This window comes from Hemitrygon akajei, chromosome 8 (genome assembly GCF_048418815.1).
Source record: "Hemitrygon akajei chromosome 8, sHemAka1.3, whole genome shotgun sequence".
Lineage (NCBI taxonomy): Eukaryota > Metazoa > Chordata > Chondrichthyes > Myliobatiformes > Dasyatidae > Hemitrygon > Hemitrygon akajei.
The window spans coordinates 95,249,578-95,374,050 of NC_133131.1; the positions used below are offsets into that span (position 1 = coordinate 95,249,578).

Consider the following 124,473-nt stretch of genomic DNA (forward strand, 5'->3'; position numbering starts at 1 on the left):
ACACACGCCGCTGCTGACCGTGGAGCTACTCTCCACCCTCGGGACCCCTCTCCACCCATCCCGCACACACACACACACACACGCCGCTGCTGACCGTGGAGCCACCCTCCACCCTGGGGACCCCGCTCCTCCCATCCCGCACACACACACACGAGCTGCTGCTGACCGTGGAGCCACTCTCCACACTCGGGACACCGCTCCACCCATCCCGCACACACACGCGCGCCGCTGCTGACCGTGGAGCCACCCTCCACCCTCGGGACCCCGCTCCACCCATCCCGCACACACACACGACGCTGCTGACCGTGGAGACACCCTCGGGCCCCGCTCCAACCATCCCGCACACACGCGCACCGCTGCTGACCGTGGAGCCACACTCCACCCTGGGGACCTTGCTCCACCCATCCCGCACACACACACGACGCTGCTGACCGTGGAGACACCCTCGGGACCCAGCTCCAACCATCCCGCACACACACACACACGCCGCTGCTGACCGTGGAGCTACTCTCCACCCTCGGGACCCCTCTCCACCCATCCCGCACACACACACACGCTGCTGACCGTGGAGCCACCCTCCACCCTCGGGACCCCACTCCACCCATCCCGCACACACACGGGCACGCTGCTGCTGACCGTTGAGCCACTCTCCACCCTCGGGACACCGCTCCACCCATCCCGCACACACACACGACGCTGCTGACCGTGGAGACACCCTCGGGACCCCGCTCCAACCATCCCGCACACACGCGCACCGCTGCTGACCGTGGAGCCACTTTCCACCCTGGGGACCTTGCTCCACCCATCCCGCACACACACACGACGCTGCTGACCGTGGAGACACCCTCGGGACCCCGCTCCAACCATCCCGCACACACACACGCACGCCGCTGCTGACCGTGGAGCCACCCTCCACCCTCGGGACCCCGCTCCACCCATCCCGCACACACACGCACGCCGCTGCTGACCGTGGAGCCACCCTCCACCCTCGGGACCCCGCTCCACCCATCCCGCACACACACGCACGCCGCTGCTGACCGTGGAGCCACTCTCCACCCTCAGGAGCCCACTCCACCCATCCCGCACACACACGCACGCCGCTGCTGACCGTGGAGCCACCCTCCACCCTCGGAACAACGCTCCACCCATCCCGCACACACACACATGCCACTGCCTACCGTGGAGCCACTCTCCACCCTCGGGACCTCGCTTCACCCATCCCGCACACACACACGCGCGCCGCTGCTGACCGTGGAGCCACCATCCACCTTCGGGACCCCGCTCCACCCATCCCGCACACACACACACGCCGCTGCTGACCGTGGAGCCACTCTCCACCCTCGGGACCTCGCTCCACCCATCCCGCACACACACACGCGCGCCGCTGCTGACCGTGGAGCCACCCTCGGGAGCCCATCCACCCATCCCGCACACACACGCGCGCCGCTGCTGACCGTGGAGCCACCCTCGGGAGCCCATCCACCCATCCCGCACACACACACGCGCGCCGCTGCTGACCGTGGAGCCACCCTCGGGACCCCGCTCCACCCATCCCGCACACACACGCGGACGCCGCTGCTGACCGTGGAGCCACTCTCCACCCTCGGGACCCCTCTCCACTCATCCCGCAGACACACACACGCGCCGCTGCTGACCGTGGAGCCACTCTCCACACTCGGGACCCAGCTCCACCCATCCCGCACACACACGCACGCCGCTGCTGACCGTGGAGCCACTCTCCACCCTCGGGAGCCCTCTCCACCCATCCCGCACACACACGCACGCCGCTGCTGACCGTGGAGCCACCCTCCACCCTCGGGACAACGCTCCACCCATCCCGCACACACACACACCGCTGCTGACCGTGGAGGCACTCTCCACCCTCGGGACCTCGCTCCACCCATCCCGCACACACACACGCGCGCCGCTGCTGACGGTGGAGCCACCATCCACCTTCGGGACCCCGCTCCACCCATCCCGCACACACACACACGCCGCTGCTGACCACGGAGCCACCATGCACCCTCGGGACCTCGCTCCACCCATCCCGCACACACACACACGCTGCTGCTGACCGTGGAGCCACTCTCCACCCTCAGGACCCCGCTCCACCCGTCCCGCACACACACACACGCCGCTGCTGACTGTGGAGCCACTCTCCACCCTCGGGACCCTGCTCCACCCATCCCGCACACACACGCGCACGCCGCTGCTGACCGTGGAGCCACTCTCCACCCTCGGGACCCCGCTCCACCCATCCCGCACACACACACACGCCGCTGCTGACCGTGGAGCCACTCTCCACCCTCGGGACCCCGCTCCACTCATCCCGCACACACACACGCCGCTGCTGACCGTGGAGCCACTCTCCACCCTCTGGACCCCTCTCCACCCATCCCGCACACACACACACACGCCGCTGCTGACCGTAGAGCCACCCTCGGGACCCCGCTCCACCCATCCCGCACACACACGCGCACGCCGCTGCTGACCGTGTACCACTCTCCACCCTCGGGACCCCTCTCCACTCATCCCGCACACACACACGCCGCTGCTGACCGTGGAGCCACTCTCCACCCTCTGGACCCCTCTCCACCCATCCCGCACACACACACACGCCGTTGCTGACAGTAGAGCCACTCTCCACCCTCGGGACCCCGCTCCACCCATCCCGCACACAGACACGGCGCTGCTGACCGTGGAGCCACTCTCCACCCTCGGGACCCCTCTCCACTCATCCCGCACACACACGCACGCCGCTGCTGACCGTGGAGCCACCCTCCACCCACAGGACCCCGCTCCACCCATCCCGCACACACACGCACGCCGCTGCTGACCGTGGAGCCACCCTCCACCCTCGGGACCCCGCTCCACCCATCCCGCACACACGCGCACGCCGCTGCTCACCGTGGAGCCACTCTCCACCCTCGGGAGCCCACTCCACCCATCCCGCACACACACGCACGCCGCTGCTCACCGTGGAGCCACTCTCCACCCTCGGGAGCCCACTCCACTCATCCCGCACACACACGCACGCCGCTGCTGACCGTGGAGCCACCCTCCACCCTCGGGACCCCGCTCCACCCATCCCGCACACACACGCACGCCGCTGCTGACCGTGGAGCCACCCTCCACCCTCGGGACCCCGCTCCACCCATCCCGCACACACACGCACGCCGCTGCTCACCGTGGAACCACTCTCCACCCTCGGGACCCCGCTCCACCCATCCCGCACACACACGCACGCCGCTGCTGACCGTGGAGCCACCCTCCACCCTCGGGACAACGCTCCACCCATCCCGCACACACACACACGCCGCTGCCGACCGTGGAGCCACTCTCCACCCTCGGGACCTCGCTCCACCCATCCCGCACACACACACGCGCGCCGCTGCTGACCGTGGAGCCACCCTCGGGACCCCGCTCCACCCATCCCGCACACACACACACGCTGCTGCTGACCGTGGAGCCACTCTCCACCCTCGGGACCCCTCTCCACTCATCCCGCAGACACACACACGCGCCGCTGCTGACCGTGGAGCCACTCTCCACACTCGGGACCCAGCTCCACCCATCCCGCACACACACGCACGCCGCTGCTGACCGTGGAGCCACTCTCCACCCTCGGGAGCCCTCTCCACCCATCCCGCACACACACGCACGCCGCTGCTGACCGTGGAGCCACCCTCCACCCTCGGGACAACGCTCCACCCATCCCGCACACACACACACCGCTGCTGACCGTGGAGGCACTCTCCACCCTCGGGACCTCGCTCCACCCATCCCGCACACACACACGCGCGCCGCTGCTGACGGTGGAGCCACCATCCACCTTCGGGACCCCGCTCCACCCATCCCGCACACACACACACGCCGCTGCTGACCACGGAGCCACCATGCACCCTCGGGACCTCGCTCCACCCATCCCGCACACACACACACGCTGCTGCTGACCGTGGAGCCACTCTCCACCCTCAGGACCCCGCTCCACCCGTCCCGCACACACACACACGCCGCTGCTGACTGTGGAGCCACTCTCCACCCTCGGGACCCTGCTCCACCCATCCCGCACACACACGCGCACGCCGCTGCTGACCGTGGAGCCACTCTCCACCCTCGGGACCCCGCTCCACCCATCCCGCACACACACACACGCCGCTGCTGACCGTGGAGCCACTCTCCACCCTCGGGACCCCGCTCCACTCATCCCGCACACACACACGCCGCTGCTGACCGTGGAGCCACTCTCCACCCTCTGGACCCCTCTCCACCCATCCCGCACACACACACAGACGCCGCTGCTGACCGTAGAGCCACCCTCGGGACCCCGCTCCACCCATCCCGCACACACACGCGCACGCCGCTGCTGACCGTGTACCACTCTCCACCCTCGGGACCCCTCTCCACTCATCCCGCACACACACACGCCGCTGCTGACCGTGGAGCCACTCTCCACCCTCTGGACCCCTCTCCACCCATCCCGCACACACACACACGCCGTTGCTGACAGTAGAGCCACTCTCCACCCTCGGGACCCCGCTCCACCCATCCCGCACACAGACACGGCGCTGCTGACCGTGGAGCCACTCTCCACCCTCGGGACCCCTCTCCACTCATCCCGCACACACACGCACGCCGCTGCTGACCGTGGAGCCACCCTCCACCCTCGGGACCCCCGCTCCACCCATCCCGCACACACACGCACGCCGCTGCTGACCGTGGAGCCACCCTCCACCCTCGGGACCCCGCTCCACCCATCCCGCACACACGCGCACGCCGCTGCTCACCGTGGAGCCACTCTCCACCCTCGGGAGCCCACTCCACCCATCCCGCACACACACGCACGCCGCTGCTCACCGTGGAGCCACTCTCCACCCTCGGGAGCCCACTCCACTCATCCCGCACACACACGCACGCCGCTGCTGACCGTGGAGCCACCCTCCACCCTCGGGACCCCGCTCCACCCATCCCGCACACACACGCACGCCGCTGCTGACCGTGGAGCCACCCTCCACCCTCGGGACCCCGCTCCACCCATCCCGCACACACACGCACGCCGCTGCTCACCGTGGAGCCACTCTCCACCCTCGGGACCCCGCTCCACCCATCCCGCACACACACGCACGCCGCTGCTGACCGTGGAGCCACCCTCCACCCTCGGGACAACGCTCCACCCATCCCGCACACACACACACGCCGCTGCCGACCGTGGAGCCACTCTCCACCCTCGGGACCTCGCTCCACCCATCCCGCACACACACACGCGCGCCGCTGCTGACCGTGGAGCCACCCTCGGGACCCCGCTCCACCCATCCCGCACACACACACACGCTGCTGCTGACCGTTGAGCCACTCTCCACACTCGGGACCCAGCTCCACCCATCCCGCACACACACACACGCCGCTGCTGACCGTGGAGCCACTCTCCACCCTCGGGAGCCCTCTCCACCCATCCCGCACACACACGCACGCCGCTGCTGACCGTGGAGCCACCCTCCACCCTCGGGACAACGCTCCACCCATCCCGCACACACACTCACGCCGCTGCTGACCGTGGAGCCACTCTCCACACTCGGGACCTCGCTCCACCCATCCCGCACACACACACGCGCGCCGCTGCTGACGGTGGAGCCACCATCCACCTTCGGGACCCCGCTCCACCCATCCCGCACACACACACACGCCGCTGCTGACCACGGAGCCACTCTCCACCCTCGGGACCCCCGCTCCACCCATCCCGCACACACACGCACGCCGCTGCTCACCGTGGAGCCACTCTCCACCCTCGGGACCCCGCTCCACCCATCCCGCACACACACGCACGCCGCTGCTGACCGTGGAGCCACCCTCCACCCTCGGGACAACGCTCCACCCATCCCGCACACACGCGCACGCCGCTGCTGACCGTGGAGCCACTCTCCACCCTCTGGACCCCTCTCCACCCATCCCGCACACACACACACACGCCGCTGCTGACCGTAGAGCCACCCTCGGGACCCCGCTCCACCCATCCCGCACACACACGCGCACGCCGCTGCTGACCGTGTACCACTCTCCACCCTCGGGACCCCTCTCCACTCATCCCGCACACACACACGCCGCTGCTGACCGTGGAGCCACTCTCCACCCTCTGGACCCCTCTCCACCCATCCCGCACACACACACACGCCGTTGCTGACCGTAGAGCCACTCTCCACCCTCGGGACCCTGCTCCACCCATCCCGCACACACACGCGCACGCCGCTGCTGACCGTGTACCACTCTCCACCCTCGGGACCCCTCTCCACCCATCCCGCACACACACACGCCGCTGCTGACCATGGAGCCACTCTCCACACTCGGGACCCCGCTCCACACATCCCGCACACACACACACACGCGCCGCTGCTGACCGTGGAGCCACTCTCCACCCTCGGGACCCCGCTCCACCCAGCCCGCACACACACGCGCACGCTGCTGCTGACCGTTGAGCCACTCTCCACCCTCGGGACCCCGCTCCACCCATCCCGCACACACACACGACGCTGCTGACCGTGGAGACACCCTCGGGACCCCGCTCCAACCATCCCGCACACACGCGCACCGCTGCTGACCGTGGAGCCACTCTCCACCCTGGAGACCTTGCTCCACCCATCCCGCACACACACACGACGCTGCTGACCGTGGAGACACCCTCGGGACCCCGCTCCAACCATCCCGCACACACACACACACACCGCTGCTGACCGTGGAGCTACTCTCCACCCTCGGGACCCCTCTCCACCCATCCCGCACACACACACACACACACACACGAGCTGCTGCTGACCGTGGAGCCACCCTCCACCCTGGGGACCCCGCTCCTCCCATCCCGCACACACACACACACACGAGCTGCTGCTGACCGTGGAGCCACTCTCCACACTCGGGACCCCCGCTCCACCCATCCCGCACACACACACACACGCCGCTGCTGACCGTGGAGCCACCCTCCACCCTGGGGACCCCGCTCCTCCCATCCCGCAGACACACACACGCCGCTGCTGACCGTGGAGCTACTCTCCACCCTCGGGACCCCACTCCACCCATCCCGCACACACACACACACACACGCCGCTGCTGACCGTGGAGCCACCCTCCACCCTGGGGACCCCGCTCCTCCCATCCCGCACACACACACACGAGCTGCTGCTGACCGTGGAGCCACTCTCCACACTCGGGACCCCGCTCCACCCATCCCGCACACACACGCGCGCCGCTGCTGACCGTGGAGCCACCCTCCACCCTGGGGACCTCGCTCCACCCATCCCGCACACACACACACGCCGCTGCTGACCGTGGAGCCACTCTCCACCCTCGGGACCCCGCTCCACCCATCCCGCACACACACACGACGCTGCTGACCGTGGAGATACCCTCGGGACCCCGCTCCAACCATCCCGCACACACGCGCACCGCTGCTGACCGTGGAGCCACTCTCCACCCTGGGGACCTTGCTCCACCCATCCAGCACACACACACGACGCTGCTGACCGTGGAGACACCCTCGGGACCCCGCTCCAACCATCCCGCACACACGCGCACCGCTGCTGACCGTGGAGCCACTCTCCACCCTGGGGACCTTGCTCCACCCATCCCGCACACACACACGACGCTGCTGACCGTGGAGACACCCTCGGGACCCCGCTCCAACCATCCCGCACACACACACACACGCCGCTGCTGACCGTGGAGCTACTCTCCACCCTCGGGACCCCTCTCCACCCATCCCGCACACACACACACGCCGCTGCTGACCGTAGAGCCACCCTCGGGACCCCGCTCCACCCATCCCGCACACACACGCGCACGCCGCTGCTGACCGTGGAGCCACTCTCCACCCTCGGGACCCCGCTCCACCCATCCCGCACACACACACACACGCTGCTTCTGACCGTGGAGCCACTCTCCACTCTCGGGACCCCGCTCCACCCATCCCGCACACACACGCGCACGCTGCTGACCGTGGAGCCACTCTCGGGACCCCCGCTCCACCCATCCCGCACACACACACGCCGCTGCAGACCGTGGAGCCACTCTCCACCCTGGGGACCTCGCTCCACCCATCCCGCACACACACACACGCCGCTGCTGACCGTGGAGCCACTCTCCACCCTCGGGACCCCGCTCCACCCATCCCGCACACACACACGAAGCTGCTGACCGTGGAGACACTCTCCACACTCGGGACCCCGCTCCACTCATCCCGCACACACACACGCCATTGCTGACCGTGGAGCCACACACCACCCTCGGGACCCCGCTCCACCCATCCCACACACACACACGACGCTGCTGACCGTGGAGACACCCTCGGGACCCCGCTCCAACCATCCCGCACACACGCGCACCGCTGCTGACCGTGGAGCCACTCTCCACCCTGGGGACCTTGCTCCACCCATCCCGCACACACACACGACGCTGCTGACCGTGGAGACAACCTCGGGACCCCGCTCCAACCATCCCGCACACACACACACACGCCGCTGCTGACCGTGGAGCTACTCTCCACCCTCGGGACCCCTCTCCACCCATCCCGCACACACACACACACACACACACGAGCTGCTGCTGACCGTGGAGCCACCCTCCACCCTGGGGACCCCGCTCCTCCCATCCCGCACACACACACACGCCGCTGCTGACCGTGGAGCCACACTCCACCCTCGGGACCCCGCTCCACCCATCCCGCACACACACACACACGAGCTGCTGCTGACCGTGGAGCCACTCTCCACACTCGGGACCCCGCTCCACCCATCCCGCACACACACACACACGCCGCTGCTGACCGTGGAGCCACCCTCCACCCTGGGGACCCCGCTCCTCCCATCCCGCAGACACACACACGCCGCTGCTGACCGTGGAGCTACTCTCCACCCTCGGGACCCCTCTCCACCCATCCCGCACACACACACACACGCCGCTGCTGACCGTGGAGCCACCCTCCACCCTGGGGACCCCGCTCCTCCCATCCCGCACACACACACACGAGCTGCTGCTGACCGTGGAGCCACTCTCCGCACTCGGGACCCCCGCTCCACCCATCCCGCACACACACGCGCGCCGCTGCTGACCGTGGAGCCACCCTCCACCCTGGGGACCTCGCTCCACCCATCCCGCACACACACACGACGCTGCTGACCGTGGAGACACCCTCGGGACCCCGCTCCAACCATCCCGCACACACGCGCACCGCTGCTGACCGTGGAGCCACTCTCCACCCTCGGGACCCCTCTCCACCCATCCCGCACACACACACACACGCTGCTGCTGACCGTTGAGCCACTCTCCACCCTCGGGACCCCGCTCCACCCATCCCGCACACACACACGACGCTGCTGACCGTGGAGCCACTCTCCACCCTGGGGACCTTGCTCCACCCATCCCGCACACACACACGACGCTGCTGACCGTGGAGACACCCTCGGGACCCCGCTCCAACCATCCCGCACACACACACACACGCCGCTGCTGACCGTGGAGCTACTCTCCACCCTCGGGACCCCTCTCCACCCATCCCGCACACACACACACACACACACGAGCCGCTGCTGACCGTGGAGCCACTCTCCACACTCGGGACCCCGCTCCACCCATCCCGCACACACACACACACACACACACGCCGCTGCTGACCGTGGAGCTACTCTCCACCCTCGGGACCCCTCTCCACCCATCCCGCACACACACACACACACACACGAGCTGCTGCTGACCGTGGAGCCACCCTCCACTCTGGGGACCTCGCTCCACCCATCCCGCACACACACACACGCCGCTGCTGACTGTGGAGCCACTCTCCACCCTCGGGACCCCGCTCCACCCATCCCGCACACACACACACGCTGCTGACCGTGGAGACACCCTCGGGACCGCGCTCCAACCATCCCGCACACACGCGCACCGCTGCTGACCGTGGAGCCACTCTCCACCCTGGGGACCTTGCTCCACCCATCCCGCACACACACACGACGCTGCTGACCGTGGAGACACCCTCGGGACCCCGCTCCAACCATCCCGCACACACACACACACGCCGCTGCTGACCGTGGAGCTACTCTCCACCCTCGGGACCCCTCTCCACCCATCCCGCACACACACACACACACACACACACACGAGCTGCTGCTGACCGTGGAGCCACTCTCCACCCTGGGGACCCCGCTCCACCCATCCCGCACACACACACACGCCGCTGCTGACCGTGGAGCCACCCTCCACCCTGGGGACCGCACTCCTCCCATCCCGCAGACACACACACGCCGCTGCTGACCGTGGAGCTACTCTCCACCCTCGGGACCCCTCTCCACCCATCCCACACACACACACACGCCGCTGCTGACCGTGGAGCCACTCTCCACACTCGGGACCCCTCTCCACCCATCCCGCACACACACACACACACACACACGAGCTGCTGCTGACCGTGGAGCCACCCTCCACCCTGGGGACCCCGCTCCTCCCATCCCGCACACACACACACACGCCGCTGCTGACCGTGGAGCCACTCTCCACACTCGGGACCCCTCTCCACCCATCCCGCACACACACACACACACACGCCGCTGCTGACCGTGGAGCCACTCTCCACACTCGGGACCCCTCTCCACCCATCCCGCACACACACACACACACACGCCGCTGCTGACCGTGGAGCCACCCTCCACCCTGGGGACCCCGCTCCTCCCATCCCGCACACACACACACGAGCTGCTGCTGACCGTGGAGCCACTCTCCACACTCGGGACCCCGCTCCACCCATCCCGCACACACACGCGCGCCGCTGCTGACCGTGGAGCCACCCTCCACCCTGGGGACCTCGCTCCACCCATCCCGCACACACACACACGCCGCTGCTGACCGTGGAGCCACTCTCCACCCTCAGGACCCCGCTCCACCCATCCCGCACACACACGCGCACGCTGCTGCTGACCGTTGAGCCACTCTCCACCCTCGGGACCCCGCTCCACCCATCCCGCACACACACACGACGCTGCTGACCGTGGAGACACCCTCGGGACCCCGCTCCAACCATCCCGCACACACGCGCACCGCTGCTGACCATGGAGCCACTCTCCACCCTGGGGACCTTGCTCCACCCATCCCGCACACACACACGACGCTGCTGACCGTGGAGACACCCTCGGGACCGCGCTCCAACCATCCCGCACACACGCGCACCGCTGCTGACCGTGGAGCCACTCTCCACCCTGGGGACCTTGCTCCACCCATCCCGCACACACACACGACGCTGCTGACCGTGGAGACACCCTCGGGACCCCGCTCCAACCATCCCGCACACACACACACACGCCGCTGCTGACCGTGGAGCTACTCTCCACCCTCGGGACCCCTCTCCACCCATCCCGCACACACACACACACACACACACACACGAGCTGCTGCTGACCGTGGAGCCACTCTCCACCCTGGGGACCCCGCTCCACCCATCCCGCACACACACACACGCCGCTGCTGACCGTGGAGCCACCCTCCACCCTGGGGACCGCACTACTCCCATCCCGCAGACACACACACGCCGCTGCTGACCGTGGAGCTACTCTCCACCCTCGGGACCCCTCTCCACCCATCCCACACACACACACACGCCGCTGCTGCCCGTGGAGCCACTCTCCACACTCGGGACCCCTCTCCACCCATCCCGCACACACACACACACACACACACGAGCTGCTGCTGACCGTGGAGCCACCCTCCACCCTGGGGACCCCGCTCCTCCCATCCCGCACACACACACACACGCCGCTGCTGACCGTGGAGCCACTCTCCACACTCGGGACCCCTCTCCACCCATCCCGCACACACACACACACACACGCCGCTGCTGACCGTGGAGCCACTCTCCACACTCGGGACCCCTCTCCACCCATCCCGCACACACACACACACACACACGCCGCTGCTGACCGTGGAGCCACCCTCCACCCTGGGGACCCCGCTCCTCCCATCCCGCACACACACACACGAGCTGCTGCTGACCGTGGAGCCACTCTCCACACTCGGGACCCCGCTCCACCCATCCCGCACACACACGCGCGCCGCTGCTGACCGTGGAGCCACCCTCCACCCTGGGGACCTCGCTCCACCCATCCCGCACACACACACACGCCGCTGCTGACCGTGGAGCCACTCTCCACCCTCAGGACCCCGCTCCACCCATCCCGCACACACACGCGCACGCTGCTGCTGACCGTTGAGCCACTCTCCACCCTCGGGACCCCCGCTCCACCCATCCCGCACACACACACGACGCTGCTGACCGTGGAGACACCCTCGGGACCCCGCTCCAACCATCCCGCACACACGCGCACCGCTGCTGACCGTGGAGCCACTCTCCACCCTGGGGACCTTGCTCCACCCATCCCGCACACACACACGACGCTGCTGACCGTGGAGACACCCTCGGGACCCCGCTCCAACCATCCCGCACACACGCACACCGCTGCTGACCGTGGAGCCACTCTCCACCCTGGGGACCTTGCTCCACCCATCCCGCACACACACACGACGCTGCTGACCGTGGAGACACCCTCGGGACCCCGCTCCAACCATCCCGCACACACACACACACGCCGCTGCTGACCGTGGAGCTACTCTCCACCCTCGGGACCCCTCTCCACCCATCCCGCACACACACACACGCCGCTGCTGACCGTAGAGCCACCCTCGGGACCCCGCTCCACCCATCCCGCACACACACGCGCACGCCGCTGCTGACCGTGGAGCCACTCTCCACCCTCGGGACCCCGCTCCACCCATCCCGCACACACACACGCCGCTGCTGACCGTGGAGCAACTCTCCACTCTCGGGACCCCGCTCCACCCATCCCGCACACACACGCGCACGCTGCTGCTGACCGTTGAGCCACTCTCCACCCTCGGGACCCCGCTCCACCCATCCCGCACACACACACACACACGCCGCTGCTGACCGTGGAGACACCCTCGGGACCCCTCTCCAACCATCCCGCACACACGAGCTGCTGCTGACCGTGGAGCCACTCTCCACACTCGGGACCCCCGCTCCACCCATCCCGCACACACACACACACGCCGCTGCTGACCGTGGAGCCACCCTCCACACTGGGGACCCCGCTCCTCCCATCCCGCACACACACACACGAGCTGCTGCTGACCGTGGAGCCACTCTCCACACTCGGGACCCCGCTCCACCCATCCCGCACACACACGCGCGCCGCTGCTGACCGTGGAGCCACCCTCCACCCTGGGGACCTCGCTCCACCCATCCCGCACACACACACACGCCGCTGCTGACCGTGGAGCCACTCTCCACCCTCGGGACCCCGCTGCACTCATCCCGCACACACGCGCGCACGCTGCTGCTGACTGTTGAGCCACTCTCCACCCTCGGGACCCCGCTCCACCCATCCCGCACACACATGGGTGTCGCTGCTGACGGTGGAGCCACTCTCCACCCTCGGGACCCCGCTCCACCCATCCCGCAGACACACACGCGCAACGCTGCTGACCGTGGAGCCACTCTCCACACTCGGGACCCCGCTCCACCCATCCCGCACACAGACGCACGCCGCTGCTGACCGTAGAGCCACCTTCGGGACCCCGCTCCACCCATCCCGCACACACACACACGCCGCTGCTGACTGTGGAGCCACTCTCCACCCTCGGGACCCTGCTCCACCCATCCCGCACACACACACACGCCGCTGCTGACGGTGGAGCCACTCTCCACACTCGGGACCCCGCTCCACTCATCCCGCACACACACGCGCACGCCGCTGCTGACCGTGGAGCCACTCTCCACACTCGGGAACCGCTCCACTCATCCCGCACACACACACGCCGCAGCTGACCGTGGAGCCACACTCCACCCTCGGGACCCCGCTCCACCCATCCCGCACACACACACACGCCGCTGCTGACCGTAGAGCCACCCTCGGGACCCCGCTCCACCCATCCCGCACACACACACACACGCCGCTGCTGACCGTGGAGCCACACTCCACCCTCGGGACCCCGCTCCACCAATCCCGCACACACACACGCCGCTGCTGACCGTAGAGCCACCCTCGGGACCCCGCTCCACCCATCCCGCACACACACGAGCACGCCGCTGCTGATCGTGGAGCCACTCTCCACCATCGGGACCCCGCTCCACCCATCCCGCACAAACACGCGCATGCTGCTGACCGTGGAGCCACTCTCGGGACCCCGCTCCACCCATCCCGCACACACACACGCCGCTGCAGACCGTGGAGCCACTCTCCACGCTGGGGACCTCGCTCCACCCATCCCGCACACACACACACGCCGCTGCTGACCGTGGAGCCACTCTCCACCCTCGGGACCCCGCTCCACCCATCCCGCACACACACACGACGCTGCTGACCGTGGAGACACTCTCCACACTTGGGACCCCGCTCCACTCATCCCGCACACACACATGCCGCTGCTGACCGTGGAGACACTCTCCACACTCGGGACCCCGCTCCACCCATCCCGCACACACACGCGCGCCGCTGCTGACCGTGGAGCCACCCTCCACCCTGGGGACCTCGCTCCACCCATCCCGCACACACACACACGCCGCTGCTGACCGTGGAGCCACTCTCCACCCTCGGGACCCCGCTCCACCCATCCCGCACACACACACGACGCTGCTGACCGTGGAGACACCCTCGGGCCCCGCTCCAACCATCCCGCACACACGCGCACCGCTGCTGACCGTGGAGCCACACTCCACCCTGGGGACCTTGCTCCACCCATCCCGCACACACACACGACGCTGCTGACCGTGGAGACACTCTCCACCCTCGGGACCCCGCTCCACCCATCCCGCACACACACACACGCTGCTGACCGTGGAGCCACTCTCCACCCTCGGGACCCCCACTCCACCCATCCCGCACACACACACACACACACACACGAGCTGCTGCCGACCGTGGAGCCACCCTCCACCCTGGGGACCTCGCTCCACCCATCCCGCACACACACACACACGCCGCTGCTGACCGTGTAGCTACTCTCCACCCTCGGGACCCCTCTCCACCCATCCCGCACACACACACACGCTGCTGACCGTGGAGCCACTCTCCACCCTGGGGACCTCGCTCCACCCATCCCGCACACACACACACGCCGCTGCTGACCGTGGAGCCACCCTCCACCCTGGGGACCTCGCTCCACCCATCCCGCACACACACACACGCTGCTGACCGTGGAGCCACTCTCCACCCTCGGGACCCCACTCCACCCATCCCGCACACACACACACACACACACACGAGCTGCTGCTGACCGTGGAGCCACCCTCCACCCTGGGGACCCCGCTCCACCCATCCCGCACACACACACACGCCGCTGCTGACCGTGGAGCCACCCTCCACCCTGGGGACCTCGCTCCACCCATCCCGCACACACACACACGCCGCTGCTGACCGTGGAGCCACCCTCCACCCTGGGGACCTCGCTCCACCCATCCCGCACACACACACACGCCGCTGCTGACCGTGGAGCCACTCTCCACCCTCGGGACCCCGCTCCACCCATCCCGCACACACACGCGCACGCTGCTGCTGACCGTTGAGCCACTCTCCACCCCCGGGACCCCGCTCCACCCATCCCGCACACACACACGACGCTGCTGACCGTGGAGACACCCTCGGGACCCCCGCTCCAACCATCCCGCACACACGCGCACCGCTGCTGACCGTGGAGCCACTCTCCACCCTGGGGACCTTGCTCCACCCATCCCGCACACACACACGACGCTGCTGACCGTGGAGACACCCTCGGGACCCCGCTCCAACCATCCCGCACACACACACACACACCGCTGCTGACCGTGGAGCTACTCTCCACCCTCGGGACCCCTCTCCACCCATCCCGCACACACACACACACACACACACACGAGCTGCTGCTGACCGTGGAGCCACCCTCCACCCTGGGGACCCCGCTCCTCCCATCCCGCACACACACACACACGCCGCTGCTGACCGTGGAGCCACCCTCCACCCTGGGGACCCCGCTCCTCCCATCCCGCAGACACACACACGCCGCTGCTGACCGTGGAGCTACTCTCCACCCTCGGGACCCCTCTCCACCCATCCCGCACACACACACACACACACGCCGCTGCTGACCGTGGAGCCACCCTCCACCCTGGGGACCCCGCTCCTCCCATCCCGCACACACACACACGAGCTGCTGCTGACCGTGGAGCCACTCTCCACACTCGGGACCCCGCTCCACCCATCCCGCACACACACGCGCGCCGCTGCTGACCGTGGAGCCACCCTCCACCCTCGGGACCCCGCTCCACCCATCCCGCACACACACACGACGCTGCTGACCGTGGAGACACCCTCGGGCCCCGCTCCAACCATCCCGCACACACGCGCACCGCTGCTGACCGTGGAGCCACACTCCACCCTGGGGACCTTGCTCCACCCATCCCGCACACACACACGACGCTGCTGACCGTGGAGACACCCTCGGGACCCAGCTCCAACCATCCCGCACACACACACACACGCCGCTGCTGACCGTGGAGCTACTCTCCACCCTCGGGACCCCTCTCCACCCATCCCGCACACACACACACGCTGCTGACCGTGGAGCCACTCTCCACCCTCGGGACCCCACTCCACCCATCCCGCACACACACACACACACACACACGAGCTGCTGCTGACCGTGGAGCCACCCTCCACCCTGGGGACCCCGCTCCACCCATCCCGCACACACACACACGCCGCTGCTGACCGTGGAGCCACCCTCCACCCTGGGGACCTCGCTCCACCCATCCCGCACACACACACACGCCGCTGCTGACCGTGGAGCCACCCTCCACCCTGGGGACCTCGCTCCACCCATCCCGCACACACACACACGCCGCTGCTGACCGTGGAGCCACTCTCCACCCTCGGGACCCCGCTCCACCCATCCCGCACACACACGCGCACGCTGCTGCTGACCGTTGAGCCACTCTCCACCCCCGGGACCCCGTTCCACCCACCCGCACACACACACGACGCTGCTGACCGTGGAGACACCCTCGGGACCCCGCTCCAACCATCCCGCACACACGCGCACCGCTGCTGACCGTGGAGCCACTCTCCACCCTGGGGACCTTGCTCCACCCATCCCGCACACACACACGACGCTGCTGACCGTGGAGACACCCTCGGGACCCCGCTCCAACCATCCCGCACACGCACACACACACCGCTGCTGACCGTGGAGCTACTCTCCACCCTCGGGACCCCTCTCCACCCATTCCGCACACACACACACACACACACACACACACGAGCTGCTGCTGACCGTGGAGCCACCCTCCACCCTGGGGACCCCGCTCCTCCCATCCCGCACACACACACACACGCCGCTGCTGACCGTGGAGCCACTCTCCACACTCGGGACCCCTCTCCACCCATCCCGCACACACACACACACACACGCCGCTGCTGACCGTGGAGCCACTCTCCACACTCGGGACCCCTCTCCACCCATCCCGCACACACACACACACACACGCCGCTGCTGACCGTGGAGCCACCCTCCACCCTGGGGACCCCGCTCCTCCCATCCCGCACACACACACACGAGCTGCTGCTGACCGTGGAGCCACTCTCCACACTCGGGACCCCGCTCCACCCATCCCGCACACACACGCGCGCCGCTGCTGACCGTGGAGCCACCCTCCACCCTGGGGACCTCGCTCCACCCATCCCGCACACACACACACGCCGCTGCTGACCGTGGAGCCACTCTCCACCCTCAGGACCCCGCTCCACCCATCCCGCACACACACGCGCACGCTGCTGCTCACCGTTGAGCCACTCTCCACCCTCGGGACCCCGCTCCACCCATCCCGCACACACACACGACGCTGCTGACCGTGGAGACACCCTCGGGACCCCGCTCCAACCATCCCGCACACACGCGCACCGCTGCTGACCGTGGAGCCACTCTCCACCCTGGGGACCTTGCTCCACCCATCCCGCACACACACACGACGCTGCTGACCGTGGAGACACCCTCGGGACCCCGCTCCAACCATCCCGCACACACGCACACCGCTGCTGACCGTGGAGCCACTCTCCACCCTGGGGACCTTGCTCCACCCATCCCGCACACACACACGACGCTGCTGACCGTGGAGACACCCTCGGGACCCCGCTCCAACCATCCCGCACACACACACACACGCCGCTGCTGACCGTGGAGCTACTCTCCACCCTCGGGACCCCTCTCCACCCATCCCGCACACACACACACGCCGCTGCTGACCGTAGAGCCACCCTCGGGACCCCGCTCCACCCATCCCGCACACACACGCGCACGCCGCTGCTGACCGTGGAGCCACTCTCCACCCTCGGGACCCCGCTCCACCCATCCCGCACACACACACACACACGCCGCTGCTGACCGTGGAGACACCCTCGGGACCCCTCTCCAACCATCCCGCACACACGCGCACCGCTGCTGACCGTGGAGCCACTCTCCACCCTGGGGACCCCGCTCCACCCATCCCACACACACACACGACGCTGCTGACCGTGGAGACACCCTCGGGACCCCGCTCCAACCATCCCGCACACACGCGCACCGCTGCTGACCGTGGAGCCACTCTCCACCCTGGGGACCTTGCTCCACCCATCCCGCACACACACACGACGCTGCTGACCGTGGAGACACCCTCGGGACCCCGCTCCAACCATCCCGCACACACACACACACACCGCTGCTGACCGTGGAGCTACTCTCCACCCTCGGGACCCCTCTCCACCCATCCCGCACACACACACACACACACACACGAGCTGCTGCTGACCGTGGAGCCACCCTCCACCCTGGGGACCTCGCTCCACCCATCCCGCACACACACACGACGCTGCTGACCGTGGAGCCACTCTCCACCCTCGGGACCCCGCTCCACCCATCCCGCACACACACGCGCACGCTGCTGCTGACCGTTGAGCCACTCTCCACCCTCGGGACCCCCGCTCCACCCATCCCGCACACACACACGACGCTGCTGACCGTGGAGACACCCTCGGGACCCCGCTCCAACCATCCCGCACACACGCGCACCGCTGCTGACCGTGGAGCCACTCTCCACCCTGGGGACCTTGCTCCACCCATCCCGCACACACACACGACGCTGCTGACCGTGGAGACACCCTCGGGACCCCGCTCCAACCATCCCGCACACACACACACACACCGCTGCTGACCGTGGAGCTACTCTCCACCCTCGGGACCCCTCTCCACCCATCCCGCACACACACACACACACACACACGAGCTGCTGCTGACCGTGGAGCCACCCTCCACACTCGGGACCCCGCTCCACCCATCCCGCACACACACACACACGCCGCTGCTGACCGTGGAGCCACCCTCCACCCTGGGGACCCCGCTCCTCCCATCCCGCAGACACACACACGCCGCTGCTGACCGTGGAGCTACTCTCCACCCTCGGGACCCCTCTCCACCCATCCCGCACACACACACACACACACGCCGCTGCTGACCGTGGAGCCACCCTCCACCCTGGGGACCCCGCTCCTCCCATCCCGCACACACACACACGAGCTGCTGCTGACCGTGGAGCCACTCTCCACACTCGGGACCCCCGCTCCACCCATCCCGCACACACACGCGCGCCGCTGCTGACCGTGGAGCCACCCTCCACCCTGGGGACCTCGCTCCACCCATCCCGCACACACACACACGCCGCTGCTGACCGTGGAGCCACTCTCCACCCTCGGGACCCCGCTCCACCCATCCCGCACACACACGCACACGCTGCTGCTGACCGTTGAGCCACTCTCCACCCTCGGGACCCCGCTCCACCCATCCCGCACACACACACGACGCTGCTGACCGTGGAGACACCCTCGGGACCCCGCTCCAACCATCCCGCACACACGCGCACCGCTGCTGACCGTGGAGCCACTCTCCACCCTGGGGACCTTGCTCCACCCATCCCGCACACACAGACGACGCTGCTGACCGTGGAGACACCCTCGGGACCCCGCTCCAACCATCCCGCACACACACACACACGCCGCTGCTGACCGTGGAGCTACTCTCCACCCTCGGGACCCCTCTCCACCCATCCCGCACACACACACACGCCGCTGCTGACCGTAGAGCCACCCTCGGGACCCCGCTCCACCCATCCCGCACACACACGCGCACGCCGCTGCTGACCGTGGAGCCACTCTCCACCCTCGGGACCCCCGCTCCACCCATCCCGCACACACACACGCACGCTGCTTCTGACCGTGGAGCCACTCTCCACTCTCGGGACCCCGCTCCACCCATCCCGCACACACACGCGCACGCTGCTGACCGTGGAGCCACTCTCGGGACCCCCGCTCCACCCATCCCGCACACACACACGCCGCTGCAGACCGTGGAGCCACTCTCCACCCTCGGGACCTCGCTCCACCCATCCCGCACACACACACACGCCGCTGCTGACCGTGGAGCCACTCTCCACCCTCGGGACCCCGCTCCACCCATCCCGCACACACACACGACGCTGCTGACCGTGGAGACACTCTCCACACTCGGGACCCCGCTCCACTCATCCCGCACACACACACGCCATTGCTGACCGTGGAGCCACACACCACCCTCGGGACCCCGCTCCACCCATCCCACACACACACACGACGCTGCTGACCGTGGAGACACCCTCGGGACCCCGCTCCAACCATCCCGCACACACGCGCACCGCTGCTGACCGTGGAGCCACTCTCCACCCTGGGGACCTTGCTCCACCCATCCCGCACACACACACGACGCTGCTGACCGTGGAGACACCCTCGGGACCCCTATCCACCCATCCCGCACACACACACGACGCTGCTGACCGTGGAGACACCCTCGGGACCCCTCTCCACCCATCCCGCACACACACACACACACACACACGAGCTGCTGCTGACCGTGGAGCCACCCTCCACCCTGGGGACCCCGCTCCTCCCATCCCGCAGACACACACACGAGCTGCTGCTGACCGTGGAGCCACTCTCCACACTCGGGACCCCGCTCCACCCATCCCGCACACACACACACACGCACGCCGCTGCTGACCGTGGAGCCACCCTCCACCCTGGGGACCCCGCTCCTCCCATCCCGCAGACACACACACGCCGCTGCTGACCGTGGAGCTACTCTCCACCCTCGGGACCCCTCTCCACCCATCCCGCACACACACACACACGCCGCTGCTGACCGTGGAGCCACCCTCCACCCTGGGGACCCCGCTCCTCCCATCCCGCACACACACACACGAGCTGCTGCTGACCGTGGAGCCACTCTCCACACTCGGGACCCCGCTCCACCCATCCCGCACACACACGCGCGCCGCTGCTGACCGTGGAGCCACCCTCCACCCTGGGGACCTCGCTCCACCCATCCCGCACACACACACACGCCGCTGCTGACCGTGGAGCCACTCTCCACCCTCGGGACCCCGCTCCACCCATCCCGCACACACACGCACACGCTGCTGCTGACCGTTGAGCCACTCTCCACCCTCGGGACCCCGCTCCACCCATCCCGCACACACACACGACGCTGCTGACCGTGGAGACACCCTCGGGACCCCGCTCCAACCATCCCGCACACACGCGCACCGCTGCTGACCGTGGAGCCACTCTCCACCCTGGGGACCTTGCTCCACCCATCCCGCACACACAGACGACGCTGCTGACCGTGGAGACACCCTCGGGACCCCGCTCCAACCATCCCGCACACACACACACACGCCGCTGCTGACCGTGGAGCTACTCTCCACCCTCGGGACCCCTCTCCACCCATCCCGCACACACACACACGCCGCTGCTGACCGTAGAGCCACCCTCGGGACCCCGCTCCACCCATCCCGCACACACACGCGCACGCCGCTGCTGACCGTGGAGCCACTCTCCACCCTCGGGACCCCGCTCCACCCATCCCGCACACACACACGCACGCTGCTTCTGACCGTGGAGCCACTCTCCACTCTCGGGACCCCGCTCCACCCATCCCGCACACACACGCGCACGCTGCTGACCGTGGAGCCACTCTCGGGACCCCGCTCCACCCATCCCGCACACACACACGCCGCTGCAGACCGTGGAGCCACTCTCCACCCTCGGGACCTCGCTCCACCCATCCCGCACACACACACACGCCGCTGCTGACCGTGGAGCCACTCTCCACCCTCGGGACCCCGCTCCACTCATCCCGCACACACACACGCCATTGCTGACCGTGGAGCCACACACCACCCTCGGGACCCCCGCTCCACCCATCCCACACACACACACGACGCTGCTGACCGTGGAGACACCCTCGGGACCCCGCTCCAACCATCCCGCACACACGCGCACCGCTGCTGACCGTGGAGCCACTCTCCACCCTGGGGACCTTGCTCCACCCATCCCGCACACACACACGACGCTGCTGACCGTGGAGACACCCTCGGGACCCCTCTCCACCCATCCCGCACACACACACGACGCTGCTGACCGTGGAGACACCCTCGGGACCCCTCTCCACCCATCCCGCACACACACACACACACACGAGCTGCTGCTGACCGTGGAGCCACCCTCCACCCTGGGGACCCCGCTCCTCCCATCCCGCAGACACACACACGAGCTGCTGCTGACCGTGGAGCCACTCTCCACACTCGGGACCCCGCTCCACCCATCCCGCACACACACACACACGCACGCCGCTGCTGACCGTGGAGCCACCCTCCACCCTGGGGACCCCGCTCCTCCCATCCCGCAGACACACACACGCCGCTGCTGACCGTGGAGCTACTCTCCACCCTCGGGACCCCTCTCCACCCATCCCGCACACACACACACACGCCGCTGCTGACCGTGGAGCCACCCTCCACCCTGGGGACCCCGCTCCTCCCATCCCGCACACACACACACGAGCTGCTGCTGACCGTGGAGCCACTCTCCACACTCGGGACCCCGCTCCACCCATCCCGCACACACACACGCGCCGCTGCTGACCGTGGAGCCACCCTCCACCCTGGGGACCTCGCTCCACCCATCCCGCACACACACACACGCCGCTGCTGACCGTGGAGCCACTCTCCACCCTCGGGACCCCGCTCCACCCATCCCGCACACACACGCACCGCTGCTGCTGACCGTTGAGCCACTCTCCACCCTCGGGACCCCGCTCCACCCATCCCGCACACACACACGACGCTGCTGACCGTGGAGCCACTCTCCACCCTCGGGACCCCGCTCCACCCATCCCGCACACACACGCACCGCTGCTGCTGACCGTTGAGCCACTCTCCACCCTGGGGACCCCGCTCCACCCATCCCGCACACACACACACGCCGCTGCTGACCGTGGAGACACCCTCGGGACCCCGCTCCACCCATCCCGCACACACACGCGCACGCTGCTGCTGACCGTTGAGCCACTCTCCACCCCCGGGACCCCGTTCCACCCATCCCGCACACACACACGACGCTGCTGACCGTGGAGACACCCTCGGGACCCCGCTCCAACCATCCCGCACACACGCGCACCGCTGCTGACCGTGGAGCCACTCTCCACCCTGGGGACCTTGCTCCACCCATCCCGCACACACACACGACGCTGCTGACCGTGGAGACACCCTCGGGACCCCGCTCCAACCATCCCGCACACACACACACACACCGCTGCTGACCGTGGAGCTACTCTCCACCCTCGGGACCCCTCTCCACCCATCCCGCACACACACACACACACACACACACACGAGCTGCTGCTGACCGTGGAGCCACCCTCCACCCTGGGGACCCCGCTCCTCCCATCCCGCACACACACACACGCCGCTGCTGACCGTGGAGCCACTCTCCACACTCGGGACCCCTCTCCACCCATCCCGCACACACACACACACACACGCCGCTGCTGACCGTGGAGCCACTCTCCACACTCGGGACCCCTCTCCACCCATCCCGCACACACACACACACACACGCCGCTGCTGACCGTGGAGCCACCCTCCACCCTGGGGACCCCGCTCCTCCCATCCCGCACACACACACACGAGCTGCTGCTGACCGTGGAGCCACTCTCCACACTCGGGACCCCGCTCCACCCATCCCGCACACACACGCGCGCCGCTGCTGACCGTGGAGCCACCCTCCACCCTGGGGACCTCGCTCCACCCATCCCGCACACACACACACACGCCGCTGCTGACCGTGGAGCCACTCTCCACCCTCAGGACCCCGCTCCACCCATCCCGCACACACACGCGCACGCTGCTGCTGACCGTTGAGCCACTCTCCACCCTCGGGACCCCCGCTCCACCCATCCCGCACACACACACGACGCTGCTGACCGTGGAGACACCCTCGGGACCCCGCTCCAACCATCCCGCACACACGCGCACCGCTGCTGACCGTGGAGCCACTCTCCACCCTGGGGACCTTGCTCCACCCATCCCGCACACACACACGACGCTGCTGACCGTAGAGACACCCTCGGGACCCCGCTCCAACCATCCCGCACACACGCACACCGCTGCTGACCGTGGAGCCACTCTCCACCCTGGGGACCTTGCTCCACCCATCCCGCACACACACACGACGCTGCTGACCGTGGAGACACCCTCGGGACCCCGCTCCAACCATCCCGCACACACACACACACGCCGCTGCTGACCGTGGAGCTACTCTCCACCCTCGGGACCCCTCTCCACCCATCCCGCACACACACACACGCCGCTGCTGACCGTAGAGCCACCCTCGGGACCCCGCTCCACCCATCCCGCACACACACGCGCACGCCGCTGCTGACCGTGGAGCCACTCTCCACCCTCGGGACCCCGCTCCACCCATCCCGCACACACACACGCCGCTGCTGACCGTGGAGCCACTCTCCACTCTCGGGACCCCGCTCCACCCATCCCGCACACACACGCGCACGCTGCTGCTGACCGTTGAGCCACTCTCCACCCTCGGGACCCCGCTCCACCCATCCCGCACACACACACACACACGCCGCTGCTGACCGTGGAGACACCCTCGGGACCCCTCTCCAACCATCCCGCACACACGCGCACCGCTGCTGACCGTGGAGCCACTCTCCACCCTGGGGACCCCGCTCCACCCATCCCACACACACACACGACGCTGCTGACCGTGGAGACACCCTCGGGACCCCGCTCCAACCATCCCGCACACACGCGCACCGCTGCTGACCGTGGAGCCACTCTCCACCCTGGGGACCTTGCTCCACCCATCCCGCACACACACACGACGCTGCTGACCGTGGAGACACCCTCGGGACCCCGCTCCAACCATCCCGCACACACACACACACACCGCTGCTGACCGTGGAGCTACTCTCCACCCTCGGGACCCCTCTCCACCCATCCCGCACACACACACACACACACACACGAGCTGCTGCTGACCGTGGAGCCACCCTCCACCCTGGGGACCTCGCTCCACCCATCCCGCACACACACACGACGCTGCTGACCGTGGAGCCACTCTCCACCCTCGGGACCCCCGCTCCACCCATCCCGCACACACACGCGCACGCTGCTGCTGACCGTTGAGCCACTCTCCACCCTCGGGACCCCGCTCCACCCATCCCGCACACACACACGACGCTGCTGACCGTGGAGACACCCTCGGGACCCCGCTCCAACCATCCCGCACACACGCGCACCGCTGCTGACCGTGGAGCCACTCTCCACCCTGGGGACCTTGCTCCACCCATCCCGCACACACACACGACGCTGCTGACCGTGGAGACACCCTCGGGACCCCGCTCCAACCATCCCGCACACACACACACACACCGCTGCTAACCGTGGAGCTACTCTCCACCCTCGGGACCCCTCTCCACCCATCCCGCACACACACACACACACACACACGAGCTGCTGCTGACCGTGGAGCCACCCTCCACACTCGGGACCCCGCTCCACCCATCCCGCACACACACACACACGCCGCTGCTGACCGTGGAGCCACCCTCCACCCTGGGGACCCCGCTCCTCCCATCCCGCAGACACACACACGCCGCTGCTGACCGTGGAGCTACTCTCCACCCTCGGGACCCCTCTCCACCCATCCCGCACACACACACACACACACGCCGCTGCTGACCGTGGAGCCACCCTCCACCCTGGGGACCCCGCTCCTCCCATCCCGCACACACACACACGAGCTGCTGCTGACCGTGGAGCCACTCTCCACACTCGGGACCCCCGCTCCACCCATCCCGCACACACACGCGCGCCGCTGCTGACCGTGGAGCCACCCTCCACCCTGGGGACCTCGCTCCACCCATCCCGCACACACACACACGCCGCTGCTGACCGTGGAGCCACTCTCCACCCTCGGGACCCCCGCTCCACCCATCCCGCACACACACGCACACGCTGCTGCTGACCGTTGAGCCACTCTCCACCCTCGGGACCCCCGCTCCACCCATCCCGCACACACACACGACGCTGCTGACCGTGGAGACACCCTCGGGACCCCGCTCCAACCATCCCGCACACACGCGCACCGCTGCTGACCGTGGAGCCACTCTCCACCCTGGGGACCTTGCTCCACCCATCCCGCACACACAGACGACGCTGCTGACCGTGGAGACACCCTCGGGACCCCGCTCCAACCATCCCGCACACACACACACACGCCGCTGCTGACCGTGGAGCTACTCTCCACCCTCGGGACCCCTCTCCACCCATCCCGCACACACACACACGCCGCTGCTGACCGTAGAGCCACCCTCGGGACCCCGCTCCACCCATCCCGCACACACACGCGCACGCCGCTGCTGACCGTGGAGCCACTCTCCACCCTCGGGACCCCGCTCCACCCATCCCGCACACACACACGCACGCTGCTTCTGACCGTGGAGCCACTCTCCACTCTCGGGACCCCGCTCCACCCATCCCGCACACACACGCGCACGCTGCTGACCGTGGAGCCACTCTCGGGACCCCGCTCCACCCATCCCGCACACACACACGCCGCTGCAGACCGTGGAGCCACTCTCCACCCTCGGGACCTCGCTCCACCCATCCCGCACACACACACACGCCGCTGCTGACCGTGGAGCCACTCTCCACCCTCGGGACCCCGCTCCACCCATCCCGCACACACACACGACGCTGCTGACCGTGGAGACACTCTCCACACTCGGGACCCCGCTCCACTCATCCCGCACACACACACGCCATTGCTGACCGTGGAGCCACACACCACCCTCGGGACCCCGCTCCACCCATCCCACACACACACACGACGCTGCTGACCGTGGAGACACCCTCGGGACCCCGCTCCAACCATCCCGCACACACGCGCACCGCTGCTGACCGTGGAGCCACTCTCCACCCTGGGGACCTTGCTCCACCCATCCCGCACACACACACGACGCTGCTGACCGTGGAGACACCCTCGGGACCCCTCTCCACCCATCCCGCACACACACACGACGCTGCTGACCGTGGAGACACCCTCGGGACCCCTCTCCACCCATCCCGCACACACACACACACACACACACGAGCTGCTGCTGACCGTGGAGCCACCCTCCACCCTGGGGACCCCGCTCCTCCCATCCCGCAGACACACACACGAGCTGCTGCTGACCGTGGAGCCACTCTCCACACTCGGGACCCCCGCTCCACCCATCCCGCACACACACACACACGCACGCCGCTGCTGACCGTGGAGCCACCCTCCACCCTGGGGACCCCGCTCCTCCCATCCCGCAGACACACACACGCCGCTGCTGACCGTGGAGCTACTCTCCACCCTCGGGACCCCTCTCCACCCATCCCGCACACACACACACACGCCGCTGCTGACCGTGGAGCCACCCTCCACCCTGGGGACCCCGCTCCTCCCATCCCGCACACACACACACGAGCTGCTGCTGACCGTGGAGCCACTCTCCACACTCGGGGACCCCCGCTCCACCCATCCCGCACACACACGCGCGCCGCTGCTGACCGTGGAGCCACCCTCCACCCTGGGGACCTCGCTCCACCCATCCCGCACACACACACACGCCGCTGCTGACCGTGGAGCCACTCTCCACCCTCGGGACCCCCGCTCCACCCATCCCGCACACACACGCACACGCTGCTGCTGACCGTTGAGCCACTCTCCACCCTCGGGACCCCGCTCCACCCATCCCGCACACACACACGACGCTGCTGACCGTGGAGACACCCTGGGGACCCCGCTCCAACCATCCCGCACACACGCGCACCGCTGCTGACCGTGGAGCCACTCTCCACCCTGGGGACCTTGCTCCACCCATCCCGCACACACAGACGACGCTGCTGACCGTGGAGACACCCTCGGGACCCCGCTCCAACCATCCCGCACACACACACACACGCTGCTGCTGACCGTGGAGCTACTCTCCACCCTCGGGACCCCTCTCCACCCATCCCGCACACACACACACGCCGCTGCTGACCGTAGAGCCACCCTCGGGACCCCGCTCCACCCATCCCGCACACACACGCGCACGCCGCTGCTGACCGTGGAGCCACTCTCCACCCTCGGGACCCCGCTCCACCCATCCCGCACACACACACGCACGCTGCTTCTGACCGTGGAGCCACTCTCCACTCTCGGGACCCCCGCTCCACCCATCCCGCACACACACGCGCACGCTGCTGACCGTGGAGCCACTCTCGGGACCCCGCTCCACCCATCCCGCACACACACACGCCGCTGCAGACCGTGGAGCCACTCTCCACCCTCGGGACCTCGCTCCACCCATCCCGCACACACACACACGCCGCTGCTGACCGTGGAGCCACTCTCCACCCTCGGGACCCCGCTCCACCCATCCCGCACACACACACGACGCTGCTGACCGTGGAGACACTCTCCACACTCGGGACCCCGCTCCACTCATCCCGCACACACACACGCCATTGCTGACCGTGGAGCCACACACCACCCTCGGGACCCCGCTCCACCCATCCCACACACACACACGACGCTGCTGACCGTGGAGACACCCTCGGGACCCCCGCTCCAACCATCCCGCACACACGCGCACCGCTGCTGACCGTGGAGCCACTCTCCACCCTGGGGACCTTGCTCCACCCATCCCGCACACACACACGACGCTGCTGACCGTGGAGACACCCTCGGGACCCCTCTCCACCCATCCCGCACACACACACGACGCTGCTGACCGTGGAGACACCCTCGGGACCCCTCTCCACCCATCCCGCACACACACACACACACACACACGAGCTGCTGCTGACCGTGGAGCCACCCTCCACCCTGGGGACCCCGCTCCTCCCATCCCGCAGACACACACACGAGCTGCTGCTGACCGTGGAGCCACTCTCCACACTCGGGACCCCCGCTCCACCCATCCCGCACACACACACACACGCACGCCGCTGCTGACCGTGGAGCCACCCTCCACCCTGGGGACCCCGCTCCTCCCATCCCGCAGACACACACACGCCGCTGCTGACCGTGGAGCTACTCTCCACCCTCGGGACCCCTCTCCACCCATCCCGCACACACACACACACGCCGCTGCTGACCGTGGAGCCACCCTCCACCCTGGGGACCCCGCTCCTCCCATCCCGCACACACACACACGAGCTGCTGCTGACCGTGGAGCCACTCTCCACACTCGGGACCCCGCTCCACCCATCCCGCACACACACGCGCGCCGCTGCTGACCGTGGAGCCACCCTCCACCCTGGGGACCTCGCTCCACCCATCCCGCACACACACACACGCCGCTGCTGACCGTGGAGCCACTCTCCACCCTCGGGACCCCGCTCCACCCATCCCGCACACACACGCACCGCTGCTGCTGACCGTTGAGCCACTCTCCACCCTCGGGACCCCGCTCCACCCATCCCGCACACACACACGACGCTGCTGACCGTGGAGCCACTCTCCACCCTCGGGACCCCGCTCCACCCATCCCGCACACACACGCACCGCTGCTGCTGACCGTTGAGCCACTCTCCACCCTGGGGACCCCGCTCCACCCATCCCGCACACACACACACGCCGCTGCTGACCGTGGAGACACCCTCGGGACCCCGCTCCAACCATCCCGCACACAAACACACAAACACACACACACACACACACACACACACACACACACACACACACACACACACACACACACACACACACACACACACACACACACACACACACACACACACACACACGCGCGCCGCTGCGGCGTCCCATGATGCCGAGCGGCCGGCGCTCCGGACTACATTCCGCTGCCTGTCGCTGAGGCTCGGGCGCGATGGGGAGCATCGCTTTCTGCGTCGCCCTGCTGCTCGGTGAGTGCGGGACATCTCACTTGCAAACGCCGAAATCTTATGTCGACGACGATGTGAGTGGGGTGTGATGTTACGGAGGTTGGCTTCTCATCCAGCCCAGCCTTTCTCTTTGATTTAGCCTCCCCCACCCCCCGTCTTGCCCTGGCCCCTGGCCCTGCGCCCGGCTCCCCTCCTTGGGGTTAGGGAGCTGCGACGTCGGGTACCGCCCGCATTGCACCAGATTTCGGCACACCCCCTGCGGCTCCGGTACCCCACGGAGCACCGCTGTCTGCTCAGCCTTCCGTGGCTCCTCCCTTCACCAATTCGGCAAGATGAGAGATGCTGGCGATATTCGCTTCCTAAACTACAGTATCCGTTCTGATGCAGTGTTAAAAGTTTGGTCCGATAGGATCAGCCCCAACCCCCACCATTGTTCACCATCTTTTAAAATCAGTTTCGATCAGAATGTGACTTGTTTTTGCTAAATGCTTTTAAAAAAAAAATTATCACAGGAGTTGGTTTTCATAAATCCTGGTAAATTTACATATTGGTGTTGACTGTATTGAATGAATTTCTATTTGCAGTAAAGTAATAGATTAAAAAATGATTATTTAAAGGCAATAACTGGATGCAGCAACATTTAGGGTATTTGCATAACAGTTTCTCAAAAGTGGCTAAGTATTTAGAATATGCAGGAACTTCAGCTGCTTAAAACTTCAGAAAATGCCAGATTACATTCAATTATTTTTCAAAAAAATTAGCAAGAAAGACATATAGCTGTTTGCCTTCCTTCATAAATAGTTGAAATTTTCAAGAAACAGTGCCAAATAGGTACTTGAGTACAGAATTCTCTGTTTATCTGAGACATGAACAAGGGACAAAAGTACACAGCTATTTCAATATTCATTTATTTGCTTTCAGCACCGGGAAAAAGCTACAGCTTTTCAGCGTTTATTGAGCTGTGACTTTTGAAATCAATTTAAATTTTTATGTAAGTAATTTAATGCAATATATATGAGCTATAAGGGGACATTGTTCAGACTTGGATTATTTCTCTCTGGAGGCTCAGAGACTGAATGGTGACCTGAAAGAAGATCATCAAATTGTGAGAGGTCTAGATAGGGTAAGTAGTTGGAGGCAGTTCCCAAGGCTGGAATTGACAAATACTGGAGGGCATTATAGGCCAGTTAGCCTGACTTCGGGGTTAGGAAGTTGTTGGAGTCCATTGTTAAGGACAAGGTTTTGGGTACTTGGAAGGACATGATAAAATAGGCCAATGTCAGCACCGTTTTCTAAAGGGGAAATTCTTGCCTGAGAAGTTTAGGGTCATAGTCATAGAATATTACAGCTCAGAACCAGGCCCTTCAAACCATCTAGTCCATGCGGAACTAATTGCCTAATCCCATCAATATGCAGCAGGACCATAGCCCTCCATCACCCCCATCCCATGTACCTATCCAAATTTCTGTTAAATGTTGAAATGGAACCTGTATCCCCCACTTCCACTTGCAGCTCATTCTGTACTCTCACCACCCTGCACGTCACGGGTTCCCAGCCTGGGGTCCATGGACCCCTTGCTTAATGGGATTGGTTTGTGGCATAATAAAGGTTGGAAGCCTCTGCTCTAAGTGAAGAAGTTCCCCTTCATGTTCCCCTTAACATTTCACCTTTTACTCTTAGCCCATGACCTCTAGTTCTAGTATTAGCCAACCTCAGGTGAAAAAAATCCCCTTGTATTTACCTAATCATACCCTCATAATTTTGTATCCCTCTATCAAATTCCCCCCTCATTTTCCAACGTTCTAGGGAACAAAGTCCAAACTTGGTCAACCTTGGAATATTGGGGTTGAGAAGGACGACAAACAGCCATGATGAAACGGCGGAGGATAAAAGTTTTTAAAAGAGACGTATGAGTCACCTTTTTGGCATAGAAATTGCCAGAAACACGCTGCCAGGACTGGTAGATGCAATAGTGTGTTTAAGAGGCATCTAGATGGAGACATGGACATACAGGGAGTGGAAGGAGATGGAGCACATAAGGCAGATGGAATTAGTTTAATTTGGAATAGCAGTTGGAACAGACATTTTGCACCGAAGGGGCTGTTCCTGTGTTCGAATGAATGAAATCCTTTTAGCCAAGGGAGAAGTTACAAGGATGGCTCATGAAGCATAATAATCTCACTACAGAGAAAGTGAGGATTAAAGATTAATATGTTGGTGGTTGACGATAAATGTAGTGTCTTTTACGTTGACTGGAAAAGTATAATTTGTTAGTTACAATATAGTTGATTCCTAAATTGCTTGGGACTTGGGCAGAGAGTGCTTGCACGTGGTCTAAGGTGGAGATGGATAATGACAACGTTTGCCTTCTGTATCAGACAACCATCTGCAGAGTTTTGTGTAAAAGTTGTTATTTTATGGTGTGGTCTTCCAGAAAATAATCATCTGTGCTGCCAAAAATGTGCTGTGGTGTAGTGTAGTGAAGATGAAAGCAGGGAGTATATCTTAGTGCTTCACCTGGAACAGTCCAGTATCAGGTTATGCACCTGCCATGGCAAGGGCTTCAGGAAAGAACAATCATTGCAGTGATTTTTATTCTCTTCTTCCAGACCTTGCAGATAAAAAAAATTATGTGATGTGATATTTTCCAAGGCATTCATAGTTCTTCCACCCCCTCCGCCCCCCCCCCCCCCCCCATCAAACCTTCCTCATCAATCAAGTGGATGTCCAAAGTTAGTTGGCTTGCATGCCTGTAATGAATTGGCACTGGGATAGTACAAAGAGCCAAACACCAGAAATATGAGTTGTCTCAGAGAGCAATGGTGTGAACAAAGATCCGCTGCTGTTACAGCAGCAGCTTGGGAGAGTCCATTTGTGGAAGAAAATCAGCTCCATGAGACCTTAGGAGTTTTTAGATCAAATGTGCATGTAGAAATTTGTTAGCAATACCAATACTGTAAACTAAGTTTAAAATCTCTATAAAATTCATGCATTCTATTATGGTAAAGTCGAAGAGTGATTCCCTTTCCTGGGACAATATCTAACCGATGCATTGCTCGTACTCTACTCGGATTTTTATTTATATTGTTGGCTATTGATACTTTAGCAATAAATAGCCTGTTAATTTGGTGTTGTTTTGAAAAGTCTATTTAGTAAGCCTGACAGATGGCGTTCAAATCAAAATATGGGAGAATAATGGAATCAACAGTTATCGCATTAGCAGCAGTAAGACTGCTAAGGTGATGAAGGGTGAGTCTGGTTATGTCAGAATGTGTTTAATAGAAGGTTTGTCAGAGTCACGGTTATATAATTTGTCTTTAACACTTCAATTTTGTTATAATTGTGTTTGTCTTCCTTGTTCTCTAACTATTAAAACAAATGCTGACATTTTGATAACATGATTTCTTCTAAATGAATTTACTGGCCTAATTCATGAATGCCAGCTTAAGCTTGCACTGTTTATGCCTTTGTTTTTACTGTAATACAATGGATTCTGCTTAATTGGGACACATTGGACTAGTTCATTTTGGCCTAATTAAGCAGCTATCCAACTAAGCCAAAGTTTCATGGAAATAGTTGAAAAGGTATAAAGAAAAAAAGGTAAACGGCACATTAATATGTAACAAATTATGTATTTAAATAAAATGGGGAACAGATTTGCACACTACCAATACAACTGTTGGTATTTACTTGGACTTTCAGAATGCCTTTGACAAGGTGCCACACTCACGGCTGTTAAACAAGATATGAGCCTATGAAGTAGAGACCAGGTACTAGCATGGATAGATGACTGGATGACTGAAAGAAGTTAGAGTTGTGATAAAGGGGGCCATTTTCAGGATGGCTGGTGACTAGTAGAATTCAGCAGGATTGGGTGTTCAGACACCCAGGTTATGCATTAATAATCTAAGTGAAGGAACTGATGGCATGTGGCTAAGTGTGTAAATGAAATCAAGATAGGTAGAGGACCAGATAGTACCACAGAAGCAAGAGTCTGCAGAAGAACTTGGCCCTGTATCTCAGGAAGAAGTGCTGGCCCTAGAGAAGATTCAGAGGACATTCGCAAGAATAATTCTAGCAATGCAAGGTTTAACATATGAGGAAAGTTGGATATCTCTGAACTTGTACTCAATGGAGTTCATAGGAGTGAGGGAGATCTCATTGAAACATATTGCATACTGAAAGGTCTGGATAGAGTGGACATGGAGACGATGTTTCCGTTAGTAGGAGAGTCGAGGATTTGAGGACACAACCTTAGAATAAACAGACGTTTCTTTAAAATTGAGATGAGTTCTTTAAAATTGAATTCTTCAGCCAGAGGGTGGTGAATCTGTGAGATTTGTTGCCACAGAGTGCTGAGGGGGCGAAACCATTAGATATATTTAAGGCACAAATTGTTATCTTTTTCATTGGTAAGGGGTTTAAAGGTTATGAGATGAAAACAAAAGAATGGGGCTTTAAAAGAAAATCGGGCATAATTGAATAACAGAGTAGACTCAGAGGGCCAAATAGCCTAATTCTGCACCTATGCCTTATGGTTTTGTAAAGAGGACACTTTTCTAAAGGATGTAGACAGATTAATGCACACAAAATGCTGGAGGTGTTCAGCAGGTTAGGCACCACCTATGGGAATAAATAAAGTCGATGTTTTGGGCTGAGAACCTTCTTCAAGACTGTGTAGACAGATTAGATGGGTGGACAAAAAATTCAGATGAAGTATAATGTGAAATGAGAGATTTATTTTGATAAGGAAGAATAATAAAAATGCTGAGAAACTTCCAAATGATTTGTGTGCAGAATGTCTGAGGAAAGGCTCAATACAAAATGCATTTAACAGGAAGCATTTGAAAACTAATGTGATAGATGTTTTTATTATAAGTAAGTTGGAATTTGAAAAAAAAAGAAACTAGCAACGATTGTACAGGGTTTTGAGTTCACATATGGATGGTGTGTATAGCTTCAGTCTCTACCCCTGCGAAATGACATTTTTTCCTTGGAACTGGAAGCATCAGGGCCTGATGGTATACCTGGCAGGGCAATGACAACCTGTGCCAAGCAACTGGTGGGTCTGTTCAAGGACGTCTTTAATTTCTCAGAGCTGCAATGGAAGGTTCCCACCTGCATCAAAAGGGCAATATCATCTACTCTGATGAAGTGCTTTCTGAGTTTGGTCATGGCCAGAGACAATTCCTACAGAAGCAAGGACCTAGACCCACTGCAATTTGCCTATCACCACAATACATCTACAGTGGCCGCAGTATCACTTGAGTTTGCACTGGGCCTTGGACCACCTGGACAACAGTAATACCTACATCCGGCTGATGTTTATTGATTACGGCTCAGCATTCAACACAATCATACCCACAGTTCTAATCAATAAGGTCCAAAACCTGGGCCTCTGTATCTCCCCCTGTCATGTGGTTAGAAATAACCCCTCCTCGTCACTGACAGTCAACACAGTGGCATTTCAAGGATGTGTGCTTTGCCCACTGCTCTACTCTCTCTGCACTCAGACTGGGCTGGGCACAGCTTAATCGCCATCTATAAATTTGCCCATGACACAACTGTTGTTGACGGAATTTCAGATGATGGTGAGGTGGTGTACTGGAATGAAAAAGAACACCTGGTTGAGTGGTGTCACAACAACAGACTTGCATTTAACATCAGTAAGACCAAGAAATTGATTGTCAGTTTGACTGAGGAAGGGGAAGTCGAGGGAACACACACCAGTCCTCATCAAGGGATTAGCAGTGGTAAAGGTGAGCACTTTCAAGTTCCTGGCTGTCAACAGTTTTGAAGATCTATCCTGGTCCCAACATATTGCCGTAATTACAAAGAAGGCACAGCAACGGCTACATTTCATTAGGAGTTTGAGGAGACGGTACGTCACCAAAGAAGAGCCTTCTGCCTGGATGCATCACCGGCACAGGATCGGAAACACCTGCAGAAAATTGTAAACTCAGTCAGTTCCGTCATAAGCACTAGCCTCCCCAGCATCAATTACACCTTCAAAATATATATTGTAATTATACTTAAAAAAACATTATTATGTACCGCAGAACAACAAATTTCACGACATGCGCCTGTGTTGTTAAACCTGATTCTGGCTCCAGAGCAATGTCAATTTCTGGAAGGAGATTGAGAAGGATGGTTATTGTCTACGGAAGTTTTGAATTTTGAGTGGTGACTCCACTGAAATGTATACCATTTCAGCAGGTTCAGTCAGAGACACTTCCACTGAGTGGAAAGTCTAGGGCCAGTTTCAGGGGTCAGATATTTAGATCTAAAGTGCAGCCTTTGTTTACTCGGAGTGTTGTGACATCTTTTGGAAGTTTCTTTCCTAGAGCCTCTAGAATTATTGTCTGTCGAAGCTGAGATAGATAAATATTTGGACACAGCTGCAATGCAGGGACATTGGGATCAGCTTCAAACATGAACTGTGGAATTCATATTATCTTCACAAGTGAGAGAACGTATTCTACTTAAGATTTTTTTTCTTGTATACCTGATTATTTAAAGAACTCTGCCTTAATTTGTTTGATTATTGTTTATTTCTGAGATGTGAATGTTACTGTCAAAGCCACCATTTATTGGTCATTCTGGAGTGCCCTTGAGAAGATGATGGGCAGGTTTTTTTAAACCACTGCAGACTCTGACAATGCTGTTGGGTAGGGAATTGTGAGAACTGCTGCACTACTCTCATCCAGGCAGTTAAGAGAATTCCATCATGCTTCTCACTAATACACAATGGAAAAGCCTTGAAGTGTATCACAAGTTACCTGTTTTCTGACCTGTTCTTTGAGCTGTGGTATTTATGTGGAAGGTCCAGTTGAGTTTCTGTGACCCCTGGGATGATGGTGAACTTACAGTTGGCAATCCCAGTGAACGTCATGGGTAGGTGTTTGAATTCTTTACTTTGAGATAGTAATTTATGGTGTGAACATTACTTGTCACATCATTCCAATGTTGTCTATGTCCTGCTTCATGCATTCAGACATGGGCAACTACACTTAGGACTTGCAACTTGGAAATGAACATTGACTATCAAATACCCTCATTTCTGAACTTATTTTAGAAGAAGGTCATTGATGAAGAGGCTGAAGATGATTTGGGATCTGGACAGTACCTGGAACTACTCCCAGTTGTATGTTCAGGGGCTGGATGAGTTAGCTTCCAACAATGACAGCCTAGAGCCAATGCATGAGCTGGAGTATTTTCATATTGATGCTCACTGAACTCAGTCTTACCAGTGTGCTCTCTGTCAAGCTCAGTCATTCTCATCTCACCTGTTGGATTTAGCGCTTTAGTCCACGTTTAGGCCAAGGCTGTAATGAATTCTAGCATCGAGAAGATCTTGCAAAAGTTGAAACTGGACATCGGTGAGTAAGGGCCAATTGAAAGCACTGTTGCTAATGACTTCCATCACTCTGCTGATTGAGAGTAGACTGGATGGGTGGCCAGATTTAGCCAGATTGTATTTGTTGTTATTCTTGTGAAAAAGATAATTTCCCTCCCATCGTCTGATATGCAAATTGAGTGTGATGTTTCACTATGCTGCAACAACTGCAATTAACAGACTATGATGTAGTAACTTAGTAAGGGCTTTAAAGCATTAGATGATATCAAGCACATGATTTAATACATAGTATTTATCAAAAAAATTTAAAGCAGTACTCCATACTGTTGCTCCAATCTGCTAGTTAAATTTGCAGGTGATACGACATTGATTGGCCTTATCTCAAATAATAATGAGGCAGCCTACAGAGAAGAAGTCATCTCCCTGACACAGTGGTGTCAAGAAAACAGCCTCTCCTGGTTGTGGACTGCAATGGATCTGGGGTTGAGAGGGTGAACAGCTTTAAGTTCCTCGGTATACACATCACCGGGGATCTCACGTGGTCTGTACATACCGGCTGTGTGGTGAAAAAAGCACAACAGCACCTCTGTCACCTCAGACGCTTGAAGGAGCTCAGCATGAGTCCCCAAATCCTAAGAACAGGGGCACAATTGAGAGCATCCTGACTGGCTGCATTACTGCCTGGTATGGGAACTGTACCTTCCATAATCACAGGGATCTTGCAGAGTGGTGTAGACAGCCCAGTGCATCTATGGATGTGAACTTAACATAAGAAATAGGAGCAGGAGTAGGGCATCCGGCCCATCGAGCCTGCCCCACCGTTCAACAAGATCATGGCTGATCTGTCCGTAAACTCAGCTCCATCTATCTGCCTTTTCCCCATAATCCTTAGGTCACGAACTGTGTAATTCCCCTACTGTGTAGAAAATCTATCTAACTGTGTAGAAGCCTCAACTGCTTCCCTGGGCAGAGAATTCCACAGATTCACCACTCTCTGGGAAAAACAGTTTCTCCTCATCTTCATCCTAAATCTTCTCCCCTGAATCTTGAGACAACGTCCCTAGGGACAAACTTCCCACTATTCAGGACAGTCACAGTAACAGGTGCGTAAAAAGTGCCCAGAGGATCATTGGAGACCCGAGTCACCCCAATAACAAACTGTTCCAGCTGCTACCATCCGGGAAATGGTACTGCAGCTTTAAAGCCAGAACCAACCGGCTCCGAGACAGCTTCTACCACCAGGCCATCAGACCAATAAATTTATGCTGAAACAATTGTATTTCTAAACTATATTGACTGTTCTGTGTACAGGTTTTCCCCGCTATCTGAAAGTAGAGCATTCCTATGAAACCTTTCGTAAGCCAAAATGGCATAAAGCGAAGAAGAAACTACAATACCATTAATTTATATGGGAAAATTTTTTGAGCGTTCCTAGACCCAAAAAATAACCTCCTAAATCATACCAAATAACACATAAAACCTAAAATAATACTAACATATAGTAAAAGCAGGAATGATATGATAAATACACAGCCTATATAAAGTAGAAATAATGTGAGTACAGTGTAGTTTCACTTACCAGACAGCGAGCACACTGGAAGGCTCACACATTTTTCTATCATACAGTTCTTTCTAAGCACTCAAAACATCCTGCAAACCTGCCCTAAACCTACGTGCCCTTTCAAAATTAAGGTCATACTTTTCTGCAATCATTTTAGCACTGTCAATTGTAGCAAGAATCTCAGGCAGTTCAAAGCTGTGGCAGCTGGATGCTGAGATGCTGAGTGTAGTTCCCGGGGAAGGAACTTGGCAGCTCCACTCGCTGCTCGGGTGCGCTCTGCCTCTGTAACGGCTCTCTTCAAAACAAACGCTGAATGCTATTTTCGCTTTTCGCCACTCTCGCTGCTTGGGGTGTGCACTGTCTCTATAACGGCTCGCTGCAAACAAACGCTGAATGCTATTTTTGCTTTCCGCCTTTTTCGTAAAAGCGAAAATCCTCTTTGGATTTCTTTCAGTTAGCAAAAACCGGTACTAATGTAGGTCTTTTATAAAAGTGAAGTGGCATAAAGTGAACTTCCAAAAAACTGGTGATACCTGTGTATTTTACTGTACATATAATTTATTACAAATTTACTGTAAATTGCACATTGTACATTTAGACGGAGATGTAACAAAGATCTTTACTCTTCATGTATGTGAAGGATGTAAGAAATAAAGCCAATTCAGTACAAAAAAAAATTAGATTTTGCAGATAGCATTCAGCAGTATCAGTCTTTTTCCCAAATGCTCTATTGGCACAAACAATTTGATATTGTTTAGATTTTGCAAAAACAAAACTAGTGAGTTGATAAAGTACTGATCTATTTGTAGCTTGTTGTAAATCTGGGCACATGGGTTAGTGACTCTGATTCACTATTGGTTGTAAATTGTGGCAAATACATTAAATCTGTGCTGTTGCTCAAAGTTGCAAATTTTGTTTATATGATTCCCTCGCTTCTACGCCACCTGGTGTTGTTCATTCACTTAAAATTGCCTTAGCTGTTCTTTTAAAAACAGAATGTCACTTTTTGAATTTTGATTGGTAAGTTATTGTCAGACTGAAATTCTGCAATGGACAGGAAGGTGGCACTAGTGCAATTGATACCCAAGGGGATTATTTGCATCACTGAGACATTGCACATTTTATAAGACGTTATTTTAGTCCTCCCTTAAAAGCTGAAATTTGGGCGGTAGGTGTGTGAAAGTGTATGCATTGTTCTCTAAGGCTGCGTGAGCGTTTGTTTGTTTCAGATTGTGACAATGAAAACTTCCTGTGCAGGCTTTGTTGAGGTCTGAAAACAATCTGCCAATGTTGATTGGATATAACAGTCAATTTTACAGGAATATTTAAAATAATTTGAAACTTTAAAGTGGTTACAAAAACAATTTTGGTATAAAATGCAGTCAGTTTTAAATATAGAATAGTACATAGTTTAAGGTGCTGGCATTACGATCAATCCTGTCGGTAAGCTGACAGTTTTGTTTACATCACTGTTATTTCCATTTTCCTTTCCTTCTCATTATGTAGGCCTTAGAAATATGTTAAATTATTTATTCCTTTTAGTTTTGAGTATAGACTAAATTTTACACTTCTCTCATTAGCTAACTAGCATTTAGAGGCTACATTTACAATAATTGATAAAATGTGTTGTTTCTGCAAAATTATTCACTGTTGTCTACGTGTACTGTGAAATCACGTGGGACAAATTGCAAACCATGATTTTTAACTGTATTTATTCCTGATTGGACAAAGAGTGAAGCGATTAAATCCCATTAGTGGGCAAGGATTACACAAGTAGTCTTATAAGTGTAGCCACCATAGCTGATTCCATAATTAGGAGGAAAGGTGGGTGTTCCTGTAGAGTCTTTGTGAATCCTACATATTTTATTACCGCTAAGGTGCCAGAGTACGGGACATCATGGGATATTTTGTAAGGGAAGGGATTACACCAGATATTGTGCTACCCCTTCTGTATCAAAGACATACTAGGGATGGGTTTTGATCCCACAGTCAAACTCTCAGCTACCAGAAGGAAATTAAAAGCTGGACCTTAGATTTGTGATTACTCCCAGTGTCACGTAGAACCGTGGAACACTACAGCACAGTACAGGCCCTTTAGCCCTCCATGTTGTGCTGACCCATATAATCCTTAAAAAAGAAGTACTAAACCCACACTACCCCATAACCCTCCATTTTTCTTTTATCCATGTGCCTGTCCAAGAGGCTCTTAAATACCCCTAATGTTTTAGCCTCCGCCACCATCCCTGGCAAGTCATTCCAGGCACACTCAACCCTCCATGTAAAAAGCTTACCCCTGATGTCTCCCCTAAACTTCCCTCCCTTAATTTTGTACATATGCCCTCTGGTGTTTGCTATTGGTGCCCTGGGAAACAGGTACTGACTATCCACCCTATCTATGCCTCTCATAATCTTGTAGACCTCTATCAAGTTCCCTCTCATTCTTCTACGCACCAAAGAGAAAAGTCCCAGCTCTGCTAGTCTTGCTTCATACGACTTGTTCTCCAAACCAGGCAACATCCTGATAAATCTCCTCTGCACTCTCTCCATAGCTTCCACATCCTTCCTATAATGAGGTGATCAGAATTGAACACAATACTCTAAGTGTGGTCTCACCAGAGATTTGTGGAGTTGCAACATGACCTCTCTACTCTTGAACTGAATCCCCCTGTTTATGAAGCCTAGCATCCCATAGGCCTTCTTAACTACCCTATCAACCTGCGCAACGACCTTGAGGGATGTATGGATTTGAACCCCAAGGTTAGAAAGGCAAATCAAAACCCCTGTTTGACTGCAAAAGACCTTCAGAAAGATTTAGCAGACTCTGGAGTGGTGGTGCACTGTTCTACTGTGCAGCGACACCTGTACGAATATGACCTTCATGGAAGAGTCATCAGAAGAAAACCTTTCCTGAGTCCTCACCACAAAATTCAGCATCAGAAGTTTGCAAAGGAACATATAAACAAACCTGATGCATTTTGGAAACAAGTCCTGTAGACTGATGAAGTTAAAATAGAACTTCTAGGCCGCAATGAGCAAAGGTACGTTTGGAGAAAAAAAGGTGCAGAATTCCATGAAAAGAACACCTCTCCAACTGTTAAGAATTGGGGTGGATTGATCATGCTTTGGGCTTGTGTTGCAGCCAGTGGCAGGAGGAACATTTCACTGGTAGAGGGAAGAATGAATTCAATTAAATACCAGCAAATTCTGGAAGCAAACATTACACTGTCTGTACAAAAAAAAAAGCTGACGATGAAAAGAAGATGGCTTCTACAACAGGATAATGATCCTAAACACACCTCAAAATCCACAGTGGACTACCTCAAGAGGCGTAAGCTGAAGGTTTTGCCATGGCCCTCACGGTACCCCCGATCTAAACATCATCAAAACTTGTGGATAGACCTCAAAAGAGCAGTGCATGCAAGATGGCCCAAGAATCTCACAGAACTAGAAGCCTTTTGCAAGGAAGAATGGGCAAAAATCCCCCAAACAAGAATTGAAAGACTCTTAGCTGGCTACAGAAAGCATTTACAAGCTGTGATACTTGCCAAAGAGGGTGTTACTAAGTACTGACCATGCAGGGTGCCCAAACTTTTGCTTTGAGCCCTTTTTCCTTTTTTTGTTATTTTGAAACTAAAAGATGGAAATAAAAAAGTAATCTTAAAATATTAAAGAAATCTGTCATCTTTAACTTTATGCCTTTTGGAAATAGGTAATCTTTTACTCACCTAGCTATTCACAGTAAAATAAATTTTGACCAGGAGTGCCCAAACTTTTGCATGCCACTGTATTTACTTGGATAATAAAGTTACTTTGAATTTTGAAATGATAAGATTGGACATCGTATAGTTGTGCAAACAAACTGTTCAGTAAAGTTGGGTATTGATAAACAGTTGGTGGCATTGCATCAGTGATGCCAGTGAAATGTTGGAAAAAGAGAGTGCATTTGAGGAGGACAACGACATGAATCTATCTGACTGGAATTAAGAAGCAAACAGGGTATCGTCAGACAACTGGGAGCATTCCATGAGTTGACACAAAAGGTTCTGCAGATGCTAGACCCCAGAGCAACACACGCTAAATGCTGGAAGAACTTGGCAGGTCAAGCATCGTTTATGGAAATGAATAAACAGTCAACATTTCAGACCAAGACCCTTCCTCTGGACTGAAAAGAAAGGAGGAAGATGTTCTCTAGGTCTTGGGAATAATGCCAGGAAGTGGGGGGGGGGGGGCAGGGAAGGAACCTGCAGATGTGCGCAATGTGTAGTGGTGATATTGGGAATATTCCCAATAAATAATCACTGAGGTTAAAGCAAAGGGAAGGGGGTGAGGAGTTTCTGGTATGTTTTGAAACTATTCCTTGACCCACCCAGGAGGGAGGCATTGTAGCATGAGAAGGGTCCAGAGGGCCAAATGGCTGTGGGAGAATGTGTGAAACACGAATCAAAAGGTTAGGATTGGTCATAGAGAAGGGCTAGGAATTTCTGAATGAAATTAGCACCCTTTCACTTTGGTCCTGTTGCATGGTTTCAACAGGAAAATTTTGGCATTTACTTTCCCCTTACATCCTTGACGTGCTAAGTGTCTTCAGTAAATTGTTTGTTAATCCTTCATTTAGGATGAGAGGCATTTGTTAGGGTAAAATCAAACCCAGGGGTTACAGCCAAAACTCTTAAAGAATGTGTGATCTTTAGAATGGGACTATTTTGTATATTTCAACACTTGTGGAAGGATTCCTGAAATGACAACAGAGATGGACAATATGCTAAAGCAAGAAAAAAGATAAATTAATAAACAAGTTAAATGCAACATCTTGACAAGTGAAGAAAGAAAACAAAATAGAAAGTGAACTACTATACAGAGTATTTAACAAAAACTCAAAATCATTGTCTGGAATGTGAGTAGATTGGAGCAATAAAGAAACTACAAGAGGAACTCTATGAGTCAAGCAGCATCTGTGGAGACACGGATGGTTGATGTTTTGGGTGGAGACCCTGCATCAGGACTGGGAACAGAATCACAATCAGGCTTAATATCATCAGCATATGTTGTGAAATTTGTTGTTATGCTGCAGCAGTACATTGCAATACCTAATAAAAAAAACCTAAATGACAGTAAATATATATTTATATTAAAAGTTAAATAAATGGTGCAGAATGAAAGAATAAAAATAGTGAGGTAGCGTTGATGGGTCCAGAGTCAGGAATTTGATGGTGTAGGGGAAGAGGTTCTGAATGGCAGAAGAGCTCGTGTGAAAGTTGCAATGTGGTAGCTCAGATCAAACCTTCTCTGGAAAAATATTTACCAATGACAAAGCCACAGCTCCATTTTACCATCTGTCAAAGATGTCAGGATTTTATTTTAGTGTTTCTGAATAACTCTGACATATGAAATCATTACAATAAAACTATTAAAATATGTTGGTTAATAAACTTTCAAAATAAAGATTGAAATACGACATATCACTTAGGTAATTTAAAAAATACTGCAAACAAGAGGGGAAAAAATTGGAACTATCCCAACTGATGTAATTTTCCCTTGCAGCCATCAAATCTCATTCAAATGAATAAACTCTGTTGCAGAATCCAGCATTTGAATATAGTGGCAGAGTGCTGTCAGGACATTCTGCATTGGTGCCAGGATTCTAAATTTTAGTCTCATATTTCTACCAAAAGAGAAAAAGGACAATTTGACCCATTGAGTCAGCTGATTCTCAACAACTCCATTAATATTGTTCCTCTGCTTATTTCCCTGTAACCAATTCTCTCCTCTCTGTCCATCAACTCCCTGCTGTTCCTACTGCCCATCTAATCTCGAAGTAGTAACAGTGGCCAGTTAACCAGCTCATGCATCATTTTGATAGGTAATGAAACAAGAGCAACTGGGGGGAGACCCATGTGGTCGCAGAGAGGATGTGGCAGCTCCACACAGAAAGTGCTTGGAGTGAGGATTGAACATTTCACATAAGGGAGGTAAAGACCTGAACCTTGCTGTGGTTTGTTGGCAGTTTCAGCCTGGGTGATGCAGTGAAGCAGCAGGTAGGGCTGCTTTCACACATCTTCTGCAATCCACTGTGACCTTGTCCCACTGTGACTGCAGGTCCTCTTGTTTCCTTACCCATCCCAAACGTGTGCTGTTAATTGACCACTATAAATTGCCTCTGGTGTAGGTGGATTGCTGATGAATTGTGGGTGAGAAAGGTTACAGGAGTGGAGAGGGGAAATGGGGATGAGAGTCAGAATAGACTCAATAGACTGAATGGTCTCCAATAGCATAAGAAAATATGAAGAATGTATGAGGTCTGGGTCTTGATTTGAGATTTACACCAGATTGAACACAATGCAGCCAAAAACAATTTCTGTCTGTGTCCCACATCTTCATAAGTTTGAGGTTGTGCCTAGTACCTAGTCTCTTGTGTAAATGCATATTAAGTGCTGGTCACTTTTGAGCCTGGTTCTTGCTAATCTGCTTTGCCTCCAGGGTTGACATTTCCTTGATTTTACAGTTCATTCTTTGCATTCAAATGCTTCCATGGTCTTCTCCCTTTCTCCTTATCAATTTCCATCCTACAACCTCACTGAATCAAGAAATGCTGGGGCTATGAACATTGTAGAGGGCTGTCAAATGTTACGGCAGAATATAGATTGGTTACAGAGGTGGGCAGAGAAATGGCAGATGGAGTTTAATCAGAGCAAGCGTGAGGTGTTGCACTTTGGGAGGTTTAATGTAAAGAGAAGAATATAGTTAATGACAGGGACCTTAACAAAGGGATCTTGGAGTCTTAAGTCTGTAGCTCCCTGAAACTGACCATGCAATTAGAGAGGATGGTAAAGAAAGCATTACATTGGGCATTGAATGTGAGTCAGGAAGTCATGTTGTAGTCATTAGGCTGACTTTGGAGTACAGGTTTCCCCCGCTATCCGAAGGTAGAAGGTTCTTATGAAACAGTTCTTAAGCCAGAATGTGGTAAAGTGAATAAGCAATTACCATTTATTCATAGAAACATAGAAAATAGGTGCAGGAGTAGGCCATTCAGCCCTTCGAGCCTGCACCGCCATTCAGTATGATCATGGCTGATCATCCAACTCAGAACCCTGTATCTGCTTTCTCTCCATACCCCCTGATCCTTTTAGCCACAAGGGCCATATCTAACTTCATATGGGAAAAATTTGCGAGCGTTCCCAGACCCAAAAACTAACCTACAAAATCATGCCAAATAACACATAAAACCTAAAATAACAGTAACATATAGTAAAAGCAGGAATGATCTGATAAATACACAGCCTATATAAAGAAGAAATACTTTTCTGCAATCATTGCAGCACTGTCTAGCGTAGTGTATAATCGCACTATGTATAATTTCACTACATAGCGGAAGCAGTCTCACCAGAAGCAGTCTCTCCAGTAACCTTTAAGCTATGAAGCTGCCAAATGCTACCAAATAACACATAAAAATACACAGCCTATATAAAGTAGAAATAATGTATGTAAGTGTAGTTTCACTTAGTGGAATCGGAAATACAGCGAGCACACTGATGATGGTGTGTTAGGCTGAGTTGTCGGAAGTTGGGGTGCTCAGCAATTTTTTTTCCAATAAATTGCAGTTTCGTCACAGTTGAACACTTGCTTATATGAATAACCACCTTCTGTAATTATTTTCTTCAGTTCTGCTGGGAACTTTTCGGCAGCTTCGGTATCAGCCGAAGCACTCTCTCCAGTAAACTTTAAGCTATGAAGCTGCCCTCGCCTCAGAAACCGATCAAACCACCCATGACTACCTTTAAGTTCCACTTTCACAACACTTTCATCACCACCGTCCAGTGCTTTCTGTTTCAGCTTATTAAAAAGACTGACTGATTTCTCCTTAGGTATAAGGTAACAACGGAACACCACGCTTTGTACACCCGTCAATCCACTCAAGCAATAAACTTTCCATTTTATCCATTGTTGGATGCCGACTAAGACCACTTTGCTATGAGCAGAGCCAACTGTAAATCGGCAGCTTTCAAGATTCTTTCTTTCTGCGTACAAATAGTGTGAATGATTCAACGCGCGGACAATGTCCTTACTTCGTTCACCATGATCGAAACGCTTAATTATGTTTAAGTGTAACACCCTTACGAGCTCTTTTAGGCTTTTCCGATACCTTAGAACTCATCTTGCTAACAGATGCACAAAATGAATCGAAATAAAGCACATGTTTAAACTATGGCAGCTAGAATGCAGTTCTGGGGGAGGAGCTTGGCTGCCTTTCTCCGTAACAGTGAAAACACCTTCTATTAGTGAAAACAGGTAACTAATATAGGTCTTTCGTAACAGCGAGGAGTCGTAAAGCGAATGTTTGAAAAACGGGGGTCATCTGTATTGGGTGCAATGCTGGTTCCCCATTACAGGAAGGATGTAGACACTTTGGAAAAGGGTGCAGAAGAGGATTATCGTGGTGATGCCTTTGTTAGACGGTATGAGCTACAAGGGGAGTTTGGATAAGCTTTGGCAACACATACAACCTCTTAAAGAAAAGTGCCACCCGTGTTTGCTTTGCTTGCTTTCTCTTGAACACTGGAAGTGAGACTTGATAGAAATTTATGAGATTATGGGTTGATAGTCAGAATCTTTTTCCCAGGATAAAAACTGTCAAGTACACAAATGTAAGTTAAAATGAGAGGGGGCAAGTTTGAAAAGAGAGATGTGGAGGATGTTATTTTGCACAGAAAGTGGTAGGCACCCATTACTTGGTGCAGATATTGTGGATTTAAGGGCTTGTGACTGTGCTGAATTGTTTTCTTCCCTATGAGATCCCAGTACTCCAGTTGTAATCTCTTCATTCCTTCCTTCCCCTCATTTTTTCCTCTTTGATATGCTCCTCAAAATCTACTTTTTGACCAAATAATTCATGATCTGTCCTGATATGTATCTAACTTAGTCTTAGATATTGTACTGCTCAAATCACCACCAAGATGTAAGTTTATCATTCATGAGTTGTACAAACCAAGGAATTGGAGGCTTTTTTTTTATAACAACAGTCATATAAGACCATAAGACTTGGGAGCAGAATTGTGCCATTCAGCCTATCGTGCCTGCTCCACCATTCCATCGTAACTGATTTATTTTCCCTCTCACCCTCATTCTCCTGGCTTCTTCTTGTGACCTTTGACACCCTGACTAATCAAGATCTTCTCAACCTCTGCTTTCAATATACCCAATAACTTGGCCTCCACAGTTGAATGGCAATGAATTCCACAGATTCACTACTCTCTGGCTAAAGAAATTCCTTTTCATCTCTGACCTAAATGAATGACCCTCTCTTCTGAGGCTGTGCCTCTGGTCCAAGACGAGAGTGTTGAGGATGACACCTTGAATGTTCTGCAGGCTGCTCAGAAAACTTATAAATGTATCTCTTTTGAATTACTCTTGCTTCAATCAGCAGCAGGTAATTTACATTAAAGAAATGTATTTTTGAACTGACTTAATCAACTACAAATTTCACAATCTTCTGAAGCACTTAGCTGACTTAACTCTCCAGCAAGCAGGTACGGCACCTTTAAGTGGACTAAGGTTCATCGCCATGGTTGGAAGCAAGGTGAAGGGGCTGGGGTTACTCTAAGCCAGTCTGAAACATCCTCTATCTAGCAAATGTGCGGTCGCTGGAGAACAAGATTAAGGACCTGAGAGCAAGATTGCTGTATCAAAGGGAAATGAGAAATTGTTGTGTTCTGCTTTTTACCGAGACATGGCTTACTCACAGCACAACAGATTTGGCGATCAGACCCGTAGGCTTCTTGATACACAGGATGTTCTAAACTGCTGATTTGGAAAAGGCAAAATGTGCCAGTTTTGTTGTGTGCATGTCCCTACCTTGAACAACTAATGATCAAGTGCTGACTGTTCTATTTACCATCACCAAACAAGGAACAGTCCACCCAACGCACTTCAAATCATAGTCAGGCATTTGAATGAGACTTGTTTAAAGAAATCTCTGCCCAATGACCATCAGCACCAGGGGTCCGAACACACTAGAGCACTTCTGTAATAAGGAATGCCTACATTTCCATTCCCAGACCGCATTTCAGGAGATCTGATTACTTGTCCTTCTCCTACCTGCATACAGGCAAAGACTAAAGAGCAAGGCTCCAGAGATGAGGACAACAAAGAGGTGGTCATGGGAGGCAGAGGAATGGTTGCAGGATTGCTTTGATTTGGTGGACTGGGCAACCCTTCAAGGACTCATCAGTGGATCTGAATGAATACATCAGGATTATCATGAGCTTTGTAAAAACACTTGTAGACGAGTGTGTCCTCACAAAATCATTCTCCAACCAGAAGCCCTGGATAGACCAGGAGATCTGCAATCTGCTAAGAGCCAGATCAGAGGCATTCAAGTCTGGCGACTAAGGAGGATAGACGAGGTCCAGGTATAATCTCTACAAAGCCATCTCATAACTTGTGGACTCATTTTCAAGGACTCTTCATCTCAAGTTTTTGATATTTATTGCTTATTTATTTATTCCTTTTTTTTATTATGTATTTGCACAGTTTTTTGTCTTTTGCACATTGGTTGTTTCTCTGTTCTGATGCGTATGGCCTTTCATTGATTTTATTATGCTTCTTGGATTTATTGAGTATGCCCACAAGCAAACAAATTTCAGAGTTGTATGCGGTGACATATATGTACCTTGATAATAAATTTACTTCGAACTTCTCCACTACCAGGAACTTTCTCTCCATGTCTACTCTCTTGAGGCATTGTAAAATTTGATAGGCTTTAATGAGATCACTTCCCTCACTCTTCTAAACTCCAGTGAGTACAGGCCCAGAACCATCAAACGCTTCTCCTATGCTAATCCTTTCATTCATGGAATCATTCTCACGAACCTCCTCTGTACCCACTTCAATGCCAGCACATCTTTTCTTGGATGAGGGAATCAAAACTGCTCACATTATCCCAAGTGTGGCTGGACCAGTGCTTTATAAAGCCTCAGCATTATATCCTCGTTGTTATAGTCTAGTCCTCTCAATGTTAACGCTAAAGTTATATTTGCCTTCCTTACCACTGACTCAAACTGTAAGTTAACTTTTAATGAATTCTGCATAAGGACTCCCAAGTCCCTTTGCATCTCTGATTTTTGAATTTTCTCCTCATTTAGAAAATACTTTACACCTTTATTCCTTCTACTGAATTGCATGACCATGCACTTCCCTACACTGTATTCCATCTCCCACTTCTTTGCCCATTCTCCCAGTATGTCAGAGCCCTTCCAAAGAAGCCCTGCTTCCTCAGCACTACCTGCCCCTCGACCTATCTTTGTATCATCTACAAACTTGACCACCAATCCATCAATTCTGTCATCCAAATCATTGACATTTAGCGTGGAAAGAAGTGGTCCTAACACCGACCCCTTGGAATACAACTAGTCACTGGCAGCTAATCAGAAAAGGCCCCCTTTATTCCCACTCTTTGCCTGCTGCCAGTCTTCTATACATGCTCGTATCTTTCCTATAATACCATGGGCCCTTAAGCAGTCTCATGTAGAGTAACTTCAAAGACCTTCTGAGAATCCAAGTATTTTATATAACATCTAGTGACTCCTTTGTCAATCCTGCTTGTTATTTCCTCAAAGAATTCTAGCAGATTTGTAAGGTAAGATTTCCTCTGAAGGAAACCATTGCTGACTTTGTCATACTGTTTCCAAGTTCCCTGAAACGTCATCTTTAATAATGGACTCCAACATCTTCCCAACCACTGAAGTCAGGTGAACTGGCCTATAACTTCCTTTCTTTCACCACCCTCCCTTCTTAAAGAGTGGAATGGTATTTGTGATTTTCTGGTCCTCCAGAAATATTTCAGAATCTAATGATTCTCGAAAGATTAATACTAATACCTCCATAATCTCTTCATCTGCCTCTTTCAGAATCCTGGTCTGTAGTCCATCTCATCCAGGTATCCTAAGCACTTTCTCCTTAGTAATAGCAAGTACACTCGCTCTGGCCTCTGACACTCTCAAATTTCTGACATTCTGCTAGTGTTGTCCACAGTGAAGACAGACGCAAAATACTTACTATATTTGTCCACCATTTCTTTGTCCCACATTACTACCTCTCCAGCATCATTTTCCAGAAGTCTGATATCCACTCGCGTTTCTGTTTTACTCTTTAGGTATCTGAAAAATCTTTTGGAATCCTGTTTTATATTATTGACCATCTTACCTTCATATTTCTTCTTTTCTGTCCTTTTGGCTTTTTTTTTTAAGAAGCCTTCTGTTAGTTTTTAAAAGCTTCCTAATTCTCTAACTTCCCACTAATTTTTGGTATATTATATGCCCCCTCCATGCTAATGTGTTTTCTTTGATGTCCCTTGTCATCTATGGTTGCGTTATCCTCTTTAGAATACTTCATCTTTGGGATGTAGTGATTGGGGGGGCATCTGAGGGATTACAGACTTAATTTAAAAAATGAATTACTTTTTGTAATCTCAGTGCCTCATAATTGATTACAATGATCATGCAATCACCTCTTTTATTTGCTAACCCACCATCCTCTTAAGACATTGCTCGAAGTGCGCTATAGATGTTGAAAAGCAATGTGGCACTTCTATACATGGCATATCATGAGAAATCTGGACTGACAAAAACATCCTATTTCTTGGCCTGGTCTGCACATTATTGCCTTTCATTACTTTAGTATAGTGTTAGCTAGTACAATTCCAATACTCTAATCATGCAGCAATGTTTATTAAGATACAGTTTTCAATGGGGTAAAGTTCAAAATCTACCCTTTTGAATGGTCTTTACCGCATTTCTATACCTACAGCCCAACTGAGATATCGCTGCTCCACTTTATGTAGCTTCAGGCAAAGAGTCAGGTTTTGCATGAGTTAGTTTGACGTTGTAACTGTCCCCTTTATTGATCACAGTGCTTGCTGTTGAACTTAAACAGAAGGCAGTTGACTGTGGTCATTAATCCATAAGAAAAATGGCAGGAGCTGACCAAATGGAAAACAAGTGCAGACTTTATAGTGTGGAGTATCTGAAGTTTGGATTTGTACCAGCACCAAGCAACCAACAGCAGTCAATGTGTGTTGTGTGAAAAAGTTTTCACATCATTCAGCCTCCTTGAACAGTCTGATTAAGGAAATAAGAACTTGGCTTATTTTCAGTCACTTTGGGAAAAAGTTCAGAAACACTTTAAAACATGTTTGCCAGCACTTCACAACAAAACAGTGATGGTTTGCATGCTTTATACAATATTTCACTGCTCATTGCTAAATCTGGAAAGCCTCATAGAATTGGAGAAGAACTGATTCTGCCAGCAGTAAGGGAGGTTCTGAGTAAGGTTTTGCATAAGTCACCAGACCAAATAATAAAGTGATGCCACTCAGCAACAACAAATTGATGAAATGTCTGAGAATTTGGAAAACATATTGTGCAACATACTTAAGGCAACAAAATTTGCTTTGCTATGAATCATCTGTGCCGGGAAATGAATCTCTGCTTTTTGGTTATATTCACTTCATAAAAGATGAAAAGATGATTTCAAGAGTTGTTGGTTGCAAGAGAATTAGAAATGGATACAAAGGGGGAGTCAGTGTTTCCAGTTGTTCAGTAATTTTTCCAAAGAGAAGGACATTCCACTCACCACCATTCTTGCTTGTGGAACAGACGGCACACCGTCAATGACAGGACGCCAACGAGGAGTTTTTACTTTCTTGGCAATAGCTGTACCTAACGTATTTACCTTTCACTTTGTAATTCACAGACATCTTGTCACAAAACACCTAAGTGATCAACTGCACAAGTCATTAAATACTGTCATCACAGCGGTAAATAAAATAAAGACACATGCTGTGTATTCTCGACTACTTTGAGAGCTTTCTATTGAGAATGATGAACGGTTTGAAAACATGCTGTTGCAGACAGAAATCAGATGGCTCTCAAAGGGAAGCTGCCTGAGATCCTTTTAAGTGCGTTTTGAAACTGTGATGAACTTCTTTGAAGGCTTGAATGCTTCATTTAGTAATCAACTCAAGAATATTAGGCATGATATTACTTATTTATCAGAATTATTTGCAAAGTTAATGAAATCAACCTTCAACTGCAAGGAGATTATATGAATTTTATCAAAGTCAAATAATTTTAACCACATTTCTGTCCAAGTTGACCCTATTTATGTGCAACGTTGGCCTTCACAACCTTTTCCAATTTCCAAGCCTCCTGGAGTTAGAAGAGAAAGCTAGAATACTATATGTTGTTCTGGAAGTGTACTGTGCCCACCTGGGTGAGCTGCATAAAGACATATCAGAGAGATTTCAGGATCTTCTCTTGATCCAGTTCCAGATTGGGTAATAAATCCATTCCTGAAGATTTGTAATGAAGAATTAACAGGAAGGATGGAGGAAGAACTGATCTCGCTACCAAGTGACTTTTCAACTGAAGCTGCAGTTCAACAAATTTCTGAATGCTATCCTGCGCAGACAATGGCCAGATCCTTTTCCTCCTCTGTGACTGGTTTTCAATGCCCCATACATCGTTTCCTTTGGGTTGCAGCTTCTCTTCTTACGTGATTCACTCATCATTCCTCTAAATTCCTTCTGTGAGAAGCTCCAAGCCTTTTGATGTGTGGGTTGCTCACTGCTGAGTGTGAAATCTGTTTCATTATTTCAGTGAGCATGTGGTAAATCTCTGGAATAAATTCACAAAGGATAGAGTGAAAACTATTTTTGTTTTATTAGTAATACAAATCAATGCATTTTGTACACAGTGCAATTCTTTAGTGTATATGAATAATCTGGTTATTGTCAGGAAAGAACAGGCTACTTTAGGTGGAGTTTCTAAATCACTTCTCCCATTGTCATTTTAATCATCGTATATCTGAAAGCCCTGTAAGATAACTGCAATAGCTATGCACATCTTAATTATAGAACCATAGAACATTACAGCACAGAAATAGGCCTTCTCGCCCTTCCTGGCTGTGCCGAACCATTTTTCTGCCTAGTCCCACTGACCCGCACCTGGCCAATATCCCTCATACACCTCTCATCCATGTACCAGTCCAAGTTTTTCTTAAATGTTAAAAGTGAGCCCGCATTTACAACTTCATCTGGCAGCTCATTCCACACTCCCACCATTCTCTGTGTGAAGAAGCCCCCCCCCCCATGTTCCCTTTAAACTTTTCCCCCTTCACCCTTAACCCATGTCCTCTGGTTTTTTTCTCCTCTAGCCTCAGTGGAAAAAGCCTGCTTGCATTCACTCTATCTATACCCATCATAACTTTATATACCTCTATCAAGTCTCCCCTCATTCTTTTAGGCTCCAGGGAATGAAGTCTTAACCTATTCAACCTTTCTCTGTAACTCAGTTTCTCAAGTCCCGGCAACATCACGCTTTCAACCTTATTAATATCCTTCCTGTAATTTGGTGACCAAAACTGCACACAATACTCCAAATTCGGCCTCATCAATGCCTTATACAACCTCACCATAACATTCCAACTCTTATACTCAGTACTTTGATTTATAAAGCCTAATGTACCAAAAGCTCTCTGTACGACCCTATCTACCTGTGACGCCACTTTTAGGGAATTTTGTATCTGTATTCGTAGATCCCTCTGTTCTACTGCACTCCTCAGTTCCCTACCATTTACCTTGTATGTTCTACCTTGGTTTTTCCTTCCAAACTGCAATACCTCACATTTGTCTGTATTAAACTCCACCTGCCATTTTTCAGCCCATTTTCCAGCTGATTTTATGATTTATTATCATAAATTTAATTATAAATCTCCATTAATCCTGCATGCATGGGACATTGATCTTCCCCGAATAACAGATTTTTGGATTAATGGATATTACTCCCAACATTTTTAATTCATGTTTTAAAAAAATGAAGCACAGCAACAATTGAGTAAGTTTCCAGGAAATATGGGAATCAGAAGCAGGGAATTCAAAAAGACCGCAGGAACCAGAGCCCAGGAGAGTGGGCAGTGAATGAAGCAAATGCCACCTGGTGACCCAGGTATCAAACCTTCAGGATTTCCGAATGGTCAATTGAAGCATGGTCATTTTAGCTATGATTTCTGATCCTGTAACAGCTACAGTGAGTGACTTTGACAGTAACGTTGTAGCGGTGTGCTACACGCAGCACTGCAATAAATGACATGGAGTCGGTGAACTGCAGTTGCAAAAGAGATTTATTCAAACTTCGCGGCCTCGCTTTAAAGCCTTCCTGTTCCCGCCCTCCCTGAGCGGGAATGCTGTAGGGGGCGCGTATTCACAGTCCCGTCCCACGTGCGGGCTTTTCCCTTTGCTGGTGAAGCAGACTTGGCGCCCTCTTTGGGACCGGCCTCAATGCCGGCGTGCGCCACTTTGTGAGCCGGTTCGAGGGCGCTGGGAAGTGGGTCGCCACATAACCCTCCTCCCCACCCCCAGAACCGGCGATACACCCCCCAATGCCCACAGTCTGGGTTGGACTCTGTTTGGGAGGTCTGCCTCTGCACCACGGTGCCGGACTCTCGATCGGCTGCACCACATCCACATGGGCTGGTTTGAGTCGGTCCACCGTGAAAACCTCCTCTTTCTCCCCAATGTCCAGTACGAATGTGGACCCGTTGTTTCTGATCACCGTAAACGGCCCCTCGTAGAGCCGCTGTAGCGGTGCCCAATGTCTGCCCCGTCGTACAAAAACGAACTTACAGTTTCGCAGGTCTTTGGGTACGCAGGTCGGGTTCTGCCCATGCTGCGAAGTGGGTATGGGGGCCAGGTTACTGAGCCTCTTGTGTAGTCTGCCCAGGACTGCTGTGGGTTCTTCCTCTTGCCCCCTTGGGGCTGGTATGAACTCCCCTGGGATGACCAGGGGTGCGCTGTACACCAACTCTGCCGACAAGGTGTGCAGATCCTCTCTGGGTGCCGTGCGGATTCCGAGCAAGACCCAGGGAAGCTCGTCCACCCAGTTAGGCCCTTTGAGGCGGGCCATGAGAGCCGACTTCAGGTGACGGTGGAAACGCTCCACTAGTCCGTTCGACTGTGGGTGGTAGGCAGTTGTGTGGTGCAGCTGTGTCCCCAAAAGGCTGGCCATAGCTGACCACAGGCTGGAGGTGAACTGGGTGCCTCTGTCGGAGTTAATGTGGGCCAGTACACCAAAGCGAGATACCCAGGTGGCAATCAGTGCCCGGGCGCAAGATTCGGAGGTGGTGTCGGTGAGTGGGACCAACTCTGGCCATCTTGTGAACCGGTCCAAAATAGTCAGGAGGTGCCGCGCTCCTCGCGACACTGGCAGGGGACCCACGATATCCACGTGAATGTGGTCGAAACGCCGGAGGGTGGGGTGGAACTGCTGCGGCAGAGCTTTGGTGTGCCGCTGCACCTTGGCTGTTTGGCAGTGCATGCACGTTTTGGCCCATTCACTGACCTGCTTGCGGAGTCCATGCTAAACGAACCTGTTGGAGACCATCTGGATGGTTGTCCTGATGGAGGGGTGCGCTAAGTTGTGAATGGAGTTGAAAACGCGTCGCCGCCAGGTTGCCGGGACGACGGGACAGGGTTGGCTGGTGGTGACGTCACAGAGAAGGGTCCTCTCACCTGGGCCTATGGGGAGGTCCTGGAGCTGCAAACCGGAGACTGCGGTTCTGTAACTAGGGATCTCCTCGTCTGCCTGCTGCGCCTCCGCCAGTGCTTCATAGTCTACCCCCGGGACAGGGCTAGGCTGTTAGGGCGGGAGAGGGCGTCCGCCATGACATTGTCCTTTCCCGAGACATGCCGGACATCCGTCGTGTATTCGGAGATGTAGGACAGATGTCGCTGCTGGCGGGACAACCAGGGGTCGGATGCCTTCGTGAACGCAAAGGTAAGCGGTTTGTGGTCCGTGAACGCGGTGAAGGGCCTACCTTCCAAGAAGTACCTGAAATGCTGGATTGCCAGGTATAGTGCCAACAGTTCCCGGTCGAAAGCACTGTATTTGAGCTCGGGTGGCCGCAGGTGTTTGCTGAAAAACGCCAGGGGTTGCCAGTGACCCTCGATGAGTTGTTCCAGTACCCCACCGACTGCCGTGTTAGATGCGTCCACTGTGAGGGCGGTAGGGACGTCCATTCTGGGGTGCACTAGCATTGCGGCGTTTGCCAAGGTTTTTTTGGTTTTAATGAAAGCGGCGGCGGACTCCTCGTCCCAGGTAATGTCCTTGCCCGGACCCGACATCAGAGCGAACAGAGGGCGCATGATTCGGGCAGCTGAAGGGAGGAAGCGGTGGTAGAAATCCACCATACCCACGAACTCCTGAAGGCCTTTGATTGTGTTGGGTCGGGGGAAATGGCGGACCGCGTCTACCTTGGCGGGCAGAGGGGTTGCCCCATCTTTAGTAATCCTGTGGCCCAGGAAGTCGATGGTGTTGAGCCTGAACTGGCATTTGGCCGGGTTGATTGTTAGGCTGTATTCACTCAGTCGGGAGTAGAGTTGACGGAGGTGGGACAGATGCTCCTGACGACTGCTGCTGGCTATGAGGATGTCGTCCAAGTAGATGAAAGTGAAGTCCAGGTCGCGTCCCACCGCGTCCATTAACCGCTGAAACATCTGTGCAGTATTCTTTAGGCCGAACGGCATGCGGAGGAACTCGAAAAGGCCGAAAGGGGTGATGAGTGCCGTTTTGGGGACGTCATCCGGATGCATCGGGATTTGATGGTATCCCTGGACGAGGTCTACCTTAGAGAAGATCCGTGCACCTTGCAGGTTTGCTGCAAAGTCCCGAATGTGTGGCACAGGGTCGCGGTCTGGTGTTGTAGCCTCATTCAGACTGCGGTAGTCGCCACATGGTCTCCAGCCCCCTGTTGCTTTGGGCACCATGTGCAGGGGGGAGGCCCATGGGCTGTCGGACCGCTGTATGATCCCCAATTCCTCCATCCTCTTGAACTCCTCCTTTGCCAGTCGGAGCTTGTCCGGGGGAAGCCTTCGAGCACGGGCGTGGAGGGGTGGTCCCTGGGTCGGGATGTGGTGCTGTACGCTGTGTCGGGGCATGGCTGCCGTGAACTGTGGTGCCAGAACCGATGGGAAATCCGCCAGGACTCTGGTGAAGTCGTTGTCGGACAGTGTGATGGAGTCTTGGTGTGGGGCCGGCAACTGGGCTTCACCCAGAGAGAACGTTTGAAAGGTCTCGGCATGGACCAGTCTCTTCCCTTGCAGGTCGACCAGTAGTCTGTGAGCTCGCAAAAAATCCACGCCCAGGAGCGGTTGGGCTACAGCGGCCAGTGTGAAGTCCCACGTGAACCGGCTGGAGCCGAACTGTAGCCGCACCGTATGGGTGCCGTAGGTCCTTACTGTGCTGTCGTTCACGGCCCTCAGGGTGGGACCCGGTGCCCTGTTGCGGGTGTCGTAACTCGTCGGAGGTAAGATGCTGATCTCGGCTCCGGTGTCGACCAAAAAGCGGCGTCCCGGCTGCTTGTCCCAGACATACAGGAGGCTATTCCGATGGCCAGCCGCCGTAGCCATCAGCGACGGCTGGCCCTGGCGTTTCCCAGGAACTTGCAGGGCAGGCTACAGCGGCGGGCTTCTGCGCCCCACCGCTGGTGGTAGAAGCACCATTGTACATTGGGCTCCTCACCCCTGCCTCTGGGGTTAATGGGCTCTGTGGCCGGGCCTGGTCTGGTCTGCTGCCGGGAGCGTGGCCTGGTGATATGTGCGACGGACGCCCCACTCTCCTTCTTAGCTTTCCACAGCACGTCCGCCCGGGCCGCCACCTTCCGGGGGTCACTGAAATCCACGTCGGACAGCAGCAGGCGTATGTCCTCGGGCAGCTGCTCCAGGAATGCCTGCTCAAACATGAGGCAGGGCTTGTGACCTCTGGCCAGGGACAGCATCTCGTTCATCAAAGCCGATGGTGGCCTGTCCCCCAAGCCATCCAGGTGCAGTAAGCATGCAGCTCGCTTGTGCCGTGAGAGTCCAAAAGTCCTTATGAGCAAGGCTTTGAATTCTGTGTATTTGCCGTCTGCTGGGGGAGACTGTATGAACTCAACCTGGGCCGCTGTTTCCTGGTCGAGGGAGCTCACCACGTAGTAGTAACGTGTGTCATCCGAGGTTATCTGTCGAATGTGGAATTGGGCTTCTGCTTGCTGGAGCCATAGGTGAGGTCGCAGGTCCAGAAGCTTGGCAGTTTTAACGAAACTGCATGAACAGATGCAGCGTTGTTCATCTTCGGCCCAAATATTGTTTGGGCCGTCGGGGTCACCAATTGTAGCGGTGTGCTACATGCAGCGCTGAAATAAACGACACGGAGTCAGTGAGCTGCAACTGCAAAAGAAATTTATTCAAACTTCAGGGCCTCGCTTTAAAGCCTCCCTGAATGCTGTAGGGGGCGCGTATTCACAGTCCCGTCCGCGGGCTTTTCCCCTTGCTGGTGAAGCAGACTTGGCGCCCTCTTTGGGACCGGCCTCAGTACCGGCGCGCGCCACTTTGTGAGCCGGTTCGAGTGCGCTGGGAAGTGGGTTGCCACAACGTCATTATTCTCCAGAGATTATTTTTAGCACTGCTTGTTTACATTTGCCTCAGATTAAACAGGAAGCTGTTTGGTAGGCATCAGCCGATATAAAATTGCATTGAAGCATTCTGCACACCACTGTTCCAAAGGAGATGTTGTATTGTGGGTAATTGGGCACTTGATAAGGTCCAATGAAAAAAAGTTAGGTATAAGCAGAGTGGCCATTGTGGGAATGGGCCAATGTTAGAGTGGGGAGTTCAGGCTTTGGAGAGGAGAGGAGGAGGCTGCAGATAGCTTTTTTTTGCTTAAAATTTCTTTCTTTCTCATTGCACAGTTAGAGCAGTGGGGATGGCAGGCAGGGTAGTGGAATGCTTCTCTTGCAGTATGTGGGAGACCTCCAATGGCCTGGATGATCACTCCTGCAAGGAGTGCATTCAGCTGCAGCTTCTTTTAGACGGTGTTAAGGATTTAGATCTGGAACTAGGTGAACTCAGGATCATTTGGGACAATGAGGGGGTGATAGGACATACAAGGAGACAGTTACACCCAAGGTACAGGGCTCAGGTAACAGATTGATGGGGTAAGGCAGATTAATAGTTTGGTACAGACTCGATGGGCCAAAGCGACTGTTTCTGTGCTGTAGTGTTCTATGACTCTATTTCCAATTAACTTCTGTGCTCATCGAGGTATGTATTTTCGTGTGGGAAGTAAGGTCTCATGACCCATACCAGTCTCAATTATTTTTTTGCTTTTTCTAGAGGCAGAGAAAAAACTCCATTTGCACTGTGCTAACCAAGCTTTAATTTTAAAAGCTTATTTCTTTACATAACTTGTTAAATCTTCATGAAGAACTCTAATAGACCTCACAAATAGCCTGATTGTTCTAGTAGTAGGGTGAAGCAATCCATGAAAAATTTGTAACTATCTTCCACCCATAGATGATCCCTAGAATCCTGTATTTATGGCTTTTGAACATTAGCTTTAACAGACTAGATTTGAAAATTAACCATTATTTAACTTATAATGTTCTGTTTTGCCTTGCATTTTTCTTATAAAATTCTATCCTAACTTTGGATAATTGCTTTATGTAATCTATTGAACAGATTACTTTTGAACAAATGTTATATTTTGTTATATTTGGTCAATGTTGCATAAATGGTTAAAATGTCATGTTCAGTTGAGACTGTTACATTTCCCATTTGCTTACTTGAAAACATTGGACTACTTGTAAATATTTAAAATGTGGCTTTGGAATCAGTAACATATAACACTGTCATCCTAGATTTTCCAAGTTAAAACAGGCTTATCTTATGACTGCAAAAATAAAATATTTGATGTCGTCTTGGTCAGCCAGAAAGAGGTGGAGAGGAAAAGAAATAATATTTTAATATTGACCTTCGTGAGAATACATTGAATTATTGTAGACAAACATGTACATAAAACAGATTTTTATGAGCAAAAATATTAATGTGAACTATAAAATTGGAAACAGTTGATTAATTGTAGTTGATATTATAAATTAAATCATAAAATTAATTAAAACAGAACTTTTACTATTTCAATTGAGCCTGTTTGGTTATCAAATGCTTCAGATGTAGGAGCAGCGCAGCTTGATCTGGACAGTGTCGTAATGATTGTAAAACTATTTATTATATACTTGATCCGTTTGGTTTTAATATTTTCCCTATTCCTCTTAGTGTATTCCATCTTTTCACAAGTGCAATCAGATCGGAATCTTTATCCCTCTTCTGGAGTCCTTTTTGTGCATGTTTTGAAGAGAGAGTACTTCAAAGGGGAATTTCCTCCCTACTCAAACAAACTTGGTGAGTGAGGTTCTCCTAATCCATCTGAGTTACCCAAGGTGTACTTGTAGACTTAGTCAAAGTTTCAAACCTTCTTTTGTTTGGTCCAAGCAAAAGGTAATGTTTAGACCACTGAATCAAATTAGTTTTGCAGGAATTTTGTTACAAAATATTTTGGGTGGATGTTCAAATAGAAATTAATGTTGCATAAAGCTTGGGAGATGCTAACTTTGGATAGGAATCTGTATTGTTTTGACTACATTTTTGTGCGTAATATCAATTTTCAGATTTGTTTTTCTGCAAAAATTCATTCTTTCAGTTTTCTAAAATTATCTGAATTGAGAATGATTAAAAATAATGGCAGCTAAATTGCAAATTTCTCCACACAAGTACAATTATAACAGATTTAAGAACATAGCACAGACAGATTGGGTTAGGTCTAGTATGCCACAGATGATCAAAGTTTTTTGTCAACAGTTGCATTTGCATAATAACTTGGCTAAGGATAAGTCATCAAATTCAAGTTGAAAAAATAAGTATAATAAATAGAGATGGAAAAGTCAAAGCAATTAAAAAAATAGGTAATTAAATGAAGGCTTTGAAATGCTATAATTTCATGGCTTTGAGGCATTGACTCTTTGTTGGTCTATGATCTTGAGTGCTAACAACACACTGTACTTCATCAAGAGAGCCTCACTCGTATAAACCTTGCTAAGTGAATATTGGCACATTATTTGACTTTTTGGGCCTTTGTTCCCAAATGAGGCTTTTTTCAGCAATAGGTAACTGAAGTTTATTTGAAAGCAATTAGCAGTCATGCTGTGACAAAGTTTACCTTCATTTCTGTTGGCACTGATCTTGTCATTTTTATTCCGTTATTTTGACTAAGAATTACAAAATTTGGCAGAGAAGAGTACCAGGACTCCAGTCTACATTACTCAGTGGAACCACTAAAGGAGCTAGTTTATAATGAGATTATCCATTATCTACATGCTTGATTTACTGCACTAAGTATAAACATCTTTGCTGATCCTAAATGGAATCCATTCTTAAGTTACAAACCCATATTAGATTTTTAAAAAGTAACACAGTGATTGAAGTAAAGAAATGCAGGGTTTTTTCTTTGGTTTTAGAATTACCTGGCTAACATGTTGCACATTTTTGTTATAGCTGACTCTAGAAATGATCCAATTACATTTAAGACAAACCTAAAAGGATACCCAGACAGGCCTGGCTGGCTACGATACATACAAAGAACTCCATACAGTGACGGAGTACTTTATGGATCGCCAACTATTGAGAATGCTGACAAAACAACAGTAATTGAGGTAACATCATAACCTGATGGATGAAGTGTTGTTGTTCAGGAATTCAGTAGATTGCAGTTTTATAAGTATTGGGTAGTTTTTCAATATATTGACCTATTTTTCAATACTTGGAAGATATAAAACTATTTTGCAGCCCATATTTCCTTATATTGTAGGAAGATCATCGAGCCTGTGCTGGCTCAGAGTAATCCTATTCCCCCACTAAATTTTCTTGTAACTTACTCTCCCCACGTTTCCATCAGTTCTATAGCCATCTGTATAAAGGTCAATTTGAAGTTGGCCAGTTAACCAACCAGACAGCAAGTCCTTAGCATGTGGGAGGAAACCCATGCACTCACAGGTAAAACGTGCAAGATCGATGAGGGCAGGAATGGACTTTAGTTCTTTGACTGAGCGAAGTAACTCTGTGGTCCTAGTCCATCTTACTGCACAAAACAGAATTTGCACACCTCATTACATGAAGTAATGGTAGCAAAATCATCTCCAAATAAACATAAATGAAAAAGTTAATGACCTCTAAATTAGATGTGATCATTGTGATCAAGGAGAAGGTTAACTGGGTTATTAATATAATAGCCATTAGAGGTAAATTCCACTGATACTCAGTTTGGGTACTGCTAGCACCCTTTGACTGCTTTGTGACGTTAGTCAACAATGGTCAGTCAGCTGTGTTTGGAGATGAGCTCACATCTTTGGCATCAAAGAAGTATTGACCGTGGTGCCAGGGTCAGGGACATCTCAGATTGGATGCACAGCATTCTTAAGGGGGAGGGTGAGCAGGCAGAAGTTATCAGAATCAGGTTTATTACAATCACCGGCATGTGTCGTGCAATTTGTTAACATGGTACAAATTGGTGCCATTGACATGGGTAGGAAAAAGGATGAGGTCCTGAAGAGAGAATATAGGGAGCTAGGTAGGAAGCTGAAAAGCAGGACCTCAAGGATGGTAAGATTTAGACTATTGCCTGTAACATGTGCCAGTGAGGGTAAGGATAGGGTGATTTGGCAGATGAAGGTGCAGCTGAAGAATTAGTGCAAGGGGCAGGTTTCAGATGTTTGGTCATTGAGGAAGGTGCAATGTACAAAAGCACCCTGTCGCTCTCCTCGCTCGGTCAGTCGGTCGCTTTCTCCGAACTGCAACCGCCGTGGTCCCGGCACGGGAACAGCCGCACCTGGCCAAGGCGTCTGGCGGTGGGTGGGCGGGGGTTGTCTAATAAGGCAATGAAGCACTCAAAACTGCTTCGGTACCCTGAGTCCAAGCACCCTGCACTTAAACACAAACGCATTGAGTTTTCTCAGCAGTAAAAATGTGAGCAAGTGGGACAGCAGCTAAGTGCTGAGAGCCACGAAAACTAAATTGCAGAATAGACTGGACATAAGGAATCTGCTTCGAGTATCGCTGTATTCCAGTTGTGATTAACACCCCTCCCACCCCCCGTCGGCCGGTCCGCAAGAATATTGTCAATATGAAACCGGTCTGCGGTGCGAAAAAAGGGTGACCCCTGGTGTTCATACATTATTTCTACTTCCGGGTTGCAGGGTTTTACTTCCGGTCTTTTCTGCCCCGGTGCGCATGCGTGTAACTAATCAATTTGGAGTCGATCTTGCCTTTCATTAAGGCTGAGGTAGGGGATCTTGGGCTTAAAAAGGTTGGTGACCACTACAATAGTGCAAGGTACCACGGACTCAATAAACCATAAAACAAGCAATACTTCACCAAACTTTTTATTCATAGCATGCAATGGGGGAAGTTACGGACTGATCTCCTAAAGAGCCAGTCTGGACACTGCCCTCCCCAGAACACAATTCCACACAATTTATAACATTGATCATTGCAGGAAATAGTATAATTACGCGAGTTAATACAGTTTTAGAATAGTTTCGATCACATGCTAAGATACAATTAGATGTAAAATCATTATTGGTTAGTTATAATTATTTCTGCCAAGGCTAGCATGGATACAACCTCAGTTCCTCATGTTGATACCTCCCCCTACTCTCGAACGTTTTACCCCCTCCCTTTCGCCATCCTTACCCTATTTAGTTATGTTATACCTCAAAATGCTTTGTGCGACCAGACAATTCTTTATTTAGACCTATGTCTAACACTATTAGGGAACAATGTCTGGTACGTCACTTGTTGCTGGGTAAGGTTTCCTTTTGGCTGTCCAACAGCTAACATAAGGTACCTATAAGGTAATTGATCATCAGCTAATCATTGTCTTTTAATCTATACCCCTATTTACCTATCCCTTTACTCCATCAATGTCAGATCTCTCAAAGGGTGAGTATTTTGGAGACTCTGACCTTTCCTAAAGCTTTGGACAGGGATAGGAGCAGATTGTGTGGGAAAGTATTTAATTGGAGGAGGGTGAATTATAATTTGGGAGCGAAAAATGGGAATGGATACATTTAGGGAAGCACACAATGGAAATGTGGAAGTTGTTCAGGAAGCAATTGCATAGGTTCCTGGATAGGTTTGTCCCATTGAAGGATTTAGGAACATTTGGAGAACGTAATCTCATTAGGGCAGGTAAACACAGCTTTGTGAGGGGTAGCTCATGCCTCACGAGCCTGATTGAATTCTTTGAGGAAATGACAAAACAAATTGATAAAGGCAGAGTGGTGGATGTGGATTTCAGAAAGGCATTTAACAAGGTTCCCCGGGGTAGATCCATTCAGAAAGTCAGTATGTAGAGGATCGATGGAAACTTGGCTGTGTGGATTCAATATCTGCTTGCCCATGGAAGGCAGAGGGAGGTAGTTGATGGACCATATTCTGTGTGGAGGTCAGTGACCAGTGGTTTTGAATGAGGGAATCTGTTCTGGGACCCCTGCTCTTTGTAAGGATGAGGAAGTGGAAGGGTGGGTTATTGAGTTTAAATCAGAGTCAGGTTTAATATCACTGGCATATGTTGTGTTGTGGCAGTAGTACAGTGCAATACATAATAAAACACTATCAATTACAATATATACATATAAATTAAATAAATAGTGCTGGGGGGGAGTGTGGAATAGGTAGTATGCATGGGTTCATTGTCGATTCAGAAATCTGATGGTGGAGGTGCCTGTTCCTAAAATGCTGAATGTGTGTCTTCCTGCTTCTGTACCACCTCGATACTGGGGAGGCTGGGGCCCCCGGTGGAGCTGGCTGAGTTTACAACTTCCTGCAGATTTTTCCGATCCTGTGCAGTGAGTGGACCTTCCATACAAGATGGTGAGGTAACTAGTTGGAATGCTCTCCAAGTTACTACTTTAGAAATTTGTGAGAGTCTTTGATGACATACCAAATCTCCTCAAACTCCAAATGAAATATAGCCGCTATCATGCCTTCTTTGTAATGGCATCAATATGATAGATCTTCAGAGATACCGACAGTCAGGAACCTGAAACTGCTCACCCTTTCCACTGCTGATCACTCGATGAAGACTGGTGGTTGTAGATAGTGCAGAAATTGTCATAGATTACAGCAGGATGTTGATGGGTTGCGGAGCTGGGCTGAGAAGTGGCAGATGGAGTACAATTTGGGACAAGTGTGTGAAGGGCTCTATTTGGAAGTTTGAATATGGGGTTAATGGCAGGATTTTTAACAGTGCGGAGGAATAGAGGGAGATTTGGGTCCATGTCCAGATCCCTCGGTGTTGCAATGCGGGTTGATAGGTTGGTTAAGAAGGTGTGTGGTGTGTTGGCTTTCATTAGTTGGGGTATTGAGTTCAAGAGCCACAAGGTAATGTTGCAGCTCTATAAAACCCTGGTTAGGCCACACTTGGAGTATGGGGTTCAGTTCTGGTCGCATCATTATAGGAAGGATGTGGAAGCTTTAGAGGGTATAGTGGAGATTTACCAGGATGCTGATTGGACTAGAGTGCTTACCTGATGAGGATAGGTTGAGCAAGCTAGGGCTTTTCTCTTGGAGTGAAGGAGAATGAGCGATGACTTGATAGAGCTGTATAAGATGATAGGCATAGATTGAGTGGACAGCTGGAGACTTCATCCCGGGGTGGAAGTGACTAATATGAGGGGATATAGCTTTAAAGTGCTTGGAGGGAAATATAGGGGATATCATTTAGGTTTTTTTTAAACACAGAGTGGTGGGTGCATGAAATGCAGTGCCAAGGTTGGAGGTAGAGGTAGATACATTAGGGACATTTAAGAGACACTTGCATAGGCACATGGATGAAAGAAAAACAGAAAGCTGTGTGGGGGATTGATCTTTAACTGATGGTTATTTGATCATAGAGTAGATTAAAGGGTTGGCACAATATTGTGGGTCGAAGAACCTGTATTCCATGATCTATATTCTATCTCTCAGGTTTATGAAGACATTCTCAAAATATGCAGAAGTTGTCCCTCTAACACACTTCATTACCTTTTGCGTCTGCTATAGTCTTACACTTTTCCATTAACCTCTTGCTATTTATATTCTTCAACGTGCATTTTATTCGCCAGCAGTTTTTTTTCTCTGTACTTCTCTAAATTCCCTTTTAATTATATTTCTTAACTTCACATACTCTTCCAGAGATTTTGGTTCGTTAGAAGATTGGTGTCCGTCACAAGTTTCCCCTTGTATTTTTCTCCTATGCTAGCTGTGCCTTGACAGTCTTGGAGCCCGAAATTGGAGAGTACCATTTGTGTGGGAAGTTGTTTACACAGATTCCTCCCTCAATGTCTCTGTTGCTTGGAAACAGATTTATCTCCTTGGTTGGTTCAGTCTATTGCTAAGTCGCTTTCATTCGACTAAAAATGGTGTTGCCCTAGTTTAGAATCTTTGTTCTTATTTTATCCATTTCCTTCTCCATAAATATGTTAAACCTAACTAAATTATGGTTATGCTCTCCATGTATTTCATACAGATATTCCTTTCACCTACCAGCTCACTAATGAGGACTATATCCAAAATTACCCCTTATCTTGCTGGATTTATTACACTGGCATTTAAAAAAAATATATCCTGAATAAATTAGAGGAATTCTGTGCTCTCTGTGCCTTACAAACTGATGGTCTTTCAGTTGACATTCAGGTAACTGAGAGAGAGGCAAGTGCGGAGACTGAATTTTTCTCATAGGTCTTATGCTCTTCACCCACCTTCTTATGCTGGCTTCTTCCCCTTTTCTTTCTGATCGTGATGAAGAAATGTTGACATAGAACATAAAGCAAAGAAAAGGACAGCACAGGAGCAGGTCCTTTGGCCACAAAGTTGTGCTGACTCAATTAAAATTAGTAATCGAATAGCCAACTGAACTAATCTCTTCTGCCCACTCAATGTCCATATACTTTCATTTCCCTCACATTCATGTGCTTTTTGTCTCTTAAATATCCCTAATCTATCTGCATCTACCACCACCCCAGGCAGCTCATTCCAGGTATAAATAAATAAACAAACATTAAAATATTGTCTCTCGTATCTCTTTTGAAATGACTCTCTCTCACCTTAAACACATGCCTTCTAGCATTAGTTATTTCAACCCTGGGGAGAAAATGCAGTCTATCTACTCCATTTATGTCCTCATAATCTTATATCCTCTGTCAAATCTTCTCTCAGCCACTGCTGCGCCAGAGAAAACAACCCAACTGTGTCCAACGTCTCATTCTAATGCATGCCCTCTAATCCAGGTAGCACCCTGGTAATCCTCTTCTGCACCCTCTCCAAAGCCTCAACATCCTTTCCTCTAATGCGGGGACCAGACAGCATCTACAGCTTTACCTTCATCAATCACCCTCGTCACCTCATCATCAAAAACTCTACCAAGTTAGTAAGGCGTGACTTGCCCTGCACAAAGCCATGCTGGCTCCCCTAATTAGGCTGTGGTTTTCCAAATACTTATAAATCCTATCCGTAAGAATTCTCAACAGTAACTTAGACCATAAGATTTAGGAGCAGAAGAAGGCCATTCGGCCCATTGAGTCTGCTCCGCTATTCAATCATGGGCTGATCCACTTCATCCAGTCACACCCACTCCCCTGCTTTCACCCCACACCCTTTGATGCCCTGGCTAATCAAGAACCTATCTATCTCTGCCTTAAATACACCCATTGACTTGGCCTCCACAGCTGCTCATAGCAACAAATTCCACAGATTTACCACCCTCTGACTAAAGTAATTTCTCCGCATCTCAGTTCTAAAAGGACGTCCTTCAATCCCGAAGTTGTGCCCTCTTGTCCTAGAATCCCCTACCATGGGAAATAACTTTACCATATCTAATTTGTTCAGGCCTTTTAACATTTGGAATGTTTCTGTGAGATTTCCCCCCCTCATTCTTCTGAACTCCAGGGAATACAGCCCAAGAACTGCCAATTATTCCTCATACGGTAACCCTCTCATTCCTGGAATCATTCTCGTGAATCTTCGCTGAACCCTCTCTAATGTCAGTATATCCTTTCTAAAATATGGAGCCCAAAACTGCACACAATACTCCAAGTGTGGTTTCATGAGTTCCTTATAGAGCCTCAACATCACATCCGGTTCTTATATTCTATACATCTAGAAATTAATGCAACATTGCATTCGCCTTCTTCACAGCTGACTCAACCTGCTGGTTACCCTTTAGGGCATCCTGCACAAGGACTCCCAAGTCTCTTTGCATTTTTGCATTTTGAATTCTCTCCTCTTCTAAATAATAGTCTGCCTGTTTATTTCTTCCACCAAAGTGCATGACCATACACTTTCCCTAATAGTGAAGTGAGACTCACCAGTCTATAGTTTCCTGGATTGTCTCTGGTTCCCTTCTTAAATAATGAAACAAAATTAGCTACTCACTGGTCCTACAGGACCTTGCCTGTGGACAGACAAGAAGATATTGGTCAAGGCCCCAGCAATCTCTTCTTTTGCTTCTCTCAATAACCTAGTGTATATCCCTTAGGGCTCATCCTGAAGATTAACATGCAGGTAATCCATGGTGAATTCAGGACTGGCCTGCCCATAGAAGATAGAGGATAGTGGTTGAAAGGACTTGGATGGTGGTCTGTGATTAGTGGTGTTCTGCAAAGATCTGTACTGGGACCTTTGTTTATGATGTATATAAATGACCTAGGTGAAAATGTAGACGGGTGGGATGGTAAATTTGCAGATGATTCGAATATTGGTGGTTTTGTGGATAGTACAGAAGACTGGCAAAGAATACAGCAGGATATAGATCAGTTACAGGTATGGGCAGAGAAATGGCAGATGGAGTTTAACCCGGCCAAATGTGAAGTGTTGCATCTTGGTAGGTCAAATGTAAAGAGGTAGTGTACTGTTAAGGGCAGGACAGGTGGATAGGTGGATGAAAAGGCATATGGGATGCTTCCATTTGTTAATTGAGGCATTGAGTTCAAAAGTCAGAAAATTATGTTGCAGCTTTAGGTTCTGGGGACTTATCCATCGTAATGCTCTTTAAGAGTCATATCACTACCTCCTCCTTTTTCTCGAAATGCCTCAGCATATTGATATGCTCCCCATCTTCCACGTCCTTCTCCAGATGTAAAGTGCTCATTAAAGACCTCACCCATATGCCCTGCATCCAAGCAAATGTTCCCTGTTTGTCCTTGAGTGGTCTTACCCTCTCCCTTTCTCTTGATGTATGTGTAGAATGCCTTGGCTTCTCTATAATCCTACTTGCCAAGAGCTTTTCATGGCCCATCCTGGCCTTCCTAATTCCCATCTTGAATGCTTTTCTGCTTTATTATAATTCTAAGTACTCTGATTTTAGCCTTCTAAGCTTTACATACATGTCCTTTTAGTTTTCTTAACTGAACTCAGTAGCTCTCTCAACATCTAATGTTCTCTTACCTTGTCATACTTGTCCTTCCTTCTGACATACCTCTCCTGTACTCTGTGCATTCAGTCTTTAAACACCCTCCATGTGTCGGATGTGGACTTGCCCATAAACAGCTGTTCCCAATTAATTCTCCCTAGTTCCTGCCTAATGTTCTTGTAATTTGCCATGCTCCAATTTAATTCCATTCTCCAAGGTCCATACTTACCATTATGTATAGCTATCTTGAAATTGAATGAGTTATGTTCACTGTCCCCAAACTGCTCACCCACTGAAAAGACTGTCACCTGGCCAGAATAGTTAGACAGCACCATGTCTAGTGCAGCCCATCCTTTGATTGGACTATCTAAATTTTGATTTAAAAAGAAACCCTCCTGGATGCACCTAACAAATTCTACCCCATCTAAAACGTTTTGCACTAAAAGATCTCAGTTGAAAGTTTGTTTATCCTCAAAATATGTATACATTATGCAACCTTGAGATTCATCTCCTTACAGGTAGCCAAAAAACAAACCCAGAAGAACCCATTCATTTTTAAAAAAAAGTTTGTATTAGGGAATTTGAAGTCCTGCATGACAACAACCCTATAGTTTTTGCACATTCCCTTAATCTGCTTACGTTTCTTTTCCTCAATGTTCCAGTGGCTATGTGACCTACAATCACAGACTGATTGCATCCTTCCTATATGAGTTCTGTCCATAAAGACACAGTGGGCAAGCCCTCCATTCTGCTTCCCGAGTGTGGCTGGGATATTGTCCCTCATTAGTAGTGAAACTCCCTCCTCACTCCCCCCCCCCCCCCCCCCCCGCTTTTTACATCCTTCTCTAACTTACCCAAAACATCAAAACCCTGGGATATTAAGCACCCGTTCCTGTCCCCCTGTAAACCAAGCTTCTGTAATGGCCACAACCTTATAGTTCCATGCTCTTAAGTTCATCACCTTTACCCATAATATTCCTAGCAGTAAAATACACAAACTATCCATCCCATCATATCTGTTATGTTGCTGCTGCCTTTCTTCCACCAATTAGAAATATCTATCAGGACAGCTTTGTATGGAGGGTCCTTAGCAGCATCAATGATCCCTCCCATCTAACAATCTCTTTGATTTCTTCCCCCCCCCCCCAACACCAGCAGGCAGGAAATACTGTAGCATTAGGACAAGAACTGTTAGGATAGGGAAGAGCTTCTTCCCCCAAGCCATAGGGCTGCTAAATTCCCTGCCACCACCTCGGTCTCATCACGTGTAAAGCACCAGTAGTGTTATACTGTTTACTTTTTAACTTGAGTTGTAAATGTACCTTATTATTTGTTAATATATTTGTGGTAATAGTACTTGGTGTTGTGAGTGAGTTATATGTACTATATTGTGCACCTTGGTCTGGAGGAACATTGTCTCATTTGGCAGTATGCATGTATATGGTTGAATAACAATGAACTTCAACTTGAACTTGCCTGTTTTTACTGACCCTAATATCTACCTTCCTCTCCATCTCTCCACTTTCTGACCTGGTGCTCTGGTTCCCAACCCCCTGTCAAACTGCTTTAAACCCTCCTGAGTAGCACCAGCCAGCCTCCCGGCCTGGGTATTGGTTCTCCTTCAGTTCATTCCTCTTGTACAGGTCACCCCTGCCCCAGAAGAGTTCCCAATGATCTGAGAATCTGAAACCCTGCCCCTTGCACCAGTTCCTCAGCCACTCATTCAAATCTGTACTATCATCCTATTCCTGCCCTGATTAGCAAGTGGCACTGGGCATGCTCCAGAGATTACTGGATGTCCTGCTCTTCACCCTCTTTCCTAATTCCCTTTACTTGCTGTGCAGCACATCTTCCTTCTTTCGAGCAACGTCATTGGTGCCGATGTGCACCACAACCTCTGGCTACTCACCTTCTCTCTTGAGAATATTCTGCTGCCGCTCTGAGACATCCTGGACCCTAGCCCCTGGGAGGCAACACACCATCCTGACGTCTCTTTTGCAGCCACAGAATCTCCTTTCCGTCCCCCTAACTTTTGAGACTCCTTCGCCATTGTGCTGCCTGACTTTACGCTTCCCTGCTGAGCCTCAGAGACGGCCCCAGTGCCATTCCTGACTGCTGTTGCTCTACCCTGATAGGTGAATTCCCCACTCCCCACTCCCCCCCTCACCACTACTGGTTTGCTTGTTAATCTCTTTCCTAATTTATTAAAATCTGTCTGCTGGATTTCACCCCTTTCTCATTTGAAACTAATATGGATCATGCCTTCTGGCTGGTCACCCGCTTACTGCAGAATGTTGTGCAGCCACCAGGTAGTATCCATGGTCTTGACATTAGTGAGACAATGCACCATTCTCAAAACGTGCTTGATCTACTCACTATAGAATCCACTGTATCTAAAGATGTATTGACGTTTCTCTTCTAATGTACAATCGAATCGCCTAAGATAGTGTTTTGGTAGTGGTTTATCAAACTGTTGTTTTAAATCCAATGTTACAGCAAAACTGTATCACATTTATAATTAAATGAACAAAGTGCTTGTGATTCCTGTTTGGGTATCTGCTTGTTTAGTGTAAAATAATTCCACTGACTGTTACGTATTCAGGCAACAATAAATATATGTGAGATAGGCAAGGGTTTTAATAACAAATAACACATTTATTAAACACTGCAAACAACCCCCCAAAAGTAAACAAACACTAACGTAACTGGAAATCAGTTGCTGTGCGGCAGCTTAAACAGTTCTTAAAGCGATACAGCTCAAACAGTTCTTAAAGCGATGTAGCTCAAACAGTTCTTAAAGCGATGTTGCAAAAACAGTTCTTTAAAGTGGTATTGCCAAAAGTTCAAAATGCTCAGTCCATTTAAAAGGAGAGACTTTTTAAGACGATTTAAATTCTCTTTCACGTCGGTTTTCTTCAGTCTCCAAAGTCGAACTCTTCCCACGAAGAATTTTATGAAACGTAACGGCTTAAAGGCACTGACCTTTCCTTCCACACTGTCCTCAATCTTTTCTGCTACCCAGCAGAGATTAACACGAGAACAGTCAACGAATTCCTTCCGAATAAGGATCAAATAAGGTCGAACCTGTTTCACCGTCGAAATTCGATTCTCCTCGATCTTTAACTCCCGAACTCCGATCTTCACTCTCCACTGATTCTTAACTAGCAGTATTGTAAAGAAACTGCTGGCAATGACCTCTTAAACTTTAGGTATTAGATAAAACTTTATCTTTCAACTAAACTGCGTCATCGCATTAAATCACGCAGTGGCATGAAGTCAACATGGCAAATCCAGCCACGAACTGCCCCACCCCACAGTGAGGGGTCCTCCTCTTATACCCTGTAAAAAAAAAAAAACCTGTCACATGATCTCTACTGGCGGGAAAATGACGTCACTCCACCATCACAAGACCATTACCTCAAGTCCAGTATAGCTTCAACCCCAGTCACGTGACAAGGGTACCACTGTCACGTGTCACGAGTACGTAACACCTCCCTCCAAAAAAACATTTTTGGTCTGACAAGAACAAAAATTTTAACAATTACTTACAAGAAAAACAAATGTATAAATTTTATACCATACACAATATACAATACCATCACATAACATCTTACAACTCACAATACAGTAGGAGTGTTACAATTGAAAAAAAACACTCCATAAAATAAAAAAAATTACATTGTACATTCAACATCGAGATAGACAATCAGCAACCACATTATCTTTACCTTTAATATGAGTTATCACAATATTGTGCTCTTGTAACATCAAACTCCAATTTAATAATCTTCTGTTTTTGTTTTTCATCTTACTCAGAAAAACTAACGGATTATAATCAGTGTAAACAATAAGTGGTTTTTGAGTTGTACCAACATATACCTCAAAATATTCTAAAGCTAAAACAAGAGATAACAATTCTTTCTCTATTGTCGAATAGTTTCTTTGATGCTTATTAAATTTCTTAGAAAAGTAAGCTACTGGATGATCAACCTCATCACCCTCATTCCTTTGCATTAATACTGCTCCCGCAGCCTCATCACTAGCATCTACAGCTAATGAAAAAGGTTTTTCAAAGTCAGGTGCCTTAAGCACAGGTTGTTGACATATCATTGCTTTCAATTTTTCAAATGCTTCTTGACAAGGCACTGTCCACACAAACTTCACATTCTTCTGCAAAAGATTAGTTAGTGGAAGGGCAACATTAGCAAAATTCTTACAAAATTTTCGATAATATCCTACCATTCCCAAGAATCTTCTAAGAGTTTTTTTCCCCATTGGAGTGGGAATCTCTAAAATTGCCCGAACTTTTGCCTGAACAGGAGCTACCTTACCTTGACCCACAACATAACCAAGGTAAGTCACAGTGGCATGTCCAAATTCACTCTTAGCTAAATTAATAGTTAAGTTAGCTTTTGAAAGCCTTTCAAACAATTTCTCCACCGCAATAATGTGTGCTTCCCAAGTATCATTTCCTGTCACTAAATCATCAATATAAGCATCAGTATCTTTCAATCCCTGAATCACAGAGTTAATCATCCTCTGGAAAGTACCTGGGGCATTCTTCATCCCAAATGGAAGAACATTATACTCATATAACCCAGATGGAGTTACAAATGCAGAAATCTCTCTACCTCTGTCCTTTAATGGAACACACCAATACCCTTTCAATAAATCAATCTTTGTAAGGAACTTTGCTTTTCCAACTTTATCTACACAATCATCTACTCTAGGAATCGGATATGCATCTGTTTTCGTTACAGCATTCACCTTCCTATAGTCCGTACAAAACCTAATACTACCATCTGGTTTTGGTACCATAACACATGGCGAACTCCAATTCGAGTTAGAATGTCTAATAATATCATTCTCTAACATGTATTCAATTTCTTTCTCAGCAAGTTCACATTTTTCCATGTTCATCCTATATGGATGTTTGATAGGTTTGGCATCTCCAACATCTACATCATGTGAAGCTATAGTAGTCCTTCTCAGAACATCTGGAAACAAATCCTTATATTTAAAAATTAATTCCTTCATCTGTTGTTTCTGCTGTAGCTGTAAATGTGCTAATTTCTCATCAATATTTTCCAGAATGGTTGAATTTGGTAACCTACCAGAAACAATGTTGGGTTTAGAATGAATGTCAGATGAATCATCTATCATGTTCCCAGTTACATCAAACTCATTCTCACTAACCACAACAGTCACAGTATCAGATTGTTTCTCAAAATATGGTTTAATCATATTTATATGGCAAAGTTGTGTTGACCTTCTACGATCTGGAGTTTTTATTACGTAATCCACATCATTGATTTTAGACACAATTTCATAAGGACCATGAAATCTAGCTTGTAAAGGATTTGTCTGCACTGGGAAAAGAACCAACACCTTATCTCCGGGCTTGAACATCCTCATCCTAGCTTCTTTATCATACCAAGTTTTCATTTTCTCCTGAGCCAACTTTAAATTTTCCTTGGCTAAGCTACAAGCTTTATGTAACCTGTCCTTAAATTTCAAAACATAGTCCAACAAATTAGTGTGTACTTCCTTACTAATCCACTGTTCTTTCAATAAAGCTAAAGGTCCTCTAACTCTATGCCCAAACACAAGTTCAAATGGACTGAAACCTAAAGATTCCTGTACCGATTCCCTTATTGCAAATAAAAGTAAGTTTATACCCTCATCCCAGTCACTTTCATTTTCCACACAATATGTCCTAATCATATTCTTGAGGGTAGAATGAAACCTCTCCAAGGCACCTTGCGATTCTGGATGGTATGCAGACGAAGTGATTTGCTTAGCTCCCAATTTATAAACTATCTGTTGAAACAATCCAGACATAAAATTACTGCCTTGATCAGTTTGTATTTCCTTAGGTAATCCAAAATAAGTAAAGAATTTTATAAGAGCCTTTGTCACAGTTTTAGCTTTTATATTCCTTAGTGGTACTGCCTCTGGAAACCTAGACGAAGTACACATGATAGTCAACAAATACTGATAACCAGTTTTTGTCTTTGGTAATGGACCAACACAATCTACAATAACTTTAGAAAACGGTTCACCAAATGCTGGAATAGGTTGTAATGGAGCTACTGGTGTAACTTGATTTGGTTTACCCACAATTTGACAAGTATGGCACATTTTACAAAACATCGCCACATCTTTTCTTAGACCAGGCCAGTAAAAATGTTTTAAAATCTTGTCCACAGTTTTCCTTACCCCTTGATGTCCACCTAAAGGCACACTATGAGCTAAAGTCAAAATCTCATTTCGATAAACTTTAGGGACAACTACCTGGTAAACAACATTCCATTCCTCACTTGCAGGAATTGTAGGCGACCTCCACTTCCTCATCAACACTCCTTTCTCCAAGTAATATCCTACTGACACCTTCTCAATTTCACTATCTAGTAAAGCTTGTTCCCTTAATTTTATAATCTCAGGGTCTCTATTCTGCTCTGCTATCATCTCCTTCCGAGACAGAGATAAATCTTCATAGTCAGACTTACTCCCAGAATCTTGTTCAAACAACGAAGGTAAGAAAGTCTCTGACACATCCTCAAAACTCGAATCCTGAGTTGAACAGTCATGAGTAACAACCTCATTCTGCGCATCAATCTTTTTAGCCATAGCTCTAGTCACAACACAGGAAAAATCTGTGTTAGAATTCATCTCTGGCTCCTCTGACTCCATTGTCAAATGCACTTCAGGAAAAACTTGTCCACCTGCCAAGTCATTATAAAGAAATACCCTTCACAGGTAAGCTATGCTGTAATCCTACTTTAACAAATCCTGTAACTAATCCTGACTTTAAATTTACTTTATGTAAATGTACAGACATAAAATCACTCCCAACACCTTTTATGTAATTTACTTCACCAGTATCAGACTCCTCATTAAACTTCAATACACATTGTCTAACATCAGTGATTGAGAAGCTCCAGTATCCCTAAGGATTTTTATTGGCACCAGAGTAGATCCTTCTTTCAAAGATACAAACCCTTCAGTTATAAAATGATCATATCCCTTTCTAACTTGGTCAGACTCTAACAAAGCCTCATTTGTGTTTACCAAACCCTGTAATTTTACAGGTGCTTCAGTATGTTGCACACAAGCATCTGGAACTGCTTCCTTCTCTTTCTTTTTCAGTTTGAAACAGTTAGCTATTACATGGCCAGGCTTCTTACAATAGTTACAAATAAGACCAAACTGTCTTTCCTTCACAGGTTTTCCATCCTCCTTACCTTTCTCATTAACCTCTGATTTAATTTCTGATTTACCTTGAGTCTCCATATTATTTTTCCTCTTAAAAATTCTGCCCTGAGGAAATTTATTCTTATGGATTAAAACATAGTCATCAGCTAATCTAGCACAGTCCTGCAATTTATCAGTATCCCTCTCATTTACGTAGGTCCTTACTTCAGCAGGAATGCTTCTTTTAAATTCCTCCATTAAAATCAGCTCTCTCAATGTATCATAGTCCCCATTTACATTTTTAGAAGAAACCCATCTCTCAAAACACACAGCTTTATCATAGGCAAATTCCATATAAGTCTTTTCCACAGACTTCTTCAAACTTCTGAATCTTTCTCTATATGCTTCTGGGACTAATTCGTACGCTTTGAGAATATGCATTTTCACAATATCATAATCTAATGCTTGCGCAGCAGTTAAAGCTGTGTAAACTTGTTGTGCTTTGCCTTTAATTACACTCTGTAACAACACTGACCATTTATCTCTCGGCCACTCTGACATCCGAGCAATAGTTTCAAAATGTTGAAAATATCTTTCCACTTCTGTTTCACTAAATGGAGGGACCAATTTAATTTCTTGACTAGCAACAAATGACTTTCTAGAACCAGAAGACTGATTCCCAGACCTTAATTCCTCCATTGCATAATCAAACTCCCTCTTTTTCTGTTCAGCTTCCAATTTACAACGCTCCAATTCTGCTTTACTTTGTTCCAACTTCATTTGTTCAATTTGCAACTGCATCTCCATATTACTTATTGGAAACAATTCTAAAATCGATTCATCAAAATCACCCGAATCCACAAAGAGTGATGTGATTTTTCTCTGTATTACAGCCTTTGACGTAGTCGTCAAAATACCTTTAAGTTGCAATCTACTAGCTATCTCAGACACCTCAGTTTTTTTTGCCTTCGCTAACAACTCCGCGCCTGGCAAAGCCAGAAACTCATCAATATTCATCGTTGCCGAATACCACTCACAAGCCAATCAAACAAAAGAATCGAGTATTCCCCATTTCCAAAACACCGATTCAAAAACTAACAAGCATATAAACTCAAACGATCCAATCCGGACGCAGCCCCCATATTTATGTTACGTATTCAGGCAACAATAAATATATGTGAGTTAGGCAAGGGTTTTAATAACAAATAACACGTTTATTAAACACTGAAAACAAACCCCACAAAAGTAAACAAACACTAACGTAACCGGAAATCAACTGCTGTGCGGCAGCTTAAACAGTTCTTAAAGCGATACAGCTCAAACAGTTCTTAAAGCGATGTAGCTCAAACAGTTCTTAAAGCGATGTTGCAAAAACAGTTCTTTAAAGTGGTATTGCCAAAAGTTCAAAATGCTCAGTCCATTTAAAAGGAGAGACTTTTTAAGACGATTTAAATTCTCTTTCATGTTGGTTTTCTTCAGTCTCCAAAGTTGAACTCTTCCCACGAAGAATTTTATGAAACGTAACGGCTTAAAGGCACTGACCTTTCCTTCCACACTGTCCTCAATCTTTTCTGCTACCCAGCAGAGATTAACACGAGAACAGTCAACGAATTCCTTCCGAATAAGGATCAAATAAGGTCGAACCTGTTTCACCATCAAAATTCGATTCTCCTCGATCTTTAACTCCCGAACTCTGATCTTCACTCTCCACTGATTCTTAACTAGCAGTATTGTAAAGAAACTGCTGGCAATGACCTTTTAAACTTTAGGCATTAGATAAAACTTAATCTTTCAACTAAACTGCGTCATCACATTAAATCACGTAGTGGCATGAAGTCAACATGGCAAATCCAGCCACGAACTGCTCCACCCCACAGCGAGGGGTCCTCCTCTTATACCCTGTAAAAAAAAAACCTGTCACATGATCTCTACTGGCGGGAAAATGACGTCACTCCACCATCACAAGACCATTACCTCAAGTCCAGTATAGCTTCAACCCCAGTCACGTGACAAGGGTACCACTGTCACGTGTCACGAGTATGTAACACTGACTCAAATTATTGCCTCCTTGTTGGATTGATGTATTTATACCAAATGGAAAGGGCAAACTTTGTTCATGTGCTCATTAAATTATAAAAAGAAATAGCTTTTTTTTTCCAGTTGAGGGGTTTCTTCAGACTCAGCTCGCATTACACTCCCTCACCGAAAATATCAATTATTCCTTAATTAATGCGAGTGCTGGTAATATTTGACTTGGGACAATATTCATTTTACATCTGATTAAGCAGTTTGCAGGTGTTCAATATGTGGTTACTATTATATTTGTGTTTGAGAGTGTAGCATGCAGCATGGAAATAGGCCATTCAGCCCACCATATCTTTACTGACTAGTGAACACTCATTTGCACTAATCCCATCTCCCAGCTCCTGGTCCATACTCTTCTTTGCTGAAGTAATTCATTTGCTCAGCTAGATCTACAATGCTGTCAGCAACTCAACTTTAACCAGTCTCTCAGGCCGTGCTTTCTAGGTAATCCAAATCTCTGACCTGAAAGCCCCTTTGCAGTACACGCGCTGCATCACTTTCTACTTGTATCTGTGTCCTCTTGTTTCATTACACTTCTGACTGTTTCACTATTCTAATGTGTTGGTTTAATTTCTATTAATGTGCTGCACAGTAACACGTGCATGGTAGGGGTTCATAGGAAGAATGTATACAAACATATTATGCTTCAATTGGTGTACAATATTTTTAAGCACTTGGTGATTTCCTGTTTGAACTTTTGTCAGGTTACAGCTTATAACAGAAGAACATATGAAACTGCACGGCATACTCTGATTGTCAACATCATGGCTTCAAATGGTGAGAAGCAATATAACCTACTTTTTTTTATTTGTGTAGTGGTTATAATATCTTGGAAATAAGAACAAAACCATGTAAAGGACTAGCTTGCATCAACATTTGTATAAAAGGACCGACTTCTGCATATACATTCCAAACTGATGCCACCTAGAGTCCAGGATCTACAATGGAAAGGACCTCTAGGAGCAGCATCTGCAGTCTCTTGTGTCGCCATTTTGTATAAAGGAGTTTGGTTCACATCTCGAAAGGAGAGCTTCAATTACTTTTCCATCCAACATAACATCTGCTGTTGGATATGTATTTCCTTCCAAACTGCCCAAATTTTACAATGCAACTATTAAAAGGAAATTTTAAAAATATCATCTGTTACTGACAAAAGAAGTTTCAAAATGCCTTCATTAAAAATATTTTTTTATGAAATGAAAAGCTTTTTAGTTATAGTAGAATATAAAATCTCGAGTCATTTCAGCAATGAAACAATAAAAAGAAACAGGTAATAGAGATAAATATTAGGAGCCAGATTTCCTGCATGTCTTGGCCGTGGTTAAAAATCTCCTATTTGAACTTGTGAATAATAATCATGTAAAGAATTGCAGTGGTTCCAAGTGAATGCAAATAAGTAACTTGTGGTATTTATCTACATAATAAAAGGCACCCAAAAACGCTTTAATAGAAATAAATGTTTAAACTCAAAATAAAACTTTGAATACAGGAAATCTGAAATAAAACGGAATTCCCCAGCTGGTCAGGATGCATCATAGAAAGAGAAAGGGTAAAGAATTGCCTCTCCTATCTCTCTTTTTCCACTGATGTTGCCTGATCTCAGTATTTCAAGCATTTTCTGTTTTTACCACTATATTTAGTCTTTGTCAGAACAAACTTAGCTGATTAATTCATTCATAAATTTTAAGGAGGGATGTTGCTATCCTTGCCTCAATCAGGCCTGTGCATAACTCAAGTTATTACCGATTCACTGATTTCTGAACAGCTATGCAAAGTGGTCTGCCAGGCCACATGATCAACATAACATCTAGGAATGAGCAGAGAATTTTGATTCTGCGAGCGATGTCTACTTATTAATAGTTAATTGGTTAAAATTAGCTTCAGGATTATCTGTATATGTGAATGGGCTTTGCCCTCAGTGACACCATTAGCTGCTTGTTTCCATGGTCAAGGATACCTTTTTTGAGCAACCACTTGTTTTAACTTTGCTGATATTCCTCTTTATTTTTTAAAGATTACCCTTTACCATATCAGGCAGAGTTTTTTGTGAGGAACATGAATGTGGAGGAGATGTTGGCGAGTGAGGTCATTGGTGATTTCCTTGGAGCAGTGAAGAACATTTGGCAGCCTGATCGTCTAAATGCCATCAATATCACCTCGGCTCTTGACCGAGGTGGGCGAGTGCCTCTTCCAATCAATAATATGAAGGAAGGGTGAGTTTAATTATTTAGAGAAACAAATAAAGTAGTATGTTTGGATTTGTAACTAATTCTCAGTTTAGTTTGATTCCTTCAGCTGCTGATTTATTTCCTCACCTTAGAAGCCTACTGCTTTTGGGCTTGAATTGCATAGGTTGGCTGTAATTGTGTTCACTACAGATTCTGGACTCTGAAGTTGGACCACGGAGAGACTTGTTTCTATGAAGTACAGAGATATGCACACAACACTTTGCAATTTGTTGTTTTTCTTTTGCAGTCTTGGGCAGAGCGTTTGCCATACCAAGCTGTGATGCATCGGCTAGGATGCTTTCTGTGATATATCGATTAAAAATTGGTGAGGATCAAAGGCCACATGCCAAATTTCTTTAGCTTCCTGAAGCAGTAGAAGTTCTGGTTTGTTTACTTGGCTGTGGTGTCTCTGTGGTTGGATCGGTGCAGGCTATTGCTGATGTTCAGTCCTAGGGACATCTCACCCTTAACATTTCATGTAGACAGGAACGTGTGGACTGCTCCCCTTCCTGAAGTCAAGCATGGGCTTTCATTGTTTTGCTGACTTTGAGGAAAGGTTGTCATTACGACATCTCATTACTAAGCTCTCTGTCTCTTTCCTGTACTCTGGCTAATCATGACCTGAATGCGTCATCCTATCAAATGTACCATCCAGCTGCAGGCATTGCACAGTTTCCCTGCTACATGTTATCACAGATCACTTGCATTCTGAACATCTCTAGTCAACAAACGGATGTTCCTCTGCACCCTCGATATTACTGGCAATTTCAAACCTTTTATACAGTAGCTCGCACAAAACTGCCCGCTGTTTGACAAAGGCAGTTCACATCACTTAACGATGCCTTTCCCCTCTTGCTTGCAAAATAAATGCCACGTAACTGGAGTTTGCTGGCCAGGGTTGCTTATGTGTCTTTCCCCTCATAATTTGGACATTGCTTCCCATTTTCAGGCTGTGGTTGAGTTTGTGACTAGTGGCAGAGTTAGAAACATCAAAGATGGCAATATTCTAGCACTTGAATATTCTTGTTGTTTTCTTCGGCCCAGCCTCGATCCCCAGTCTTTTCCAGATGCATAAACTACAACATGTATGTACTTCTCCACTGGCCACAACATAACCAAGTCATAGAGCTGTACCACACAAACTTCAGCTTATCGTCTCCATGTCAAATTTTAAGTAATCCCATTTGCCTGCATTACATCCATTTCAAAAGTTCTTTGAGTAAAAATAGATAAAACTGAGCTCAGATTCACTTCTTACATTTTAAACATGTGGCCTCATTTTGGTGAGACTCCTACCATGGGAAAAAGATCCTGACTATCTACCCTATAAGGCCCTGATAAGGTTGTGTACTTCTATCGGGCCAACCCTCAGACTCCATTGCTCAGAGGAAAATGAATCCAGCTTCCCAGCTTCTCCCCATAAATTTATGTTAACCACTACACTCCCATGCAATAACCCAAAATGTTCCCACCACTTGAAAGTCAGCACGTTATATCATCAGACCAACTAGTAGTTTCCCTTGTCTATTCAAGTCCCTGGGCTTGTGGCTTCTTTACAATGAGCAGGGATTCTCAGCGACTTCATTTTTATTTATTGAGATACAGCACAGAACAGGCCCTTTGAGCCATGCCACCCAGCAACCCCTGATTTAACCCTAGCCAAATCACAGAGCATTTTACAATGATCAGTTAACCTACCAAGGACTGTAGGAGGAAACCAGAGCACCTGAAGGAAACCGACGCTGTCATGGGGAAATTCTTACAGACAGCCCAGGAAGCTGCTTCTGGAAAGCATTGTGTTAACCTCTCTGCAATCGCACCACCGACGTGACTATATAGTATATGACAAACTGAAAGATGATGTAACTGTTTTCAGTCCTAGCTTCTAAGCAGCCAAATGCCTAGCTCTCTCATAAATGTTTCATTGTTTTAGATTTGAATTTGACTTGTCCCCAGGTCACTCAGGACTTTCTTCCCATCTTCCTCGTCCTTTCAGCAGTTTTCCCAGCTCTGCATAACTTCTCATTCATGATGTATTTCAGGAGGGAATAACCAGATAAATCATCCATATTGGGGACCATCCATTATTTTCTGCAGGTGGTTTGAATTCGACAAAAAATATTCTCTGGCATCCACAACACTTTTAGAATAATAGCAACTCTAGGAGTACTCAGATTCTATGAAATTAACTAACGTTAACCTGTAAATGATGATTGATCACATTAATTGTTGTTTGAGTGTGTACCTAAAAACAGAACAGCTGCTGGAGCATTGGCCACTAGAACAGTTGTTCCACTCGGCGCTTTGTGGTACATTGGGTGGCACCCTTTCCTGTTTCCTTTGCATTTGTTTTTCACGAGGTCGAGTTGCTAGCTCAACACTCAACCCAGCACGGATGGAAAGCGTGCAAGGGCTCAAACCTAGGACCACTCGCCTCGAAGTCTGGTGCGGCTGCAACTACACCACCGGCCGGCCTCACTAGAGTAGTAATAATGTTTAAATTGGAATTGTACTCTAACTGATAACCTGGTATCTCTACTCTCTATTCTTTTGGCTGTAAAAGCATGATATGATGCCTTTTGCAATTTACCCACAAGTGGCCATCCATGTCATTCTGGCAGCGAGTGGTCCAATGTCACATAGTAGCATTAGATGTTGCCGTTTAGAATTTCCTGCTATGAATGTTTCCATGTGAACACGAATGGATGTATTTTGATTTCTGTGTAGAAGTCTACAGAGTCATTTCCAGTCTGTGCTTTGTAAGTTTAATAAATCCCAAATGTTTTTAAAGAATTTGTCTTTTTAAAATGCAAGCATTATTAGATGTTGACCAGCCATTGTCAGTGGCAAGCTTCACATGCCACTTAGTTGCTAGAAATCACTTCTGTTACTGGTCCTCTTCCTGCACAGGGTTTATGTCATGGTGGGTACGGATGTGACATTTTCATCATGTCTAAGAGAGGTGGAAACTCCTCAAAACCAGCAGAAGTGTAGCCAGGAGATGGAGCCCAGCATTAGCTGTGACAAGAAATTCAGAGCCCAGTTTGACATTGACTGGTGCAAACTGTCCTTGGTAAGTCGGAAAGTACTGCTAATGATCTTTATAAAATCTTATTGTATTCACTGTCTTGGAGTGGATCTCACACATTTTAATATTCGTCATTATTTTCACTATAAGAAAGTATTACAAATTATTTACTTAGCTTCCCCTAAGTATATCTGTGTTTCAACTATTCCCTGTTATTAGTTGCACATCTTAATCACTCTGTTGTAAAGAGATTTCTCTTGAATTCATTATTGGTGATGTTTAATACCTTGACTCCCCCACTCCTCGGCCCATAGTTTCAATTGTCACTGTAAGTATTTTCTTTTTATCTACTCTACCACATCCTTCCACAGTCAAGACCACTTGCAGTTCACACTCTCAAGCCCTTTCTCTTTGAGAAGGCAGAGAGGTCACCAGGAGACGCTGATGGAGTGAGCACTATTTTAGATTCGCTCCATAACCTTTACTTTTTTAACCTATGATCACCCTTATTTAACTTATTTTTACCTACACCAGAAGATTCTTGTTACTTTCTTGGACTTATCTTTAAGAGTGTGCTGTGAATTTTGAAGAAATGAGTACAAAAATGGCTTTAAGATTTAAAGGGCGAGACCCTGGGCAAGATTCTAACGGCAATGGAAAGAAAAAAAAGACTGATCCTAAATGTACTGAATTGACTTATGATACGTTATTGGAGCTCTTAAATGAAAAATTTGAAGAACAACGACAAACTTTCAAAGAAGATTTAAAGGCTTTCCAGGATTCTCTGGATAAGATTGGTCATGAAGTTAAACAGCATCAAACTTTAATCGCAACTCTGCAAGAGGACGCTCGGAAGCGAGACTTGAAAATCGAGAATCTGGAGCAGAAATTATCTTTGGCGATTAAACAGTTGGAAATACTTAAAGCCAAGAGTGTCGATTTTGAAAATCGATCTAGAAGACAGAACTTACGCATACTTGGCCTCCCGGAAGGTATCGAACAAGGAGACCCCTCGAAGTATTTCGCTCAACTTTTAAAGGATGCGTTCCCTTCTGTTTTCCCAGATAGTCCTCCGTTACTTGATCGTGCCCATAGAATTATGCGCCGATCACCAAGTTCTTCATCTAAACCACTTGTTGTAATTGTTCGATTTCACTATGCATGTTAAAGAGCACCTTAATCGTTTGGCTCGTCGTTTAGGGATGGTTAAATTGCGAGAATTCCAATTCCGGCTTGTGGAGGATTTTAGCCCAGAAGTGATGAAGGCGCAGCTTGCTTTTAAACCTTTGATGTCTGAATGTTACGAGAAAAACCTAAGACCAGCGCTTTTATACCCTGCGAAACTTAGAATCTCGCCTTCGAATGCACCACGATGTATTTTTCTCTCCACATCTGATGCTCGAAGCTTTCTGGATGAGAATTATCCTACTGCTTCGGTTTCTCGTCTCTAATAAATGTATAGTTTTGATCGTTATAAGATAATTTTTGTTTCCAAAACCAGATTTTGTTTCTGGTTATTGGTGTAGGTTTATTTTACATTTTATATTCCTATTAAAGCTTTTCTTTATCGACGTACCAATCTTTTTAATTTACTTACTTTAGCCATTGTATTTTATTTTTTGGTCATTATTATTAATTCTCTGAAAGTCAATTTTTTTAAACATTTTGATATATATCTTTCATTTTTTGTGTAACTAAGATGGCGGTTTCTTTTTTAAAATACTTGCTTTTTTTTCTTTCGTCATTTTTTTTGTCGTCTTCTTCCCATAATGCCATTCTTATCACATCCTAACTTTTATTTGTTCAGGTTTTAACCGGATTTATAAGTTACCAGTGTTCATATTCTTTTTGTTTTCTTTTTACTAGCAATTATATTAAGAAGTCTGTTTTTAGTATACTGTTAATTACTTTTTAGGATTTTGGGTGGATTTTTTTTTTCTCTTTTATATATTTGGAGTCGCCTTCTGGAGACATGGGGGTAGATTTAGTGTCACGCTTTTTTTTCCTGGCCTCCTTTAGGCTCAGGAGGATCTTTTTTTCATGGGTGGTGGGTGGTGGGTGGGAGGTTTCTTTCTAATTCTATTGGTCTTTTCATTAGTTTTTCTAGTTTTTTTCATTTGGGCTGATTTCAAACTACTAAAATGTCCAATGTGTCGTCATTTCCGGTTCCTCCACTTATTTTTGTTCCTCTTCCGGGTGCATGAGTTCATACTTTGGTTAACTCTTTATATACCAAAGGGATGATTTTAGAAATATGGCTGAGACCATTAATTTTGTCTCTTGGAATACTAATGGCTTAAACCATCCGATTAAACGAAAAAAGATTTTTAAAGTATTCCAAAGACTGAAAGCGCATATTATTTTTGTACAAGAAACTCATGTGAGGAAAGAGGGCAATCAATGTTTTTCTAGGTTTTGGAGGGGTCAACAGTACCATTTGAATTTGAATGCCAAAGTAAAAGGAGTTTCAATTTTTATTGACTCCTCTATTACATTTGTTCAACACGATATTATTTCGGATCCGAATGGTAGATTTTTGTTAATTACTGGGTTACTTTTTAATAAGAAGGTTGCTATGGTTAATGTTTACGTTCCAAACATGGATTATCCTGATTTCTTTAAGTCTTTATTTACTTCTCTACCTAATTTAAATGAATATATGTTAATAATGGGTAGTGACTTCAATTGTTGTTTAAATCCTTTGCTGGATAGATCTATATCCATTCAGACTTTACCAAATAAGTTGGACACTTATATCAATTCTTTTTTGACTGATACTGGAATTTTCGATATTTGGAGATTTCTACATCCTAAGGACAAAGAGTTTTCATTTTTCGCACATGTCTATCATTCTTACTCGAGAATTGACTACTTTTTCATTGACTCTCATTTTATTCCATCGGTAATTGGTTGTAATTATGACGTTATAGCCAATTCTGATCATGCTTCAATGAAACTTTCTATTAAATTAATGGACACAGGTCCTAGTACTAAGCAATGGCGATTTGATTCTACCTTACTACAAGATCCGGATTTCATTAAATTTATAAAGGAACAGATTGATTTCTTTTCAACTAATTCCACGGATGAAATCTCCTAGGGAACACTTTGGGATACTTTTAAAGCATATATACGTGGACAGATTATCTCCTATTCTGTTGGTTTGAGAAAACGTATAAAGAAGAGAACTCTTTTATTGGTTGATAAGATTAAAGAAATTGACAAGAAATATTCGATTGCTCCTAGTAAGGAGCTTTACAAACAAAAGGTTGAGCTTCAAATGGAACACAGTTTATTTCTTACATCTTCGATTGAAAATCAATGAATGAAAACCAGAAGTGATTTTTATATACATAGTGATAAATCGGGTAAACTGTTAGCTAACCAATTGAAGAATGCTTCGGTTAAACGTCAAATTATTAAGATTCGCCAACAGAATGGTGAACTGACAGTTAATCATGATGAGATAAATAAATCTTTTCAAGATTTTTATACCTCCCTGTATCATTCTGAATTTCCTCATGATTATAATACCATGCATGATTTTTTAGGGAAATTGAATTTTCCTAAATTATCATCTGAAGAACTTTTAATATTAGAAACTCCTATTACAGATGCAGAAATTAAAGGTGTTATTTCCTCTATGAATTCCGGGAAAGCACTAGGTCCAGATGTGTATACAGTGGAATTTTAAAAGTTTTTTTCCTCTACTCTTTCTCCTTGGTTATGCAGGGTTTTTGAAGAAGCAATTAGACTAGGTAAACTACCACAATCTTTTTATAGAGCTTCCATTTCTTTAATATTGAAAAAAGATAAAGACCCTACTGACTGTGCATCCTATAGACCAATATCTCTATTGAATGTAGATTCCAAGATCTTTTCCAAGTTATTGGCAACCAGGCTGGAGAAGATATTACCTCAAATTATCTCAGAGGATCAAACTGGTTTTATTGAAAATCATTATTCTTTTTACAATATTAGGAGATTATTGAATATTGTTTATACTCCTTCACGCAGTACCTCAGAATGCATCATTTCATTAGATGCGGAGAAAGCATTTGATAGAGTTGAATGGCCATATTTATTTACTGTGCTTGAGAAGTTTAATTTTAGTCCGACATTTATATCCTGGATTAAATTGTTATATCATACTCCAGTAGCCTCGGTTTTTACTAACATTCAAAGCTCTCCCTTTTTTTGTTTATTTCGGGGTATCAGGCAAGGCTATCCGCTTAGTCCATTATTATTTGATATTGCTCTTGAACCTTTGGCAATTGCTGTTAGAGAATCACCTAACATTTTTGGCATTACTCGAGGGATAGATATACATGAGTTATCATTATACGCTGATGATTTGTTATTATACATTTCTGATCCTGAGAAATCCATTCCTGCAGTTATATCATTTTTCCGGGTATAAATTGAATCTTAATAAGAGTGAATTGTTCCCCTTAAATAGACAGGTTCCAATTTATGGAAATTTACCTTTTAAATTAGTTAATGACTTTTTTATATACTTAGGGATTAAAATTATAAAAAAATCATAAGGAGTTATTCAAGGTTAATTTTTTACCCTTAATTGATCAGATTAAATGTTTGTTTACTAAATGGTCACCATTGTCTTTATCTCTGATAGGTCGGATTAATGCTATTAAGAAGATTATTTAACCCAAGTTCTTATATATATTTCAAGTGGTACCAATTTTTATTCCAAAATCCTTTTTTGACAATGTTAATTCAAAAATTTCCTCATATATATGGCAGAATAAAAATCCTAGATTGGGTAAAAGATATTTACAGAGTCAAAGAAGGAAGGTGGATCGGCATTGCCTAATTTTAGATTTTATTATTGGGCAATTAATATTCGATATTTGAATTGTTGGTTAAGGGATTTGGATTTATCTCCTAACCCTCATTGGGTAAATCCGGAAACTAAATCTGTACAAGGATTTTCTTTGGGTTCTATTTTGGGGACTTCTCTTCCCTTTGCTCTTTCTAAATTGCATAAACGAATTGACAATCTGATAGTTAAGTACACTTTACGTATATGGTTTCAATTTTGAAATTTTTTGGGTTGAATCAGTTTGTTTTAGCAATTCCTATTGTATCCAATTTCTTTTTTCATCCCTCTATTATGGACCAAGCTTATTCAGCTTGGAAGACTAAAGGATTACTACGATTTTCTGATTTATTTTTGGATAATTGTTTTATGTCTTTTGAACAATTATCTAATAAATATAATTTGCCTAGATCTTTTTTTTTTAGATATTTACAGATTAGGAATTTTTTAAACACTACTTCCTGCCTTTCCAATTCTTGTTTCTTCAGGTATTTTGGAGAAATTGTTAGAACTAAATCCTTTTCAGAAAGGTGTAATATCAAATGCTTACAATATAATTATGAAAATACGTTCAGAGGCCTGTTATAAGATTAAAAATGATTGGGAAAGAGAACTTAACCTTACTATCTCTATTGAGAATTGGGATAAAATTCTTCAATTAGTTAATTTATTCTCTATATGTGCTAAACATTCATTGATACAGTTTAAAGTAGTGCACAGCGCTCATATGTCCAAGGATAAATTGGCTCGTTTTTATTCCCATATAAATCCTATATGTGACAGATGTCATTCTGAGATAGCTTCTTTAACTCGTATGTTTTGGTCATGTCTGCTTTTGAAAAAAATATTGGAAAGACATTTTCGATATTATTTCCACGGTATTGAACATTGATTTACAACCTCATCCTATTACTGTAATCTTTGGTATACCAATGATAAGAGTCAGTTCATTTATCTTCTTCTGCTTGTCAGATGATTGCATTTCTTACATTAATGGCTAAAAGATCTACCGTAGATTCCGGATTTTAAGCCGCTACTTTTTTCCCACATTTTGAACAGCTTTGAACTCTGCGGCCTTTAATACGGAGCGGCTAATACATGTTTTTTTTTCATGCCGCCAAAAACATTTTGCCTCGTAACAGTAGACCAATAAAATTGATGAGTAGTTCACAGAGGTCCAATGAAATTGTACGATAAATCAAGCGCACTTTCACAATTAAATTATTGTAAATCAGTCATTTGTACTCACCCTCATCAACATGGAAAACACTCGAAGAAAAGCATTGTGCTGCCTTTATGGCAGTTATTTAGTTTATAATATTTTCGCTTAGTAATTCATTTGTTAGTTAAAGTTAGAACTGTTTTAACTATATTTGTTTTCTGTACTACATCGCGGGATGCTATGACATCACACCCGGTTTCGCCGCGTCTTGTGGGATACCGGTTTGCGATAAACGGGAAGGAGGGGGGCGAGCGGCGGAGCGAAAATGCTGCTTTTAAGTTAAAGGCGATCAATAACTTTTCCTGGTAGGCTGCAGTATATATATTTTTTACCAGTCGTTAGGAGATATTGGAATGTTGTTCAGTAAAGAAGTATACACAACGTATATTTAAAAGTAGCCGTGTTACAGGCACGGTTCAAAAAAAAGCATTTGCAATATGTATTTGTTTATGTTACCATATGGATTTAATTAAAAGTTAAAAAATCCTCACGTGTAATATCTTTCTGTGTAAATATCTCATATTACAACGTGGGACACCTGCGGCCGAAAATCCGGTGCGGCCGAAAATCCGGTGCGGCCTGTACAAGTAAAAAATTGATTTTATTTCTAAAATTAGAGCCAGCGGCTTTTAATCAGGTGCGCTCTGTAGTCCGGAATCTACGGTATTTTGTTGAATTGGAAAGAAATTAATCCCCTACCATATTTCATTGGTTTTCTCAAACTATGCTATGTCTAAATTTGGAAAAAATTAGAAGTGTCATATATAACCCTTCTATTAAATTTGAAAAGACTTGGAGGCCATTTATTCAATATTTTCACATGATGTAACTTGACCCTGTTCCAATCCTATTTGTTTTTCTGGTTTTGATTATATGTATGTTGAGAGGATCGTAGTTGGGGACACTGATGATTCTTTGTCTTTTTATAGATACTATAAACAGCCCATTTTTATTTTTTTTCCTTCCTTTTTTCCTTTTTTTCTCTTTATTAGTTAGTGGTTAGTTTGTTAGATTCGTTTTTCTTAGGGCAATCATTTTTTTTTTCTCTTTTTCTCTTTTTTTTCCTCAACATGATATACCTAATTTTTTTGTTGTTGTTTCGTTTATATGATAGTTGTATCATTCATGATTTGGGAAGACTTAACTATATTGTACTTAATTGCTTGTGTATCCTTTTATGTTCATTTTAATTTTGTAATTTTGTAATCCCAATAATTATGTATTAATCTTATCATGTTGATATTAATAAAAAGATTGAAAAAGAAAGAAAGAGAAAGCAGAGACCCAGCCAATTTAGTTCCCCTTGATGGGAGCCACCTCTCATTTCTAGTATTACTGAGCAAATATTACTTGCAGTGAATCTTTAATTAATTTCATTTACAATGATTTTTGAACAAATTTCCATATGAGTGTACCATAACATTTGAACTTTTCAATTTTATCTGTCATGTTGCCTTTGGTTATTTACCTTAAAATAGTGTTTTCTGGTTCCTGATTCATTCACAATTGGAACAGTTCCTTTCTATCTTAACTGCAGTACTTTGAGCACTTTCTTGTTTCCTCTTGATCTTCTCTACTCTCAGGAAAACAAACTGTTTCTTCGACCTTTCCCTATAGCACAACCTCTTCATCTCAGGAACTGTCGTAGTAATCCTATTTGTACATTACGTGAAATTTTCCTAAAACAGTGATCAAAATTGGACTCAGTACTTCAGTTGCTGTCATACCAGTACTTTTCAGGACTTACTGTAAACGCAAAATCTGATTTAATATCACTGGTATATATCGTGAAATTTGTTGTTTTGCGGCAGCAGTAAATTGTAATACATAATACCCCAAGAAGTATAAATTTCAATAGCAGTCAGAATCTGAATCCCTTGATTGCCAGTGTATGAAACATATGAGGATTGACTGGGGTTTGGTGCTAAGCATAAAACAAAGGACAATAGCTTTACAACCAACAATTTACAAGACAACAGTGCAAACAGCCATGAGCACAAGATAGGAGCAGAAGTAGGCCATTCAGCCCATCGAGTCTGCTCTGCCATTCAATCATGGGCTGATCCAATTCTTCCAGTCATCTGCACTTCCCTGCCTTCTCCCTATACCCTTTGATGCCCTGTCTAATCAATAACTTATTTATCTCTGCCTTAAATATACCCAATGACTTGGCCTCCACAGCCACTCATGGCAACAAATTCCATAGATTTACCACCCTCTGACTAAAGTAATTTCTTCGCATCTCTGTTCTAAATAAACATCCTTCAAGCCTAAAGTCATGCCTCCTTGTCCTAGAATCCCCTACCATGGGAAATAACTTCGCCATATCTAATCTGTTCAGGTCTTTTAACATTCAGAATGTTTCTATGAGATCCCCTCTCATTCTCTTGAACTCCAGGGAATACAGCCCAAGAGCTGCCAGACATTCATCATATTGTAACCCTTTTATTCCTGGAATCATTCTTGAGACTCTTCTCTGAACCCTCCCCAATGACCGTATATCCTTTCTAAAATAAGGAGCCTAAAACTGCATACAATACTCCCAAGTGTGGTTTCACGAGTGCCTTGTAGAGCTTCAACATCACATCCCTGCTCTTATATTCTATACCTCTAGAAATGAATGCCAACATTGCATTCGCTTTCTGCACCACTGACTCAACCTGGAGATTAACCTTTAGAGTATTGTGCACAAGCACTCCCAAGTCCCTTTGCATCTCTACATTTTGAATTCTCTTTCCATCTAAATAATAGTCTGCCCATTTACTACTTCCACCAAAGTGTGTGTAACCATACACTTTACAAAATTGTATTTCATTTGTCACTTCTTTGCCCATTCCCTCAACACTTCCCATCCCTCCACCTATCTTTGTATCATTGGCAAATTTATCCACAAATCCATTAATCCTATAGTCCAAATCATTGACATACATTGTTAAAAGCAGTGGTTCCACCACCGACCTCTGTGGAACTCCACTGGTAACTGGCATCAAGCCAGAATAGGATCCCTTTATTCCCACTCTGTTTTCTGCCAATCAGCCAGTGCTCCACTCATACTAATAACTTCCCTGTAATTCCATGGGCTCTTATCTTGTTAAGCCGCCTCATGTGCAGCACCTTGTCAAAGGCCTTCTGAAAATCCAAGTACACCACGTCTACTGCATCTCCTTTGTCTACCCTGCTTGTAAATTCCTCAGGCAGGATTTTCCTTTCAGGAAACCATGTGGGTTTTGGCCTATCTTGTCATGTACTCCATAATCTCATCCCTGACAATTGATTCCAACAACTTTCCAGCCACTGATGTCAGGCTAACAGGTCTATAGTTCCCCTTCTACTGCTGCTCACCCTTCTTAAAAAGCGGACTAACATTTGCAATTTTCTTTTCATCTGGTACAATGCCAGAATCTATTGATTCTTGAAAGATCATTGTTATTGCCTCCGCAATCTCTCCAGTTACTTCCACCAGAACCTGATTCTGCATTCCATCAGGTCCAGGAGATTTATCCACCCTCAGACCATTAAGCTTCTTGAGCACCTTCTCAGTCATAATTTTCACTGCACATACTTCATTTCCCTGACACTCTTGAATGTCCGGTATATGCAGATGTCTTCCACTGTGAAGACTGATGCAAAATATGCATACAGTTCATCTGCCATCTCTGCATCTCTCATTACAATATCTACAGCGTCATTTTCTATTAGTCCTATATCTACCCTCAATTCTCTTTTACCCTTTATGTACTTAAACAAGCTTTTAGTTTCTTCTTTGATAGTAGTCACCAGCTTGCTTTCATAATTCATCTTTTCCTTCCTAATGATCTTCTTACTTTCCTTCTGCAACTTTTTAAAAGCTTCCCAATCCTTTATCTTCCCTCTAGCTTTGGCTTCCTTGTATGCCCTCTCTTTTGCTTTTACTTTGACTCTGACTTCACTTGTCAGCCGCGATAGTGTCCTTCCATTCGAAGATTTCTTATTTGGAAAATATCTGTCTTGCACTTCCCTCATTTTCCACTGAAACTCCAACCATTGCTGCTCTGCTGTCTTTTCTGCTAGTGTCCATTTCCAGTCAACTTTGGCCAGTTCCTCTCTCATACCATTGTAATTTCCTTTATTCCACTGAAATACTGACACATTGGATTTTAGTTTCTCCTTCTCAAATCTCAAAGTGAACTTGATCATATTGTGGTCACTGTTTCCTAAGGGTTCCTTAACCTTAAGCTCTCTAGTCAGCTCCGGATCTTTGCACAACACCCAATCCAGCACAGCCAATCTCCTAATGGGCTTAACAACAAGTTATTCTAAAAAGCCATCACTTAGACATTCTACAAATTCTCTCTCTTGAGGTCTAGTACTAACCTAGTTTTCCCAATCCCCTTTCATATTAAAATCTCCAATGCTTATCATGACATTGCCCTTTTGACAAGCCTTTTTTGTCTCCTGCTGTAATTTGCAATCCACATCCTCGCTGCTCTTTGGAGGCCTGTATACAACTGCCATTAGGGTCCTTTTACCCTTGCCATTTCTTAACTCAACCCATAGAGTCTCTACACCTTCCGATCTATGTCATCCCTTTCTAATGAATTAATATTATTTCTTATACACAGGGTCGCACCTCTGCCTACTAACCTATCCTTCTGATACACTGTATATCCTTGGACCTTCAGCTCTCAATGGCATCTGTCCTTTATCCAAGTTTCAAAGATGGCCAGAACGTCATACTTGCCAATCTGTAGCTGAATTTCAATATCGTCCATTTTATTTCTTAGGCTGCGTGCATTCAAATATAACACTTTCAGTCCACTATTTTTTGCTTTCCGTTTTAACTGCACCATGCCTCTATTGCCCAGTAACTCGTCCCACTGGCTGTGATTATGCTTCATCTCTTGCCTGCCCTTTCTATCATCTCTGCTGCATGCTATCTTTGATTTATTTCTGTTTTCCCCTTCCTCAGCCCTATCTCTTTGGTTTCCATCCCCCTGCCAAATTAGTTTAATCTCTCCCTAACAGTTCTATTAAACCTGCCTGTTAGGATCAACAATTAGCAGAACAGTAACATGTGCAGGTGTCAGGAATCAAAACTTAAGTAAATGTGAACATGTAAACAGACTCAAAAATTATCAATAGAACAAGGAGAGCAGGAAAGACCATTTATTGGATGTTGTGCAGAGACAGTTATGGTACTACACCTGAGTGAGTTTAGTTGAGAAGCTGGATAGCTACAGGAGAGAAGCTTTGGAGATGATATGTAGTCCTAGTGGTGATGGACTTGTAGCGTCTCCCTGATGACAGGTGAATAAGTGACTGTTAGGGTGGGTGGAATCAGCAGTAATTTTTTTCAGCTCTTTTCTCTCCTGAATGGATCACTCAGTGCCATCTGGACTTGGAGAGGGTGAAGGCAGCGGGAAACCAAATGGTGATGGAGGTGGTCACAACACTCTCAATGATAGCTGAGTAAAAATTCATCAGGATATGCCCTGAGATGTTAAGTCTTCTAAGTTGCCGTGGGAAGAATAACCTCTGCTGTGCATTCCTAGTGATCAGCAGAACGTGCTCGTCCCACGTCAGTGTGCTGGTAATAGTAGTCCCCAGGAATTTGAATGTCTCGACCACAGACACCGCCTGACCATTAATTTCCATGGGGGTGGCCAGTTACAGAGTTGTCAGTGGAAGTCAAACCTTTGATAATAAATGTACTTTGTACTTTGTCATTTCTACCATCTTGATAGCATTTAGCTCAAAGCACACTGTGCTGCAAGATGCTCTAGTTTTCTTTGATAGCAGGTCACATCATTATTAGAGGTGAGGCCAATGACAGTCATGTCATTCGCAAACATTATGATTTAATGGATTTGTCTGAGGAGGTACAGTCATTTGTATAAAGTGAGAACAGGAGGGGTGAAATAACTCAGCCCCAGGGAGAGCCTGTGCTTAAAGACACTGGATTGGACAAGTAGGAGCCCAGCCTTACATGCTGCTTCCTTCCCGTCAGGAAGCTCATAACGCACTGACAGCTACTGTAGGGTATAGCGAGCTGGGTTAGTTTGCTGTGGAGCAACTCCAAAGTAATAGTGTGAAGGTAGAGCTAAAATCCATGGAAAAATACTCTCACATTGGTGTTGGGGGAATCTAAATGTTGAAGAATGTAATGAAGGCACAAGTTAACTGCATCCTCAACTGCTCTATAAGCAAACTGTGTGCACAGGGGTTCAGTCTGGGATCCATGCACCCCTTGGAGGTCCCTGGATAGATTCCGGTAGCTCCGTGAACTTGGATGAAAAAAAAAACATGTTTATTTTCACTACCCTCTAATTGAAACTGGAGGAAACTACAGACATCTTCTCATTGTAGTATTTGTTCATCAAAGAAGAATTCATATTTTGTGAGACCCTCCTGGAAACTGCAAAGGCTATTGACATTTTGGAAATGGTAAAAGATTTTTTTTGCCCAACAAAACTTTGTCTGGAAAGAAGAACCTCATACTGCTTGCTGAAATGGAGCTCCTGTGATGGTAATACATCTGGTTTTGCTACTTTAATGAAAAAGGAAACTCTTCACTTTGTCATCACTCATTGCTTTTTTTTACACAGACATGCACTGGCAACAAAGACTCTTCCAACAACCCTGAAAGAAGTTTTATTTTGAATGTTAACTTGCCTCTATTTTAAATGCATAGTCTTGTTATTTAATGTGTTAATAAAGAAGCAGATATATTACTCTATCATGTTTTTTTAATATTTTGATAACCATATTCCACTATAATTGGTTTCTTTTGTAATCCAATGTATTTTATTTTAAATATTTAAAAACATTATTCTGAGAAAGTGTCTATGGCATAAAAGCTTAAGAACCCCTGGTGTAGCAGGTCACGAAGAGGATCAGTAATGGACTTCAGGTAGGCCAACATCAGATGTTCAAAGGTTTTCATAACTACTGAAGTCAGAGCTACTGGCCTATAATCATTAAATCCAGTGATCTTGTCTTTCTTGGGAAATGGAATGATTGGAGTAACTTTAAAGCTGTCCAGAATCCCTGCATAATTGCAGGGTGGTTTTAAGTATCACAGTGACGATAGGTCTAGCTGATCCACACAGTGCCTTAGAGTACGAGGTGAGACATCATCAGGGTACCTGCAGGTTTCCTAATGTTTTGTTTTCTAAATAGTTTGCAAATATCTTCTTGCTTCAGAGGAAGCATAGTGCGAGATGGACTGGAGAGGGCAAGAGCGGAAGAAGGTGGGCTGAAGGGAGGAGGGTGACATTGGAGTGATTGTGAAAGGGAACGGGATAGGAGCTCTGCATATCAGGATCAGAGTAAGTGAGAAGAGATACAGTAGATATTGATTGTCCTTATCAAACTGGCAATAAAACTGAGTTGATTGGCTAAGGTAGAGGAAGGGGAAGACTTGGGAGTACTTTTATGTGAAGTTGGTAAGACTTTGCAGGGAACTCCAGCCTCCCCGGCTATTGTTGTTGAAGTCTCTCTCTGGCTGATTCTTGGTAGTGGCTTTCACCCTTTTCAGCGCATTTTTAAACAGCTGTTTTACAGAGCTATATTCCTCTCTGTTTCTAGACTTGTGGGCATGATCCTCTGCAGACCTGAGAATCCTCAACTCCTTGGTGAACCATGGCTTGTTGTTGTTATACCTCACCATGATCTTTTTAGGGAGTCCATGTGTTTGTACTCTGCCTCTCTTTATAAATCACAAGATATTTTATGCATGACTCACCCAAAGATAGATATATTGTATAGGATGTTACAATGTCAGCATATTCATTTATACTGCTGCTTTAACCTTCCGTGGCCTTCCATTTGTGAGATAGTGTTCATGGGTTCTCGGTCCATTTAGAAATTTGATGGCAGAGGTGAAGAAGCTATTCCTAAAACATTGAATGTGTGTTTTCAGGCTCCAGTGCCTCCTTGATGGCAGCAATGAGAAGAGGTCATGTCCTGTGTGATGGGGGTTTGTACGTGTTTAATGGTGTACAAACTCCATGTGCTTTTACTCTGCCTCTCTTTATAAATCACAAGATCCTTTATGCTTGTTTAACCATATTTTCAGTTTTAATAGCATTTAAGAATTCATAAGAACTTAAGATGAAGGAGCAGAATTGGGCCACTTAGCCCAACAAGTCTGTCCCGCCATTCCATCACGGCTGATTTATTATCCCTCTCAATCCCATTCTCCTATAACCTTTGATGCCCTGACAAATCAAGAACCTATCAAGTTCTGCTTTAAATATACTCAATGACCTGTTGTGGTCCATGGCAATGAATTCCACAGATTGACCACCCTGTGGCTAAATAAATCCCTCCTCATCCCTGTTCTAAATGGACTTCTCTCTATTCTGAGGCCATGCCCTCTTGTCCTAGACTCACCCACCATAGGAAACATCCTCTCTACATCCACTCTGTTTAGGCCTTTCAATATTCAATAGGTTTCAGTGAGATCTCCCCCTCTCATTCTTATCACTTCCAGCAAATACATGCCCAGAGCCATCAGACGCTCCTCATAAGTTAACCTTTCCATTCCTGGATCATTTTCGTCAACCTCCTGTGGTCTTGTCCAATGTGAGCACATCTTAGTTAAGGGGCCCAAAACTGCTCCCAGTGCTCCAAGTGTCGTCTGACCAATGCCTTATAAAGACTCTGCATTACATCCTTGCTTGTATGTTCTAGTCTTAGCAAAATAAATGCTAATATTGCATTTGCCTTCCTTAACACTGACTCAACCTTCAAGTTAACCTTCAGGGAACCTTGCATGAGGACTCCCAAGTCCCTTTGCACCTCTGATTTTTGAATTTTCTCCCCATTTAGAAAAATATCTATGCCTTTACTCTTTCTACCAAAATGCATGACCATACACTTCCCAACACTACATCTGCTACTTCTTTGCTCGTTCTCCCAGTCTGTCCAATTCCTTCTGCAGACACCCTACTTCCTCAACACTACCTGTCCCTCCACCTATCTTTGTACTGTTTGCAAACTTGGCCATAACGCCATCAATTCTGTCATAAAAATCATTGATACATAACTTGAAAAGCAATCATCCCAATACCAAACCCTCTGGAACACCGCGAGTCACCGGCAGTGAATCAGAAAAGGCCTCCTTTATTCCCAGTCTTTGCCTCCTGCTATTCAGTCAATCTTCTGTCCATACTAGTTTCTTTTCTGTAGTACAATGGGCTCTTATCTTGAAAATCAGCCTCGTGTGGCATCTTGTCAAAGGTGTTCTGAAAATCCAAGTAAACAACATCAAAGGACCCCACTATCCTGCCTGTTACTTCTGAAAGGATTCCAACAGATTTTTCAGGCAACATTTCCCCTGAAGGAAACCATTTGTCCTACTTTATCATGCAACTCCAATTACCCCAAAGCTTCATCCTTAATAACAACATCTTCCCAACCTGTGAGGATGATCTATCTGGCTTATTTCCTTTCTGCTGCCTCCCTCCCTTCTTGATGGTTGGAGTGACATTTACATTTTTTTCAGTCCTCCAGAACCATTCCAAAATCTGGTACTGGGAGTAATCCAGAGATTGCTATCTTGGTGGAGGGTCCTGCTCTTCAGCCTCCTCCCTAACTCCCTATACTCACTGTGCAGGACCTCTTCCCCCTTTCTACCTATGTTATTGGTGCCTGTGTGCACATAACCTCTGGCAGTTCAGTCTTCCTCTTGAGAATCTTATGTAGCTACTCTGAGACATCCTGGAACCTAGCACCTGAAAGGCAGCACGCCATCTTGACTTCTTTCATGGCCACAGAATCTGCTGTCTGTCCCCCTAACTATTGAATCTCCTATCACTATTGTTCTTCCTGATTTTACTCTTCCCTGCTGAGCCTCGGAGCTGGCTCCAGTGCCACTGGCCTGGCGGTGGCTGCTGCACCCTAGTAGGCCACTCCTCTCCGGCAGTATCTGAAGGGGTATACTTGTTGCTGAGGAGTCTGGCCACACAGGAACCCTGCACTGCCTCCTTACTTCTCTCTGTAGCCTGCACTGTGGTGGTAACCACCTCAGTATAAGTCATGTATGTGTACACCGAGATCGTGCTGTAATTATAATAAATTGTAATAAACTCCCACTGCCTGTTCTTCCTTCCAAAAGGCATTTGCACTTTCATGCATTAAATTTCATCTGCACGCGTTTGGTTATTTCTATCATATATTAATAGGTTGCTTATGTCATTCACTGTGCTTAACAAGAACTTAACCAAGAGGCTTTGAATCAAACAGTTTATTATTTAACATGTTAATTACCATTTAATTTGTTTTCCATCACCATTAACTAATTGAAGTTGACCTGTTGATCAGCAGCACCTTCTCCACTCAGGTCAAAAAGAGAAGGCCACCCTCCCCCCCCCCACCGAGACACGTGTAGCTGTGAGTTCCCAGCAAGTGAATATCATGACTTTCCATGCAACTCCATGTCAGCGTTAGAAAGCACACTATTCTTGGATCATTCCTGATGGCGGTTAGATACTAATTTCTCCCATCCCTGACCTATTTGGATACGAATACAGTAATAGTTACATTCCAAGACAACCAAATGCACATACCTTGCAGCTGAGTGAGTTGATGTGGAAATGAATCTCTTAACAGGATGAATATGTGGTGGGACCAGGATGAGATTATTTGGTTAACATTATTTTTGAAAATCTTTAAAGGCACAAAATCATAGAAAATAAGTCACCTCCTTTGTTTTTTTAGGAGTTGTGCAGGGAAATTAGGCTATCTGGTCCACTTTCTTAATATTTATCAGCATATTTTAATCAACATGGTGAAAGATTAGGGCAAACTAAAAGCATAATATTTTTGCTAGTGCGCTTATTCCGATAACCTTGAGCTGAGACGGTGATTCCCTATGACAACTGTTAGTGATTTGGTCTGATGGGCCAAAGCTACTCTAAAGACTGGCATGCTCATTCTTTTGAGTGGCCTTAGCTCACCAGGCTTAGATGAGGTAGGTTGTCTTGTATGTTACTCTCTCTGTTCTTAATTGTTTACTCATTTATAGTGACTAGTATAGTGAGAATGGCACTCGGGGCAACATTTGTACTGTTTGTTGGATATGAGAAGTCTGGGACACCTCCAGTCACTCTGATGAACATCTCTACAGCAGGAACACTGGGCTGCAGCTCCTGAGAGAATGTATTTAAAACTGGAGCTGCCGCCCGATGACCTTTAACCAATGCGGGAGAATGAGGAGGGAGTTACCTGTAGCTTGTGGGAGATGGGTAACAGGGTGACTGTCAGGAGAAGGAGGAGAAATGCACAGCCAGTGCAGAGTCACCTGCGGCCGTTGCCCTCAATAATAATTATATGACTTTAAATACTATTGAGGAAGATGACCTATCGGGAGCAGAGAGGTGAAGAGGACTGCAGTGTTGGCAGGTAATTCCTTAGTCAGAGGAACAGAGACGAGGTTCTGTGGGTGCAATAGAGACACCCAGTGGTATTTTGCCTGCCTGGTGCCAGCATCAGGGATGTTTCGGATTGTGTCTATGGCATTCTCAAGGGTGAGCAGCCATGGAAACAGGCCCTCTAGGGTAGTAATCTCTGGATTGCTGCCTGTGCCATGTGCCAGTGAGGGTAAGAATAGGATGATCTTACAGGTGAATACATGGCTGAGGAACTAGTGCAGGGGCAAGGGTTCAGAGTTATATGCCATTGGGATTTCTTCTGGGAAGGTATGATTTGTACAAAAGAGATGGGTTACATCTGTAACCCAAGTGGGTCTAATATCCTTGTGGGCAGGTTGGTTAGAGTTGGTTGGGTGGGTTTAAACTAATTTGGCAGGGGGTTGGGAACCGGAGTGATAGTGCCGAAGATGAGGTAGTTGGTTTACAAACCGAGCCAATGTGTAGTGAGACTCCTAGCAAGGAGAGACTGGTAATGGGGCAAAATTGCAGTTAACAAGGGTGAGTTGCAATGTAAAAGACAGACAAAATCGAAAAACGTGAACACAGGTCTAAACATATTATATTTGAATACCCGCAGTGTACGGAATAGGGTCGATTAACTTATAGCAGTTACAGATTGGCAAGTACAATGTTGCAGGCTTCACTGAATCGTAGCTGAAAGAAGATTATACCTGGGAGCTTAACGTGCAAGGATACACATTGTATGGAAGGGATAGGCAGGGGATTGGCATGGCAATGTTAGTTAAATAAAAATGAAATCAAATCATTAGAAAGAGGTGACATAGGGTCAGAAGGTGTTGAATTGTTGTGCATAGAGCTAAGGAACTGCAAGGGTAAAAAGACCCTGATGGGAGTTGTATATAGACCCCCAAACAGTCGTAAGGATGTGGTCTACGGGTTACAACTGGAGATAGAAAATGCATGCCAAAAGGGCAATGTTATAATAGTTATGGGGGATTTCAATATGTAGGTAGGTTGGGGAAAGTTAGGTTGGTGCTGGATTTCAAGAGGGAGAGTTTCTAGAATGCCTACGAGATGGCTTTTTAGATTAGCTCACAGTTGAGCCCATGAGGGGTTCAGCTATTCTGGATTGGGCAATGCACCGGAATTGATTAGAGAGCATTAAGATAAAAGAACCCTTAGGGATAAGTGATCATAATATGATCTCATTCACCTTGAAATATGAAAAGTCAAAGTCAGATGTATCAGTATTACAGTGGAGTAAAGGAAATAGCAGAAGAATGAGAGTGGAGAATTGATTGGAAGAGAACAGTGGAAGGGATGATGGCAGAGCAGCAATGGCTGGAATTTCTGGAAGCTGTTCAGAAGGCATAAGATATATACATTTCACAGAAGTATTTTAAAGGCAAGATGACACAACCATGGCTAACAAGAGAAGTCAAAGCCAACATAAAAGCCAAAAAGAGGGCATAAAATAGAGCAAAGAGGGTATATAATAGAGCAAAGATTAGAGGGAAGTTAAAGGATTGGGAAGCTTTTAAATACTAACAGAAGACAACTTACAAAGTCATTAAGAAAGTAAAGATGGAATACGAAAGTAAGCTAGCCAATAATATTAGAGGATACCCAAAGTTTTTTCAGATTCGTAGAGCATAAAAGAGAGGCAAGAATGGATATCGGACTGCTGGAAATCGGTGCTAGAGAGGTTAGTAATGGGGGACAAGGAAATGGCAGATGAACTGAATAAGTATTTTGAATCATTCTTCACTGTGGAAGACACTAGCAGTGTGGTGGAAGTTCCAGGTTAGAGGGGTCATGAAGTGTGTGAAGTTACCATTACCAGAGAGAATGTTCTTGAGGAAATTGAAAGGTTTGAAGGTAAATAAGTTACCTGGACCAGATGGTGTACACCCCAGGGTTCTGAAAGAGGTGGCTGAAAAGATTATGGAGGCATTAGTAATGATCTTTCAAGAATTACTAGAGTGTAAAATGGTTCTGAAAGAATGGAAAATTGCAAATGTCACTACACTCTGCTAGAAGGAAGAGAAGCGGAAGAAAAGAATCTCTAGGCCAGTTAGTCTGACCTCTGGTTGGGAAGACATTGGAGTCGATTATTAAGGATGTGGTTTCGGGGTACTTGGAGGTCGTAGAGAACATGGTTTCTTCAAGGGAAAACCCCTAAAGGTTAATTTGCAGGTTGAGTCTGTGGTGAGGATGGCAAATGTGCTGTTAGCATTCATTTCAAGGGGACTAGAATCTAAAAGCAAGGATGTAATGTTGAGACTTTATAAAGCACTTGGAGTATTATGGTCTCACTTGGAGTATTATGTGCAAGTTTGGGCCCCTTATCTTAGAAAGGATGTGCTGAAATTGGAGAGGGTTCAAAGGAGGTTCATGAAAAAGATACCAGGATTAAATGGCTTGTCATTTGAAGAGTGTTTGATGCCTCTGAGCTTGTATTCACTGGAATTTAGAAGAATGAGGGGTGACCTAATTGAAACCTATTGAATGGTGAAAGGCCTTGATAGAGCGGATGTGATGAGGTTGTTTTCTGTGGTGGGAGTGCCGAAGGCCAGAGGACACAGCCTCAAAATAGAGGGCTGTCCTTTTAGACCAGAGATGAGGGTGAGCCAGAGAGTGGTGAATCTGTGAAACTCGCTGCCACAGGCAGTTGTGGATGTTAAGTCTTTATGCATGTTTAAGGGAGAGGTTGATAAATTCCTGATTGGTCAGGGCATGAAGGGATATGGGGGGTGGGGAAGGCAGGATATTGAAGCTGAGAGCAAAAATGGATTAGTCCTGATGAAATGGCAGAGCAGATTCGACAGGCCAAATGGCTTAGTTCTGCTCCTATGTCTTCAGCTCTTTTGGTTTTGGTCTTATTACAGAGTAAAGCTATGAAACCACAGACAGGTTGGAATTCACTATTTGCTCTGTGTAAATAATGTTGTGAATGTTCTATTAATGAAAAAGATGTCATCAAGTTCTGGCTGTCATTGAGATCTGACCATGAAGAACATGAAATAGTTTGAGAAATAATATTTAGGATTTCTGGAGGAGCCTCAACTGAATGAAAGGTTCAAATGTGCTTACTAACCAGTGGCTTGCTGCCTTTTATGTAGTTGTTAAGCTTGTGGGAGTAGTGATTCATTCTTATCAGGAAAGAAGTCAAACAGAGTTGCTGATGTTGGGCTATTGAAATTCTTCTGAACAAAGAGACAGAAAACTGCTTAGAAGCCACATACGGAACTGCAGTGCTAATATAATTGTTCTAAGGGCATCAATACGTGTCTGAATTCTTTGTCTAGTTCCAGGATGGAACTGATTTTCATTCTTAAGTCACCAGAGTATTTTTTTTTAAAAAAATTAACAAAAGGCAATTTGAAGATGAATGTCTATTTTCTTGCAATTTGGTGGCAGGTTGATAAATCGAAGACACCTTCTGTGGCCCACGAGGTGGAAAGGGGAGATGGTATCTTGCCTGATGATGGAGAGTATAAGCCACCTTTGACTAACCTGAAGAGCAAGGATTATTACACAGACTTTGTCATTACACTGGCTGTACCAATTGCTGTTGCCCTAGTGCTGTTTGTCATCCTCGGTTACATCATGTTCTGCCGTCGAGAAGGAGTGTAAGTACCTCGCACTTCTACCAAAATGCTTAAGTACTGACACTCAAAGCAGCACTTCTTTCTCAAAAATAAAGTTCCAAAACACACTTAGTATCAAAGAAAAACACTGCAGGGAAAGGATTTTAGTTGTTCAGATTCACTTCCTATTAAAAATATTACAAGTTATTAGAAGCAGGTAGAAAATATAGATCTGTCCATATCATTGCATGAATTCATATTTCATCTCCATCCATGCAAATTTATTTTCTCAAGCCTTTTGGTCTGTTTCATTCTGTGTCCATTTATGCTTGATTGTCACGTGTTCGTGTGTGCAGTTGCTCTGGCCCTATACTTACAGGCAGATACTGACAAGTGTATTCAATGATCATCTTCTCAACATCTGCCAAAGGTGGGTCCACCAGTATGCAAATATTTTTGATGTTTCAAATACCAATGCCTATTATTTAATTCATTAATTTTGTTTTGTTCCTAGGCAAAAGAGAGACATGCAAACACCAGAGTAAGTGTCTTCTTTCCTGTTATGTTTCAGATTGAACATTTTCAGTTTTAGTTTTTTTTTTGCTTTATCAGACCATAATCTGCTACTGTTGGCTTCAGAGTCTGTCCCATCCTTGTGTGTCTTTTTGAGTTTTTACACTTCTCATAGTTCATTTCATATTGCTGACCCATAATGAGGAGTTACTGCAGTTAGCTCTCTTGATAGCATGGCAAGTGAGTGCTTGCTTTTTCAGTTACACCTGAAATCAATATGCCCATAGCTCTTTGAAAGTGGAATAGTATATCCATTATTGTAATGAAAGAGAACACCCATTGTGTTGGTTACTAGTTTAGATATCTCTCCACTTATTATAAAAATAATGAATTCCTTGAGAGGGAATGCAAATACTTTGATTGTTGCAGCAGTATTCCATTTCCATTCTTAATAAAAAGACCCATTTCCTACTACCTAGAGTACAGTATAGTAACATTATAATTGGAATGGATATTAGCTTTTTGTATTTATTCCAGGGCGTCCTTTCTGCCTGAGCATCTCTGTTGCCTTCAGCTGTAGCTGTATGACCATTGGGTCATGAACTCATTCCTAGTTTCCCTCTGTGACAGCTTTCAGTGGGTGTGATTCTAGGATAAGGCACAGTAATGTGCGAAGACTAGCCCAGTCCTCACAGAGGCACTGTAATAGTTTTGTGCCATGTGAGTGCTGGCCCCTCAACAGTCAAAACGCTCTGTGTCCCATCGTCAACCTGCTGAGTTTAATTGGGCATTCTGCTGGAGGCACAGGGCCCAGGTGTTGGAAGTTGGCAGCACTTGTGCTGCACAAAGCAATCGTGCAGACAGCTGCAAACACAAAGTACTGGGGAATGCTTGGCAAGTCGGAGAGGGAAACAGAGTTAACTTTCAAACTTATGGGCTCACATCCAAGCAGCTGTTACTGGGGGTGAGGAGTGGGTGGAGAAGAGAGATGTTTCTTTCACTTCTCCATAAATGCTGTTACTATATGCTACTGTGAATGGATGATGCCTATTAAATTGGGCATAAAGTAAAATATGATAGCAAATGATTTAAAAAATATTAAAAAATAAATCTCCTGGAAAAAACGTGGAAGTCAGATACAATCTGTTAGATTATGGAGGAAGGTGGGGTTATTGTTTCCAAAAAGCATAATTTGTAAAGTTAGTTTGGCCTTTCTCCCTACAGATGTTGCCTGAATATTGAGGTTTTTATTGGCTTTCAATTTCTATATTGAATACAGATTATGCTATCAGACAATCTAAATCTTTCCCTTCCCAGTACTATTACTAATTTTTAACAGCATCTGATAAAATAAAACTCTAGTTTTTTTTTGTTCCCGTGTAAACATATATGGTGGCCCCAAGTCTATTTTTTAATTGTCTTGTATTTCAATTTCATTTTAACGTCAAAGTGCTGTAACAGTGGCATCTGCTGAATTTCTATGTGTGCATCAAAACTTTAAGGCAGTGAACGGCGCATCCTGAGCCCCAGTGAGCTGCGCCTTGTGTCTCTCAGCCTCATCAACAAATGCTTCTCTGGGCATTGTGAACAACTCGCGTATAAAGTGGGACTGGCTCAATTCTCTGAAAAAAAATCAGTACAAAGATTTCATTATGTTGCCTGGCAATGAATGGCTAGTATGTATTGAGGAAGAAATTATCTTTACTAGTGTTACTAGTGATAGAATGCAACAAGCAACTTCTTTAGCTTCCAAATAAACCTCAAGCTAGAAGTGCTGTTAAAAATGCTTTGTGATCAGTTTACATGATGTTAGCATTGCATGTAAGGTCTGCATTTATTGCCTATACCAAATTGATTTTGAAAAGACATGAAGAAGCGTCATTAAAGGCCGTGACATCCATGATTTTTCTGGGGGAGAAAATGCAATGAATGAATCCTTAACATCCAAGGCCAGCTATCATTTTAGTGGATTGTAGCTGCTTCAATTGGAGAAAAAATTAAAAACTTAGTCCTGGCCTACTTTGCCACAGGCCACTGATTTTAATCCTAAATAGAAACCAAGGAGGATGTTTGACCCCTCCTGCTTGTGCTATTAGCATGATACAGTAGTAGCTTGGCATTGTATTCTGAGTCTGAAGTACAATTCCATCAGCATTATTTGGAATTTCCTGCTCTGTTGTATATTTCCACAAGAACCAAAATGACATCTTTCTTTAACACAGACAATGCAAATTATATTTGACTGATCTTCATTTTTTAAATTGTGGATTAATTCCGATTCTCATTTTTTCCCAATAACTTCCCTCCCATTGCCGAGTCCAATCCCTGCTGCCCTTAAATAAAAATATCACATTTTTTTAACCTCCAATCATCTAGCACTTCCCCTTGGACTAGCAAAGATTTAAAAGTCTATGCCGTCAAAATCTCCTTCCTTATCTCCCTTAGAGGTACCCTAGGTTTTTAGCTACCTTTAAGCCTAGGTATCTAATACTCTCTCCTCTAAAGAAAATCTGGCTCGGTATATTATGCATTGTCTAAATGAAGACTTAATTCAAAATACAAATTAAAAACCTTGATCTAGCAATTTCCAACCTGGTTTGAATGAGAATTATGGCTAGAGTTTCAAACATGTTAGAACTCCCAATAAAATTAGACATTAATAGATGAAAAGATGAGTCATGTCATAACTCCCATGAGAACTATTTCCAAAGTGGTTTCTACCTTTCAGAAGTTAAAATTTGTAATAGAAAATGCAATTTTAATTTCAAATTCAACCCTCAAGTCTCAGACATAGTAGCAAATCGAAGGCTGAATTGGGGATTGAGGTTTAGTAATGAAGATCATACTCTGAAGAACTTGCTGAACTGAAGCATTTCTCGGTGAAGTTTCTGATCCAGACAGTTAGCTTGCCTGTTTTGATTATGCTGATTTCAGTGTCAAAAATAGACACAAAATTTATTAAAATATGTAATGAACTATGCAACTATTTACAGTTAACATTGATTTTGACTGGTTTGTATTTGAGTTCTCTGTTGTAGTTCATAATTTTCCATTAAAACAACATTTTTCATAATATTTTTGAATGTTGACGAGAATCCAGAAGCTAATTTCCAAAGATAGAATAATGAGCAATGTTGAGCTTTGTTGAAGAAAAATGTGTTCAAATTTACATATAGTCTCATCATTTCTATTTTCATGTGTTTCTTCAGCATCCAGTTGGTTCATCACAGCTCCATCCAGAAGTCAACTAAGGAGCTTCGAAACATGTCGAAGAACCGGGAGGCAGCTTGGCCTCTCTCCACGCTGCCAGTGTTTAACCCAGTAACTGGAGAGATCATGCCACCACTTCACCATTCAGACAACTGTGACACCTCCAACATGCCTCTCATGCAAACACAACAGTGAGTGCTTATTTAATAATGCATTATTAGATAAATCATATTTCTCTTTCTATTCTATCAATGATCCATAGAGTATAATTTTTGTATTTCTTTGCAACAGAAAATAAGCTTTGCATAAATATTGTGTGTGCTTATTTTTAGGGATATTGATCAATGGACTGCAATTTAGGTACACTTATTTGCAACTATTGTTTGATATTCACATATGTGGATATTGACTATAAGACAAAGGAGCAGAATTAAACCATTGAGTCTGTAATGGCATTCAGTCATTGCTGATTTATTTTCCCTCACAACCCCATTCTCTTGTCTTCTCCCCATAACCTAATATGCCGTTACTAATTAAGTACCTATCAATCTACACTTTTCTCAAGGAGGACCACAACCCTGTCATAATAAACACAAAGTGCACTGCAGATGCTGTGGTCAAATCAAGACGTACAAAAAAGCTGGATGACTTCAGCAGGTCGGGCAGCATCCGTGGAAATGAGCAGTCAACGTTTCGGGTTGAGACCCTTCGCCAGGACTAAAGAAGGAGGGGGCAGGGGCCCTATAAAGAAGGTGGGGGGAGGGTGGAAAGCCAATCAGAGGAAAGGTCAAGGGGTGGGGGAGGGGAAGCAGGGAGGGGATAGGCAGGAGAGGTGAAGAAGGAACCTAAGGGGAAAGCACTATGGGTAGTAGAAGAAGGCAGAATCATGAGAGGTGATAGGCAGCTAGAAGAGGAGACAGAGTGAAGGTGGGATGGGGGAAGGGAGAGGGAGGGAATTACCGGAAGTTGGAGAATTCAATGTTCATACCAAGGGGCTGGAGACTACCCAGATGGTAGATGAGATGTTGTTCCTCCAGTTTGGCCTCATCATGGCAGTAGAGGAGGCCATGTATGGATATATCCGAATGGGAATGTGAAGGAGAGTTGAAGTGGGTGGCAACCGGGAGATCCTATCTGTTGTGGCGGACGGAGCGTAGGTGCTCGATGAAGCGCTCCCCCAATCTGCGTCGGGTCTCGCCGATGTAGAGGAGGCTACACCGGGAGCAATGTATTACCCCAACAGACTCACAAGTGAAGTGTTGCCTCACCTGGAAGGACTGTTTGGTGCCCTGAATGGTGGCAAGAGAGGAGGTATAGGGACAGGTGTAGCACTTGCGCTTGCAGGGATAAGTAGCAGGTGGGAGATCTGTGGGGAGGGACGTGTGGACCAGGCAGTCGCAGAGGGAACGATCCCTGCGAAAAGCAGAGTGGGGTAGAGAGGGAAAGATGTCCTTAGTGGTGGGGTCCTGTTGAAGGTGGCGGAAGTTGCGGAGGATAATATGCTGGATCTGGAGGCTGGTGGGATGATAGGTGAGGACAAGGGGGACACAGTCCCTGTTGTGGTGACGGGAGGATGGGGTGAGGGCTGAAGTGTGGGAAATGGAGGAGATTCGGGTGAGGGCATCATTGATGACGACAGAAGGGAAACCACAATTCTTAAAGAAAGAGGACATTTGGGATGTCCTGGAATGGAAAGCCTTATCCTTGGAGCAGATGCGGCGGAGACAGAGGAACTGGGAATAGGGAATAGAATTTTTGCATTTGGCAGGGTGGGAAGAGGTATAATCAAGGTAGTTATGGGAGTCAGTGGGTTTATAGAAGATGTATTTTCTAGGGCTTTCAGTATTTGGTAGGTTTCACCACTGAATCATTTTTCTAAACTTTACCGAGTACACACCCAAAGCCATCAGACTCTCCTTATACGTTAACCCTTCATTCCTGGGATCATTCTTATAAACCTCCTCTGGACCATCTCCAATGCTAGCATATCCTTTCTTAGTTTTGGGGCCCAAAATTGCTGACAGTATGCCACTTCTGATTTCCAAATTTGCTCCTTGTTTGGAAATTTGTCTGTTTTATTCTTTACCAAAGTGAATAACCATACACTTCCCTACACTGTCTCCCAGTTGTTTGCCCATTCTCCTAATCTATCCAGGTCTTTCTGCAAAATCCCTTCTTCCTCAATACTATCTCCCCCTCCACCTATCTTTGTATCAACTGCTATGTTGGCCACAAAGCCATGAATTCCATCATCTGGATCATTAACATATAACATGAAAAGCAGTGGACCCTACACCTGTGGAGCATCACTAGTCATTGGCAGCCATCCAGATAAGGCCCCCTTTATTCCCACTCTTTGCCTCCTGCCATCTGAAGAAGCCTCTTGGATGAGTGGTGAAATATCTTCTAGACAATGTAGCAAGTCCAATTGCCTTGATTTACTACTGCTTGATATGCTTTTTAGCTGCTTTCAGTTATTTTTTTTCCCTATTCCTCTGGCTTCCTATACTGTCTGACCTTTCTTTCTGCTTTTCTACTATCTTTGACTTCTCCTGTCAGCCACGGTTGCCTCATCCTCCCTTTAGAATGCTACTGTTTCTTTTGGAATGAAATAATCCTACATATTCTGAATTACTCCCAAAAACTCCAGCCACTGCTGCTCCACCATCATCCCTGCTAATGGCATGCTGGCTTTTATAACAAGAGGAATTGAGTATAGGAGTAAAGAGGTCCTTCTGCAGCTGTACAGGGCCCTGGTGAGACCCCACCTGGAGTATTGTGTGCAGTTTTGGTCTCCAAATTTGAGGAAGGACATTCTTGCTATTGAGGGAGTGCAGCGTAGGTTCACAAGGTTAATTCCCGGAATGGCGGGACTGTCATATGTTGAAAGATTGGAGTGACTGGGCTTGTATACACTGGAATTTAGAAGGATGAGAGGGGATCTGATTGAAACATATAAGATTATTAAGGGATTGGACACACTGGAGGCAGGAAGCATATTCCCGCTGATGGGTGAGTCCAGAACTAGAGGCCACAGTTTAAGAATAAGGGGTAGGCCATCTAGAACAGAGATGCGGAAAAACTTTGTCAACCAGAGGGTGGTGGATATGTGGAATGCTCTGCCCCAGAAGGCAGTGGAGGCCAAGTCTCTGGATGTATTCAAGAGAGAGTTAGATAGAGCTCTTATAGATAGCGGGGTCAAGGGATATGGGGAGAAGGCAGGAACGGGGTACTGATTGTGTATGATCAGCCATGATCACAGTGAATGGCGGTGCTGGCTAGAAGGGCCGAATGGCTTATTCCTGCACCTACTGTCTATTATCTATTGTCTCCTTCCAATCAACTTTGGCCAGCTTCTCTCTCATGCCTCTGCAATTACCTTTACTGAACAGTAAAACTGATAATCAGATCCCTCTCAAACTGGAGGGTAAATTCTATCATAATATGATCACTACTTAATTGCTCCTTACCTTGAGCTCCCTAATGCAATGTGGTTCATTACAGAAGACCCAAGCCATAATTGCCTTTTCCCTTGTGGGCTTGACTCTTAAAAAGCCTCCTTGTAGGCATTCTATAATTACCTTCTCTTGGAATTCAACACCAACATGATTTACCAATCTACTGCATATTAAAATTCTCATGGGCATCATAATGTTGCTCTTTTTGCACACTTTTTTTATCTTCCCTTGTAATCTGTATCTTGCAATCTGGCTACTGTATAGAGACCTGCATATTATTGCCATCAGGGTCTTTTTACCCTTGCAGTTTCTTAACTCTAACTACAAGGATTCTACATCTTCTGATCCTATATCACTTCTTTCCAAGGATTTGATTTCATTTCTTTTTACCAACAAAGCCACCCCAACCCCTCTGCCAACCTGTATGTCCTTTCGATACAATATCTATCCTTAAATCTTAAGCTCCCAGCTATGATGCCCACGACATCTTACTTGCCAATTTTCTAACTTGCGACGAGATCACCTGTCTTATTTCATGTACTCTGTGCATTTAAATATAATACTTTAAGTCCTGTACTCACCACCCTTCTTTTCGATTTTGTCTCCATGCCACACAAATTTAAATTCTTAAATCTTTCTAAACTTTTTATTTTTATTCTTTGTTCTGGAGACTTCAGTAACTGCTCCTTCACTTTCTTTCCCTTTTACATGATCCATACTTTCTCAAGCTGTTTGACCCCCCCCCCCCCCATTATTTAATTTAAAGCCCTATCCACAGCCCTAATTATGAGATTTGCCAGGATCTTAGTCTGTCCCATCAGAACAGCTTTCTCCTTCCCCAGTACTGGTGCCAGTGTTCCAAGAATTCAAACCTATTCCCCCACACCATATTTTTTCATGTAGTTAACTGTCTGATCTTAATAACACTGGGCCAATTTGCACATTGCTCAGATAACAATCTGGAGATTATTACTACTGGTTCTGCATTTTAACTTAATCCCTAGCTACTCAAATTCCCTCAGCAGAACCTCTTTCATCCTATATTATTGGTACCCACATAGACCACGGCAACTGGAACTTTCCAGGCTCGCTCCAAATTCCACTGCAAGACAGAAGTCCCAAACCCAGGTACCAAGCAGACAACACAGCCTTTAAGAAACTTGATCTTTGTGACAAAGGATTGTCTATTCTGCTGATTATATTATCTCCCATTACAACTACATTTCTCTTCTCTTCCTCCCTCTTGAATGATTCCTTGTACTAGGGTGCCATGGTTCAGTTACTCATCGTTCCCACATCACCCCCACTTCTCAACCTCACAGGGAGCAGCAATCTCAGATGTATTGGGCAAGCTCAAGGGCTGAGACTCCAAAAGCAAGACTACCTGGATTCCCCTACTTGCCTCACTCACAGTCACACCCTTTTGTCCCTGGCCACAGAACAGTTTTGAAGCCATTTATCTAATAGGTGTGACTCCCTGTTGAAACAGTGTCCAGTTAACTCCTCCAGCAAGTGGCATTCACAACCTCTTGTTGACATAACTGTTAAGACTCACCTCACTTCTCACGCTCCTAGATGGAGACACAAGAGACTGCAGATGCTATTATCTGGAGCTAAAATAACCAAGCTGCCGGAGGAGTTAAATGGGTCAGGCAGTAACTATGGAGGCAGAGAGATGGTCAAAATTCTGGGTCATGACCGTGCATCAAGACCAAGGTGGTAGAGGGAAGATAGCCGGTACAGAGAGGTGAAAAGGATGGATGTGGCATAGGCTGGCAGGCAATAGATGGATCTAGGTCAGAAGAGTAACTGGTAGAAGTGGTAGAGTTGGGCAACAGCATATGGTAGGGACAATGGATGTGGATGTGAGGGTGGAGGTAGAGACAAGCTGGAAGGTGATAAAACAGAGACTATTGTACCTGCAATCCCATGCCTCACCTCTATGTACTGACCATCTCTCCTCTATACTCTTCAGTCCTGATGTAGTGTCTTGGCCCAAAGCATCTCTCTGCCTGATCTACTGAGTTTCTCTAGTAATTTGTTTTCGGTTCCTAGAATTCCCTAATTCTTATTCTCTCCCCAACTTGGTTGATTATTTATCTTTAAGGTATAAATACTGGTACTAATGGTAATGGATTAAATCTGAATTTCATGGTTTGTTCAAAGAAAGATGACATGAAAAATGAACTCGCTGTCAGATTGAATTCCCATTATGGAGAATCAGATGCCGCTAAAGTATTTTTCCCTTGCTGTTCAGGAATAATTCGAGCAGAGACCAGGAAAATAGCTGATTATTACCAGAAATATTCAGTAGGTCAAGGAGTGACTTTAACTTCCTCTAATATTTCATGCCATTTGGGCTAGAAAGAGTTTTAAATGTGGCAAGTTTGAAGTTTGTTCAGGGCAGAAAAAGGGAGAACAAAAAAAAACTTGTTTTGTGATTGAGTGCTGTGCAAGACAGATTGTATTGTAAAATCCTTCTCTTGTTGGACACCTTGCTCTGGATCTTTTCATCTCTAATTGCCAATGAGACATCAACCAGCTTGACTTCAGCACTCCTCTCTTCTCAAACCTTACCTCCTCTGAATGCACTGCCTCCACTCTCTATGCACCAATCGCAACATAATCAAACCCACAAATGGGTGCTGTTGTAACTTATATACACCTCCTCTTACTTACCCCTTGAAAAGAACATCACTCCAGACAGGTCACTCACTGTCTCCTGCACCATCACTCACCTCAGCTCTGGAGATTTCCCATCCATTGCAACCAAACTCGTAGCTCCCTTATCCTGCGCTGCTCATTTATACCTTATACTCAAGATCCACAAACCTGACTATCCAGTGGGCCCATTGTCTCTGCCTGCTCCTGCCCCACTAAACTCATGAGTGCATACCTCAACTCTGTTCTTTCCCTCTTGGTTCAGACTTTTCCCACCTACATCAGCAACACTTCACGTGCTCTCAGTGTCAACAGCTTTCAGTTCTGTGGCCCTGACCGTCTCATTTTCACCGTGAATGTCCAGCCCCTATACACTCACATTCCCCCATCAAGTAAGTCTTGAAGATCTCAGATTCTTTCTGGACGAAAGACCTGACCAATTCTCCTCCACCACCATCACCCTCCATCTGGTCAAACCGGTCCTCACCCTCAACAGTTTCTCCTTTGGCTGCTCTCACTTCTCCAAACTCAAGCGGTAGCCATGAGGCACCTGCATGGGCTCCAGCTATGCCTGACTTTTTGTTGGCTATGTGGAACAGTCCATGTTTCAGGCCTTCCCTGGTAATGCTCTTCAACTCTTTCTGTGCTGCTTCATGCATTTGTGCTGAGCATGCTGATTTCATCAACTTTGCCTCCAACTTTCACCGTGCTTAAATTCACTGGGTGCACTTCTGATACCCCCCTCCCCTTTTTCAATCTATCTCTATCTCTGGAGACTACCTGTCTGCTGATATCTTTTTATAAACCTATGAACTCCACAGCTATCTTGACTATAACTTTTACCACCCTATCTCCTGTAAAAATGCTATTCCCTTTCTCAGTTCCTTTGTTTCCACCACATCTGTTCCCAGGATGAGGTGTTCCTTTGCAAGACATCAGAGATGTTCTCCTTCGAAGAACAGGGTTTCTCTTCCTCCACCATTGATGCTGCCCTCACCTGCATCTCTTCCATTTCTTGGACATCTACGCTCACCCCACTTTCCTTGTACCTTAACAGGGATAGAGTTCCTCTTGTCCTCACCATTCTTTGCAACTTCTACCATCTTCAACAGGATCCTATCCCCAAAAACACCTTTTCCTCTCCCACCCCTCCCCCCACCTCTGAGATCAGTGCGACAGTGATTTCCTAGTCGATTCGTTCCTCCTCACTAATCTCCCTCCTGGCACCTATCCCTGCAAGAGGCAGAAATGTTACATTTGCCCATTCATTTCCTACCTCACCTCCATTCAGAGCCCCGAAGTTCTTCCAGGTGAGGCAACACTTCACCTGTGAGTCTGTTGGGGGTTGTCCACTGTATCTGGTGCTCACGATACGGCCCTCTGAACATTGGTGTGACCCGATGTAAATGGGGGCGGGGGGGGGGGGGGCACTTCCACTTCCTGCAGAAAGTGGAATTTCCGGGTGGCCAACTGTTTTAGTTCCTATCCCTTTTCTGTTCCAACATGTTGGTCCATGGGCCCCTCTTCTGTCACAATGAGGCCAGTCTCAGAGTGGAAGACCAACACTTCTCATTCCATCTAGTAGCCTCCAATCTATTGGCACGAGCATCGATTTTTCCCCCTCCCATTTCCATTCTGGTCTCTTAACTTTTTGCCTCACCTGCCTATCACGTCCTCCTGGTGCCCCCTCTCCATTCCCTCTGTCCCACGGTCCACTTTCCTGTCCTATCAGATTCCTCCTTATCCAGCCCTTTGTATTTTCCACCTATCATCTCCCAGCTTCTTACTTCACCACCCTCCCCAACCTAGCTGGCTTCACTTCTCATTGTCTCTCCTCCCACCAACTTATTCTGGCTTCTTTTCCTTCTTTCTTTCCAGTCCTCAGCACAAAAACGTCACCTGTTTATTCATTTCCCCAGATGCTGCCTGATTTGCTGAGTTCCTCCAGCATTTTGTGTGTGTTACTCTGGATTTCCAGCATCTGCAGAATCTCTTGTGTTTATTATATTGTACATGGCCAGAGGCATTAAATACAAGGTAAATGGGGAATCGAATTGGCATGTAAAGAAATAAAAGATGGGGTCAGAGAAGTGTGAAAGTCATTACAGGGAAGAAAAGAAAATCAAAGCACAGATTTTCATTCTGGTAATTAGACACACTCCTTGAAAATGGAGACCGTAGATCACGTAGGCTTATTTTTTCAGACAAAAGGGGACACATGTTTTGATGGGAACCGAGGAAATAGATTATTGTATTTTGTTGTTAAAGAATAAAGTCCATTTTAGTTAATTGAGTTATCAATGAATGGTCAAAGTCTAAATCCCATAAAGGAGTGGAGATATAACACTGCACTTTTGACAGGGCTTGTTGATTTTATTTTTTATGCTTGACTAAATTAGTTAATTGCTGTGCTTGTTTTTTATGATCTTTTTAGGAGGTCATGGTTTAGTGATTGATTTTCTTTAGTGTGTTAGTGAATGATTTATGAAATCAAGAATGCAAAACTGAAATAAAATTTGCTAATCACCCGCTACATAGCGTATGATTTGATTTCAGCCATATCTAATGAAGTTGTCTTCTCCTGCAGGAATCACCCATTACAGACACAGCTGCCCCAGCAGCAAGGTGCAGGTCAGTATCCAACATCTGTCTCACCAGCCATTACCTGCTCAAACCACTATCACATTGATTACCATGTAACTTAATCAAAGAAGAACTGTAGAAAACCTTTTGGTATTATTGCTGTTGTTAAATTGAAATGCCCTGACTTAGCCAATGTTTATTGGGTAAGAGTAGTTGTGACAGAATACAGATAAAAAGAAGTCTTCAACCACTCATTTTTCATGAGAATGTTGTAAACATTAAATCCATTTACTTGTATGCATCTTCATAAAACCAGAAGAAAGGCAATTGCTACTTTGCAGTAGATTCTTGTTTTCTTGTCAAAGTGTGCACAGATTTATAAAACAAAATGTTAAGTCCTTAATTCATAATCAAATCTTTTCCTCCATTTTTGCTTTCCTGATTGGAGAATTTTGTATGTCGACATTTCTGCAATATGAGGCAAGTACGAACCAGTGTAAACATTTAAGGATTTTATTCAAAAGTACATTTTCAGTATTGTTTTTTTAAACTATCAAATGCAGAACAGCATTATTTAAATAGAAATTATGAACATAAACTACTTCAGCATGCAAACTTAATTTGAATGCTTTCATAGTAACTTGTTTAACATTGAAGACTTCTTGTTTTAATAATTGGGTAGTAAATAATTCAATGTCATTATAGGTATAGTCTATTTCCCAAATGCTATGCTCAGTAAAATTCTTAAATTTTGTTCTGAGTAAGGAGCTACAGAGGAAAAAAAATGGGGAAAGTTATTAACATTTCATTAACTCCTATTGTATCTATCAGTAATCAGTCCATGAAGAATCAGATGATTAGCCTATCCATATAGATAAAATGGTGATAGAGCATTAGCAATCAGTTGATCAAGAAGCTTTGTGAAGGAAACCTGGCATTGCAAGGCAAAACAAAGTCAACTTGCGTACTGTGTTGGTGTGAGACTGGAGTCACTTTGATATTTTGACAGCTTCATTGAGATTAAGTTTTTCTTAAATGTTCTGCCTGCAATTTGGCCTAACATTATGATCATTAAGAAAAGGCTGATCAGTAATTAATGATTTGCCTCAACCTGAGCAAAAAAAAAGCAAGTCAAGAGTGCTAGCACCCAGAATGTGTATTGCTGTTCTGGAGCTCAGTGATGGTAGCAGTGTCATGAGTAAATGTGCCGTTTCTTAGCTTGAGTTATTGTGGGCTTCATATTTAATTACTGATTTTCTCTTTAAATAGATAAATGGCAAACCTGAGGAAGGAAAACTGAAAGAAGCATTTACCTGATGATTCCATTTTGGAAGGTTTTTTACACTTCTGTATACTGAGCAAATACATATTCTGTTTTGTGTGCCAATGTGTATTACTTTGAATCTACACTGTCACTGTCTATCACAAATTTTATACATCTTATTCCAGCATTAAAATGCAATACTTGCTTTCTTTTTTACACGTGTACTATAAAGGCAAATTAATTTTATTTAATTTTTGCTAGAAAACTTTGTATTGCAGATAGAGAAAAATGTCATGAGTTACCTAATAAATAGCTTCACTGTATCAGTTTCTGCACTGTGTTTAAGTTTTTCCTTTGCATCTCACATCATCTCTTTCCCCATGATCAGTCAGTGTTAACTTGTGTGTGTGTGTACCACCTGTCACTGGTTAAATCAGTATTTGTTCCTTTGACTGTCCATTGAAATTAAGCACCATGGTCTGCAACAACCAGTTAATCTCTAGGCCAGTTTAGGAGCAATGATGCATATGTTCACTGAGAAATCAAAACTAAGTTTTGAGAGGTAACTCCTTTAACTTTGCAGTTGTCTGTTAAGTGGATATTTACTGCCAGAAGAATCGGAGTTTCACAGAACTGAAGCATCATAGTAGTAAAATAAATAAGTAAAGCCAATAAATAATTAATAGGACACCGGCCCTATGACGCAACCCCTACCTCCCCCCATTTACCCTTAGCCAAAACATGGGACAATTTAAAATGCAATAGTATGTCTTTGGACTGTAGGAGGAAACCCCACACATTCCACAGGCAACTTTGGAATTGAACTTTGATGCCCTGAACTATAATAATCTCTACACTAACCATGTACCAAAGATGTTCTGGCTCGCGTAGTAGTTTGATAAGACATCTGCATTTGGATCAGGCCCTTCTGCGATCCTGAGTTGTCAAGGTAGTGATGAAAATAAACGTATGATGGAAAAACTCTTTGTTTAAAACCCAGTAGTTTGACTCATTTGCTATGGTGCACTATCTTGAAAGAAACAAGTCCCAACACTTTTGCACAAGAGCTTTATGGCACAAATTCTAAAGCATTCCAAAAGACATTTTTACAAGTTATGTGTTAACATTCTTTTATAGTTCAAGTGCAAACAGATAATGAAACATTTTAGGTACTATACAGTATATTTAGGCATGTTTTTTACTTTTCATGCTAATTCAGATTTAAATGACGGAGTAAGGCCAAATCTGAATGGCCACATTTACAGATCTGTATTTGATACATGTTAGATTTAAACTGGAAGGAAAAAAATACATTCAGACACAGTAACAATTGATACGTCTAAATTATTAACCAGCATTTTTCAGTTGAAATGGAGCACTGTAACCACATTTTATGCCTTCCCATTATTACTATTAAAAGGACTGAAATTATCCAGATGTCTAAAATTTCCTCAATGTCAACAAAGGACAGCAGTTCAATATGTTTAGGATTACAGTATTGTAACAATACATCATACAGAGCAGTCTCATTTAGACTCAGTAACAAGGAATTTTAACAGGCATCATTTGCTGCACAAAGATTTGTTAGTATAGTAGGTTATTTCTACATCAAAGCCTATTATTTGGCACTGTTATTATTTTTAACGGGACCCCTCTCAAAAATACTATGGCTTCCAAATCATGAGATAATAACTTGTACTTAATTTTGCAAAGTACACTGAACATATAAAAACATTATCAAAGAAAACTTGATTTAAATCATAACATATACCATACATAATCAAGTGCTTGGTCAAGTGGTTTTGAGTAATATAATGAGAAGTAGAGGAGGTTTCAGGTAGAAAATTAGAATTTAATCCAATTCTAATTACTCCATCACTGGCAATCCTAGCATTAGAAATCCAAGGAGCCAGAAAAATATAAGATCTTGGATCCTGAAGAGTTGGAAGAGATTTACAGGGTCCTCAACCATTTATTATGCCATGGAACCCTACCATTAACTGTGACCCCCTAGTTAGGAACCTGTGGATTAGAGGAAGTAGGCAAGGGATTTTTAAAAGTGAAGTTTTGTAAGTTATTAATGTGAGCCACTGATCATGCATATTGAGTGTTCAGGAAGGAGAAGAATTCTAGATAATTTTAACCTTACACTTTTGGATAGGCTACCCTTTCTGTAATGCAATAATTTAAATCCACAGGTTAGTAAAAAAAAATGCAAGAGTGTTTCAGCAGGTGAGTTGAGGCAGGGCACTAACTTTTATTCATTAATTGAAGATTATTTTAAATAATCTTAACAATTTCATAGTCACAGTTCCAAATAATTTAGATATTTTTGAGCAGGAATTTAAATTTTGTCAGTAATCGTGGTGAGATTTGTATAATGGTTTCATCAGATCTCACCTCGATTACTACTTTTGTGTAGTGGTAACATATCCCTAAAGTGCTTGGCCAGGGAAGGTAAAAGCAGATTAACAATGATCTGATTCCAGTGTTCCTCATGGTTGTTGCCTGCAGTCACCTCATTACTGCAGACATGTGGCTCTTAAGTTCTTGCTTTCCACAAGGTTCAAGAACCATGAAAGGCAAGTCTTTGTGTGAACTATAGAAAACCATTTGGAATTGGTTGGGAAAATGAAGCACAAATGTAGATTGAAATAAATCATAGCTTGTTTTTAGTTAAAAGATAAAACAAACTCTACGTTAAGATAATTAGTGCCCCCAATCAAGGGAATGAATGAATGCAAGTCACTTAGGGCTGATGTAAAGGTATGTGGCCAGAGAGAGGCAGACAGCTTTGTCTTTCACAGGTGTTACACTGCAGTCAGGCTCTAGTTATTTGCACAGCTGCTAGCAAGATGCCAGAGAAATTCAACCATTATTTCAAAATAGAGCTAGTTCAATTTTAATTCCACAATTGCCTGGGAGAGCAAAACAGCTGCAAATCTAAGTGCATCTGTAATCTATAGTTTATCATTCAAATAAAATATTTACTTCATTGATATACATCTATTTTTAATTTGTTCATTGATAAAGAACCTCTTTCAAAAAATATCCTTAAATTGAATATTGCCTTGTCTGCCTTAAACAGCTTGAATTGAAACAATTTGTAAAGACAAATTCACTAATTATAGTTGATCCATTTGCTGCATTTTAAACCAATTGCCCTAATGTTTTCAGTGTTTTGACAATTTGTATATTACCAAGTTAATTTACGGACATTAAGCTGTAACAAAATAAATTCATACATTTAAATTAAAACAAAAGCAGTACTATTGTTGCATCTTGACCAGTACCATGATACAGAGGTGATAAACTTTTACTGTGTCTTTTCTATTCCCAATGAATTTATATATTTGTTGATAAAGCAATGTTAATTAATCATACAAATAAAGGAAGAATGTGGAGGCTTTGGAGAGGTTTACAAGGGTGTTGGCAAGTTTAGAGGGCATATGCTAGAAAGATAGGCTGAGCAAATAGGGTTGCTATCTGGAATGGCAGAGGCCGAGGGGTGACCTTTCGGATTCATAAAATTCTGAGGGGCACAGACAGTCAGCCAGTATCTATTTTCTCCAGTGTTAAAATGACTCATACTAGAGAGCATGCATTTAAAAGTGGGAAGCTCAAAGGTGTGGGGCTGACTATTACCCCACAAAGTGCCTGGAGGGGTGGTGGGGGAAGCAGATCCATTAGAAATGTGAGTTAGGCATATGAATATGCAGAAACTAGAGGCATATGCAAGTAGAAGGATTTAGTTTAATTAGGTTTCACAAGTTTAATTATTTTGGCATAACTTCGTGGGCCAAAGGGACTGCCCCTGCGCTGTACCGTTCTATGTTGTGAATCCTGTATAGCCTTGCCATGCTCCAGGCTTAAATTTGATCCTTATTATTACTTGATAATGTTTAGTAAAATACCAAAGTTTCACTAACTTGTAAGATCTGTAATGGAATTAGTGCTACAAGGGATCATTACAGCACTTCTTTCAGAAAGCTGCACTACTGTGTAGTAAACTTTGGTGCATATCCAACAAAGAATCGACCCATACTTCCATGGACAGGCTGGTGTTGGCCAGGTCAGGAACAGCACTGCACCTGCTCCATGTGTTGACAGATGCTACTAGGATCACTCATCACCAACTACTGGATATGATGAGAGTTGCTGAGTTCTTCCCAACCTGCAGATCTCTTTGGTTACAAGATCCATGCACTATTGAACGTCACCATGCAGAAATATCTGGACCGGAGAGTGCAGTGTGGCCAAATGAATAAGGGGAAGGCAACAGCTTCTCTCATATCCAGTAAGAGAAGGATTGTAGGATCTAAACAACAACACACACAAAATGCTGGTGGAACACAGCAGGCCAGGCAGCATCTATAGGGAGAAGCGCTGTCGACGTTTCGGTCCTGACGAAGGGTCTCGGCCCGAAATGTCAACAGCGCTTCTCCCTATAGATGCTGCTTAGCCTGCTGTGTTCCACCAGCATTTTGTGTGTGTTGTTGTTTGAATTTCCAGCATCTGCAGATTTCCTCGTGTTTGTAGGATCTAAGCAGTATTTCCGCACATGGAATAGGTGCATGTGGCACTAAGCCCCACATCTCAGTACTCAGTAATCACATATCTCACCTCA

The 124,473-nt window shown here is 47.4% G+C and overlaps 1 protein-coding gene across 4 annotated transcripts; it reads left to right on the forward strand.

Moving 5' to 3' along the window:
* The first annotated feature begins 30,244 nt into the window (after nucleotides 1-30,244).
* sgce (sarcoglycan, epsilon) lies at nucleotides 30,245-120,169 on the forward strand. 4 transcript variants are annotated; one of them, XM_073054202.1, is made up of 13 exons: nucleotides 30,308-30,391; nucleotides 33,515-33,619; nucleotides 61,430-61,555; nucleotides 62,705-62,862; nucleotides 80,579-80,651; nucleotides 81,889-82,087; nucleotides 85,013-85,175; nucleotides 105,988-106,199; nucleotides 106,672-106,698; nucleotides 109,880-110,071; nucleotides 118,587-118,630; nucleotides 119,031-119,062; nucleotides 119,852-120,169. In XM_073054202.1, the coding sequence occupies exons 1-13, from the start codon at nucleotides 30,355-30,357 to the stop codon at nucleotides 119,897-119,899; spliced, it is 1,416 nt and encodes a 471-aa protein (XP_072910303.1). In that variant the 5' UTR covers nucleotides 30,308-30,354; the 3' UTR covers nucleotides 119,900-120,169. The 4 variants fall into 4 exon arrangements, with proteins under 4 accessions (XP_072910306.1, XP_072910304.1, XP_072910303.1 ...); XM_073054205.1 differs by lacking the exon at nucleotides 33,515-33,619 and having other exon boundaries at nucleotides 30,245-30,391; XM_073054203.1 differs by lacking the exon at nucleotides 106,672-106,698 and having other exon boundaries at nucleotides 30,303-30,391.
* The last annotated feature ends 4,304 nt before the right edge of the window (nucleotides 120,170-124,473 follow it).

What these genes read in the sequence shown, in the direction of transcription:
- sgce (XM_073054202.1), top strand. Translation starts at nt 30,355, where the DNA reads ATGGGGAGCATCGCTTTCTGCGTCGCCCTGCTGCTCG. An exon ending in CAACATCATGGCTTCAAATG is followed by an intron (nt 80,652 to 81,888) that starts GTGAGAAGCAAT and finishes TATTTTTTAAAG; the next exon opens with ATTACCCTTTACCATATCAG. An exon ending in AGAGACATGCAAACACCAGA is followed by an intron (nt 106,699 to 109,879) that starts GTAAGTGTCTTC and finishes GTGTTTCTTCAG; the next exon opens with CATCCAGTTGGTTCATCACA.